Below are 115,825 nucleotides of genomic sequence, written 5' to 3'. Positions count from 1 at the left end.
AAAATGCTTTCTGGTCTCCTCTCTCTGATGCTTGTGAGGACAAACACTCAACAATAGTGTCACTGAAGCAATATTTGCATAGTGTGGGTCTTACTCATGGGACTAGTTGTTTTTTTGTTTGTTTTGTCTTTATCATCAGATAGACTCACTGAGATGACATTACAGGTCACAGATCTGTCTCTCTGATACCTGAAGCAAAAAGGAATCTGTTCATATACTTAAAATGATGCTCACAGAAGAAGGATGTGCTCTTTGTTGTAACATTACAATTCATGGCATAATTTTCTACTCCCTTTTCTTTTGCTGACTGGTCTTTGTAATTTTTTCTCTCTCTCTCTGTTGCAAAAACGATCAACAGTAAAGTTAAATGATATTAAATGGAACTGCTAATATACTATGGAAGTTATGATAGTTAAGGGAATCCCAGATTAGTTTTGACCCCACTTACACAATGTACATTCTCAAATTTTGAACAGATTGTTTTATTTTATTTAACGTACTTAATGTATATAATTCACTCACTTACCGCACACAATGGCCTCTTTGTATATATTTACCTACTTACTGTATATAATGTTTTTTCCCTCTATTTTTGCAAAGTCGAGGAGTATATCAGGACACATTTCACTGAGTGTTATACTTGTGTACTAGTATCCACGTGACAAATAAAAGATCTTGAATGATCAGTTGGTCAGGAAAAATGTGTTCAGTCACCAATGTCAAACTTTAATATGAATTGTCATTGAGCTCATCTCAGATGTTTATCCTTTGGGCTGAAATTGCCAATTTGGCAACACGGTGGGGAGGCAACAGCCTGGATGCTGCTGTCAAAACAGTGGAGATGATTTTGGACTTCAGGAGGAACCCAGCCCCATCATCTTGCCTGCCCAGTGGACATTGACGAGTCTTTCTCCCACGACTTAAAGTGGAAGCTAGATGTCTGTCCAAAAAACAACAACAAAAACCCCCACACATCAGAGGATCCATGTCCTGGAGAAATTCAACCTGCATACGTCAGAAGTGGTGTACTTTTACTCCTCTATAACTGAATCCATCCTCACTCATTTACCCCATAGAAATTTCCACATCTCTACAGCACTCCATATACGTTTTATGTTTTATATAATATATTCTTATTTTTCTGAAACAAACTGGTTCTGACTGTAGCAACAATAACCCTGAAGCCACAGAAACATTAAAAAAGTATTAAAAGTCAAATTTTTTTTTGGGTTATAACCGAAGCTTAGCTTAGAAATGATTAGAAACTAATACAAAAATAATATTGTCAATCTATTGTCAATTGAGGAAATCTCATAATGACAAATATCTTGACCTTCAGAGTTTCTTCTTCGCTGGATGTTTATTTTAGAGTAAATTCCAAACGTTTGCTGTTGACTGCTGGGGTACAAATGTCACACGCCCACGTGACTGTGTTTAACCCCTCATTTTATCTTTAACCTTTTAGCCTCTTGCTTTGTTTACACTCATTCTTGTTTTCTACACCGTCACACAAATACACCACCACACCTCATTTTTATCTTTCATATACAGGAGTATATTAGTTTATATAAAAAGTATATTTGATTCAAGCCTATAAAAACTGCTGAAGGTCAAGGTAGAGCAGAAACCTTATCCAAACAAAGTAAGGATGAACAGTCAGTGTTTGATTTGCAAAATAAAAAGATATTTCTTTTTTCTTTTGGTTGCTACAGTTGCAGAAATATGTAAGGACGAGCTTTCTCAGACAAACAGTTACAAAACCATACAAATGTCAGTACTGTTTGTACAGACAATCAGCACTGATAAGGCCAGATAAAAGAAATGACCACTATAAAAACTGCAATAGGAACCACAGATAAAACAAATATTTTACCTACGCTTGATAGCAGCAGCATCAAATCTCTACTGTGCTTGCCTGAGTTCAACTGTGGTATTCAGCCTGAAATGCAGACATGGGCTCGATCGGCTCGTCGTGGGAGCAACATCGTTTTTTAATGTATCAGTGTCTTTCACTTCCATTTGCTTTCTTATTTTATTTTCTTGCAAAATGGGGGCATCTATCCTTGACATACAGGTATGTACAGTATAATTATGGCCTATGAGTCAACTGATTGATTGCATCATACAATGATCTGTACTACATATACAAACACTGTAACATCTGGATTGTAAATACTATCAAATGGATCACATATTTGAGTAAACATATCATTTGGTGTTTTTTTGTAACTATATGAATCAGTGTGTGTGTGTGTATATATATCTATATATATATATAGATATATACACTCATACACACAAATCTTACTCTTTAGCTATTTTATTTGTTTTGTTTTTGGTTTAAGGTGAGAAAATGTTACAAAAGGACATCAAATTTTTTGACATCATCAGCTGAAAGAAATTTAGCTTATAGTGATACATTGTATGTAAAAAAACAAAACAAAACTGTATCATCAAACTAGAGAGGCTGCCACCTGAAATAAATTATTTGGTATTTACTAAACAAAAACAAAAACAAAAACACTGATTAACTGGACAATCATTGTAGTTTTAGTATTCAGCATGGTCTAAGGAACTTGGAAAGAAAAGTGTCTGAACTTCTTTAAGTTGCTTGAGGATGTTTCATCTGAGAAGCTTCTTCAGTTCTCGGTTCAAATGGTGGAGAGTACCATATTTAAGCCCTGTGGGAGTGTCCCCCCCAAGAGGGACAATGGACCCCTTATGATCCTTTACACAATCAGCCAATGTTTCAGGTGAGCTCATTGTGAAACGTAGCCCCACCCTTTCCTGAGGTCAAAAACCTTGGCTGATTGTGACCCACACCCGTTTTCACACCTTGGCTTCATGTGATTAGGCAGATTAGGGCTTAAATCTGGGAAGCTCCACCATTTGACTCTAAAAATTAAGAAGTTTCTCAGATGAGAGGTGAAACGTATTCAAGCAACTTAAAGCTCCTTAGACTACAAAGACCTGGATGACTGAGAACCTTCAGCATGATTTCCTATCTATAGGTACCTGTTTGTTTCTGCTGGAGGTAGTGTCCTGGCAGTCATCACGATGGGCATCTACAGCACTCTCCTGTACACCTCCACACTTGCCTTTGCTCTACTCGTGTGCTGTGTGGATCACAGTTGTATCCACACCTGGGCATTTGTTATGCAGATGTTGTGGCAAACCTTCTGGCACCTTCTTATACAGTACAGGGAATACTACCTGCACGAACCAGTCAGCATCAGGTATTAATCTTGATTTCACTCTGCTGTTACAAATTACATAAACATATGGGACAGTTTTCATGCTATATCCTCCTAATCTTTTGTAAGTGAATATTCTCTAGGGTGTACAGATGTATGAATCAAGCCTGTTCAGAGTTAGGATGTTGTATAAATTATAAATAAAGCAGCATGCAGTGATTTGTATGGTATCTCTATGGTATTTATTTAAAAAATTATTTAAAACCTCTCTCTCTTCTATAACAAGTTACAGAAAGTTGGCACCTTTAAAAAGAATGAGGACCTGTGACCAGAGCAGTACATTTTTGGATACTTTAAGAAGGTGTAGTTCACGCTTAGCACATATTTCAAAATCAAGTATCCGTGATGTTATCCAGGCATTGATTACCTTCAAAGGTATCACTAATGCTTAATAATATCTACTAGGTTTAGAACAACAGAGACAATGGCTTTTTCAAGAAAGATCATATTTACATAAGAAAGAACACATTTGCATCATGAAATTAGAAATATAACAACGTAGAACATAAAATTGTCGTTTGAATTTAGTACCAAATCACAAAAGTGAGGTCTTTAAGTTGTAAGGCAATGACCCTACAGTATTAGAGAGAAAACCACAACAATCAGATGATACCCTATGGCAGTGGTTCCCAAACTTTTTTTGCTGGGCCCCCCTTGTTTTACAAGAAAAATGTTCGCGCCCCCCCCCCCTCGCGCGCGCGCACGCACGCAAGAACACGTCCTCCAAAGGCAGAGGCGTCACGGTGTAATTATTTTACATGTAGTTGTTTTTTTTTTTCCTGTGTAATAATATTTAACATTGCTATCAATACATTTTTCAAAAACTCCCTCTGCAAAATGGGTTCAAAAACATAAACTGTTGGATGCTGTTTGTCCGTGATTTGAACCGGGGGAACAAATTGTGGCAGGATCAGCCTGATATTATTTGTATCCCACTGTAACTTTACTGTATAAAGAGCTAGCGTCTCCAAAATGTCAGGAGTAGTTAGTCATTACAACAAGTGTTTGTGAACTACAAATCAAGAATGTGGGATACTGTTTGTCCGTGATTTAAACAGCCCAGCGCTGCTCCCGACGAAGGGAAAACCAATCCTGCAGGGAGACCTACCTTGGCACTTGTGCAGGTAAAACCAAAGGGAAGATGTGCTTCACCATATTTTCTAGTCTTTGGCTTAGAATGAAGTTGGTTTGGAAACATATTCAGCTATGCTTCATCTCCTGCTTTGCGTTTGTGTGGGCGCCCCGTGCTAGCAGTGTCCAAGCGTTGTTGTTTTTTTGTTTTTTTTCCCTTTTCATGCCGCGCCCCCCCTGCAATGGCTCTGCGTCCCCCCTAGGGGGCGGGCCCCACACTTTGGGAACGTCTGCCCTATGGGCAAAGCACTTGGTGATGGTGGGAAGGAAAGCCTCCCTTTTAACAGGAAGAAGCCTCCAGGGAGGGACGGACATCTGTCACAACGGTTGGGAGATGAGGTGAAACTCCTGAGCAATTTATCTTGCTCTTTCAATTATATAAGCTATGTTCTGATCTTTGATAGGATTAGAACACAGCACAGTCCCTTCAGTTTTCAAACGCGTACAGGGTTGTAAACACAGTGGCAAAAATGTTCCTAATGACACTTTTGTGAAATATGTCAAACTCAAAACAGCCATGTGTTTTTCAATAAAACAATCTCTGTTGCTTGAGGCATTCAACCACATCACGTGGTTTTAGCAGCCTGTTGACTTTGTTTCGTTTCTAAGAATTGTTATGTTAACAGCTAATGTACTAAACAGACTCTAATATGAATGTCAGAGGCCATTTCTTCACCATTATAGATGAACTCTTAGCCTAAGTTAGACATAATGTTTTTACATCTAAAGTAAAAACATTATATGTATACAGATATTCGATTTAATCACAGCAATATCTCTTTCACTTTCAGACTGTTCTTGGCAGTGTCCACTTTGATGCTGCTCACCCAGAGAATCACCTCTGTGTCTTTGGACCTTCAGGAGAAACGAGTCGTACTGACACCATCCAAAAGGCAGACTTGTGTCACGCTTCTCCCTCTTATCAGCTACATCCTCAATTTTACCACACTGCTTGGTGGCCCTTTGGGTTCCTATGGACAATTCATTACTCTAATGGAGGGGATCAACCTCACCTCGCCACCCAGTCCACTAGGTGTAGTTTTCCTAAAGCTGATGCAAGTGTTAATGCTAGAGTGGGTTAGATTTTATCTTGTCTTTTTTCTGAAACATCTTATCCATGATTTCAACCCTGGCATCCTCTATGGCATCCTGTCGACCTGGTGTCTTGGACTGGTTTTAAGAATACAGTATTACTCTCACTGGAAGATCAGCGAATGCCTCAATAACGCAGCAGGGTTTGGCTTTTGGGAAGATTCATCTGGGGACTATTTCTCCAAATGGAGCGGACTATCCGATGGGGACTTCTGGACCACTGAGGCATCAATATGCATGTCACAGTTTGCTCGTCGCTGGAACGCCACAACAGCTTCATGGCTGCGTAGACTAGTTTATGCAAGGCTCAAACACTTCCCACTGCTCATGTGCTTTGGTTTTTCACTGTGGTGGCACGGTTTACACTTAGGACACTTTGTGGGGTTTTTCACCTGGGCAGCAACAGTGAAAGCAGACCATCATATTCACAGGAACCTTTTCCCAAATATTACACCGACACAGAGAAAAATCTACACTTTTGTAAACTGGATAAACACTCAAATGATTGTTACCTGCATTGTTATAGCGGTAGAATTTAGAAATTCGTCTGGTTTGAGACTTTTATCCAAAACATACATAGGTCTTTTTCCACTTGTTAATATAATCCTGCACTTTATCGTTTTAAACCTCAATTCACTAGAACAGTAGTCAAACAAAGCTATATTATTAAAGCAAAAAGAACGTTGACTTTGGCTTCAGGAACATAACATATAACTGGGCTTAGATTATAACACTTTCTACGTTTCAGATGCAATTATAAAACACTAATTACACCCCTACCTCTTCTATATGAATTAAGAGGGTAAGTAGCAGCCACATGCTGTTAATCCAAAAGCAAAAGTGATCACCTCTATGAAAGCAGTTGTTTCAGCGGTTTCTGGGTCGGAGCATTCAGATGTAATATGGGCTACATCTCAGACTCTCATGGCAGTACAATTTGACTGAACAGTTGTGGCTTGTTTGCCAGAAGAAAAAATCTCTTCTTTCTAAAAAGAAAGTTTAGGTTTGCCAAGTTTCAACTGAATGACAACCAAGAAAAAAACAAAAAAAACAAACCCAACATGGCCATAATGCACAGAACTACGTTTGGCAAAAACCAAAACACAGGATGCCGAGGACCTGGACACCTTACAGTCACTGAGTCGACCTTCAACTCTTCTGTATGCTGAAGTACTTTAGAGTCAAATGTGAGGCCATCTGTGTGACAGCTAAAGTTTTGCCAAAAGTGGGTTGTACAACAGGACAATGATCCCAAGCACACCTGCAAATCTACAACAGAATGGCTAAAAAAAGAAACACATCAAAGTGTTGCAATTGACCGGTTAAAGTCCAGGCCTCAACCTGATTGAATTGCTGTGGTGGGACCTTAAGAAACTTTTGCATAAACAAATGCCTGCAAATATCGAGCTGAAGCAACACTGTAAAGAAGAGTGGGCTGAAATTCCTCTACAACAATGTAAGGAACTGATAAACTCATAGAGAAAATGATAAAGTTATTGCAACTAAACATACCTTCTATATTGGAAGATGTACTTAGTTTTTCACTGGACTGGATGTAAATGAATTCTCTTTCAAATTTGTTTAAAAGTTTTAGAGTACTGAAGCGTAGAGTACTGAAACATAAAGTAAAGTCTGCAGATCTACATGCTGACTCTCACCAAAGTCCTATAATTAATAACTGGAAGTGGTTTCTGACACATAAGCACAGGTAAAGTGGGTAAATGCTGCCTGCCCAGCATAAAAACAAAGAGCACCAATGTCAACCAGTGACTTATGAAGGATGTCGTGCAAAGACCCAGATATTTTTGTGTTTTAATGATAAATGGCCTGTATTTGTATAGCGCTTTTACTAGTCCCGCCTAGGGACCCCAAAGCGCTTTACACACCCAGTCATCCACCCATTCACACACACATTCACACACTGGTGGAGGCAAGCTACAGTTGTAGCCACAGCTGCCCTGGGGCAGACTGACAGAAGCGAGGCTGCCATATTGCGCCATCGGCCCTTATGGACCAAAACAAAGTAATGAGGCCACTGGCGTACAGTACATTCATCAGGTAGGAAATTAATCATACTGCTCCCTGGTGGTCAATCAAACTTATTGCAGCAATTTCAATTTATATTTACTGGCATTTTTGAAAATACATAAGTTGTTAAAATAGTGCTCCTCATAAAAAAACAAAACACAAATGTAATAAAACATTGTCTCTAATTATATGAAGGCTTGTTCATTTCTTCAGAGTCTGTCTTTATTCTTTCCACAAATTCCCGGCAACAATACCTAAAAACAACAACAGTCCAAGGTTTCTGTTTGAAACAAACTTTTTCCAGCAGTCTTCTGGTTTGTTGATGTCTAATGTGTAAATCTACGAGAGAAGAAAATAAATATACTTCAATGGAAAACCTAATCTTAAAACACATGTTCGATTAGAATTTAATCTGTGCATGTTTCTCATTTGAATGTTGTATTAAAGTCGACCATGATCCTCACCTGGTTTGTCAGGTGCATTGCTACACCGGTGAGTACAGCATAGTAAGGGAGAGTCTGTTCAGCATTGACCCCAGCTAATACCAGTCCAGACATCATGGCCACAACGAAGCCACTCAGCCAGGGTTTGGTTTGCTCCTGGAACCTCAGTGCAGTAGATTTGACTCCTACTTTGATGTCATCCTCCTTATCCTATTTATGAAAAACAAAACAACACGAGGTCACAGTCAATCAAGGTCCCTACTTTAACATGGGACACATTAATCTAATGTTCACCTCAAAGAAAAACATCAGTAAACACAGTAAACTGCAATCCTTAAACTGCATTTCTTAAATATAACGGAACAGCTACCTTGTACTCACAGTTTAAACTGTTTTTAAATTAGTTTCAGTTTCTCGGTTCCTTTCTTCTTAAATTTACAGGTTCTCAACAGTCACTTTATTACGTATACCAGTTCACCCAGGCAAAAATCCCTTGTTGATGCCTGAGGTTAGAGGAGAATGGACAGAATGGAAGCTGATAGGAAGGCAAGGTTAACTCAAATAACCACTCAGAAGAACATCTGCTAAAAAGCATCTCTCAACGCACAACACGATGGGCTACAGCAGCAGAAAAGCACATTGGGGGCTCCTGTCAGGAAATTGAAGCTATCATTTGCAAGCTAAACTGGACAACAGATGACTGGAAAAACTGCTTTCCTGGTCTGGTGCTGATGACCTTGGTCATGATTTCTGCTGCAACATTTAAATGGCAGTGTCAAAATTTGGCATTAAAAAAAAGCATGTTGCCAGGTATCATTGGTTCAGGGTAGTGTTGGTGTATGAGAGCGTTCTGTTAAATTTACTGCACTCAGCCTTTGGTTTAAGGAAAGAATAGTGTTTAATAGGAACGAAGTGGCCACTACTTTACCTGATGTGCGTATATTGTGTCATATACCAGCGTCCACATCACTCCTGAGAAGTATAGCGGGAGACACACGGACCAATCACAAGAGCCTTTAATAGCGGACCAGCCGAGCAGAGCGCCCCAGTTGAAAGTGAGTCCTAAAGTGAGAGAAGAGAACAAGAGAACAGCTATAGCTCTGGTAATCTGTAAAATATTAACTCTAGACAAAGAACACTACAAGATAATTTTACACAGCACATACCCAACACAAACTGTGGCCAGTAAGTGAACCTCTTCATCAGCGGGTAGGTGATAACAAGAGATAAAGAAGCAGCACCCAGAGCTATACTGTGAGAGCATTTTGAACAATGTGAGGGAAAGACTGCAAAATAACTGGATAAATAATCACTTTTAGTTACACTATGAAAATTAACACACTGTAGTAATATTGTGATCCAGTTCAACTGCTGCACTGATTTTTTTTCTCATGACTCGGAGGATTTAATCTAACCTATACACCTGTTCCTATTCTTCTATTTATATTTTCCTAATAAAATGTAATTAATGTTCATACATAAAATTGATTCTGAGTACCTGTAATAGTTGAGACACAAAAGAACCCCAAGTGCAAGCGAGAGCTGCCCTCCCAGGAAGACCAGCGCCTGCATTCGTGAAATCTCTCCTGATGCGATTGGTCGAGAGGCTGTGCGGGACACCTGCGCAAAAACACAAACACTTTCAATTTATCAGAGCTGAAAAATAAAGAAACACTTTGAGCAGGGGAGTGACAGTGACATAGGTAAGTCTAACGTCTGCTTGGCAATGGAAGTTTTATTTACTTTATTGCAAAAACATGTCCTGTTCTTTGTTTGGAGTCAGCTGTAAGAAAATCTCATTTACTTTTTTGTCGAAGTCTTTGTCCCACATGTCATTGATGGTGCAGCCAGCCCCTCTCATGAGAAGAGCACCTGTACCAAACAGTGTGAGCATGCCCAGATCTGGGAAGCATCCAGGGTTAGCAGCCAGAGCAATGCTCCATGTGCAGGGAAGGTACAGCAGCCATGTCCCTACGATTAAAAGGCAATGAATTTCAAGTGAATTAAACAAGGAAGTAAGATAAAAACAGAAACAAAGCCCACAAAGTGGGCAAAGTGCGCAGCCAATAGCTACATTAATCTGGTGGCATTTTAAATGTGGTTTGGTTTTAGATGCATCTGTGCAGTGACACTGAAAAAATGCAGGGGCAAGATATTTTAGACTCATTGTCTTGCACAGTAATTACATAAGAGTTTTACAGTTTGGTAGGATTACTTCAAAGAACAATTTTAACCATTATTATCTAAGTCAGCGGACCCCAACCTTTTTTGTGCCACGGACCAGTTTATGCCCGACAATATTTTCATGGACCGGCCTTTAAGGTGTCGCGGATAAATACAACAAAATAAAACTAGTACCCGTACTGAAAAAAAGAAAATTTATTCATAACACACGTGAAAAGACCAAGGAAAACCGAGTAAACGATAAAAACGATAACAAAATAACGCTGAAAACCGGTAAAAACCCTGAAAACTATACATTTCACACCTGAGCCTCAACTCTCGCGGCCCAGTACCAAACAACTCACGGACCGGTACCGGTCCGAGGCCCGGGGGTTGGGGACCGCTGATCTACATCATGAGTTAGGGCTACATGCTTACAAAGATGCTTCCCTGTTAGTGCCAGTTAATAGTTCTACAAGGTCAAAGATGACGTCCTTATTTTAGCCATTTGTTTTCTGAAGACTGTATTAATGTTCTATAGCTTCTTGTTTTGTTCTGTTTTGTTAACATGGTGAAAATGCTGCTAAAAATCATTCTGGGCTTAAAGAGTGCATGTTTGGAATAAAGTCAAAATTCTGAAATATTCTAAATATATTTTTTTAAAACTGATACAGATAAAAGTCATTGCATAGCAGAAAATGAATGTGTTTAAGCATGTAGACATGGTCATAATGACCTGCTGAAGTTAAACCTGAGTACATGAGATTGCTTTGTCACAGTAGGAAGGAAAAACTCCCTTTTAACAGGGAGGGACGGCTATCTGTCGCAACTGGTTGGGGTGAGCGAATGAAGACACGACAACCCAACAATGTAATGTTCATATAAGTACAAACCTATAGGTTTGTCCAGCCTCATCAGCCGGAGGTACGGTTGGACGTGTACTGGTGCTGAATTTACTATAGTAGCAGCTGATAAACTGAACGGTCTTCTCCCGTTTTGCTGTGTTTCAAGGAGTCTTATTGATGACCAGATTGCAGATTGGTTCTTAGGCTTTCTCTTCCACACAAGGGGGTCTGAGGGGGGCCCATCTCCAGCCTGTATCCCTTCCTTCTGGATGAAGCAGGTAGAAAGACATCGATAACAAGCTCCATGGTGGATCCTTTTCAGAGTGCTCAAAGCTAGCTTGGCTGGGAACATGGTGTCTCTCTGCACTCATAAAGATCACCCCTGCACGCACGCACGCACGCACGCACACACACACACACACACACACACACACACACACAGCAGCAGCAGAAAGACACACGCAAACGAGGGTTTAACAAATGCATTTGCTACAACAGAAACAGAGATGTGTGAAACAACCTGACTGTTTTAGCTGTTTAGGTAAGACACTGCACACACCTACATGAGACAAGCTGGTGTTACAGTAACAAGGCTAAGCTATCACTGAAACTATAATGACTGCTACCAACACGCTTGCTAACTCTAGTGTGATATAATGCCAAAGCAAGCTTACACTGAAGGTTACAGTTGAGAACATACCGATTTTAAAAAGACCAAACACTGGACAGATGACAACCAGATCAATACTTCCCTGCTGGGTCGTCATTGGTCGTCTCTTCTTTGAGGCTGACAGACAAGTTGGAGGACCAGCGCCTCCAACTGGTGTGGAGTGTGCATCACAATTTCCTTACTTGTTAAATAAAAACCAGGTCGTATCTCACACTAACTAGTTTTTATTTTTTATTATGGCAGCTCCATATTCAACATTCTTTATCCAGTATATCCACTTTGCCTCCTCTGCACATGTACAAACAATCAGTAAGTTGGTTTTATTAGTTTTTGTGGTTTCTTTTGCAATCCTCAATGGGAAATAGCTACAGAGGTCACTTTCTGTCAACCATATGTATGCAATAATATAAATAATATTCAGCTTAATGGAAGATTTTATATGCCAATAGTTTTTTTAATAGCAGTGTTTTGTTAGTTTATCTAACACTGCTTCACCTAAGGCATTCTTAACAATTGGCTGTTTCTCTCTTTTTTTTCACTTTTTAAGGAAAAAGCACCCATGCTTTTTTGCTTAAAACCATATGTTGGAAAACCTCTTTGAACAAGCCATGTAAGTCTACTTCACTTATTTTGTTCTTGTTAACATACAAAACAACCATGGAGTAGTAGTCAGTGTAAACTGATCGGATCCTAGAAATTTATTTCTGTTCATCTGGACCCAGCGTTTAGTAGAAACATTTTATCACTTATCTATGTGACTTCTTCAGTTTCAGCCGACTGCAGGCTTCACCAACTTTACAAACAATATGGCTGCATGACGACTAAAATAACACCAATAAGCCACAAGCTTAGTTTCAATTAAAAAAAATTCAAAGTGAGAAATAAAATAAATAAGTCCTAAACAGATTCTTAAATTTACTTGTCAAGACAGGGTAGGGCTGTGGAATATGCAACATTATTGCATATGCAAAAAACATGTGACAAGTGTAAGCAGCATTACAACTGAAACCTCACTGCTCTTGCTGAACAGTGCTGCACAGGGCCCTGTTTCAAAGGGCTTCGGAGTTGACGTAAAGCGGCGATGTATGTCTGAGACAATACTGCCTAAAGTTAAATGGCCTGTATGTATTTGTATAGCACTTTACTAGTTCCTAAGGACCCCAAAGCGCTTTAGACATCCAGTCACCCACCCATTCACACACTGGTGATGGCAAGCTACATTATAGCCAGAGCCACCCTGGGGCGCACTGACAGAGGGGAGGCTGCCGGACACTGGCGCCATCGGGACCTCTGACTACCACCAGTAGGCACGTGGTGCCTACTGGTGGTACCAACGGGTCACGTGTCTTGCCCAAGGACACAACGACCGAGACTGTCGGAGCCGGGGCTCGAGCCGTCAACCTTCCGATTACAAGGCGAACTCCCAACTCTTGAGCCATGATTGCCCCAAAGACTACAATGAGAATAGAAACAGAGCAGTGTGGCTGGTTAAGTGGTACAGTTGATAATGAAAAACATGCTTTCATTTTGTACTTTTTAGTATGAGTACTATTCATTGTGAGATGAGGAATGGCTGCATTCACCGCATTATAAGATCGTGAAAGATAAACTCTTAAGCCCCTTCTCGTTTGAGAGATGGTCGATCCTTTTTTACACAAACGGCCTCCTGCTTAAAGCAGGGTACCTGCCTCGACAGGATTTGCGCATCATGAACATATAAAGAGTGAATTTGAAACATATTGAGCAAAAAATGCTGTGAAGACGTGATATATGACACAAATCTAGATCCTTTATTTTTCCCCTAGAATGTTTTAGCTTTTGTTGAGACAACGTTGGTCTCTGCAATTCTTTTGGTCCTGGTAGAGATCACGCTGAGATGTTTCCATGTTTTACACAATCCTTTTATTACCCATTATTCTTACAAATGCATCTGGAGATCAGCACACTGCATTCCTATGCAGTCCTATGCTAAAGGCTGATCTCAAGAACTCCACACAACAGTTACAGTTATAACCTCTGGTCTCCTCCCCCTACAGTAAACACCCCCACAATGGAAATACACTAGTACAGTGGCCAAGGGTGCTGACACCCTGACCCCCACCTCCTTTTAAGGTAGTGTCCGTTTGCCCTTTGTCTGCCCCTCACCCTCAGTAACTCTTGCTTCATGCCCTGGGGGTGGGGGTTGATTGTCCTTCTGCCCTGCACCTCAGTTCTTTGTTCCCATCCCAGGCCTATTTTCTATTTTGTATCCTTACACCCATTACCACAATATTATAATGTTGCAAGCAATCACAACTATATTCTCTTTAACGTTGATGTACATTAAGGAATCTATTCTCAACAATTTCATTTTGTTGTAAAAGCCAGACCCTCTGCAACAGTCTGTCTGCAACATCAGTATAAAATTTCTCTGGGATACCAAGGTGATATTGGTAAAACAAAGCTTTTCTTGCTTTCTTTGTGACCTGTGCAGCTCAGCAAGCATCGTCACTGCAAGCACGTGGCCAACTGCCTGCGATAGAAACCGAGCCTGAAAAAAGGGTTTCTGTTATAAATTTTTAATAACAATAGCGCCCATTTATTTAAATATGCGGTGCTATATAACACTTACACTTGGACATTATAATACCTATATCGCCGGCCATAGAAACAGAAAACAACACCATCATCACAAAAACAAAAGACTTTTAAAAGGGGGGCTTTGCGTTAAGGCATGAAATCTACGCACTTCCGGTTTCTGTTTTCCCAGATTTCACAATGAAACTAAGCGTGGAAGTAAAAAAACAACAACAAAAAACTCCATACTTTTTCGTGAATATTAACAAATAAAAAACAAACACACATTTTTTTATTAAATTGATACAATTTAAAAAAATAAAATTAAGAAATCTTAGTTCGTATTAAAACAAAATATCCTGTCGTTATATCGAATCTCGTGTAACTGCTGGTAAAAACATTATAACTGATATTTTAACTACTTACACAGCAGAGGTAGTTTTCAAGTAGTTTTATTTTGAAGGGTTGGTGAATTCTACGGAAGTGAAGATGTTTTGTTGCGGTGGCGGAAGCACAGGCCAGGGAGAGTCACACTCGCGGGAAAAATGGTGGAAACGTGTTCCGTGTTCATGCGACCTCCAGCAGCGGTTCAAAACGGTGCCTCATAAGCCTTGTCCTGTTTTTGTGTGCATGCGTGAGTAAAAACCTTGCGTGCATCGCGCACTTTAGCGAGTTGCACATCTCGGCATTTTGTTAAAATAGGTAGGATCTGTTTATTCGGTTGACTCGTTTTACGTCTCCTTCCTGTTGAATATGCTACACTGAAAGTTAAATAGAGGTGTTGAGTTCTTTGTGCTGCCATATTTAAAGATAATATTAGCAAAGCGTACAATCTCGCTCTCTTTTTTAAGTATTCACTTGTGCGTTTAACTTAATAACGGGTAACGAAGTAGCGTCGAATTATGTTGTGCTGCTTCTGTGCCTTGAGAAAAATAATAATCTGTTTTTTCAGTTGTCTAGGTGTGTCACTTAATGTGTAAGGCTGTGGGTTAAAAGAGGCGCGCAAGATGGAAAACGGTATGTATCACAGAGGTATGCAATGTCTTTGTGAATTAGTGATGCGCGAATCATGAACGAATCGTTCAATACTCGAGAATCACTTTACTGACTCATGAATCATGATTCACAAGTCCAACTGACTCATCCCTGTTGCTGTTAGCAGCAACGTATCTAGCTTATAATTAAAATTGTGGAGAAAAACACAACATCCAGTATCTGAACAAAAAAATTCTGCTCTGAACTGGAAGAAAAAACCCTGAGTAGAAGCTCACATCAAGAAAATAGCTCCTCGGTTCACAGTAGCATCGCTCTGCTAACATGCTAACAACACATTTGAGCTACTCACCCCCTCCCTTCCTGTGCTAAATCGTAAGCATAAGCGAATCACTCAGGACTCGGTCGACCCCTCCCTCCTGTGCTGAATCATAATTCATGGGCTGCATCCTCCTGAGGCCGCATTTGTAGACCGATTACGTCACAGCGACGCGCCGAAGGCTGTCCAAATTCGTAGACTCCTCCGAATGCAGCCGACAAATGCATCCTCCTTTTCCCCGAATTTGAAGGATGGGTCGGGTGTGTCCTTCGTGGCCTATCATATCCCAGAATTCATAGCGCGGCCCAGCCAAACTCCAGTTTCCAACAATGGCGGCCGCTACTAAGTTTTAAAATTACTCATACTAATCTTTCTGGGTCACAAAATAAACTTTTAACATATTTTCAGGCAAGAAAGTAGCTGTGTAAACAAACATCAAATATCTACTCGGTTTATCGAGATATCGCAAATTTGCTAAAGTGCTTTGACGTTTTCGGAGATGTCTGCTACCCACCAGCTCGATAGCAAGCCGGGAGCTCGAGGGTTACTGATGCGACCGAGAACGGCACAACTCCCGGCACATCATTTTCAGATCACCGCGGACTTTCGCTGCTCGGGTTAAACGTAATATATAAGTCACTTAGACAACCTAAAAATGTTATTGTTGGGCTTTTTTCAGTGTTTTGTTTGTTCATCAGTAAATCGGTTTGGCTGAGATTAAAATTATTAGATTAGATTAGATAAAATAAAACTTTATTAATCCCCCGGGTGGGTTCCTCCTTGGTTTTTACACAGCTGACTAAACATTAAACAGAAGTATGAGACAGTCGAGAATTTACGCCAGTGTCCTGTTATATTTTAGATAGCAAGGAGCAGACGGCCGAGTTTATTAAACTCCACCGAGACAGTGGTGACGCTAATCAGAAGGCTAGACCGTCCAATTTCACAGCCGTTTACTTCCGGCCTACCCGACCTTCTGAGGACCCGGCCCACGTAGACCGCGAAGGCCGGGTCCTCAGGAGGATACAGCCCATGAATTTGGACACGACCATAGAGCGAACGAATCACTCACTCACTAACCCCCTCCCTCCTGTGCTGAATCATAGAGCGAACAAATCACTCACTCACCCCCTCCCTCCTGGCTCACAGCTCAGTTGACATTTAGATGAGAAAATATATATTTAACACATTTAAGGAAAATACTAATAAAATAAAATTAAACAAAATAAATGTTTATTAAGCAATTTTGATAGGAAATTGCTTAATTTTAGAAATGTTTTTGCTCTATAAAATTGTTTTTTTTTTTTTTTTTTTAGAATCATTCATCTTAGCAGTAGGATTTACATGAAAAGAGAAACAAATTAACTTTGAGTGAAAATGTACATTTTTTGCACACTCTGGTCAACTGACTCAGGGAATCAAATGACTCAAAAATCCGATTCACTTTGGTGAGTGACTCATTAAAACTCAATTCAGTAAAAAGAATCAAATTTACCATCACTATTGTGAATAGATACTGACCTATGCTGATCTATAGTGGTCTGTTGCCTGCCCCCTCAGATACAGTGGAGTGCTCCACCTCTGGCCACATCAAGCAAGTCATCAACCAAGCAGTCACTGAAGAATCCCAAGTCAAGGCTTTCCATTGTAGTCACTGTGTGCTGATCTTCGAATCCAAGGTGTACCTTTTTGAACACCTTAACAAGGTGCATGGCCTCAATACAGGAACTTCTCTCAGAGAGGCTGATTTATGCCCTGGGACTGACAAAGCCAACACAGAGAACAGTAGCAGCAGTTCAGGAGATAATTTTAAATGCCAGAGCTGTAATTTTAAAGCTTGTAGTTGGGATGGTTTAAGTGAACATGAGGAACTGTGTCACAAAACTTCAGAAAATCCTAACGTGTCAGGAGGTGTCATCATTTCAGAAAACCTCGACAGAACTTTAAATGTCATTTCAGCAAACCAGAACAATGAAGCTGCAGGAACATCGGAAGATCCATCAGTTCTTTCAGATATTACTACCTCAGAAGCAAAATGCACGTTAAAGGACCTGAAAATTTTGCAGGAATCTCCTTCAAGCTCCTGTCCAGACAGTAGTGGTGTGTTTAAAGTCACAGCAAAGTCTGTGATAGATATCACCGGAAGTAAGTCGTACCCTTTTTTGCACACTGACTTGACTACTGATTTGACACCATCTAAAACTCTGGAACAATTCAGAAAAGAAACTGTTCCTGACAGTGCTGTGAAGAGATCCAGTGGTAAAAGTTCAAAAGGTCATCCTGTCAAAAAAGCCAAGTTGGATAACGAAGAGATGCTCACGGAAAATGAAAATGAAAATAGACAACAGTCATCCAGCAGCAACGAGTTTTCATGGGAGGTCAGCGAAGATGAAGACGAGGCAGACGCGCCAAAAGTGTATTCTTGTAAACATTGTGACTACAGTGACGTGGGCATCAGGCGAATTTCTGCCCATTATCAAAGTGACCACCCTTATATCAGATACAATTCTGTCTACATTCAGGACCCAAGTGATCACAGTGCCACCTTTCGTTGCTTGGAGTGTCCAGTTGAGTTTTTAAGCACAGCTGACCTCAAGAGGCACTACTTGGAAAATCATCCAGATGCCTCAGATGTATTTGCCATGAAATCATGTGGCCTCAGTTTGGTTTTCAAATGCTTTCTTTGTAAATTTACTACCAATCTATTGAAGTCCTTGAAAGAACATTACAAGGCAAAGCATGCAACAAATGAAGTGGAGAATTCCTTATTGTTCTGCAGATATTCAATGTCTGAATGCCAAGAGGAATCGTCTCAGCTGAGTCTAGATGTTCACTACCAAAAAAGCCACCCAGATGAAGTAATCACATTAGATAAAATAAAACAGTCAGCTTGTCCCACATCACATGCAGCATCAGAAATGACATCTGAGAAGTGTTCAGATTCTGTGATTGTAGTAGATCATTCAGAGACCACACCAGAAGCCTGTAAGAATCGTTCAGAATCTTCCCAAACCACGAAAGGGGAATCTTCGAAGTTTCCAACAAAATCCAGTAATGAAATTACTAATGAAATTACTACTGGATTGGACACTTCCTCATCCAGTTTACCAAATGAAACATTTTACTGCCAGTTCTGCAGTTACACAAGTACCAAGGTTAAGAGTATCCTTGGTCATCACAATGCAAAACATTCTATGGATGCACCAATAGGTACTGATGATGTCCAATGGTACAGTGCTGAGATGCAGAAACGTCAGAGTGAATCTAAGATGTCAAAAAGTCCTTCATCTTCCCAATTTAATACTAGTAAACAAGTGAAGATGTGTAGGGAAAAAGAAGATCTGTATAAGGAGGATTGCACAGCAGATGCCTCAGAAACAGGAGAGAGACAGGACAAGTCCTACGCATGTCCAGAAAACTTGTTTTACTGCCACAAATGCAACTTCGGAAATCCATCTATAAAAGGAGTAATTACCCATCAGGCTAAGGTTCATCGAAAGTGTAATTCCAGCACTAAGTGTGTTCTTGAATATACAGCTTTAATCCATGATGAAATCAGGAAAGCAAATGCAAAGGATTCCTCTTCTTCCCATCTACCTCTTCCTATAATAAATGAAGGCGAAGAAAAAGCATTTTTTTGCCACTTTTGTAACTACAGGCATAGTACTTTGGATCAGGTAATGCACCATTACAGCAGAACACATCATGGATTTAAGGCGAAGCCTTCAGAAGTTCTTCTGCATACATCTAAGATCCACGATCAGGCACAGAAATCTCCTCTAACATCCACTCAAAATGAAGAAGCTGCTCAGGAAATCCTCAAGATGAAAATGAATAAGAAAAAGAAAACAAAGACGCATTCAAGATCTTTGAGGGCAACACCCTCAGTGACAACCCCACACAGAAAGAGGTCCCTGAACTGTTACATATGCGCATACAAAACTGACGCGATATATGCTCTGAAGACACATTTAAGGAAAATTCACAAAATAAAGCGTACATTCACAGATATTTTAAGATATTATTTTAGACAAGGACCATTAGAGCCCGGCTATTATTGTGAATTCTGTGTTTTCAGACATGAAAAAGCTGCAGCAGTTTATGAGCACTACCAGGAACGCCACCTAGGACGTGTCCCCTGCGTTGAGTATGTAAGTTCTCGGTTATATGCCGGTCCTGGAATGGTCCTTCGTAAAAAGAAGAAGCCTGATCTAGAGCAGAGTGGAGGCAATGGCACTGAAAACAGATTGCTATCCCAAAGATCTGGACAAAATAAAGCTGGTTTATCTTGCAAAAGATGCTCTTTTAAAACTAACTCTTTGTCAGATCTGGCACACCATTACCGAATGGTTCATCCTTTGAGTGCAAAACTTTCCAAGGAAACAAGCGCAAGCTGGCGGGTGGAAGACCAAAGTGACAGACCTGGCTCATTTGACTCCTACCAGTTTGGTAAATCACAGGATAAAGCAGAGGCGTCCTCCACAGTGTTCAAGTGCCGTTACTGCTCTGCAAATTTTAATAGGAAACACAGTCTCCACATTCACTGTGGATTGAAACACCCGGAAGCTGTAATCGAAAGATTTGAACAAGAACAAAAACCAAAAAAGCAGCTCCAGAAACGTCTGCATGAGACATTTAAGTCTAGCATAACAGCAGAAAAAAGCCTCTTGATCTACAAGTGTCCAAAGTGTCCATATGTGAATGCTAGCTACCAGGGGACCCTCACTCACTGTCAAAAGAAGCATCCAGCAATTGTAGTCCGGGCAGATGAACTTGAGACAGGTGAAGTCTTTGCATCAAACATGGTCAATTGTACTTTAGGAAAAAGTTCTAATGAAAGAGGGTACTTGTGTAAAAAATGTTCACAAATCCATGGATCACTGAAAAAACTCAATGCTCACTGTAAGATGGTTCATCATGACACAGAAGTGTATGAGCACAATGACACTGTAGTAAGCATTGCGAAAAGTAGACAGGCTCCACAAACGGAAACTCCTGAGGCATCCCCGTCAACTTTGCTGTCCGGCCTCCGCAGCAACAAACAGTTGTACAAGTGCCAGATGTGCACCTATAAAGGACTGTATCAATACCTCCAGTGCCACTACAAAAAAACTCACAAATTGGATGCAGTCAGTATTTCCAAACTTCTTGAGAAATATAATAAGTGTAAATGGAACTCTCCCAGCAATGTACTTAAATCAGGCAACAGGACAAAGGTTAAATGTTTGAAATGTCCAGAATTAACATTCAAGTCGTCGCAGCTGCTCATTGGCCACTATAGTACTTTTCACCGCTCAGAGTGGAAATTGGACTTTACTGTGGTGTCACTAGGATTGACGAAAAAGAAAACCACAGGGGTTTACAAATGTGACCACTGCAACACACAATTAAATGGGATTAGAAAGGTGTGTTATCACATGGATCGCCACAGAGCAAGGATGCTAAAAAAGGCCAAGGCTGCACAGAGAAAGGAGTCGCTTATTAGCACAACACTAGAGCAAGAATCCAGCGAGGTAAGTTGACGCTGTAATTCCTGTCTACACTCTTTGTCTTCTGATCTACTCGTGTTATTTGACCATTATGGTGATTATTTCCAGCCCTGCAGGCAAGACGAAACGACCACATTGGAAACTGTGAACGAGGTTAATTGTTGGAACGGGACACCAGTACAGAGCGCCGCTACATCAGAACTCTCTGATGTACAGCAGCCAGAACTAGAATCGAATGGAGACATACACACGTGTAAACAGTGCGGCCAGATGTTTATGTCATTGAAAGGCTTGCATTCACATGAGCACAGCCACGCAGCCATCAAGAAACTGGACAATAGCTCCACATCTGGATTAAAACACAAGTAAGAACTTTGGACTTTTTTTATTGTTAAAAACTAAACTTAAAAAAAAGTATTAATAATGGCTAAATTTAGGCTCGTATATTAAAGCAGTCACACCATTTTGCCACGCTTTTTTTTTTCTTTTGTGGGCTCACTTAAAAAGTAACATAGCCAAATGGAAATTTTAGCAGTTGGTCTTGTTTAGTCTGAAAAAGTACAGTGCCTATCTGGGTATTGGAAAACCTTTGCAGAAAAGCTTCTATTGAATCGAACCAGTGGCTTTCTGACAAGAGAACCAAAGTAGAGAAATTATACCTCCTTTACAGATTATAGGAGTTACTTCATCTACTCTCTGTTTGACTAATGTATCTTTCGCAGGCTTGTTAAAATTGAATTTTGATTACTTTATTCGTTAAAGCAAGTCCCAAACACCCCAAGCTGTATTTTTTGTGAGAGTTGAATGATTGTAAACCTTTTTTTTTCTTTTTACCTCACCAGCATTAGAAAATATCTCATCCACAAATCTGGAACTCTGAGACCTTTTCTGTGTAGTTGCTGTACCTATCGGACAACAGTCTTTGACCTCTGGAGGAGTCATTTTATGAAAAAGCATAATGGTAAGAACTCATTTGTAACATCACCAGTGGTATCTTATGAGCATTAAGTGTCAAATGCATTGACTTTGATCTGCGAACATTGATTTCAAAATCACCAGAATTTTTAAAATTAGTCTTTTGTTGTAGATTATTAGGATACGTTTTCTGTATGCTGGATTTGGTCAAGTTAATATGAGTTGTCACAGGTGCATTTTATATTAGAAGCTGACTTTAACTGTTCAGACTGGGATGGTTTTGGCTTAGTTTTAAAGACAGCCACAAATTTCACAAGAAGGGGTTTGAGAGATTTCGTGTGGCTTTATGTCTGCGTTTATGTCTTTCATTTTTCATTTGGTTATTCTTTTGCTGAATGCTTAGATCTCATCATGGCTGCAGCTGATACTGAAGACAAGGATGAGAGCGAAGAGAGGTTTGATAATGAGTCCTCTAATTCATCAGAGAAAATGAACAGCTTGCCTGAAATTGATGAGGGACCTGAACTGATTAAAGGCAAGTCATCTCTCATGTTTTTTGTGTGTGTGTTTTTTTTAAACGTGGTCTTGGTTTTCATAAAACAAACAGTTTTTGGTTTTGTAGCAGTACTAACAGACTGTGGGTCCTTGAAACTTTGACAGGATCTCTGTACTTGGAGCCCCCAGATGTGCGGCGCCAGTTAAACCACTACACCATGATGGCACACAGCAGCATCAAATCTAAAGTGAACGTGCAACTTTCAAAATTACCTGAGAATAGCGTGCTTCACTGTGAGTTCTGCAATTTCAGCACTGGACACCTGTCTAGTATCCGGCGGCACTACCTAAATCGGCATGGAAAGAAAATCCTCAGATGTAAAGACTGCAACTTTTTCACAGGTTTAAGGTAAGATGCTGCAAGAGTTTGTAGTTTTGTGTGTACAAAAGATTTTTGGCTTTTTTTTCTTTAATAAAATTTAGTGTGTTACTAAAAATCTGCAAATTGTCCTACTTAGCTTCAACTATTTAGCTTTTGTTTTCGAAAATGGAAAATGTACACAAATGAATATTTTTATGTAAATATTTGTTTTCACATTTGTTTTAAATGTTGCATTTATTCTCGCATTTGCATATAGGATGAGTAATAATTGATACTTTTAATTCTGCATTATCACAGATGTGCAGGATCTGACTAGTTTCTATAGTCAGGTGACATAATGCATTCCTGGTTTGCCTCAAGGAGGAGACACAAATCCCTTTGCGGTGGCATCGGGAAGAGAACCTGGCATAAAAGTGTGCTAAATCAAATATGCCACGCTATCTGCTGTTTGAACCCTTTTTGAAGAAGAAGCGTCTTTTATTCAGATTTAGACATTGTCAATTATTTTAGATGTATGGAAATAACTTGGATGAGTTTTATGAGGTATTTGACTTGACAGACATCTTGAATTTGTCATTTTTACTCATTACTCAACAGGAGTTGTCACCAAACACCGACAGATTTGCAATGTTATCACTGATTTTTCCTGTTGTCATTAGGAAAACTCTGGAAATGCACATGGAGACGGGTCACTCTACCTGCCAGTCAAAGCCTACTCATCAGAAGGACCTCTGCTGCCCTTTCTGTCTGTACCAAACTAAGAACAAGAACAACATGATTGATCACATAGTCTTGCATCGTGGTATGTTGGAGCATTTGCAGGATTTGTAGGAACGTGTTCTGCTTTCCGATACCTGACGCTGTCACATAAGCATTCCCTTTTTTCCTTTTTTTTTTTCTTTACAGAGGAACGTGTAGTGCCAATAGAGGTTCATCGCCCCAAACTGTCACGTTGCCATCAAGGCATCATCTTTGGGTCAAAAAAGGTATTCTGTTTAACTGGCGGACGGTGCTTTTGTTCTACACACTGCTGTCATAACCATGAAGACTTAGAAAATCAAGAGAAAATGAAGTTGAATGAAGAATGAAGTTATTTAAGCCTATAAAAAATGTAAGCAGCAATTAGATGTCAGACGTCAACATGTCTGATATTTGAAGGGAGTAGCCAACGAAAGAGAGTGGGAGCATACATCCTAAAAATATGAATAGATATAAAAATGAACATAAAGAATTCATCAGAATGACATTTTTAAATGTCAACCATGCCTCTTGTTTAGTACCACTGCATCACTTTCACAAGCTACATATAGACAGTGGACTTACTTTTGCAAAAGAATGGTTTTATTCACATATCACATTCGCTACAGAGACATTGGCACTGGGCCATTTGATTCCTTTAGTCTGAATGTTTTTGTAGTCCAAAAACTTTGCCACAAATCTGTTTAATATTGATTAAGGTTGCACCTAATGGAGTGATGCAGTGCATATCCTACCCAAATTCCCTGGCTATTAAAAAGTGCTACATTTACAGGGATTAAACCATAGGTAATGTCAAAGATGGACATGGACAACTACTGTGACATCATCCGTTGGTTTCTGAAATTGTGTTTTGATGCCCCAAGATTAGCATTTTCACCACAACCATATTAGTTTCAAAGTAGGGCTGGGCAATATGGCCTAAAATCCATATCACGGTATAATTTGAAGCATGTGTGGTAACGATATATATCACGATATATTCTTTTCTTCTGTATAACGTATTTTACACACTATAAGGCACACTTAAAATCCTTTAATTTTCTCAAAAATCGACAGTGTGCCTTATGTATGAATTCTGGTTGTGCTTACTGACCTCAAACCGATTTTGTGTTACACGGTGCGTAGAAATCAAAAAATGTTTTAGTACGACTTTGGAGAGCTATGAAAGCGTACCGCTTGATGGATTGCCGGAGCATTACGGCTGCTGTAGTCAGGAGCCTTGCGGAGTAATCCAAAACTCCGTCCACTTCAGGTTCCAAAGTCAAACAAACACTGCAGCATCACTGAGAGTTACAAACTGTCTCAATTCTTTCATCTTTAATAAAATGATCAGCGTTTCTGCTCTACCAGGTGTAACAATTAAGTTTAACATCCAGGCATCCATGAAAACAGAATCTATTAAATTGAATGGAGTTAGAAGTTAGCAGGAAATTTGCTCGCTAGCTTCCACCTAAACATGATATAGCATGTTCTGACTGAGAGATTTCTGAAAAAATTAAAATGTACAGCTCTGCTATCACTTCCAACATAAATGAAGACAGAAAACTAAACAGCAGTGACATTTGTAGGGTTACTGAAGTTGGGCTAGCTGGTATATAATGATGTGCTACGTGATTGCTAGCGACACAGCTACGTTAGCATAACATTAGCACAGTGAAGCTGAAGGATGAACGCCAACTTTTTCCCACTCGATAAAAGTTAACGTGAGGGTTTCTAGTGGTTAGGGACAAATGCAATTGCATGGCAGGATGCTGTAAACGGACCAAACTTCAGTCAGGAGAACAACTGAGATAATCCATCCACAATACGAGGTTAGTCATTAATATACTGCAACAACATGGGAATATAGCAGCTGCGAGAGAATTCAGCATTAATGAATCAATGGGACGGAAGTGGAGGAGTGGAGTTTTTGGCTATCCCCATATTCCAAAAATGCTTTGTCTCTTTGCTATTACTGTCGCTCAGCATAATTTGCAGATGATGTTGTTTTTAGCCGCTGCAATGCTTTCAACCAAAACAGGCGCAGCTTGATGACACCATCAACATACGCTATCGCGGTAGAGCGGTATAGTCAAAATCTCTACCGTTGGCCAAATTTATATCGTTTCTATCGTATACCGTTTATACTGCCCACTTCTATTTCAAAGAATAAGATGTGGTGAGAAGGAGAGGGGCTGACTGTGAAACTGCTATCTCTATGCAGTAAGCAGACAAAAGATAATCCAACATTTTTAAGCAATTTAAACATGATTTGCAAAATAGTTGTAGTAATGTTTTATTCAGTATGCTTCCAAAATCAGTGACTACGCCCATAAACTCACAAGGAAAGTGTTTACTATGTCATGTCTGTCTTCCCATTAACTTCTATAGGACTGGGAGTCTTATCTCAACCCCATTACTCCAAGTGTATTATATTGGATAAATGAGTTTTTGAGGCTTCTACATCATCAGTGCCCCACCCCCACCCCAATATAATGTGTTGGAAAAGTGTATCATAATTTGCACCTTGATTCTGTCTATGCAGGTCATGAGGAATCATGAACTCGTGGGTCAGGTGAGCCTTGATCAGCTGGAGGCAAGCGTTGATAATGTGCCAGTAACAGAAGAGGAACATTTGTCTAACATGGACCAGCTCGATGAGGACAGAGAAGATGTAGAAATGGAGGACTGTGATGAGGTTCCACAAGCTGAGAACCTGGAAGAAAACTATACCACAGAGAAAAGTGCACTCCAGATCAGGGAATGCCAGGAAACCAACGGAGAAAGTCCTGGCGAGACTTCCAAATCAGACATTCAACATGAAAATGCAAAACCAAACTCTACTGTCCAACAAGAGCTGCAAAAACAAGCAGAGATTGTGCTGCTAGAGACTGCAAGAGAACAGGAGACAGGAAATGTGGAACAAAGTGTAACAGAAGTGAAAATTACAGATACCCCATGTGACGATTACGGCAATCCAGAGGAAGAGAGGCAGACAAATGAAAACCAAGCCCAACCTAAATTCACAGAATCTGGAGACAAACAACAAACGGAGACAGGAAATGATTTCAAAGTGGATGAAGAAACACCAGCTCAAAAGCAAGACGTTAAAGCACTTGAGCTTAAAACACTGAACATCGAGGCAAAGGTAGAAGATGACATACTGCATCATATCTTACAGTTGGCCAATAATGACAGCAAGATGCATAACAAGGCAGATGAAGGTAAAACGGTTAACATGGAGAAGGGCACTGAGGCAAGTGATGCAAGTGATATCCCATTAGCTGAAGAGAGCAACTTCCCTTTGTTTCAGAATCCAAAGAGTCAAGTTGGTATAGAGGCAAATTCAGCCTTGAATGTGCACACTCAGCAAAGCAGTGAACAGGAACCTAAACCTTGCACAGAAATACCAGTACTTGAGGAAGAATGTCTGAAGAAGGAAGTGCACTCTCCTGAATGCTTCAAGGAGGAAGAAGAGAAAGGTCCTTTCGAGCAGAAGCAGAACCAAGAATCTGAGATGCTCACAGAAGATGAGGAACAACACCAAGATCAGGCGCCTGGTGACCACGACGGGATGAAGGAGGCAGATGAGGGTAAAACGGTTAAGATGGAGAAGGGCACTGAGGCAAGTGATGCAAGTGATATCCCATTAGCTGAAGAGAGCAACTTCCCTTTGTTCCAGAATCCAAAGAGTCAAGTTGGTATAGAGGCAAATTCAGCCTTGAATGTGCACACTCAGCAAAGCAGTGAACAGGAACCTAAACCTTGCACAGAAATACCAGTACTTGAGGAAGAATGTCTGAAGAAGGAAGTGCACTCTCCTGAATGCTTCAAGGAGGAAGAAGAGAAAGGTCCTTTCGAGCAGAAGCAGAACCAAGAATCTGAGATGCTCACAGAAGACGAGGAACAACACCAAGATCAGGCGCCTGGTGACCACGACGGGATGAAGGAGGCAGATGAGGGTAAAACGGTTAAGATGGAGAAGGGCACTGAGGCAAGTGATGCAAGTGATATCCCATTAGCTGAAGAGAGCAACTTCCCTTTGTTCCAGAATGCAAAGAGTCAAGTTGGTATAGAGGCAAATTCAGCCTTGAATGTGCACACTCAGCAAAGCAGTGAACAGGAACCTAAACCTTGCTCAGAAATACCAGTACTTGAGGAAGAATGTCTGAAGAAGGAAGTGCACTCTCCTGAATGCTTCAAGGAGGAAGAAGAGAAAGGTCCTTTCGAGCAGAAGCAGAACCAAGAATCTGAGATGCTCACAGAAGACGAGGAACAACACAAAGATCAGGCGCCTGGTGACCACGACGGGATGAAGGAGGCAGATGAGGGTAAAATGGTTAAGATGGAGAAGGGCACTGAGGCAAGTGATGCAAGTGATATCCCATTAGCTGAAGAGAGCAACTTCCCTTTGTTCCAGAATGCAAAGAGTCAAGTTGGTATAGAGGCAAATTCAGCCTTGAATGTGCACACTCAGCAAAGCAGTGAACAGGAACCTAAACCTTGCACAGAAATACCAGTACTTGAGGAAGAATGTCTGAAGAAGGAAGTGCACTCTCCTGAATGCTTCAAGGAGGAAGAAGAGAAAGGTCCTTTCGAGCAGAAGCAGAACCAAGAATCTGAGATGCTCACAGAAGACGAGGAACGACACCAAGATCAGGCGCCTGGTGACCACGACGGGATGAAGGAGGCAGATGAGGGTAAAACGGTTAAGATGGAGAAGGGCACTGAGGCAAGTGATGCAAGTGATATCCCATTAGCTGAAGAGAGCAACTTCCCTTTGTTCCAGAATCCAAAGAGTCAAGTTGGTATAGAGGCAAATTCAGCCTTGAATGTGCACACTCAGCAAAGCAGTGAACAGGAACCTAAACCTTGCACAGAAATACCAGTACTTGAGGAAGAATGTCTGAAGAAGGAAGTGCACTCTCCTGAATGCTTCAAGGAGGAAGAAGAGAAAGGTCCTTTCGAGCAGAAGCAGAACCAAGAATCTGAGATGCTCACAGAAGACGAGGAACGACACCAAGATCAGGCGCCTGGTGACCACGACGGGATGAAGGAGGATGATTGTCTGCAAGAGCAAGAAGGTAAAAATAAATTATGAGTGAATTAAAATATTAGTTTTTGTGCATTTTTGTAAGCAAAATGCTGAAGCAGTGTGGAAAAACTAAATCTTTGCATCTATAGGATGTAAGAAGGTAAGTAACAGCCAAATGCTACAATCATCAGCAAGTATGGTGACCTCTATAAAAACAAATTGTCTGGCAGTTTATTGATCTGATTCACATGTGTAATAAAACAATGCACAAAGCGAAGATGCTCAGACAAACCAAAGAAATATATGTAGAAGAGCTACATCTGAGACTCTAAAGGCTTCAATAGCGATGTCTAGCATCACGTTTGGAGAAAACCAAACAGGATAACAGCACAAGCTGTTCACCTCCACACTTGCCTTTGTTCTACTCGTGTGCTGTGTGGATCACAGCTGTATCCACACCTGGGCATTTGTTATGCAGATGTTGTGGCAAACCTTCTGGCACCTACTTATACAGTACAGGGAATACTACCTGCACGAACCAGTCAACATCAGGTATTAATCTTGATTTCACTCTGCTGTTACAAATTACATAAACATATGGGACCGTTTTCATGCTATATCCTCCTAACCTTTCGTAAGTGAATATTTTCTAGGGTGTGAATCAAGCCTGTTCAGAGTTAGGATGTTGTATAAATTATAAATAAAGCAGCATGCAGTGATTTGTATGGTATCTCTATGGTATTTATTTTAAAAAATTATTTAAAACCTCTCTCTCTTCTATAACAAGTTACAGAAAGTTGGCACCTTTAAAAAGAATGAGGACCTGTGACCAGAGCAATACATTTTTGGATACTTTAAGAAGGTGTAGTTCACGCTTAGCACATATTTCAAAATCAAGTATCCGTGATGTTATCCAGGCATTGATTACCTTCAAAGGTATCACTAATGCTTAATAATATCTACTAGGTTTAGAACAACAGAGACAATGGCTTTTTCAAGAAAGATCATATTTACATAAGAAAGAACACATTTGCATCATGAAATTAGAAATATAACAATGTAGAACATAAAATCGTCATTTGAATTTAGTACCAAATCACAAAAGTGAGGTCTTTAAGTTGTAAGGCAATGACCCTACAGTATTAGAGAGAAAACCACAACAATCAGATGATACCCTATGGGCAAAGCACTTGGTGATGGTGGGAAGGAAAGCCTCCCTTTTAACAGGAAGAAGCCTCCAGGGAGGGACAGACATCTGCCGCAACGGTTGGAAGATGAGGTGAAACTCCTGAGCAATTTATCTTGCTCTTTCAATTATATAAGCTATGTTCTGATCTTTGATAGGATTAGAACACAGCACAGTCCCTTCAGTTTTCAAACGCGTACAGGGTTGTAAACACAGTGGCAAAAATGTTCCTAATCACACTTTTGTGAAATATGTCAAACTCAAAACGACCATGTGTTTTTCAATAAAACAATCTCTGTTGCTTGAGGCATTCAACCATATCACGTGGTTTTAGCAGCCTGTTGACTTTGTTTCGTTACCAAGAATTGTTATGTTGTTGCCTAACCTCTCAGATGCCGTTTCCAAGAATCAACTTTGTGTGATCACAGCTCTAGAACAGCTAATGTACTAAACAGACTCTGATATGAATGTCAGAGGCCATTTCTTCACCATTATAGATGAACTCTTAGCCTAAGTTAGACATAATGTTTTTACATCTAATGTAAAAACATTATATGTATACAGATATCCAATTTAATCACAGCAATATCTCTTTCACTTTCAGACTGTTCTTGGCAGTGTCCACTTTGATGCTGCTCACCCAGAGAATCACCTCTGTGTCTTTGGACCTTCAGGAGAAACGAGTCGTACTGACACCATCCAAAAGGCAGACTTGTGTCACGCTTCTCCCTCTTATCAGCTACATCCTCAATTTTACCACACTGCTTGGTGGCCCTTTGGGTTCCTATGGACAATTCATTACTCTAATGGAGGGGATCAACCTCACCTCGCCACTCAGTCCACTAGGTGTAGTTTTCCTAAAGCTGATGCAAGTGTTAATGCTAGAGTGGGTTAGATTTTATCTTGTCTTTTTTCTGAAACATCTTATCCATGATTTTAACCCTGGCATCCTCTATGGTAGTGGTTCCCAAACTTTTTTTGCTGGGTCCCCCTTTGTTTTATAGAAAAATGTTCTTCGCCCCCCCCTCCCCCCCACACACACACACACTAACACACACTAACACATCCTCCAACCACACACACCCATATTTTGCTCAATTGCGGTTTATTTCACACCTCAAACATTTAGTAGACAATTAAGCAAATACAGGTAATCTGCAGGTAGTAAGCAGGGTTTTAATAGTTTTGCAATTTTCATTAGTTTTTATTTTTATTTAGTTTTGACTTCAGATTTTCAATTTTATATCAGTTTTAATTAGTTTTTACCAATTGTTTGCCAGTTTAGTTTAGTTTTTATTTTTTTTTTGAAAATCCTTAGTTTCAGTTTAGTTTTGATTAGTTTCAGTTATAGTTTTAGTTGTGTTTGCAATAATTAAGTGTAACAAAATCCCAGTTTCATCATATCAGTCATTCTCTTCTGCTTATCCTTGGGTATGTTGCGATTCCAGCTAACATCGGGATGCATCACGCTGCCCTGCCTGGGGTTAGCTTCTGTTTTAGGTAAGCTAGGTTAGCCTTCTTGTGTGAGCTTTTCAAGTGCACTTTAAGGTTTGTGGGATTTTTTTTCACTTTAGAAATGTCCCTCATAATTTGTCTCTTTCCACTACAAGACACTTGCTTTATCCAAAACACAGTCATATTCAAAGTAATCCCAAATTGGACTCTGGCGCTTTCTCCGACCTTTTCTGACATGATTCTGCGCGTGGACGGAGCAGCAACACAGACAACTCGACTAACGTACTTGCCACCTGCTGGCATAATTAGACAGCAAGAAAAAAATCATGGAAACTAAACTTCATTTTCACCCTTGACTATTGTATGACACGCACACATCAATGAAAACTAAACACATTTTTGCTATAAATTCAGTTAATTTTATTTAGTTTTGTGAACACTCATTACAGTTTTAGTTTTCCTTTTTTTGTTTTTATTTTTTATTTCCGTTAACGAAAATGTTTTTTCACTTCTAGTTTTTTATTACGTTATTTTGTTAGTTTTCGTTAATGATAATAACCTTGGTAGTAAGAAAATAAACGACTAACTCTTTTACACTACGTCCACACCTACACGGGTATTTTTGAAAACGCAGCTGCTTTGTCCACACGTAAACGGCGTTTCGAATCACCGAAAACTGAGATTTTTTAAAACTCATTTTTTGCGTTTATGTGTGGACGAGGAATACAGAGTTCGTCATGCAATGTTAAAGGTATGTGCCTTTATTCACGTCAGGCTGTGGGCAACGTTATTGTTTACATGAGAGGAATTGCAGAATGGCAGATATTCAGATTAACAGTATTTTGTCTCTATCTTCAGGTTTTACATGCTTACATATAAACACGCAGTTACTGTCCCTCCATTTAGAAAGGCAGAGGCGTCACGGTGTAATTATTTTACATGTAGTTGTTTTTTCCTGTGTAATAATATTCAACATTGCTATCAATAAATTTTTCAAAAAAAATGCCTCTCTGTGCAAAATGGGTTTAAAAACATAAATAACTGTGGGATGCTGTTTGTCCGTGATTTAGACAGGGGGAACAAATCGTGGCAGTATCAGCCTGATATTATTTGTATTCCACTGTAACTTTACTGTATAAAGAGCAAACATCTCCAAAATGTCAGGAGTAGTCAGTCATTAGTCATCACAAGTGTTTGTGAACTAAAAATCAAGAATGTGGTATACTGTTTATCCGTGATTTGGAGAGCCCAGCGCATGCTCCCGACGAAGGGAAAACCAATTCTGCAGGGAGACCTACCTTGGCACTTGTGCAGGTGAAACCAAAGGGCAGATATGCTTCACCGTATTTTCTAGTCTTTGGCTTAGAATGAAGTTGGTTTGGAAACATATTCAGCTATGCTTCATCTCCTGCTTTGCGTTTGTGTGGGCGCCGTGCTAGCAGTGTCCAAGCTTTGTTTTTTTTGTTTTTTTCCCTTTTCATGCCACGCCCCCCCAGCAATGGCTCTGCGCCCCCCCTAGGGGCAGGCCCCACACTTTGGGAAGGTCTGCTCTATGGCATCCTGTCGACCTGGTGTCTTGGACTGGTTTTAAGAATACAGTATTACTCTCACTGGAAGATCAGCGAATGCCTCAATAACGCAGCAGGGTTTGGCTTTTGGGAAGATTCATCTGGGGACTATTTCTCCAAATGGAGTGGACTATCCGATGGGGACTTCTGGACCACTGAGGCATCGATATGCATGTCACAGTTTGCTCGTCGCTGGAACGCCACAACAGCTTCATGGCTCCGTAGACTAGTTTATGCAAGGCACAAACACTTCCCACTGCTCATGTGCTTTGGTTTTTTTCACTGTGGTGGCACGGTTTACGCTTAGGACACTTTGTGGGGTTTTTCACCTGGGCAGCAACAGTGAAAGCAGACCATCATATTCACAGGAACCTCTTCCCAAATATTACACCGACACTTTTGTAAACTGGATAAACACTCAAATGATTGTTACCTGCATTGTTCTAGCGGTAGAATTTAGAAATTCGTCTGGTTTGAGACTTTTATCCAAAACATACATAGGTCTTTTTCCACTTGTTAATATAATCCTGCAGTTTATCGTTTTAAACCTCAATTCACTAGAACAGTAGTCAAACAAAGCTATATTATTAAAGTAAAAATAATGTTGACTTTGGCTTCAGGAACATAACATATAACTGGGCTTAGATTATAACACTTTCTACGTTTCAGATGCAATTATAAAACACTAATTACACCCCTACCTCTTCTATATGAATTAAGAGGATAAGTAGCAGCCACATGCTGTTAATCAAAAAGCAAAAGCAAATGTGATCACCTCTATGAAAGCGGTTGTTTCAGCGGTTTCTGGGTCGGAGCATTCAGATGTAATATGGGCTACATCTCAGACTCTCATGGCAGTACAATTTGACTGAACAGTTGTGGCTTGTTTGGCAGGAGAAAAATCTCTTCTTTCTAATAAGAAAGCAGCAGTTTAGGTTTGCCAAGTTTCAACTGAATGACAACCAAGAAAAAAAACCAAACCCAACATGGACATAATGCACAGAACTACGTTTGGCAAAAACCAAAACACAGGATGCCGAGGACCTAGACACCTTACATTCACTGAGTTGACCTTCAACTCTTCTGTATACTGAAATACTTTAGAGTCAAATGTGAGGCCATCTGTGTGACAGCTAAAGTTTTGCCAAAAGTGGGTTATACAACAGGACAATGATCCCAAGCACACCTGCAAATCTACGACAGAATGGCTAAAAAAAGAAACACATCAAAGTGTTGCAATTGACCGGTTAAAGTCCAGTCCTCAACCTGATTGAATTGCTGTGGTGGGACCTTAAGAAACTTTTCAATAAACCAATGCCTGCAAATATCGAGCTGAAGCAACACTGTAAAGAAGAGTGGGCCAAAATTCCTCTACAACAATGTAAGGAACTGATAAACTCATAGGGAAAATGATAAAGTTATTGCAACTAAACATACCTTCTATATTGGAAGATGTACTTTGTTTTTCACTGGACTGGATGTAAATGAATTCTCTTTCAAATTTGTTTAAAAGTTTTAGAGTACTGAAGCGTAGAGTACTGAAACATCATGGGTGAGAGAAGTTTCATGTTGCAAAAGCACCAAAAAGAACCAGTAAAGTCTGCAGATCTACATGCCGACTCTCACCAAAGTCCTATAATTAATAACTGGAAGTGGTTTCTGACACATAAGCACAGGTAAAGTGGGTAAATGCTGCCTGCCCAGCATAAAAACAAAGAGCACCAATGTCAATCAGTGGCTTTTGAAGGATGTCGTGCAAAGACCCAGATATTTTTGTGTTTTATGGACCAAAACAAAGTAATGAGGCCACTGGCGTACAGTACATTCATCAGGTAGGAAATTAATCATACTGCTCCCTGGTGGTTAATCACACTTATTGCAGCAATTTCAATTTAGATTTACTGGAATTTTTGAAAATACATAAGTTGTTAAAATAGTGCTCCTCATAAAAAAACAAAACACAAATGTAATAAAACATTGTCTCTAATTATATGAAGGCTTGTTCATTTCTTCAGAGTCTGTCTTTATTCTTTCCACAAATTCCCGGCAACAATACCTAAAAACAACAACAGTCCAAGGTTTCTGTTTGAAACAAACTTTTTCCAGCAGTCTTCTGGTTTGTTGATGTCTAATGTGTAAATCTACGAGAGAAGAAAATAAATATACTTCAATGGAAAACCTAATCTTAAAACACATGTTCGATTAGAATTTAATCTGTGCATGTTTCTCATTTAAATGTTGTATTAAAGTCGACCATGATCCTCACCTGGTTTGTCAGGTGCATTGCTACACCGGTGAGTACAGCATAGTAAGGGAGAGTCTGTTCAGCATTGACCCCAGCTAATACCAGTCCAGACATCATGGCCACAACGAAGTCACTCAGCCAGGGTTTGGTTTGCTCCTGGAAACTCAGTGCAGTAGATTTGACTCCTACTTTGATGTCATCCTCCTTATCCTATTTATGAAAGACAAAACAACGCGAGGTCACAGTCAATCAAGGTCCCTACTTTAACATGGGACACATTAATCTCATGTTCACCTCAAAGAAAAACATCAGTAAACACAGTAAACTGCAATCCTTAAACTGCATTTCTTAAATATAAAGGAACAGCTACCAGGTACTCACAGTTTAAACTGTTTTTAAATTAGTTTCAGTTTCTCGGTTCCTTTCTTCTTAAATTTACAGGTTCTCAACAGTCACTTTATTACGTATACCAGTTCACCCAGGCAAAAATCCCTTATTGATGCCTGAGGTTAGAGGAGAATGGACAGAAAGGAAGCTGATAGGAAGGCAAGGTTAACTCAAATAACCACTCAGAAGAACATCTGCTAAAATGCATCTCTCAACGCACAACACGATGGGCTACAGCAGCAGAAAAGCACATTGGGGGCTCCTGTCAGGAAATTGAAGCTATCATTTGCAAGCTAAATTGGACAACAGATGACTGGAAAAACTGCTTTCCTGGTCTGGTGCTGATGACCTTGGTCATGATTTCTGCTGCAACATTTAAATGGCAGTGTCAGAATTTGGCATTTAAAAAAAGCATGTTGCCAGGTATCATTGGTTCAGGGTAGTGTTGGTGTATGAGAGCGTTCTTTTAAATTTACTGCACTCAGCCTTTGGTTTAAGGAAAGAATAGTGTTTAATAGGAACAAAGTGCCCACTACTTTACTTGATGTGCGTATATTGTGTCATATACCAGCGTCCACATCACTCCTGAGAAGTATAGCGGGAGACACACGGACCAATCACAAGAGCCTTTAATAGCGGACCAGCCGAGCAGAGCACCCCAGTTGAAAGTGAGTCCTAAAGTGAGAGAAGAGAACAAGAGAACAGCTATAGCTCTGGTAATCTGTAAAATATTAACTCTAGACAAAGAACACTACAAGATAATTTTACACAGCACATACCCAACACAAACTGTGGCCAGTAAGTGAACCTCTTCATCAGCGGGTAGGTGATAACAAGAGATAAAGAAGCAGCACCCAGAGCTATACTGTGAGAGCATTTTGAACAATGTGAGGGAAAGACTGCAAAATAACTGGATAAATAATCACTTTTAGTTACACTATGAAAATTAACACACTGTAGTAATATTGTGATCCAGTTCAACTGCTGCACTGATTTTTTTTCTCATGACTCGGAGGATTTAATCTAACCTATACACCTGTTCCTTTTCTTCTATTTATATTTTCCTAATAAAATGTAATTAATGTTCATACATAAAATTGATTCTGAGTACCTGTAATAGTTGAGACACAAAAGAACCCCAAGTGCAAGCGAGAGCTGCCCTCCCAGGAAGACCAGCGCCTGCATTCGAGAAATCTCTCCTGATGCGATTGGTCGAGAGGCTGTGCGGGACACCTGCGCAAAAACACGAACACTTTCAATTTATCAGAGCTGAAAAATAAAGAAACACTTTGAGCAGGGGAGTGACAGTGACACAGGTAAGTCTAACATCTGCTTGGCAATGGAAGTTTTATTTACTTTATTGCAAAAACATGTCCTGTTCTTTGTTTGGAGTCAGCTGTAAGAAAATCTCATTTACTTTTTTGTCGAAGTCTTTGTCCCACATGTCATTGATGGTGCAGTCAGCCCCTCTCATGAGAAGAGCACCTGTACCAAACAGTGTGAGCATGCCCAGATCTGGGAAGCATCCAGGGTTAGCAGCCAGAGCAATGCTCCATGTGCAGGGGAGGTACAGCAGCCATGTCCCTACGATTAAAAGGCAATGAATTTCAAGTGAATTAAACAAGGAAGTAAGATAAGAACAGAAACAAAGCCCACAAAGAGATGAATGCGCAGCCAATAGCTACATTAATCTGGTGGCATTTTAAATGTGGTTTGGTTTTAGATGCATCTGTGCAGTGACACTGAAAAAATGCAGGGGCAAGATATTTTAGACTCATTGTCTTGCACAGTAATTACATAAGAGTTTTACAGTTTGGTAGGATTACTTCAAAGAACAATTTTAACCATTATTATCTACATCAGCGGACCCCAACCTTTTTTGTGCCACGGACCAGTTTATGCCCGACAATATTTTCATGGACCGGCCTTTAAGGTGTCGCGGATAAATACAACAAAATAAAACTAGTACCGGTACTGAAAAAAAGAAAATTTATTCATAACACACGTGAAAAGACCAAGGAAAACCGAGTAAACGATAAAAACGATAACAAAATAACGCTGAAAATCGATAAAAACCCTGAAAACGATACATTTCACACCTGAGCCTCAACTCTCGCGGCCCAGTACCAAATGACTCACGGACCGGTACCGGTCCGAGGCCCGGGTGTTGGGGACCGCTGATCTACATCATGAGACAGGGCTACATGTTTACAAAGATGCTTCCCTGTTAGTGCCAGTTAATAGTTCTACAAGGTCAAAGATGACGTGCTTATTTTAGCCATTTGTTTTCTGAAGACTGTATTAATGTTCTATAGCTTCTTGTTTTGTTCTGTTTTGTTAACATGGTGAAAATGCTGCTAAAAATCATTCTGGGCTTAAAGAGTGCATGTTTGGAATAAAGTCAAAATTCTGAAATATTCTAGATATCAATATTTTTTTTAAAACTGATACAGATAAAAGTCATTGCATAGCAGAAAATGAATGTGTTTAAGCATGTAGACATGGTCATAATGACCTGCTGAAGGTAAACCTGAGTACATGAGATTGCTTTGTCACAGTAGGAAGGAAAAACTCCCTTTTAACAGGGAGGGACGGCTATCTGTCGCGACTGGTTGGGGTGAGCGAATGAAGACACGACAACCCAACAATGTGATGTTCATATAAGTACAAACCTATAGGTTTGTCCAGCCTCATCAGCCGGAGGTACGGTTGGACGTGTACTGGTGCTGAATTTACTATAGTAGCAGCTGATAAACTGAACGGTCTTCTCCCGTTTTACTGTGTTTCAAGGAGTCTTATTGATGACCAGATTGCAGATTGGTTCTTAGGCTTTCTCTTCCACACACGGGGGTCTGAGGGGGGCCCATCTCCAGCCTGTATCCCTTCCTTCTGGATGAAGCAGGTAGAAAGACATCGATAAAAAGCTCCATGGTGGATCCTTTTCAGAGTGCTCAAAGCTATCTTGGCTGGGAACATGGTGTCTCTCTGCACTCATAAAGATCACCCCTGCGCGCGCGCGCGCGCACACACACACACACACACACACACACACACACAACAGCAGCAGCAGCAGCAGCAGCAGCAGCAGAAGAAAGACACACGCAAACGAGGGTTAAACCAATACATTTGCTACAACAGAAACAGAGATATGTGAAACTTTTGGCTGAAACAACCTGACTGTTTTAGCTGTTTAGGTAAGACACTGCACACACCTACATGAGACAAGCTGGTGTTACAGTAACAAGGCTAAGCTATCACTGAAAATATAATGAATGCTACCAACACACTTGCTAACTCGCCACTGAAGCAAGCTTACACTGAAGGTTACAATAGAGAATATACCGATTTTAAAAAGACCAAACCAGGGGCGATTCTAGGATCAGAGCTTTGGGGGTGCTGAGCACCCAGAAAGCTGCCCAGCCAAGCAAGATAAACCTGTCTCTGTCAGTCCCTGCATCCTTAAATGTTGTCCCGAGTTCTCTCTGACTGTCACTTTGGTGCATTTAAACCCCTGTTCCTCCCTGTCCTCATCATCTGTTGTCTTCGTCTCCGTTATCAGTCATCATAATTTTACCATCTCTGTGCAAGTCTGCAAATTACTTTATTAAATCATAAGATTCTTAAATTCATCAAGTCTCTCTGTGCCTGGGTCCTCGTCACAAAACATGACATCACTGTTTTGTACATTTTAACACAATTTAATCCCACATTTGTGAAAGAAAAGCAAAACACTTTTTGAAAAGTCTGTAACAAAACTATCAAATCTGATTAAGGTTATTTAAATGCTGCCAAAGAAGAATGGATTGGAATAGAAAAAATCCTAACCTTAATTACTGGGCGAGAATAATGAATGATACTCATAGTGAGTAAAAAGTAAACTGAGTGCATTTTTTGGACAGAGATTCACTTTTAATGTGTATGTATAATATAATACAGATACATAAAAATACACTCCCAGAACAGAATAAATTATTACAAATAAATTATTACAAAATATTAATAAAAACTATAAAAATTGAGGCAACTTTGCCTGTGGTAGAATGTATAAAATGTATGAAAAAATCTTTATTGCAGATACTAATTTTACTAATTTAATAATACTAATTTTGTGTTGTAAGATTTATGAGTTTCATGCTTTCACAGTGGTACTTAGGAGAGCTTAACGTTTTTATCAGGTGGTACACACTGTAAAAGGTTTGAGAAACACTGATAAGTGTATGTGTGCTTTTGGCAAACATTTAAAGCTGCTGTACAGAATCTTTGAAACAAGCTTAAAACATTTTTAGAATATAAACAGAGCACTCTGCTTCTCTTTACAGCTCCTCACTCCACCAGGGCTGTTTGGCACTTTCTGATAGTGTGCAAATGTGATGTACGTACTGTGGCAGTCATACAGACAACTGGACGGTCCAAAGGTTGGCCTACCTATTACTGGCTGAGGTTTTAGTAGAGTTGTGGCTGAACCACATAAAAATATATCATTAATTTTAATCTCCCCAATCAATTATAATGTTATGTTGGAATGTTGTTAAAGAGGGTCAAAAATGTTTCAACCCAGTTTGCTTTGCAGATTCTGTATAACAGCTTTAATATAGGGAGGACGCAACTTCCAGATTGTGTGAGTAAAATAAGTTGTGTTTTTTTTTTTTTCTTTGCCAGTTTAACAGTTTCTGTTGTGCCTGTCACTGTTCCCTGTCTGTTTTCTTACCTGGTTCTTCCTGACCTTGTACTTTCTCCTCATGTTCCCCACTTTCCTCTCTCCCTCTTTGGACTGACAATCATACACAAATAGATTGTATTCAATTAGATAAAAAATTACATTAATATGAAAAAAATTCTATTAAGATCACTAACAAAAAGCCCTCTCTCAGTGTACTTTCAACCAAAAGGCAAATAACCAAACCACATGAACATCTAATAAAAGATATAAACAATGAAACACTGATCCAACATTATTCTTGATTGATGGATCATTTGATTTTACACTTTTACCTGAATGTGGCTCCTTTTTTTGAAAAAACTTCCTTATATCCATTACGAACCTGGCTGTCTCTATGTACACACACATTCACACAACAGGAGTTATAAGGTTAATGGGCATTCAGTCAGTTAGCTAGTTAGTATCCGTTTCAAACAGGACGGTGGTAACAGCAGTAGGCTGCCGAAAATTTAAAGTTTTCGATTTTAAATAGGCTATATACATTTTAATGGGAGCAACAGGACGGTCAAATGTCGCTGAATTTACTACAGAGCACAACGGATTGTAGGGTAGCAAACATTGTCGCAAAACACGCTTTCAACACTGCAGGTTACCTGGTGTAATGTTTTTCAGGTAAAAAGAAACATGGTCTGACTCCTACCTAACTATATTAAGAGTAACTGAAGGTTAAGTGCAGCTAACATGTCCTGTTTTAAGCCAGGCACTCACACCTCCGCTCTGCTGCGTCTCAGCCACCATCGCTCTGGCAGCAACGGCGCTAGAGCCAGAGTAGGGGAGAGGCGAGCTGGAACAAACCATTTTGGGAGGGGGGGTTATCTATACTTTTGTTGTTAAAATGTTACATCTCAAACAAGTACAGTACTGTATGCTTTTTATATTTTTAGTAGTGTGTCACACAAACAGCAAATATTGTCAAAAAAAAAGTAAGAAATCTTTGGGGGTGCTTTGATTCATTTTCGGGGTGCTAAAGCACCCCCAAAAATGGGCTAAAATCGCCCCTGGACCAAACACTGGACAGATGACAACCAGATCAATACTTCCCTGCTGGGTCGTCATTGGTCGTCTCTTCTTTGAGGCTGACAGACAAGTTGGAGGACCAGCGCCTCCAACTGGTGTGGAGTGTGCATCACAATTTCCTTACTGGTTAAATAAAAACCAGGTCGTATCTCACACTATCTAGTTTTTATTTTTTATTATGGCAGCTCCATATTCAGCATTCTTTATCCAGTATATCCACTTTGCCTCCACTGCACATGTACAAACAATCAGTAAGTTGGTTTTATTAGTTTTTGTGGTTTCTTTTGCAATCCTCAATGGGAAATAGCTACAGAGGTGACTTTCTGTCAACCATATGTATGCAATAATATAAATAATATTCAGCTTAATGGAAGCTTTTATATGCCAATAGTTTTTTTTTTTAATAGCAGTGTTTTGTTAGTTTATCTAACACTACTTCACCTAAGGCGTTCTTAACAATTGCCTGGTTTTTTTTTCTTTTTTTTTCACTTTTTAAGGAAAAAGCACCCATGCTTTTTTGCTTAAAACCATATGTTGGAAAACCTCTTTGAACAAGCCCTGTAAGTCTACTTCACTTATTTTGTTCTTGTTAACATACAAAACAACCATGGAGTAGTAGTCAGTGTAAACTGATCGGATCCTAGAAATTTATTTCTGTTCATCTGGACCTAGCGTTTAGTAGAAACATTTTATCACTTATCTATGTGACTTCTTCAGTTTCAGCCGACTGCAGGCTTCACCAACTTTACAAACAATACGGCTGCATAACGACTAAAATAACACCAATAAGCCAGAAGCTTCGTTTCAATAAAAAAAAATTCAAAGTGAGAAATAAAATAAATAAGTCCTAAACAGATTCTTAAATTTACTTGTCAAGACAGGGTAGGGCTGTGGAATATGCAACATTATTGCATATGCAAAAAACATGTGACAAGTGTAAGCAGCATTACAACTGAAACCTCACTGCTCTTGCTGAACAGTGCTGCACAGGGCCCTGTTCCAAAGGGCTTCGGAGTTGACGTAAAGTGGCGGTGTATGTCGGCAACCTTCCGATTACAAGGCGAGCTCCCAACTCTTGAGTCACGATCGCCCCAAAGACTACAATGAGAATAGAAACAGAGCAGTGTGGCTGGTTAAGTGGTGCAGTTGATAATGAAAAACATGCTTTCATTTTGTACTTTTTGGTATGAGTACTATTCATTGTGAGATGAGGAATGGCTGCATTCACCGCATTATAAGATCGTGAAAGATAAACTCTTAAGCCCCTTCTCGTTTGAGAGATGGTCGATCCTTTTTTACACAAACGGCCTCCTGCTTAAAGCAGGGTACCTGCCTCGAAAGGATTTGCGCATCATGAACATATAAAGAGTGAATTTGAAACATATTGAGCAAAAAATTTTGTGAAGACGTGATATATAACACAAATCTAGATCCTTTATTTTCCCCCTAGAATGTTTTAGCATTCATCTTGTTGTAAAAGCCAGACCCTCTGCAAAAGTCTGCAACATCAGTATAAAATTTCTCTGGGAACCAAGGTGATATTGGTAAAACAAAGCTTTTCTTGCTTTCTTTGTGACCTGTGCAGCTCAGCAAGCATCGTCACTGCAAGCACGTGGCCAACTGCCTGCGATAGAAACCGAGCCTAAAAAAAGGGTTTCTGTTATAAATTTTTAATAACAATAGCGCCCATTTATTTAAATATGCGGTGCTATATAACACTTACAGTATGGAGGATTTGTTAATACCTTTCATTGGACATTATAATACCTATATCGCCGGCCAAAGAAGCAGAAAACAACACCATCACAAAAACAAAAAAAGACTTTTAAAAGGGGGCTTGGCGTTAAGGCATGAAATCTACGCACTTCCGGTTACTGTTTCCCCAGATTTCACAATGAAACTAAGCGTGGAAGTAAAAAAAACAACAACAACAAACTCCATACTTTTTCGTGAATATTAACAAATAAAAAACAAACACACATTTTTTTAATCAAATTGATACAATTAAAAAAAAATAAAATTAAGAAATCCTAGTTCGTATTAAACCAAAATATCCTGTCGTTATATTGAATCTCGTGTAACTCCTGGTAAAAAACATTATAACTGATATTTTAATTACTTACACAGCGGAGGTAGGTTCAAGTAGTTTTATTTTGAAGGGTTGGTGACTTCTACGGAAGTGAAGATGTTTTGTTGCGGTGGCGGAAGCACAGGCCAGGGAGAGTCACACTCGCGGGAAAAATGGCGGAAACGTGTTCCGTGTTCATGCGACCTCCAGCAGCGGTTCAAAACGGTGCCTCCTAAGCCTTGTCCTGCTTTTGTGTGCATGCGTGAGTAAAAACCTTGCGTGCATCGCGCACTTTAGCGAGTTGCACATCTCGGCATTTTGTTAAAATAGGTAGGATCTGTTTATTCGGTTGACTCGTTTTACGTCTCCTTCCTGTTGAATATGCTACACTGAAAGTTAAATAGAGGTGTTGAGTTCTTTGTGCTGTCATATTTAAAGATAATATTAGCAAAGCATACAATCTCGCTCTCTTTTTTAAGTATTCACTTGTGCGTTTAACTTAATAACGGGTAACGAAGTAGCGTCGGATTATGTTGTGCTGCTTCTGTGTCTTGAGAAAAATAATCTGTTTTTTCAGTTGTCTAGGTGTGTCACTTAATGTGTAAGGCTGTGGGTTAAAAGAGGCATGCAAGATGGAAAACGGTATGTATCACAGAGGTATGCAATGTCTTTGTGAATAGATACTGACCTATGCTGATCTATAGTGGTCTGTTGCCTGCCCCCTCAGATACAGTGGAGTGCTCCACCTCTGGCCACATCAAGCAAGTCATCAACCAAGCAGTCACTGAAGAATCCCAAGTCAAGGCTTTCCATTGTAGTCACTGTGTGCTGATCTTCAAATCCAAGGTGTACCTTTTTGAACACCTCAACAAGGTGCATGGCCTCAATACAGAAACTTCTCTCAGAGAGGCTGGTTTATGCCCTGGGACTGACAAAGCCAACACAGAGAACAGCAGCAGCAGTTCAGGAGATCATTTTAAATGCCAGAGCTGTGATTTTAAAGCTTGTAGTTGGGATGATTTCAGTGAACACGAGGAACTGTGTCACAAAACTTCAGAAAATCCTAACGTGTCAGGAGGTGTCATCATTTCAGAAAACCTCGACAGCACTTTAAGTGTCATTTCAGCAAACCAGAACAATGAAGCTGCAGGAACATTGGAAGATCCATCAGTTCTTTCAGATATTTCTACCTCAGAAGGGAAATGCATGTTAAAGGACCTGAAAACCTACAAGAGGCCATTGCAAACCATTACGAAGTACTTCTCAGTGTCATCTGAATCAAATACAATGACTGCTGCAAAATTAGCTGATGGCACCAAAGGAACTATCATTTTGCAGGAATCTCCTTCAAGCTCCTGTCCAAACAGTAGTGGTGTGTTTAAAGTCACAGCAAAGTCTGTGATAGATATCACCGGAAGTAAGTCGTACCATTTTTTGCACACTGACTTGACTACTGATTTGACACCATCTAAAACTCTGGAACAATTCAGAAAAGAAACTGTTCCTGACAGTGCTGTGAAGAGATCCAGTGGTAAAAGTTCAAAAGGTCATCCTGTCAAAAAAGCCAAGTTGGATAACGAAGAGATGCTCACAGAAAAAGAAAATGAAAGTAGACAGCAGTCATCCAGCAGCAACGAGTTTTCATTTGAAGTCAGCGAAGATGAAGACGAGGCAGACGCGCCAAAAGTGTATTCCTGTAAACATTGTGACTACAGTGATGTGGGCATCAGGCGAATTTCTGCCCATTATCAAAGTGACCACCCTTATATCAGATACAATTCTGTCTACATTCAGGACGCAAGTGATCACAGTGCCACCTTTCGTTGCTTGGAGTGTCCAGTTGAGTTTTTAAGCACAGCTGACCTCAAGAGGCACTACTTGGAAAAGCATCCAGATGCCCCAGATGTATTTGCCATGAAATCATGTGGCCTCAGTTTGGTTTTCAAATGCTTTCTTTGTAAATTTACTACCAATCTATTGAAGTCCTTGAAAGAACATTACAAGGCAAAACATGCAACATATGAAGTGGAGAATTCCTTATTGTTCTGCAGATATTCAATGTCTGAATGCCAAGAGGAATCGTCTCAGCTGAGTCTAGAAAAATCAGGTGGAATTTCTCCTGAGCGTGCCCACACATCCCAAAATTCTTCCTCTAAAAGAGCAGACATGGCCGTGTATAAATGCCAGAAATGCATGTTTAGTCACAGGTCAGTTGTTGCTATGCATGTTCACTACCAAAAAAGCCACCCAGATGAAGTAATCACATTAGATAAAATAAAACAGTCAGCTTGTCCCACATCACATGCAGCATCAGAGATGACATCTGAGAAGTGTTCAGATTCTGTGATTGTAGTAGATCATTCAGAGACCACACCAGAAGCCTGTAAGAATCGTTCAGAATCTTCCCAAACCACGAAAGGGGAATCTTCGAAGTTTCCAACAAAATCCAGTAATGAAATTACTAATGAAATTACTACTGGACTGGACAATTTCTCATCCAGTTTACCAAATGAAACATTTTACTGCCAGTTCTGCAGTTACACAAGTACCAAGGTTAAGAGTATCCTTGGTCATCACAATGCAAAACATTCTATGGATGCACCAATAGGTACTGATGATGTCCAATGGTACAGTGCTGAGATGCAGAAACGTCAGAGTGAATCTAAGATGTCAAAAAGTCCTTCATCTTCCCAATTTAATACTAGTAAACAAGTGAAGATGTGCAGGGAAAAAGAAGATCTGTATAAGAAGGATTGCACAGCAGATGCCTCAGAAACAGGAGAGAGACGGGACAAGTCCTACGCATGTCCAGAAAACTTGTTTTACTGCCACAAATGCAACTTCGGAAATCCATCTATAAAAGGAGTAATTAACCATCAGGCTAAGGTTCATCGAAAGTGTAATTCCAGCACTAAGTGTGTTCTTGAATATACAGCTTTAATCCATGATGAAATCAGGAAAGCAAATGCAAAGGATTCCTCTTCTTCCCATCTACCTCTTCCTATAATAAATGAAGGTGAAGAAAAAGCATTTTTTTGCCACTTTTGTAACTACAGGCATAGTACTTTGGATCAGGTAATGCGCCATTACAGCAAAACACATCATGGATTTAAGGCGAAGCCTTCAGAAGTCCTTCTGCATACATCTAAGATCCATGATCAGGCACAGAAATCTCCTCTAACATCCACTCAAAATGAAGAAGCTGCTCAGGAAATCCTCAAGATGAAAATGAATAAGAAAAAGAAAACAAAGAAGCATTCAAAATCGTTGGTCATTTCAGCAACACCCTCAGTGACAACCCCACACACAAAGAGGTCCCTGAACTGTTACAGATGTGCATACAATACTGACGTGATATATGCTCTGAAGACGCATTTAAGGAAAATTCACAAAGTAAAGCGTACAGTCACAGATATTTTAAGATATTATTTTAGACAAGGATCATTAGAGCCCGGCTATTATTGTGAATTCTGTGTTTTCAGACATGAAAAAGCTGCAGCAGTTTATGAGCACTACCAGGAATGCCACCTAGGACGTGTCCCCTGCGTTGAGTATGTAAGTACGCGGTTATATGCCGGTCCTGAAATGGTCCTTCCTAAAAAGAAGAAGCCTGATCTAGAGCAGAGTGGAGGCAGTGGCACTGAAAACAGATTGCTATCCCAAAGATCTGGACAAAATAAAGCTGGTTTATCTTGCAAAAGATGCTCTTTTAAAACTAACTCTTTGTCAGATCTGGCACACCATTACCGAACGGTTCATCCTTTGAGTGCAAAACTTTCCAAGAAAACAAGCGCAAGCTGGCGGGTGGAAGACCAAAGTGACAGACCTGGCTCATTTGACTCCTACCAGTTTGGTAAATCACAGGATGAAGCAGAGGCGTCCTCCACAGTGTTCAAGTGCCTTTACTGCTCTACAAATTTTAATAGCAAACACGGTCTCCACATTCACTGTGGAATGAAACACCCGGAAGCTGTAATCGAAAAATTTGAACAAGAACAAAAACCAAAAAAGAAGCTCCAAAAACGTCTGCATGTCTTTAAGTGTCCGTATTGTACCTACGTCAATACCGTTTATCAGGGTGTTCTCACTCACTGCCAGATGAAGCATCCCAACCTCCCATCCAGGGCCGACAGTCTCCATGTGGATATGGTGTATGTTGAAAATTTGGACGAAACCCAGAAAAGCAGTCCTCCTGGTGAGTCTTTGAAACTTTGTGGACACATGTGTAAAACCTGTCCGCAAATCTGCGCAACGCTGGATAAACTGAACAAACACTGCGAGCGAGACCACAAGAAGACTGGTGCAAGCACAGCACAAAGCACGGCCAAATCTGCTACTAAGACATTAGTTAAAAGTAAAATACTTCTATCTAAAGCCTACAGTACACATGGATCTGTATCAAAGACTTCATTTTTAAGCAAGAAAATCTATGCCGTGATCAACTGCCAGCACTGTTCTTACACATGCACCACCAAACTTGCTCTTGGTCGCCATTTGTTTGCTAACCACAAGCATACTATTTCAAAGGACTGCGTATACAAATGTGTGCTGTGTTCTAAAGTTTACTTCAGGAAAAAGCATCTTGGAGGCCACTATGCAGTGACGCATGGAAAGGAGGCTTATTTAAAATACTACGTTCCCATATACAAACAGCCTCTCAAGAAGACAGCGCCATTGCCGTCTGAAGACCCATCAACTCAGCAACAAGAAAAAGCCTCTGAGACATTTAAGTCTTGCATAACAGCAGAAGAAAGCCTCTTGATCTACAAGTGTCCAAAGTGTCCATATGTGAATGCTAGCTACCACGGGACCCTCACTCACTGTCAAATGAAGCATCCAGCAATTGTAGTCCGGGCAGATGAACTTGAGACAGGTGAAGTCTTTGTATCAAACATGGTCAATTGTACTTTAGGAAAAGGTTCTAATGAAAGAGGGTACTTGTGTAAAAAATGTTCACAAATCCATGGATCACTGACAAAACTCAATGCTCACTGTAAGAGGGTTCATCATGACACAGAAGTGTATGAGCACACTGACACTGAAAGCCAGCCGGTTCACACATCTCAGGGCTCAGCACGGGAGGATGCCTCTGTGAAAAACAAAACTTCGAGAGAAGTAAGCATTGCGGAAAGTAGACAAGCTCCACAAACAGAAACTCCTGAAGCATCCCCGTCAACTTTGCTGTCCGGCCTCCGCAGCAACAAACAGTTGTACAAGTGCCAGATGTGCACCTATAAAGGACTGTATCGAAAATACCTCCAGTGCCACTACAAAAATACTCACAAATTGGATGCAGTCAGTATTTACAAACTTCTTGAGAAATATAATAAGCGTAAATGGAACTTTCCCAGCAACGTACTTAAATCAGGCAACAGCACAAAGGTTAAATGTTTGAAATGTCCAGAATTAACATTTGAGTCGTCACAGCTGCTCATTGACCACTATAGTACTTTTCACCGCTCAGAGTGGAAATTGGACTTTACTGTGGTGTCACTAGGATCGACAAAAAAGAAAACCACAGGGGTTTACAAATGTGACCACTGCAACACACAATTAAATGGGATTAGAAAGGTGTGTTATCACATGGATCGCCACAGAGCAAGGATGCTAGAGAAGGCCAAGGCTGCGCAGAGAAAGGAGTCGCTTATTAGCACAACACTAGAGCAAGAATCCAGCGAGGTAAGTTGATGCTGTAATTCCTGTCTACACTCTTTGTCTTCTGATCTACTTGTGTTATTTGACCATTACTGTGATTTTTTTTTTTTTTCCAGCCCTGCAGGCAAGACGAAACGACCACAACTGTGAACGAGGTTAATCGTTGGAACGGGACACCAGTACAGAGCGCCGCTACATCAGAACTCTCTGATGTACAGCAGCCAGAACTAGAATCGAATGGAGACAAACACACGTGTAAACAGTGTGGCCGGATGTTTATGTCATTGAAAGGCTTGCATTCACATGAGCACAGCCACGCAGCCCTGGCAGCCATCAAGAAACTGGACAATAGCTCCACATCTGGATTAAAACACAAGTAAGAACTTTGGGCTTTTTTTATTGTTAAAAACTAAACTTTAAAAAAAGTATTAATAATACTATTAAAGCAGTCACACCATTTTGCCACGCTTCTTTTTTCTTTTGTGGGCTCACTTAAAAAGTAACATAGCCAAATGGAAATTTTTGCAGTTGGTCTTGTTTAGTCTGAAAAAGTACAGTGCCTATCTGGGTATTGGAAAACCTTTGCAGAAAAGCTTCTTTATCTCAAGATTTTCACTTCCTGGTTAAATAAAAAGTTAGACTCCCCTTTCCCGCTTTCCTCAATTCCACCTCTATCCACTCCTGTATAACTTTAAACTGCACAAGAAGACCGTTTCCTCATAAATCGAACCAATGGCTTTCTGACAAGAGAACCAAAGTAGAGAAATTATACCTCCTTTACAGATTTTAGGAGTTACTTCATCTACTCTCTGTTTGACTAATGTATCTTTCGCAGGCTTGTTAAAATTGAATTTTGATTACTTTATTCGTTAAAGCAAATCCCAAACACCCTAAGCTGTAGTTTTTGTGAAAGTTGAATGATTGTAAACCTTTTTTTTCTTTTTACCTCACCAGCATTAGCAAATATCTCATCCACAAATCTGGAACTCTGAGACCTTTTCTGTGTAGTTGCTGTACCTATCGGACAACAGTCTTTGGCCTCTGGAGGAGTCATTTTATGAAAAAGCATAATGGTAAGAACTCATTTGTAACATCACCAGTGGTATCTTATGAGCATTAAGTGTCAAATGCATTGACTTTGATCTGCGAACATTGATTTCAAAATCATCAGAATTTTTAAAATTAGTCTTTTGTTGTAGATTATTAGCATACGTTTTCTGTATGCTGGATTTGGTCAAGTTAATATGAGTTGTCACAGGTGCATTTTATATTAGAAGCTGACTTTAACTGTTCAGACTGGGATGGTTTTGGCTTAGTTTTAAAGACAGCCACATCTTTCACAAGAAGGGGTTTGAGAGATTTCGTGTGGCTTTATGTCTGCGTTTATGTCTTTCATTTTTCATTTGTTTATTCTTTTGCTGAATGCTTAGATCTCATCATGGCTGCAGCTGATACTGAAGACAAGGATGAGAGTGAAGAGAGGTTTGATAATGAGTCCTCTAATTCATCAGAGAAAATGAACAGCTTGCCTGAAATTGATGAGGGACCTGAACTGATTAAAGGCAAGTCATCTCATGTTTTTTGTGTATGTGTGTGTGTTGGTTTTTTTTTTGTAAACGTGGTCTTAGTTTTCATAAAACAAACAGTTTTTGGTTTTGTAGCAGTACTAACAGACTGTGGGTCCTTGAAACTTTGACAGGATCTCTGTACTTGGAGCCCCCAGATGTGCGGCGCCAGTTAAACCACTACACCATGATGGCACAGAGCAGCATCAAATCTAAAGTGAACGTGCAACTTTCAAAATTACCTGAGAACAGCGTGCTTCACTGTGAGTTCTGCAATTTCAGCACTGGACACCTGTCTAGTATCCGGCGGCACTACCTAAATCGGCATGGAAAGAAAATCCTCAGATGTAAAGACTGCAACTTTTTCACAGGTTTAAGGTAAGGTGCTCCAAGAGTTTGTAGTTTGCTGTGTACAAAAGATTTTTGGCTTTTTTTTCTTTAATAAAATTTAGTGTGTTACTAAAAATCTGCAAATTGTCCTACTTAGCTTCAACTATTTAGCTTTTGTTTTCGAAAATGGAAAATGTACACAAATGAATATTTTTATGTAAATATTCGTTTTCACATTTGTTTTAAATGTTGCATTTATTCTCGCATTTTCATTTAGTATGAGTAATAACAATAATTGATACTTTTAATTCTGCATCATCATAGATGTGCAGGATCTGACTAGTTTCTATAGTCAGGTGACATAATGCATTCCTGGTTTGCCTCAAGGAGGAGACACAAATCCCTTTGCGGTGGCATCGGGAAGAGAACCTGGCATAAAAGTGTGCTAAATCAAATATGCCGCGCTATCTGCTGTTTGAACCCTTTTTGAAGAAGAAGCTTCTTTTATTCAGATTTAGACATTGTTGTCGATTATTTTAGATGTATGGAAATAACTTGGATGAGTTTTATGAGGTATTTGACTTGACAGACATCTTGAATTTGTCATTTTTACTCATTACTCAGCACGAGTTGTCACCAAACACCGACAGATTTGCAATGTTATCACTGATTTTTCCTGTTGTCATTAGGAAAACTCTGGAAATGCACATGGAGACGGGTCACTCTACCTGCCAGTCAAAGCCTACTCATCAGAAGGACCTCTGCTGCCCTTTCTGTCTGTACCAAACTAAGAACAAGAACAACATGATTGATCACATTGTCTTGCATCGTGGTATGTTGGAGCATTTGCAGGATTTGTAGGAACGTGTTCTGCTTTCCGATACCTGACGCTGTCACATAAGCATTCCCTTTTTTCCTTTTTTTTTTTTCTTTACAGAGGAACGTGTAGTGCCAATAGAGGTTCGTCGCCCCAAACTGTCACGTTACCTTCAAGGCATCATCTTCCGCTGTCACAAATGTACTTTCACCAGTGGCAGCCCAGAAAATCTGCGTTTGCACATGATGAGGCACGATGACATCAAACCCTACAAGTGTCGGCTGTGCTATTTCGACTGCACCCGGCTGAGTGATTTGGAGGCACACCTGAGCGATAAGCATCAGGTCAGGATTTCTCTTCTGTGCATCCTTGAAATTCCTTTGGGTCAAAAAACATTTCTTTAACTGATGGGCGGACGGTGCTTCTGTTCTACACACTGCTGTCATAACCATGAAGATTTAGAAAATCAAGCGAAAAGGAAGTTGAATTAAGTTATTTAAGCCTATAAAAAATGTAAGCAGCAATTAGATGTCAGATGTCAACATGTCTGATTTTTGAAGGGAGTAGCCAATGAAAGAGAGTGGGAGCATACATCCTAAAAATGTGAATAGATATATAAAAATGAACATAAAGAATTCATCAGAATGACATTTTTAAATGTCAACCATGCATCTTGTTTAGTAGCACTGCATCACTTTCATAAGCTACATATAGACAGTGGACTTACTTTTGCAAAAGAATGGTTTTATTCTCATATCACATTCGCTACGGAGACATTGGCACTGGGCCATTTGATTCCTTTAGTCTGAATGTTTTTGTAGTCCAAAAACTTTGCCACAAATCGGTTTAATATTGATTAAGGTTGTGTCTGTGAAGGTTCTCAGTCATCCAGGTCATCGTAGTCTAAGGAGCTTGGAAAGAAAAGCGTCTGGACTTCTTTGAGTTGCTTGAAGAGCCAACCTTTACATGGAGGAAGTGGAAAGAAATGCTCTTGGCTCTTTTAAAGGGAGAGTACCCAGCCATTGGTACAGATATGTAGACGACACCTGGGTCAAAATCAAAAGACAAGAAGTGGAATCCTTATATCCTAGAAGTGGAATCCTATAAAGTCAGCAAAGATGCACAGAAAAGAAGATCAGACACCAGCGAGCGAGGATAAGAAAGACAGACGCAACAACATTGTCATCCCCTATGTAGCCGGTGTATCAGAGAAACTCAAGGTTCTCTCCAAGCACGACATCCCAGTGTACTTCAGACCCAGCAACCCACTCAGACAGAAACTGGTTCATCCGAAAGACAAAACTCCTAAACACAAACTTAACAACGTGGTGTATGCTGTACAGTGCAGCGAGGAATGCCCAGACCTCTACATCGGAGAGACCAAACAGCCACTTCACAAGCGCATAACACAACATAGAAGAGCCACCTCCACGGTACAAGACTCAGCAGTTCATCTGCATCTAAAGGACAAAGGACACTCTTTCGAGGATGCCAACGTTCACATTTTGGACAGAGAAGACAGATGGTTTGAAAGAGGAGTGAAAGAAGCCATTTACGTCCACTGTGAGCGAACATCTTTGAACAGAGGCGGTGGTTTATGACACCAACTGTCCTCCATCTATAATCCAGTTTTGAGATCCCTTCCCAGATGCCTTAACGCCCACTCGCATCCTGGGCCATCTGACCTCAGGAAATCACATGATAGGGTGGGGCCACGTTTTACAATGAGCTCACCCGAAACCCTGGCTGATTGTGACCCACACCCGCTTTTACACCTTGGCTCATGTGATTAGGTAGAGGATCATCAGGGGGTCCTTTGTCCCTCTTTGGGGGGAAACTCCCACTGGGTTTAAATCTGGGACTCTCCACCATTTGACCCTTAGAACTGAAGAAGCTTCTCGGATGAGAGGTGAAACGTCTTCAAGCAACTCAAAGAAGTCCAGACGCTTTTCTTTGCAAGCTCCTTAGATTGATTAAGGTTGTACCTAATGGAGTGATGCAGTGCATATCCTAGCCCAATTCCTTGGCTATTGAAAAGTGCTACATTTACAGGGATTAAACCATAGGTAATGTCAAAGATGGACAACTACTGTGACATTATCCGTTGGTTTCTGAAATTGTGTTTTGATGCCCCAAGATTAGCATTTTCACCACAACCATCTTGGTTTCAAAGAATAAGATGTGGTGAGAAGGAGAGGGACTGACTGTGAAACTGCTATCTCTATGCAGTAAGCAGACAAAAGATAATCCAACATTTTTAAGCAATTTAAACATGATTTGCAAAATAGTTGTAATAATGTTTTACCACCCTGGGGCGCCTCTGGCTACAATGTAGCTTGCCATCACCAGTGTGTGAATGTGTGTGTGAATGGGTGGATGACTGGGTGGATGAATTAGTTAGTTTTTCAGGCTTCTACATCATCAGTGCCCCACCCCAATATAATGTGTTGGAAAAGTGTATCATAATTTGGACCTTGATTCTGTCTATGCAGGTCGTGAGGAATCATGAACTCGTGGGTCAGGTGAGCCTTGATCAGCTGGAGGCAAGCGTTGGTAATGTGCCAGTAACAAAAGAGGAACATTTGTCTAACATGGACCAGCTCGATGAGGACAGAGAAGATTTAGAAATGGAGGACCTTTTTGCAGACTGTGATGAGGTTCCACAAGCTGAGAACCTGGAAGAAAACTATACCACAGAGAAAAGTGCTCCACTCCAGATCAGGGAATGCCAGGAAACCAATGGAGAAAGTCCTGGCGAGACTTCCAAATCAGACATTCAACATGAAAATGCAAAACCAAACTCTACTGTCCAACAAGAGCTGCAAAAACAAGCAGAGATTGTGTTGCTAGAGAATGCAAGAGAACAGGAGACAGGAAATGTGGAACAAAGTGTAACAGAAGTGAAAATTACAGATACCCCATGTGAGGATTACGGCAATCCAGAGGAAGAGAGGCAGACAAATAAAAACCAAGCCCAACCTAAATTCACAGAATCTGGAGACAAACAACAAACGGAGACAGGAAATGATTTCAAAGTGGATGAAGAAACACCAGCTCAAAAGCAAGACGTTAAAGCACTTGAGCGTAAAACACTGAACATCGAGGCAAAGGTAGAAGATGACATACTGCATCATATCTTACAGTTGGCCAATGATGACAGCAAGATGCATAACAAGGCAGATGAGGGTAAAACGGTTAAGATGGAGAAGGGCACTGAGGCAAGTGATGCAAGTGATATCCCATTAGCTGAAGAGAGCAACTTCCCTTTGTTCCAGAATCCAAAGAGTCAAGTTGGTATAGAGGCAAATTCAGCCTTAACAAAGCTAAATATTGCACATGTAAATAACACGAGGACAAAGGAGAGTTTAAAAATTGAAAGACATATGTTAACCCTCCCGCCCACTTGTGCACGACTTAAGATGATCACCGGCGATATTTTAGGTGTCTCGTTTACAAAATTAAAGCGGGAAGAAGTGCACACTCAGCAAAGCAGTGAACAGGAACCTAAACCTTGCACAGAAATACCAGTACTTGAGAAAGAATGTCTGAAGAAGGAAGTGCACTCTCCTGAATGCTTCAAGGAGGAAGAAGAGAAAGGTCCTTTTGAGCAGAAGCAGAAACAAGAATCTGAGATGCTCACAGAAGACAAGGAACGACACCAAGATCAGGCGCCTGGTGACCACGACGGGATAAAGGAGGATGATTGTCTGCAAGAGCATGAAGGTAAAAAGAAATTATGAGAGTGAATTAAAAGATTCGTTCTTGTGCATTTTTGTAAGCAAAACACATATTTTAAGTACACTTAAAAGTACACTCTTAAGTACACTTTAACACTTGTTTAAAGTACAGAAAAAGAGACGGTAAATGCAGATATTGGGCAATATCAATGATAGAGTTATGAAAATAAAAGTGCTCCCTCTTTGAATTGTAAGGTTTTATGTGTCAGGACTTTAGATAAGTACAATTAAAGATGAACTATTATGTCATTAATAATTTAACAAAAAATGAGCCAAAATGCAGAAGCAGTGTGGAAAAACTAAAAAGGCCATCTTTGCTGCATCTATAGGATGTAAGAAGGTAAGTAACAGCCAGATGCTACAATCATCAGCAAGTATGGTGACCTCTATGAAAACAAATTGTCTGACAGTTCATTGGTCTGATTCACGTGTGTGATAAAACAATGCACAAGGCGAAGATGCTCAGACAAACCAAAAAAATATATGTAGAAGAGCTACATCTGGGACTCTAAAGGCTTCAATAGCGATGTTTAGCGATACTGCAAAGCATCACGTTTGGAGAAAACCAAACAGGATAACAGCACAAGCACCTTGCAGCACCTGTGAAGCAGGGTGGTGGAGGGGCGATGATTTAGGCTCGTTTCCAATCCACAGGACTGTGGCTGTGCTTAAATGAATGCCTGAAAACCTCAAACTGAACTGAAGCAATGTTGTAAAGACTGATAAAGTCATACAGACGATGAATGCTGTTAAGAATGGTTCTAGAAGATACTGAATATAAGGTGTACTTACTTTTTCACACACTGCTTCTGCATTTTGGTTGAGTTTCTGTTAAATAAATGTAATATATGTAATACATATAGTGTATTACATACATACAGTGTTGTTATATTTTCTTATTATGTGCTGATATGTAAATCCTTAGAATTGAAAGGGGGTGTACTTTCTTTTTTACATGACTGTATATTAGTGCATTCCTAATATTAATTTGAAAAATTAAATAAAAAAAACAGGACTGTGTGTGATTACAGACAAATCTGATGATAAAAAGTGATTCAAAGGAGGTGATCTATCTGTGTGATCATTGTTTATTTAGTCATTCAAGCAAAAAATATGAGAACTTCTCGGGTTTCAGTTTTTCTTATCTTTCCTTTTTAGTATTTTAGAAGTTCTAATGGTAATTTTTTACTCTTTTTCTGAGCTTTTATCGACTTTTTTGTGATAACTAACTGTAGGTAAGTATTGGGTTGTGAACATAAATAGATTTTGAGGAATCTTCGGTATGGGATAATTACGTTGTTGATTTGTTTTCTTTTGTCCCCTCCCTCAGATACAACAACACAAGAACCTGCTGAAGTCCTGTGCTCCTCGCTTACAAAGCAGAAACGATTTACTTGTGAGTTCTGTGGAAGAAACTTGGTGAACAGCTCTGAACTGAAGCGTCACGTCATGCGGCATGGAATCTAACAGTCTTTTCCACATTTTTTTTATTTGGGTTTCCATTTTATGGAAAGTTCCTTCCAGTGTTGTGTTGAGTTACGCATTTTAGATTTTGTTATTCTGATATCTTATCTAACTGTACATTTACATATTTACGTTTCCTTTTTTTTTGTGCATTTTTAAACCTTTTCCTATAAAATGCTTTTATGGTAAAGCTGTTAAACATAGGTGTGATTCAGTAAATAAAACTTTGAACCAATATGGTGAATGTATTATGTGTGACACACTGTATTTAAAATCTTTAGAATTTCTTTTTGTATTTTTTTTTAAACACTAATGGATAATGGCCGTGATCAACTGTCATCCAGACTTCATTTTTATTCCTGTAGTTTGTGCAGGGAGGTATTAATTATGAGAAGTTATTACTGTAAAATCTGCAGAAACCTCTACACTGTGAACTAATTTTACATGAAAACGTTTACATAGAGTTAAATACCACGAACTGAACCAACTTCCATAACAGAAAGTTTATTAAATGCTGCCTTCGGGTGTTGTTTGGTATTTCAACACACTTTTATTGTGTATTTTGTACTGAAAAGGAAAATAGTTGACAGTAAAATATCAGTATTTAGTTTGGTATTCCATGTTAATGAAATTTTGTTTTGCTTTTTTTATACTTCAATTTGTTTTGAATTTAAAGTGTGTTTGCAGCACCTGATATTTATTTTCCTCCTAGCTTAGAGTGGCGCCTTCTATGAAAGTGGTGAATTTAAACATTTTTAGTTAATTTTGCTATTACAGTAGATGTCACTGGTGTCAGAAAAGGCAGTACATCTGAAGACACAGACTCGTGCACAATAGGTCATAAATGATTAATAAATGGTCCATTTTTTTTTTTCATTTTCTTGAACAACAGCAAAAAACGGACGCAGGCTGGACCAAGAACTAATCGGGGACATTTACAGAAGACTGAAACAGAGTTAAAGTTTAAAAAGTTAATGTATTATGAGACCACGTGGGTTCATATCCTTGTATTATAAAACATGGATGCTTTGTATTAAAAGTGTTGCCCTGTAGCAAAAATCAAATAGTGCATTAAGAAAATATAATCTGGTTACAACAATAAATGTTTGATTTCAAATGTCTTGATTTAAAGAGCAATGTGCACATTAGCTAAATAATACTGTGCAAATGGTTTACCCACCCCTCTTTTTTTTTTTTAAATTTTGATGTGGATATAGGAAATGGGTGTAGCAAATTATAAAAATGTGAAAATAGCAATACAGTATACCGAGAAAAAAGTCTTGGACATTTCTGATGAGCCTGAAATTCAATACTTGGTATGGCCACCTTTTTCCATCAACACAAACGGAACTCTCTTAACCTAGGCCTTGTTCCCTTGAGTGCTTCTCTTGTAATTCTTTGGATGTTTGTTGACTTTGGTTTTGTTCTCTGTCAATATAACCCCACACTGCTTCAGTAATATTAAGCTCTGGGAAGGAAAATCCATGACTGACTGGGTTCAGTTGTGTGTGTGTGTGTTTTTTTTTTTCTATCCCAATATTCTTTCACTGCATGGGAGGTGTGTTTGGGGATCAGTCTCGTGAAAAATTTTCTTATTGCCAATCAGATGCTTTCCTACATGGTTTTCCATGTTTGATCAAAACCTTTTTAATAAGATCCCCAACACCACTGGCTGAAATGAAACCCCAAACCATGACAGCACCTCCACCATAACCTCTTCTATACATATTGACAATTTGAACTAAACATTTCACATCTGGATTCATCCCTCTATAAGGACTTCTGTCACTGATTTTCAGCCCAGTTCTTGTGTAATTTGGCATACTGAGCATTTTCTCCCTGTTTTCTACCAATGGCTTCTTGATAGCCACTGAAACCATTTCTGATGAGGCATCAGCGAACAGAAGATGGATCGACTAAAAGGCTGTCTTTTCACTTTTCCAGTTTCCTCCAATTTTTTATGGCACACTGCCACCAGTGATGGTGTTAATAGGACAATACAACGTTTGGCCATGCCACTGTTTGATTATATTCCAGTCATCAAAGTGAACTACATGGCATTACAGCCTTACTGTTTCAATAAATTCTCTAAGCACTGCTTTGACGCACTGAATCAAAAGATTTGTTGGACCACCACAGAAAAACCTTAACGAGGGAGAAAGGCGAAAATACGAGCTTACGAGGGTCACGTGAAGGCAGCATTTTCTTGTGTTTGCGTTGGTTACGACACACTCTTGTCATCCAAATGTAAGAGGACGCCGCTTCCTGGTGTGTACTCAGTAATGGACTGACTGATGAGCCAGGTAGAGGTGAACTTGTCCTCACTTTGATCTGCTTCTCTGAGTCCACCGCTCTGCACACACTGGGTAAGTTGAACGTGTTAAAGTGACATTAGAAGAAATACATAGGGAGAAAAATCGAGGGAAAAATGCGATGCTGATAAATATTGGTCAGTACCACTGGATCCAAACCATTTACGTGTAGAGAAACGTGTTTTGTGCTTTTAGATGAAGATATTTGAAAGCACAACCTAACACATTTGTGTGTTGATGCTTTTTAAGTTTATACAAATTGAGGTGGATTTGCTCGGGGGAGGAAGGCTGCAGGAATTGTTTCCTCCTTCCTTGACTAACACGTTTCTCTCCCTCTGTTTCCTGATTACTTACTGTAAGTAGATGTGGTTAATCAAGGGTGTCGGTAATTACACGTTTACCGGAATAAACTGGTGTAAACGTTTTGTATTTTAAACCTGTCCATGAAACGCTTCTTTTTACATACTAATAGTGTCCACATCTTTATAACCTTAACACGAAAATACAGCTACTCAAATATTGTACCGTCTTCAGGTGCTTCTTTGAGTATTTAAGTGTTTTAGTATACTTCTCTAGGACACTGTAGTGATACTTACTGTAATTACCTTTGGGTTAAAAGCGACCTTCTCAGTTTTATTTCGTTTTTTAAGTTGTTGAAACCAAAATATGCAACTTAAACGCTGTTTTGCACTTGATAACAGTATTATCCTGCGCCGTCTTTCACATTGGGTAACCACAGCAGATGGATCCCATATTTGATATGGCTCTGCTTTTTATGCTGGATGCCCTCCCAGACCCAGCCCTGGATGCTCCTGCTTATCTGAATGAATGATTATTTCTGTTTTCCGCAGTTGGAGTAAAATGTCAGCACACTGAGTAACTGAATAAACATTATTTTACTAAATTTAACTAAATAAAATAGATTTAAAAATACACATGGTACAGGTACTGTACCTACACATTTAAGTGATAAGAGAAATAGAGACCTATTTCAGTTGCAGTAATTCAGTTTATTTAAAAGGAAAAAGTACTTAAATTATGATTTTGTATGATTTGTACAAAGCAAGAAACTCAAGGAAAAGTAAAGAAACTGCTTCAGTTTGATCGGGATAGCCTACAGTAGTAACTCTTTAAGGGTGGATTTCTTTTAAGGATGGCTCTGCTTGTTTGTGTTATTTGAGGAAAGTCATGAGGGGCATTTTTACACACTATATTAAAAGTGCTGCTCTTTGTACAGCAGGAAAAGAAACACTATCAGGTGGAAGAATGTCAGCCGTAAACAAATCCAAGGAAGATGAAGGCAACTTCTCCACAAAGGTCATCAAGATTGTGTTTATCATCCTGCTGCTGGACCTGCTGGGATTCACTCTGATTCTACCTCTGCTGCCTTCTATTTTGGATCACTATGCAGAAAGCGGGGTTGGTCTTTCATTTATTTATTTATGTATTTATTTATTTATTTATTTATAGCAGTATAATCATGTAAACGCACTTTTAAAATCACAGCAGATATTAAGCTGAAAAGCCTGCTATACACGACAAGGAAACAGGTTAAAAGCATTACAACTTTGAAGGTGATTCCAGCAGCCTTATTTCTTGCCAGTGATGATCAAAGGGTAACAGTGTTTACTGAAGACATTTTTTTTTTTGCAGTGTGAAAATTGTTAGATAGGATTTTTTTAAATGGAATTCCCTCAACAGACCGTTTCTACATTGTGAACACATCCTCGAACAAAGATGGTTTTGTTTGAAGAATCTCCTCCATAAAAACTGTAACAAACTCATGAGTAATTTGATTAGATTAGTCCGTGGCTGAATCCGCCTGCTGAGTCATGGTGAAGCGACCACTTTGCTAGTATTTATACTATAGCTCTGTGATGCTTTGTTTGTGTGTGGGCAGGATGGTGTGTATCAGTCTCTTCAAACTGTTGTGGACTGGTTCCGGGAAGCTGTTGGGATTCCTTTGGAAAAGAAATACAACAGTGTCCTGTTTGGAGGTATATTGAATTAATTTTAAACATCAGATTTATTCAACATTAAGGTCAAATTTATATTGTCAGTGTTGCAGGCTCATTGGTTTAATAATGCTCCTTTTTTCCCCTACAGGTCTGATTGGCTCACTGTTTTCTCTGCTACAGTTCCTGGCATCACCTGTAACCGGGGCTCTGTCAGACTCCTATGGCCGGCGACCCCTGCTTATGCTCACCACAGTGAGGAAAACATCACTTTTTAAAGTTTTGCTTATCACTATTCGTGCTGTAAGAAAACACAAAGCCCTTTCTCCAGAGCTGACTCATTCACATCTAATTGGGTGCCTTGTGTTTCAGTTAGGGCTGATGTCCTCCTATGCAGTCTGGGCTGTTTCCCGGAGCTTCAGCATGTTCCTTTTGTTTCGGGTAATTGGGGGCATTTGTAAGGGCAACGTCAGCCTCTGCACTGCCATCATAGCCGACCTGCCGTGCCCGAAAGCACGGAACCGAGGAATGGTAGGCAGAAATATTTGTGGTCATTACAGGAAATGTTTTGTTGAAGTGAAATTAATTAAAATTACTTTGTGTTATATTTATACATGCTTTTTTTTGTTGTTATCAGTACACTTAGCTTAGCATGACCCTCACATGTATTGAGAATAGATGAATAAAGTGTCTTTCTGTTTTCTGTTTCCCTCTGTTGTAATCAGGCCATGATCGGCGTTGCCTTCTCCTTGGGCTTCACTGTGGGGCCTCTGATGGGCGCCTACTTTGCTATCACCTCCAAAGCAACAGGAAATGTCTTCTACCTCACTCCAGCTCTGCTCGCCCTGGCTTTCAGCGCTGCCGATCTGCTCTTTATTTGGCTGATGCTGCCAGAAACATTAACAAAGGACGTCAAGGTTAGTTAGAAACACTCCTGCTAATACAAACGGAACTAAATGCAGTTTTAAACAGTAGACATACATTTTCCAGCCATCAGTTGTGCTGTATGGATTCCCAAAACACCCTGTGGTAGAACAAGTATGAAACTTTTTCACTTAAAGTTGACCTATTATGCTACAATTGTGTAGATTTCCATGACTCACAGTTCAAAACAGTGCTCATTTATCTTACACTGAGCTTTGTCTCAAACAAGAAGTCTTTAGCTCAGTTCTCCTTCCCTATTACCCAACAGCAGATGGGTTAGACCGCTTTAGTAATTGCCAGAGCTGTTTGTCTGAAATGGCCATGTAAGGACATCCACTGTATTTGACAACATACTGATCTAACAGTAGAAAAAAACAATGTAACCATATATTTGTATTGTGTTTACAATATGTTTCTCTAAAAATGATTGCTATGATTGAAAAATATATTTAGTTTAGTAAAAAAGTACTTTTTTTTCCCCATGAAGAGGAAGTATCACACACCTTAAATACAAAGTACTTCAATAAGGGCCTTATCAGTGACTATCTGTTTCCCAATGTTTTCAATTTTTCATGCTGAGCTAAGTGTCGGATTATGATATTATTTTATGCCATGTTAGACCCTAACTAAAGATTGTGAATTATTATGTAGTTTTAGTTTGCATTATGCTCCTGAATTAGAAGAAGGTGATAACTATTACATTTGGTAAACTGATTTGCATTACATTAGACTGCTGATTTATTGTGAATGAATGATATTGTTTTACGATGCATTATACTGCTGAGTTATAAGAAATACTGTTCACAGAAAGTCATCGTCTCATTTGTCTGGTTAGAAGAGAACAGAGCATACTGCCCCATCTCATCAGGAGCAGATAAACAGGGAGCCAAGGTCGTAGCTTAGGCGCTGTGTGAGAAAGAATGTGAATGTTTAGGCTTTTATGATTAGGTGGGGGCCACTAGAGGCTATAAGAGTTTGATCAAGGCTCCACCATTTTGAGATCTGATGCTGTCTGCTGTATGGTGTCCATCTCCCACGCGTGTGTTCATTAAATCATCGTTTGACTTGACCCGGCCGGACCAGTGTTGTTATTTTGGGTTTTCCTCTTGTATCCATCCCCAATATTTGAATCCGTAACATAAGGTAACAGGCTGCTGGGTGCTGGACCATCCTTTGCCCTCCTTTTGAACTACTTTAAGTCTTCAAGACATAAATTCAACAAGGTGCTGGAAAAACTTCTCAGTGATTTTGGTCCATACTGACAGGAGAACACCACACCGTTTCAGGTGGAGATTTTGTCAGCTGCACATACATGGTGGGAATCTCACTACCGCCATTTCACAAAGGTGCTCTGTTAGATTGAGATCAGCTGACTTTGGAGTCCATTTGAGTGCAGTGAACTACTTTAATCAGTCATCAGAGCATGTGCACACTGTAGTAAGACTGGGATGGTCAGCAACAATACTCACTGTGTACAAAAAATTATCCCCCACACATTATACCACCACTACCAGCCTGAATCATGATATATTGCAGGATGAATCCATTCCATTATGTTGTGCATTCTTCTACGTACCTTGGTTTTAAGTGGTCATTTCAGCTACTGTTGTGCTCCTAAAAGCTCGTAGAAGTCTGGCCATTCTTCTCTGGCTTTTGGATTTTCATCCACAGAACTGCCACTCACTGAATAATTTGTTGTTGTTTTTTGAACCATAATCTGAAACCCCTAAAGATAGTTGTGTGTGAAAATCAAAGCAGATCATCCATTTCTGAAATAGTCAGACCACCGGCAACAAACACCCATCCACCCATTTTTTTTTCCGCTTATCCTTATTAGGGTTGTGGGGTGGCTGGAGCATATTTCAGCTACCATAGGGAGAGAAGGAGGCGGGGTACACCCTGGACAGGTTGCCAATCTGACCAAGGCATACTCATAGAGACAGACAACCACATTCACCCACCTTTGGGCAGTTCAGAACCCCACTAACTGCACGTCCTTAGACTGTGGGAGGAACCTAGATAGAACCCACTCAAACACACGGAGAACATCCAAACTCCACACAGAAAGGCCTCGTCCAGGTGCTAGTGTCGAACTCGGGACCTTGTACTTTAAGCAATTTTTGTCATTCCACTTAACGCATGTCTGGACAGGTCTATGGCTGCTGATCCACTGTGTACACCACCTTATTAGTAAGGCAATGATTTATATGCATGTCTCTCCAGATTGAGCAACATCCCTGAAACCACCAGGCGAGGAATGTTTCAAAGAGACAGTGATCACTGTTCGGATTGAACATGTCTGATTTTTCTCAGTTTTCACCTACCCACCGCAGAAAAATTAAATAAATAAAATAAAAATGCTGAAGAAACAGCATTGTTTTTTTCAAATCATTATTCACTGAGAGAGAGATGCAGATCATTTTTCTTGTTCCATTTTAGGCTTTGTCTTCAGGCTGTGGGGACTGCAGGGACCTGCTGCATCCATTATCCTTGTTCTATTTTGCAGCTGTTAGTAAGAAAAAAGATCAACTTTCAAGAAACGGTGAGTAGTGTATACACTGCATTCATCTGTGATTGTCCCTTTTATAAAGAGTGAATAAACCTTAACACAGTGCTGCACTATTGGGCTGTGTTTCACAGGAATGCAAAGCCTTCGAGTGCTGGGGCTGGTTTATTTCTGCTACCTCTTCCTGTTCTCTGGTCTGGAGTTCACCTTAAGTTTTCTTACTCACCAGCGTTTCCAGTTTACAAGGTATGAACTCAAAGAGAAGGCTGTGTACTCTGAGTTTCCCTTTTAAGTCTGACAAACAGCAACCTTATGTTTTTCTCTCTAACAGCATGGAGCAGGGAAAGATGTTTTTCTTTATTGGTGTCATCATGGCTTTAATCCAGGGTGGTTATGCTCGCAGAATAAAACCTGGGCAGCACATCAGGGCTGTTCGTATGGTAAAGTCACCAACTGCTTGCATGACAAATACGGATCTAATGCCGTTGTTAGTGTTAATGGAACAGGATAAATCACTGCACAAATGTCTACCTTACTGAACCATTTTTCTTGTTTTTAGGCAATCATAGCATTGATCCCAGCCTTTGTAATCATTGGGTTATCGTGGAATGTAACAATGCTGTACATTGGGTTGTCACTGTATTCCTTTGGTGAGTCAAAACTACTGTATTCAAAATATGCAGTAACTCAGTTCCATCTGTCTTGTCTTGACAGCACCCAAGAATGTGTAAATAAATCTAAAAACTATGTGATAAACTACTGCCAAAATACATAACAGGACAGTACACTGTTAAAATAGAAGAACACTGCCAAGAACACTTTCAAGGATGCAGTAATTAAACTATTGCTTAAGAAGACTTTGCCTGATCCAGCTGTCTTAGTAATTATAGACCAATCCCTTCTCTTTTTTCAAAAATTCTTAAATGAACAACTATAATATAGTCAAGCAGTCATTAGCAGAGGAGTGGTTTGTCTGAAGAGTTTCAGTCAAATTTCAGAATGAATTATACTCATGTGGACTTCCACAAGGTTCTGTACTGGGACCATTTCTATTTACGTTTTACATTCTTCCCTTAGACAATATCATTAGAAAATCCTACATACATTTTCATTGATATACAGATTATATGCCGCTATATTTATAGCAAATTATGTAGCTAAACCACAGATATGTCTTACAGAACAAAGGCCTGGATGTCTGGAATTTTTTTCATTCATTTTCAAAATTGAGATAAAACTAATGTTATTATATTTGGCCCCCGAAATTTTAGAAACATGGTGTCTAACCTGATACTTAATCTGATGCAAAGTCCAGAAATCTAGGCGTTGTTTTGATCAGAATATGTGTGCATATTAAAGTAGGGATACTTTTTTTTTTTTTAGTCTGCTCCCTAACAGGAGTCGATGATATCACTTTAGTTTAAATACTTCGTGTTATTCTTATCAAGTCGTCCTCTAACTTTTCTAAGAAGCAAAATATCAGATTGTTACTGTATTGTATGATATTGTGCTATATAGCATTTTACTTAAATGTCCCTAAATTATAAAATTGTTCCAACGTACTATGTATCCTATTCTTACAGCGGCTGCCATAGTTGTCCCCTGCTTGTCAACTCTAGTTTCTGACCATGGTGAGCCTTTTATCAAATCAAAGTATCAAAAATATTTTGATCCTGCTATAATGTTGATACTGTTGCTGAAACCCACTGTTGCTGATTCCTCTAGGCTCAGCCAGTCAGAAGGGCACTGTGATGGGGATTCTGCGTAGTTTGGGCGCCCTGGCCAGAGCGTTGGGCCCAGTTGTGTCCTCCTCAGGTGAGGAAACTGAAACTAAAGGATTATTCCATAGTGCTGCTTTTCTCTTGAAATGGTGCTATTTGAATTATTTGTTATATATTCATATTTGTTTTGTTTTAACTGATTTGTTTGCAGTGTATTGGATTGCTGGAGCACAGACCTGCTTTCTTATCACATCGGCCTCCTTCGTCTTGCCCTTAGCTCTTCTGGGCATAGCCAGGAGACTAAAAGAGGAATGAGCAACTTAAATACTTAAAAAAAAAACCTTGTGTTTTATAAACTACATTAATGCAATGATGTTTACATCTTCTGGGAAAGCAAGCACTAAATTCACAGTAATAGGATGTTTACTTTTCCATGCTGTTGGCCAAAGATTAAAAAATGAAACAAAATGATATGAGAAGATGGTACAAATGCCAAAACGAATGAATGAACATAATGTTGTTTGTGTTCATATAGACCGGTGTGTATTGTAGACTGGGTGGGTTAGAAGGAATTCCATGTGATATTAGTGCTCCTGGTACACAGATATTTTTGTAATGTTGTATTTTATTAATCACTAAGATTTTCTATTTTGCAAAGGATACTTTAGCATTAACACACATAAAACTTTTTGATGTTCTATTCTTTACTACAGAGAATAAAACATCAGTCCATGGCAATGAACAGTTATCTTACTTTGAACCTTTTGTATATTTTTTCTAATTCATTCTATGTGAACTACACATTAAATACTGTACTCAAGTACAGCTTTGATCAACATCTTTATACTTTAGTATTTGGGTCTACTTAATGCTTTTGCTGCATACATTTTACTTCACAACATGTATCTAAAATACATTTTTAAAGGTAAGATATTTTTTTAGTATATAAAAATAAAGATTACAATCTTTATTCCTGGTAAATGCAAAAAAGGGAAATTCTTCATGAGTTTTGTTTTTCAATCTGAGTTTAACTTGATTTATTCTGAGCATAGTATACGCAGTTCGATGCTTTCATATCAAGAAAACTAAAATAAATGTAAAGTCCAGTTAAAACAAAGGAAAGTGTAAGCACCATCCATGAAAATCCTTACACTCCATGTACGATATGAAAGAAACTTAAATTTGATATATTATGTGTGACTTTTTAGTCAACAACTTTGTGATACAATTGGTTTAACAGTTCAGGTTCTTAACCGGTTCTCATCACGGGGCAAAATAACATGTAAGCACAAGACCCAAACAGGTGTGGTTAGTTTTATGGCTGATTTACAAAAGTATGGCTTTTGTAGTGTAACAGAAATTAAATCAGGGGTTCCTCAGGGGTCTGTTACTGGTCTATTACTCTTTAACCTTTACATGCTCCTCCTTGGCACTATCATAAAGAATCGCAATATATCCTATCATACTTACACAGATAGTACACAGCTGTACTTATCATTTTCTGATGATCTAACCTCTGTTCACAAACTGATGCACTGATGACATTAACAGTTTGCTGTCTAGAAACGTTTTAAACATGGAAATCCTTGTCCCTGGTCCAAAAAGTCAGAGAGAGAACATTTTTTCATATTTATCATCACATACAGTCTCACTCTGTTGTCTGGAACTTCTGCAGCATTTTGGACAGTGATCTCAGTTTTAATAATCACATCAATAAGGTCACCAGAACTGCTTTTTACCATAGATATATATATACAGAATTCAAAAAAGTTAGAAAAACCACAATCACAAACTAACTGAGAAATTGGTCCAAGTGTTCAGCAAGTTGGACTACTGCTCTGTTTGCAGGATTATCCAAATTACTAGTAGGACAACTTCAGCTTGTCTAGAGTGCAGCGGCGAGTCCTGACACGAAAATTGGACCATATTACCCCAGTGCTAAAGTCACTTCACTGGATCCCAGCTGAATACAGAATTACATTTAAAATCCTTCTATTAGCTCATAAAGCTCTCAGTGGTTTGTATAGTACACATCTGACTTCCTCCAGTAAACTTTTGACTAGCTCAGTGTCTATTACTCAGTCGTTCCTCTCAGATTTTCAGTTGCAGATCTTTTAACTGTCTCCAGAGATAAATCTAAGTGTGCTGAGGGTGCTTTCACGTATGGTTGTGTTCTGGATTAAGCTGTCTACAGACCTAAATTTAATCTAATCTGTGTTCAAAAACTTTTTGTTCTCACAGGCTTACAGTTAATAACTGTGTGCATGGATGTGCACTTTACTTCGTTTTGTTTTCATCATAAACTTGCATAGGTGTTTTTATCTTCTGTGTAAAACTTATTGAGTTAAAGCAGGCCCATGATGAAATGTGCTATATAATTAATACAGACATTGACTTTTGGTACTCAGAGTAAAGCTTTTTAGTTTTGTTAATTTAAGAAAGTAGAAAAATTTAAAGACGCAATTCTCTTTCATGAAATACTAAATAAATACACAACAAATTATTTTGGATTCTTCAAAGAAGTCAAAGCAAACTACAACAAAATATAACTAATAATGTGTTATCGTTCCAAGCAGATGTGCAAACCACTACACTACGGAGCCAGCGTCAGTAATAATGTGTATGTAGTGCAATTTTAAGCAACTTAAATTAAGTAGGGCCAAGCAACAAAGTTAATCTGGGGTCCTCCTGTATGTTTAGATAATGTTAAGTGTTTTATATGTACACATATATGCACAGAGTATAGAGTTATAGATATGTTTATACGTCTTGCTAGCCTTCGGGGTCTCAATAAAAGATGGATTCATAGAGTTTATTATACTTTTTTAATTAACAGGTATACTCGTTAAACGGTTTACATTGTTTAATCAGAAGGTGTCGCTGTGGATCTCCTGACTGCACATGTAAACACCAGCTGTTTCACGCAGCTAGCTGCTCCGGCTACATGCTGTCAAACAGGTTGCTTAGCCTGGTTAGCCATGCACACACTTTTGGGGTAGATTATTGTCTGTACACTCGTAGATGGAGCTTGGCGACTTGTATGAACTTATATGAAGATGCGAAGATGTGACTTCAACTAGAGTGATGGACAAGGTATTTTATGAAAATAAATGCCACATTTGTTCTTTTCTTTTGCTAGCTAGTTAGCTAGAAAGCTAACGAATGTTAGTTTTTGCAGCTGAGCGTGAGCTAACTCTTAGCAAACTTTAACTGTTAGTTACACGAGTGAGATACTGCTAAGACAATGTGTAGTTTGAACACAATAATGAGCTAATAGTTCAGTTATACTGTAAGACATTTTCAACCCGGCGGTTACTATTGTGCAACATAAGCTGGATGTTCTGTAATCAAGTGGAGATGGATGCGTTTCGTTTTTAGTGCATTGTGAGTCCAAAACATCGATATAGCGGTTAGTCTTAAGCTAAATTTCTTTATGCAAATTCTACTCGAATTTGGAATTAATGGCGTGATTATCAAAGGTCAAACACCAACACGCTGTTTGGAGGCAGAAGAAAAAACTGTCATGTGCTTTGCTTTCCAGAACTTTGACCACAGACACCAGAGGGGGTCCAGGAAACCGCCTGCAGAGCCCCACACATCAGCATCAGCGCAACCTCTGATTCTACCAAACCCTTATACCTCCGATCAGATTTCAAGAGGGTAGGAAGTTATAATTTTCAGGGGTATTTAATCATTTGGCTTTTCATCAGGTGCTCATGTTGTTACAATTTGTTAAGAAGCCAGTCAGGTCTGAGCCCAAAACCAGCAGGCAGAGGAGGAGATGCACCGAGGAGTCATGGCTACAGCAGCAGCCGCCCTGTTAGAGAGGCCAGTGATAACTTCCTACAGAGCAATAGGACCAAACAGGATCCCCAAGCTAAGGTTGGTTTTATTTTTATTTACAGAAACCTACATATAAACAAACTTTATTCATGAAGTAAAGTGTTATTTTCTAATTAATCTTCACAGATGCCTCAAAACAAAAAGGACTCTCAAGGAAAATTCATGGGCAAAACCTCAGTGGACATGCAGAAAAAAGGTAAGTGGCGTACATGGTATTAACTTATTTTGGGAATAATTTCTTGGTTCAGATGCTAGTTTTTGTATTGAATGTACAAACAAAATATTTTTAACATTGGAAATAATTTTGTGGTCAAGTGATTCCCAAATATCCCATGGGATTTGGTATCTGCACGTATTACTGCCATATACAGGAGGGCAAAGAGACACGAATGATCGGCTAACTTGTGAGTTGCCCACACATTAAAGGCTTGGTTATTGCTTTAGTGCCTTGGGCATGTTTGTGCACCAACCTTGTTGCTTTCTCATGTTACTCAAACTCCAAGTAACAACCTATGCCGATGACCCAGCAGATATTATTGTGAAAGCTGCCTGTCTTACAGCTTCACGTGGATTTGGAATGTCTGTGGCCTTTAGCCTAAGTGCATAAACCTCTGGGAGCAGTTTGGCAATGTTAATATGGTGCCAAGAAAGCTAAAGGGGCACAGAGAGATTCTGAAAGAAGCTTGGCCTACTTTAAAGGAGCTCTACAGCTGAAGCTGCAAGACCATTTAATGGTTTGTGTGTAACGATATCTTGCAAGATCTAGATGCTGCAGATAAACTGTAACTGTCTGAAATGCAATTAAAGAATGAACTGACAACCTTCATTTGAGATGATGTAGAGCAAAGGTGTCAATACAGTGAGAATTGCAGTCATTCTTGATGAGATTTTTTAGTATATTGTTGTCTTATAGATTTTGTTTTTTTTGTTCAGTTTTGGCCAGTGATGAACAGAATTGTAGTATGTTGGGCACAAAATGTTTAAAACCCGCTGCTTTATGTAAATATTTCTCCTTTAATATTTCATAATTCATTCCCAGGTTTTAAAGGTACAAGATCTGCCCCAACCTCTGCAGGGAAGCCAAAACCAGCACAGACAAATTCTGTCCCATTTGAAGTGAAGATGGCTGATTTTCCAGAGTTGGGTGGTGTTTCAGTGGCCAAAGCAGCTCCTCCTGTTCAGAAAGAGTGCTGGGGTCCTCCATTCACAAGCTCCCAAACTCCAAAATTGGCATCTTCTTGGATGGTCAGCTCATGGGAATATCAAATGTTAAGCTATGTGACAGCTCTTGCACATTACAGAAAGCTATACTCATGATGTTGGTGCTGCTGTAATTTTTTGTTGCATAGTCTGGCAGCAGAGGATCTCCAACCCTACCTGGTCCCCAGGTGTGTGCCACTAATGCCAAGCCAGAAAGCCAAGTTATCCAAGCAGGTAGGCTCAGATTTACTCTAGTCTGTCTTTCAGCGATTTTAAGGCAGTTTTAAAAATATTTCACATGTTGATTATCTTTATTTTGTGTGTGTGCACAGTCCAACCGGTGGTGACGTCCTGGGCTAACATTGCCTCTCAGCCTCCGAAGAAACTTGATCCCAATGACAAGACAATCAGCTGTAACAGTATGCAGGTATGATGCATGTTTTAGATTCTCAACAGTTATACCAGATTCCTAGGCAATTGGCAAATCGTAACAATCCGTAAGTGAATTAATTATTTTCATGAGGTAAGCCTACCATTTATTTTCTGGCTCTTATCTGGGCCCATGTTTTGATTTCAGCTGGAGACACAAGTCCCTTCGGGGATAGCGTTCGGAAGGGCATCATGTTTTGCCAAAGCGACACGGGATGCTCCTACGTCCCTTGTGACAAGAGAGCAGCTGAAATTAACTTCTATAAATAAATTTTGAGTAAATATTAAAAAAAAGATTTAATTGGACACTTAAAAGTTAATTTGTGAGTATTATAGGTGTGAACACATTTTTTTTTCATTATTCTACAAGAGAGGCGAAACAGCATTCTCACTACCCCTTTTCTGCGTTACACTTTATATACTTACCACATTATACACTCATACCTACATAAGAGTGTGTGATGGAAAGAAATCTGTAAGGCTGTAACTAAATATTACTAGATATATCTGAATATTTGTGAGTTGTGTATGTATTCGTTTTGTTGTATTGTACATCCAAGCCTTGTAATTGGAAGGTTGCCAGTTCGAGCCCCGGCTTGGACAGTCTCGGTCGTTGTGTCCTTGGGCAAGACACTTCACCCATTGCCTACTGGTGGTGGTCAGAGGGCCCGGTGGCACCAGTGTCCGGCGGCACCAGTGTCCGGCAGCCTTGCCTCTGTCAGTGCGCCCCAAGGTGGCTGTGGCTACAATGTAGCTTGCCATCACCTGTGTGTGAATGGGTGGATGACTGAATGTGTAAAGCGCTTTGGGGTCCTTAGGGACTAGTAAAGCGCTATACAAATACAGCCCATTTACCATTTGTTGTCGTGTTTTGTTTTGTTTTTAAATAGCTCACTCTTGGCTCTTGATGTCTCTCGCACAGCAGTAACCATCACACTTAATTTCACTTATGCACCATCCATTTAGTAGCTTTTAGCGTTTTTTGTAATTAACCTTTTTATTAGGTTTTCTTAAATGTAGGTAGATTTTACACACTAATTAAAATATGTGGATAGTATTACTCTGCAACAGAGCTCCCACTGCTCTCCCGTTACACTCTGTATCCACACAGAGGCTGAGCACCATCACAGAAAATGCAAGAAGCGACAAATGTTTTCTCGAAGCTGTTATTTTATTTATAAATGTAAATGAAATTACATGAATGAAATTACAGCATGCCAAATTGCAATAGTTATAAAATCTGACACAGCACACCTGCTGAAGTCCAAGGTAATTACAGTTTTTTAATGCCATATCAGCTTGTCCACCTGACATGCGTCACAGTCAAAGTAGTGATAATTATGCCTCGTTTCACTTTCCACATTTAGCAGCTCCATTTGCAGGTTTGCAACTTGTACCTCTTTTGCAATCAGCACAGAGGGACTTGTGTTCTAGCTATGAATGCGGCACACCTCCCTCCATTATGTTCAGGAAGCAGCAGCACCCTGACATAGTTTGTGCACTGTGTGAGACACATATAGCTTATAACCGTCTAAGTCATTCTAGCACAGGCAGATATAGTTGCATATAGTATGATTATGTTGTCTAACCGCCCTCCAAAAATCTTTTTCAACTTTGTTTGAACTTTCATTGTGGATTATCATAAATCTATTGATCTAACAACAACAAACAATGCCATTCACAACAGCCATGGAAATCTCTAACATTATCAGCACAGTCTTTAGAGTGCAGTACTTAAAATTGTGTTCAAACTATGGCAACACTGGAGAGTTTCTGTGAAGAGCTGTTCTTTATTTACAAAGACATTGTAAACCAAACCAAAATAAGCAAGGCAACAGAGTAATGAGGCCAAAGTGACATTATTTATGAACATCAAGCAAACATGTAATTATAGACACACAGACTATATATCATGGTGTTTACATCCTTGATATAACAGAATTTATCAAATGGGTTGCTCAACATAACAAAAAGCTAAACTTTCACAGTAAGCCTTTATATTTTCATGGGGTGTATGAGCTTTGTCATTTTTATATCTTATCAGATTGAGAGCATGGCTGCACAGGAGGAAGAGATAGCTCCAGGGAGGAAAAAGCGAAAGAAAAAGAAGAAGGCAAAAAGTAGCAGTGAGGGTGCAGGAGGTGACTCGTCAGAGCTGGTGATTTCTCAAGAGCCTCCAAAATTTGAGGTGAAGAAAATCTGAGTTGTGAATTTTTGTTCAACTCGTTCTGTTGCTAGGAGAAGGATTACTTCTGTTGTATGGTTTTCTTTGAAGGATGAAGAGGAGTTCCCAGACTTGACTCTTGCTTTGTCGAAGACTGAAAGGTTAATAACCAGCAGCAATACAAAACTATGCAATGAGGTACTCATCATTTCATCATATATATATTTAATATTAGTCTAAAATTAAATTTATAGTGTTTTTATGATAGTGATACATTCTTTTTAAGGAAAACCAAAGAGAAGGAAGTCAGCATCAATCTGCTGACCAGAACCAGGGAAAATCACCCGCAGCAAAGACACAACCCACTGAAACAGGAAAAAAAGGACAGGTTTGTGTCTTGTGTACATTAAAGTTAACCTTTAGAATTGGAAACAGGTTCGACTTTAATGTGCAGTTCTGTTCTTGTTTACTTGATTTCTAGAAAAGTGAGAAAGCCTCTGGGAAAAAGAGCAAGGTTCCTATGCAACTGGACATCGGAAACATGCTGGCCACCCTGGAAAAGAAGCAGCAGTCTCAGAAAGCCAAGCAGGACGCTAAGCCAGTTATTCTCACAGGTTGGTCAGGTTGGCTTGATAGATATCACTTTGTACTTTGTTTTGAAGAATAATGCTAATTTAAGTAGTTTCCTAACCCCGATCTTGGAGTGCATGCTATCATAACCTGATGAAAAATAAGTATTCCTGTATGTGTAGTTGGTGGAGGACTACCTGTTGTTCAGAAGCAAACATCTGCCCAGAAGAAGCCTCTCTGGCAGCAGGATAAAATTGCACACAATCCCCTCGATTCAACCAGTCCTTTGGTAAAGAAAGGCAAGCAAAGAGAGGTGCCCAAAGCAAAGAAACCAACTCCTCTGAAGAAGGCAAAGTTCATTTATTTACTATGCAATAAAGACAAATAGAATCAATTCTATGAGAATTCATTTCAGCTGTGTAGCTCTGTTTATAGACTTGAACTCATGTTTTGGTTCCTCAGGTCATTTTGAAGGAGAGAGAGGAGAGGAAGCAGAGGCGTTTACTGGAGGAGAGAGGACTGCTGCCTGAGAGCGAGTATAAACTTGCGAGTAACTGTACAGAAAAAGAGCAGTGTGATGCAAACGCCACAGGTCAGAGCATGCAGTGAAATAATTGCTGCCAGTATGCTTTGTTCTGAGCTGTTGGAAACGAATTATTGCAGCTAATATTTTAATTTTGTGCTTTTCAAATCATAGATGAGGCTGACTCTCCTGCAGAGGGACTTGATGAATTAAACGACACATGTCAGATCGTGGGAGAAGCTGAAGAGACGGACAAAAATGAGACCATACAGCAACAAATCCCCTCACCTCAGTCATACCCAGCACCTAAAATCCACAGCAGAAAATTCAGAGAGTAAGACTGCCAAAGCTGCATGCTTCACTGCATGACCAGTCACAAGTTGATGTTGGTTGCTTGCACCCTGAGTATATCGTGTTTCCATTTTCATTTGCATTTCAGTTATTGCAGCCAGATGCTGAGCAAAGATGTGGATGAGTGCGTGATGTTGCTGCTAAAGGAGCTGGTTCGGTTCCAGGACCGCCTGTACCAGAAGGACCCCATGAAGGCCCGCATGAAGAGGCGGATCGTGATGGGCCTTAGGGAGGTCCACAAGCACCTCAAACTCAGGAAGATCAAGTGTGTCATTATCTCACCTAACTGTGAACGCATCCAGTCCAAAGGTACTATAAGACCTGATAGCTGGCTTTCAGTTTGAAAACTAGGAATTCTGAATGTTTTCTTTAAATTTGGGCCAGTCCAACTTTCATGTTCTTTGCGTTGTTACTTTAAAATTCAAGTCTAGGCTATGATCATCAGGAGTTATATGTATACATCCCAATTCTTTATGGTCACTTAATATTTTTAAACATGTCCATTACAGTTTCAGAACTTCATTATCTCCTTTTTTTCTAGTTTTATGCTGTTGCTTTTAAAAAGCACACTATTCCCTGTTGGCATTTCAGAAAGGTTTTTTGGTCTTAAAAATCACAAATTAGAGAGAAGACAAAATGGAGATTTATCAAGCAACATGGAAAAGCGAGAATTGTCATATAGTCTTTCATAAATGTGATCCTGGGAGAGCTGTGACGTACAAGGAATGCTTACAATTGCATGAAAAGGGCAAAAATATCACCTTTCACAGGCGGCCTGGATGAGGCTCTCCACACAATCATCGATACATGTCGTGAGCAGGGTGTGCCGTTCATATTTGCACTCTCTAGAAAAGCTTTGGGACGCTGTGTCAACAAGGCCGTGCCTGTCACCCTGGTCGGCATCTTCAACTATGATGGTGCACAGGTCAGGGTTATTGTTATGCAAATGTACACACAATTATTGTTTTAAGATGACATTAATAGGTCATTTCAAATGAGCTGAAAACATTCGTACCTACAGGATTATTATCACAAGATGATCGAGCTGTCTTCTGAGGCCAGGGCAGCCTATGAAGGGATGGTGTCAAGCCTGGAGCAGAGAGACCAGGCAGAGGCAGAGCTTGAAACAAACACTGAGGAACCTGTGCCTGACCCGGATGTAACAGAGCCAGAGGAACCACAATACAGTAAGTAACTGTAACATTGGATAGCGATGATATTGCTCTGTCTAGTAAAAAAACAAAGTGTCTCTAACAGTAATCGTGAAACAGTAAAAAATAATTACATATTGTCTCCCTTTCTCAGTAAAAATCTGGAAGAAAATGTTGGAGGAGGAGTATAACCACACATTAATGGACTTTGAGGTGGAGCTGCGGTCCATGCACCTGGACAATGAATGTACTGAAAACACTGATGATGAAGAGAGCTAACAGTTGTGAAGCCTTTTGTGCCTGAAAAATGGATCCCCTTATTTCTCATCGTACTGGCAGAAAAAGAGCCTTCCAAGGCTACAGTGCTGCAGGTGTTTCTCAAACTGCGGCTCGCAGCTTTCCAGGACTTTGTCAGTATCGTGTTAGTGCTTATTCCAATTATTTATGATTTCTTGTGAGGTAAATCACCAACTTAGTAGGGCTGAACTTGAAGAGATCCCACAATCTGAATGATCAGCAGCTTCACGACCGTGTGTGGAGGATGTTAAGGGGATGTATGATGATTTAACACTGCATTTTTTTCCTTTATAATAAACTTCAGTTCAAACGATTTTGACATTTTAGTGTCATTTTACATAAAGAAATGACATTTTCACATAGTGACATTCCTTGACTCCAGTAAAATTTGAAGGTTTTGAATAAAGAGTTGTGTATCATCCTTTGTAAACATGGAGTAAGTTCAAGATTGCATATTAAAAGAATTAATGGTTTAAATTTACCTTCTTTTATTTTGCCATGACACTGAAGTTACACATTAATTTAAGAACAATGATAAACCAATGTTTATTTTATGTTCTTCTCCAATGTTCTCATTCATGTTATATAGCATATGCTGCATAGCAGTCTATAGCATACTGTCTGTACACAAGAAATCAACATAAAGCAGTGTATATTAGAATATATATACAATAAACATACCTGTGATTTGCTTAGAGTGAATATGACACAGTCATTAATTTCTTTTTAATACAGACTTTTGTGACTTTCACACTGCTTAGAATTGGTATTTAGCATTTAGCATATGTAGCACAACCCTCAGTAGGGTTTAAATAAATTTGATTTTATTACTGAAGAATCCACTTGGATGAAAGGTGAAACAAACTGCTTAGACTTTCACTCATGTTTGTTTTTTACATTTTCAAAATTTTACCCACAAATACAAATCTTTTCTACACATTTGGTTCAGTTTTTGGCAGGTTCACACAGGGTAATAAACTTAAACCATGCAATATTTCACAGGGGCAAAGAACTAAAATCCATTAAACTGCGCTTTATTTTTTAAAAGTAGAAACCAAGCTTGGATTTTAATATCCAAATGACTGATATTACATGGTTTTACATTTTAGTCATTACATTTAACAGCAACTACTACAAAATATTAGCAGGTAGCTCTTGACTTTTTATTGCAATGAAAAGGAAAATGAGAATCTGATGTGCTAGGTGACAATCGCAGCAAAATTGCAATGGAGGGAGTGCAGATGAATGTGACCTAATTCTGATATGTTTTTCATTTATGGAAAGTAGGCATGAAGTTTTACAAATGTTTTGTGTAGACAAAGCTTCAAAGTGGTCCATCTTATACAAGATTGGTATCAAGTTCATGCAAAGTAGTTCTGAGATCATGATCACTTTTGTGATTTATGCCAGGAAGAAATGCCAAAATAGATTTCATAACAGACATTTTCAAATGTAACAAAATGCATTATGTTGCTCTGGGGCTCATACATTTAAAATTGTTTTGCAAGGAAACTGTGTCATGTGTGTGTTGTGTCAAATTGTCTGTGCATAGTCTTAAGTTTAAGATGAATGTTTAGTCTCATTCATTTAATTTGTGTATTGTTTGTGTAGATTTGTTTAAACCTGAAAAAGTTGTCGTAAACTGACAAATGTGATTTCTCACATTTGTTATAATCGAATTATACAGATAATAAATATTTAGTAAGTTATTTTGTGATCAGTTGGATCAAGTCCATTAATTTTCTTTAAATTTCAATTTTAAGTTCCATTTGTGTAATCACAACTTAATAAGTGAATCTTTAATGCACAAGAGCAGAGGCTTGAGTACATTTGGCTGAGATACCCCCAATATTATAGAGAACAGCAAGTCTGCAACCTTCAGTTGTCTTCTCAAATAAACATAAAAATATTTGTTCAATCAGCATTTATCAATAAATGCTAAACGGAAGTAAGAATCGCTGCCGCTCCTACAGTATTGATCAGGTTGTAATGAAACATGCACACGGTGATCACCTAATGGGTTTTTATCCAAATTGTTCTCAAGGTCACATTTGTCATTTTATAGGCAATAACCTGTGACTGGTGATGGATTGTGAGCTGGATGAGCCGATACATCTTTGACATTCTGGTTTTGGTATATAAAAATTTATTTAAAAAAAATAAAAAATAAAAATCACCTTTTTTGAGGTGAATATAAGCTAGTTCATACATGAACCAGTTATGAAAAAATGAAATGTATGGTAGCCAAATGCTCCTTTAGACCATAGAGAGTATTTAAGATTCAGGCAGAGAAGAAAAATGAACAAACAATGATTTTTCCATATTTTATTATGTCATCTCTGTTAACCGATTTGAACTCTGCTCCCTCTGATCTCGCTCTCTCTCCCCATCTCTCTAATTGAGTGTTTAAAACAAACAAACAAACAAACACACACAACAAAAGTTTCTTTTAAATTCCACATGTAATTAGCTTTTTTACATGCGTAATGCATAAGTATTACCTATCTGGAAGTCCTTGTATTATGTTACAAGATGCATTTTAAAAATCTAATTATAAATTTACATCAGTAAAACACAAAAATCTATTCTTTAAGTCTGAAGCTTTTTTAATGATACCATATCTTGTAAAATAATCACTTAATTAGACTAGGCACAGGTTCATATGCAGATTTGCTTGTCAGTTACAGCACAGTATGCCACCACTTTAAAAAAATAAATACAAATGTGCCAGTAATATTGCGTTGCAATGACTTTAGAAACCTGGATATGCTCTTTTTTGTGTACATTCTTGATCATGAAACAGACCACAATTTACCTGCCAGAGGCAAACAAAAAAAACAAAAACAAAAAAGGAAAACAGTAACTGTAAAGCCATCAAGCAACCGTCTCTTTGCCAACAAGCCTTAAATGATTAAACGTGGGTTACTTTACTTAGCTATACCACAAATTAAGCATTCTACTAATAATGTTTTGAAAGCTTGACATGGCTAATGTAATATAAGAGTTGACTTAAAAGCAATTCAGTCATGCTGTACTCAGACACTAAAAGCAGGGATTTGATGTTTAGCTGGTATAGTCTCGATCTAGTTCAGCATAACTTTGGCAATACTAATTACTACTAAACACAAATTACACCCGAGGCATTTGCAGGTATTAATTGGTAAACCACAGTATTAGCCAAATCTGGTTGAAAACTCGGGCATCACCAAAGCATTGGTGTATTTTTAATATCTGCAGAAAATTTCACAAGAATCCATTCACTGGATGTTACTCAAAACAAAAAAAGTCAGCCCCCAAATAACTCGAGATGAAACAGCACTATCATTCTCATGGATGTCTGGACAAAATGTGCAAATCCAATGAGCACATGTCAAACTGTTCTGCTGAAAAAGGACAAACTTTTACCTGCAGTTGGAGCAAGTATAATTTATACTCTGTAGCCCAAGGCCTTGAGTGTCTGTGGCACATTTAACAGCAATCCATCCCATAGCTATCAAATAAATTCTACTCTGGACCAGAGATGGTACATTTTATGGTTTTTACGAATGTCTGTACCAACCGTACATCCAACGAGAACAGCAAAAATATAGACTATTCACAGCTTTGATTCAACAGTAAGTAATGATGAATGTCTGCTGTCACCTTATAATAGCATTTTTATATGATAAAAAGTTTTAGATTACAGCTGGTGGAGGGACAGTATCTACATATTCACAACCAACTAGTTGTGGGCACACTCCCATTTCACTGTGCCCAGTCATATGAAGATTTTTTGGCTTCTGATTGACCCAGTCTATGTAGCCTTTAGCCTTAAAAGAAGCGTTAACTGACTCACTGTGTTTCTCCAGGAAAACCATGTTGTCACTATTCACTTCTTTCACCATGCTGTAGTTATCAGGCACACTGCCTTCTTGTCCCTGTGTGTCCAGAGTATGGGGAACATTTTCTTTCTTCATGATTAAAATATTGTCACCATTTACCTCGTTCACTCTGCTGTAGTCTGCTTCCTGCATGTGCTCATGTCTCGGAATATCCACATAACCACCGATTCCAAAGGGTTGGAAGATCTTCTCAGTGACACCTTTTAGCTGATTTGCCTTCTCATCATTTAAAACGTTTGCACTTGAGCATTTAGTAAGAAGCTGCGACGACTCTGTCTTATCTGAACTCTCCTCTGAGGAAGACTCGCTGTCTTTTGGAAAGTGATCCACTTCACTTGTCTCCTTAGATGGGACTTCTGAGTCTAATGTCATGGCAAGTGGCAGAATGAATATTTTCTTTTTCTCCAACGGCAAATACGAGGTTTCTTTATCAGACACGATCAGGTAATCCTCTTTCTGGTCCTTCCAGGGTATCATAACAGGAAATCTCTGGTTGAGAAGCATGGCATTAATGACATCTTCAGATTGGCCGCTCTGCAAAGGTTAATAGAGTACGTTATTATCAGCACCAAAACAATGGGGCTTTTTTTGTGTGTGCATATTCTAGAAGCAGAATGGAGAGGCAATCACCTTGAGAAGTTGAACATCAACTCCTCTTATCTTTGGACTAGGGACAGGGGGCAGAATATACTTCTTCACACTGAGAAAGAAAACAGTCATGAGTCAAGTCTTCACATCTTGTCTTCATGTAAAATAGAGAGATTTAGACTTTATATCAGATACATACGTTTTTCTCTTCAGGATCAAGATAATCATTGCCACAAGCAATGGGATTAGACAGAGGCTGAAAACCATTATCCAAAAGGAATTGTCCTTGCGAGAAACTGAATTAAAAAAAAAAAAAAAAAAGAGGCACTTTTTTTTATTAATCTTTAACTGTTAGCACTTGCCAATATGTTGTAAAGAAGGAGTAAAGGGCTTTCGGGACTTACAGTTAGGGACTTTGACAAAGGTAGTGTTGCTCCACTCACTCCAGCTATTGTCTATTGCACAGCGCACTTCAACCATGTACACCACCCCAAGATCAATGCTGTAAATGGTGAAATGTGTTTGTGTTTCTGACGCGTAATTCTAGAAAGAAAGAATAAAAGAAATCACAAAACATTTGACTTCTACTACTGTTAAGATCACCTTTGGACTAAACGAGAGTTAAAAATACATTTGTTTACTTTGAAATAAAACAATTTAACCATAAAAATTTATGATTAAACTGCAGTATACTGATTTACTGATTAATTGTGTGTGACAAGTTACACCACAACTTTATTCTTCACATGACAGTAAAAAGGTTGTTTAATGATTTCCTATTTGGGCTGGTGTAGTTCATTCCAGAGCCTGATTTCATGCTTGACTTGCCAACATGGATTCATCATCTGACAGTGGCGATACTAGCCAAGACTGCTAAAAGTTAGACTTTAAAAATGTAAAAAAAAAAAAAAAAAAAAAAAAAAGTGATTTTATGATTGCATTAATTTTCAAAATGTAACATTTTGAGGTTTCAACTCATAATGGGTAACATGTTAAGCTTTCACTGTGTGGCTTTCTGTTTTTTTGGATGGAAAATCTAAATGGTAATAATAATACTTAATTTACTTTATAAGTTGGAGTTTAATTTGATTTCACATTTAATTCTAAAATGTTATGTCGGTTTGATTTGTATATTTGTTAAAAGGTTTGCATAAAATTAATGTTGGTCAAACTTAGAAGTGACTTCTAAGAAGAAGTAACTTTTAGACTTGATTGGCATTCAGATCCACAGATTTTTGAAAGTTATTTACAATTTTCACGTACAATCAATACAAACAAGAAGCGTGTGCTGTGTCAGTTTGAAGGTTTTATATACAGAGACATTTTTTAAAAATCTAGTCATTTCCAGGTTTTAAAACTGGGTAAACACAACCTCAGATACAGCAGCAGGTGACATATTACACCATGTCACTATTTATTTAACAAAAACTAAGCCAAAAGGCAGAGGCAGTGTGTGAAAAACCTAAGTACACAAGGTCATGCATAACTTGAAGCAATCATTTTCCGTATGACTTTACCAGGCTCTCACCTCATTGTGGAGGAACTTTGGCCCACTCCTCTTTATTGCATTGCTTAAGTTCATTGAGTTTTGCAGTCATTCATTTATGCACGGCTCTCTTTTAAGGTACCGCCACGGCATTTCAGTCAGGTTGAGGTCTGAACGTTGACTGGGCCATTGCAATACCTTAATCTTTTTCTTTTGAAGTTATTCTGTAGTAGATTTGCCACTGTGCTTGGGATAACTAGACCTCATCAATTGAGTAAATGAAGTTTCACAGAAAAATACATGATTTATCAATATTTTTATATCTTAAAAAAAAAGAAAAAAAAGTAACATTTAGAAGCCCCCCTGAAAATGCATACAAACAAATCACAGCTTGGCTGCGTTAGGGAAACAAATATAAATCTTTTAAATTAATACTACTACTACAACAACAACAACAACAACAACCACCACCACCACCTCTACTGATAATACCAATAATAACTATTATTGTCTTTCAGTCATTTGGTCATTTCGGAAACTTGTTTCCTTATATATGGTGGGGGAGGGTTAGCATGTAGATAGTATCCAAATAGCACGGAGAGTCGACAAAACTGTTTGTTCCAAACAATTCTAATTTACTAACATACACACGGTGGTGAGAACAAAATAGGTTGGCACACGTTTCATCCAATGGTAATTTTCCATGGGAACTCATTTTTGGCAAAGGGTAAGAACGTTTCCATGCAATATTAGAGAAGCTCTGTCAGCCACTCACCTTCCATATTTTGCTCTTGTCTGGTTTGACTCTCAGTTGATTCTTCAGAGTGACCCATCCTGACTTTGTGTCTATGTTAGACGGTGTATGCCATTGGATGGTGAGGTGTGGACTGTCCTCTATGTTGACCACCACTGTAACATTTTCAGGTGCAAAGGGCTTCACTGTTCATCAATAGAGAGAAACAGACTGTGACGCTTATCAGGTACAAACTTAGTTCAGTATATTTGCATGCCAAAATTTGGTATTTGGCACTAAAAGCAAAATGAAATTGAGGGAAATGCCTTCTTCTTTTACAGAGTGATGCTGAAAAAAAATAGTTAATGCATTTATTGCTTTTTAAGCTGTACTATTATAATTTATTGTTACAATGAACTCTCTGAAAAGCCTTCAACATGGCCAGAATGCAGCAGCCCAGGTTTTAGTCTGACCTGTGACCCGTTGCTGCACCCCCACCCACTCACCCTTTCCTGTCTCTCTTCACTACTCCACTATCCAATAATAGAATGGGAGCCAGAGCCTTCAGCTTCCAGGCCCCTCTTCTGGAACCAGCTCCCAGTGTGAATCTCTACTTTTAACATTAGGATTAAAACTTTCCTTTTTGATAAAGTATATAGTTAGGGCTGGATCAGGTGACACAGAAGGCTCCCAATAGGTCTATTCAGCTAGAAGGTTTCCCATGATGCACTGAGTGTTTCTTCTTCACTCACTTCTTTTATACAAAACCCTGCATTTAATCGTTAGTTATTATTAATCTCTTGTTCTCTTTCACAGCATGTCTTTTGTCCATTCTCCCTCCCAACCAGTCGCAGCAGATTGCTGCCCCTCACTGTCCCTGTCTCTGCTGGAGGTTTCTTCCTGTTGAAAGTGAGTTTTTATTCCCACTATCACCACCTGCTTGCTCATAAGAGGTTGTCTGATTGTTGGGGGCTATCTCTGTATTATTATCGGGTCTTTACCTTACAATGTAAAGTGCCTTGAGTTAATTGTTGTTGTGATTTTGAGCCATGTAAATAAAACTGAATTGAACTGAATGAACTGATTAAAAAACAAACAAACTAGTGCATAAAATGTAATCACAATTTAGCAAATGAAGAGTCCAATACTCTAAATTTTCTCGTGATACTCAACAGAAAGCCTACACCCATGATTTGTTTGCAGGCAAACATGTGAAACAACCAACCAGCACACTAGCATTGCCTTCCCTATGGCCACACCTCTACTTTGGTTTGCAGCTGCCCTGTTCAGAAACCAGCATGTTGATCTGTGCTTAGTCTCATGCATGGGTGCTTGTAAAGTGTGTTTTCTGAGGCCAAAAACCCTCCACAACTAATGCAGTGAAATTACTGTTTGCTTACAAGACAGGACGCAGATACCACTCTGCCTGTATAACCCCAACAAAAGGTGTGAAATCTGATGCTGGAGTATACAGAAGTTTTGCTGTGCACAAACCAGTTCCACCTCATTCTGTTCAGGTTTTTATTTGCGGCTCATGTATGTCACTCAGTACTTTTCCATTCCTCACCAGCCTCAAGAAGGCAGTCTGGGCAATAAAACTGTGCCAATCATTAGCTTAGTCCGTACAGATTTTTGTGTTACTCCTGTTCTGACACAAATATATTTTGATCTGAGCAGATTATTATTATTAACATTTCAAAAGTTTTTCATTCTGAATGAGAAAGTTTGAAGTGACCCTTAATCATTACCAGAAAATCCTAATCCTAACAAGCTTCAGTGTTGTAAAATAATAACCTGTGTAGCTAAAGAAAGGTCAGCGTGATTTATAGTTTAGTGCACAGTACAGTGATAGGCCAAAAGCCAAAAGAAATCATATTTTAAATGATCATTACAACCCAGAAAATAAAATAAAAAAACAACTTTGAGGATATTTTTAGTACAAGAATGCTTTACAGAAATTATATATGCTCATATTTCTATTTTTATTGGTTTCTGTTCATCACAAAACAATCAAAAATCATGTTTGATTTATATATTTCATGTAAATTATTTAAAACTAGAAAAACTTACCAATGTTCATCAAGTCAAAAGTAAGGGGGTCTGAAGAAGTATTCCCCAGGGCATTGGAGGCCTCCACAATCACAGTGTACTCGACCCAGATAGAGGTCTTGCTAAAGAAACAGGAGTTACTTCCAGCTTTATGGTAGTCCGGACACTGACGCATATTCTCCTGACTGCACATGAACAAAATACATGTCATCACCGATCACTGCAATGTGACTTCAGTTGCATCTCCTAAGAAATGAATAATTGGATTTTCCAATGAATCTGTAAGCATGTACAGTCATTTCTATTGCACCTTACTATCATATTCTATGGGCTTAAGCGTTAAGTGTATCTCACATACTCAAGTTCGCCCAGTTTGGAATCAATCAATTAACCCAATATGCGTGTTAAGTAATTGATGATTCAAAACTAGCAAAGAAAAAGAAAAAAAAACCCTTAAAATATCATATAATATTCTTATTATTTATAGTAAAGACAACTACTGGAAACCTAAATGATAATATGAGCTGGTTAGCATGTAATTACATTATATTCTTCGCTGGGATGACTAATGATTTGGAATGTCAGCAAGTCAGGGCTTCACAAACACACGAACATCTTCGGGATCCATCCTCTCAGGACCATGACTCAGTTTTGTGGCATTTCATCTGTGAAGATTCTTGAAATGCTAGTGCTAGGATTTAGCTACAGAAATGTGGGTCATTTGGGTGAGCCACGTCCACGTTGGTGTACTTGCACATCCACAAAGATTTGTGCTCAGCTCACAAGGGTGTGAAAAGAGACCCAGTAGTTTTCCACATTTGCTTATCTAAGACCACGTACAACTAAACAACACCTTTACTATTTCTCAACGTGGGTGATAAAGAATTTGAAACTTCATGGAGTATCTGGTAGCGTGGGGTGAAGACAAATACAATATGCCGTACTTAAAACTCCAGTTTGATTCCAGCTGAGGACCCACAATCTCTATTGTGTAAAATAACAAGAAAACAGACTTGGTAGGTTAAACTAACCCTTCTGTCTTATAGTAGAGGTGATGCACAGTGGGCAGCCCTCCATCAGAGCCTGGGGTCCACCAGCAGAAAAAAGTCTCCTTGTCGGGGGACCTGCAGCCAAGTTTGTCTGGTTTTTCTGGTGGAGACATGCCTGGCAACACACGTGACAAAGAGACATCAGCTTCCAATAAACAATATGATAAAAAACTTGGCACGGTCATTTAAAGGACAGCATTCACTTATCTTAAGTGAACGTCGTCTCTTATCTTTGATAACTTATCTTAGTTTCACTCATCCACCCAGAGTTTATTCATTTAAGCTGTGCTCACAGTAACTCAACCTGTGACCATTTGAAATGGCATTTTCTATAATGTTTATTTAGACATAAAACTCCACAGTGATTGGTGGGAAAATTTGTCAAAAATAGTTTAATAGGTTTCTTGATACTTAAGTGACAAAGCTAGAGAGGCAAGGTGGGGACAGTCCGTATATAGGACAAAGGTATTGAATGTGAAGGTTCCAGAGAGGAGGAAAAGAAGAAGACCACAGAGAAGATTAATGGATATAGTCATTGACATGCATGTGGTTGGTGTGACAGAGGAGGATGTTAGGGAACGGGTGAAATGGAGGCAGACTGTATATGACTGGGTAATTCTCATGTTCAAGCACAGAGCATAGCGGTCTCGAATCTCAGTAAACTCTGTCATCATTAGACTGAAAAAGCACAAGATTGTTTCTATAAATGTAGGACAGATTGATAGATATGGGTTGAGACTGAGAAAATGAAAGAGAAGACAAATAAAATCAGAGCTGTTAGCCAACAGGAGCACAGTAGGTGGACATCCTGGGAGGCTGTTATGAGAACACGTATGGTGGATGCCCCAAGCAAGGCTGTGCATCATTATCAAGGCTATGTAGGAGGCCTAGAGGAGAGCTACCACCTTGCAGCACGTTTTCTAGAAGGAAGCAGTAACATAGGCCTGCTATGAGGGTCCTGTATAACCTAGCTGAAAGCAATAAGGCTGGAAGCAAACAGAGAGCATGATAACATCAGAGTGCCTGATCCTGTTTGTCAGGCAAAGAGGTGGGGCTCAGATTTGCAGTTGGAGGTGTTGGCAACTACTGTCGCTTGAAAGGAAATAGAGCATGAGCTCAATACAAAATCAAAATTCCCACAACAGAAAACCACAACCTCACTATGGTAACATATCTACCACTATCATGCCTGCTCTGTGGGAAGAGGGAAAAGGGAAAATTACTGAGGACTGTCAGATGTGGGCTCATGAACAGAGTGTGGGGTGTTGGAATTGCAATGACAGACTCCATGCTGATAAATGCTCTCAAATATCTGGTGGATGAGGCACAACAAGGGAGCTTCTGGCTCAGAAGAAAGGATAAAGTGAGGGTAAAACTCCTACTGCTCGAGAGCAGGAGCCCAGAAATGTCCAGCTGCTAGACGTAACATGGCTACGGAAAGTAGGCAGAATTGAAAACACTAATATCAAACATAACTTCATTTCATTTTATTCGTGGACTTTAATATTTGTAAAGATTCACAGTTAATCTTTAGACTGATTTAATGTAGAGACACAGTTATTAGTATGTACATTAAATTTTGCTCGGATTCAGTGTTTTTAAACTGAGATTTTAACCATTGCTGCTTTTTGTTAGATTCCAAATAACAGAATAACACACCAGAGAAAACTTATTTTAGTAAAAAAAAAAAAAAAGAAAAAAAAAAAAGGTGTTTCGTTTTAATTTTTAAATGTAATTATTCAGGATAATGAGCACTGAATATCCTTTTTAAAAAAAAATTCCAAAACTATCTGCATTTTATAGTCTGTAGGCCACTAGCACTAAAGGCCCAGTTTTGGACCATGATGTAGTTGTTTACTCTGTACACCAGCACAGTGGATTTTAGTCAAGCTGTGATTGAAGTGCAGACTTTCAGCTTTAATTCAAAGGGTTTAACAAAAGAATCACATCGAGGTTTGGGTGTTACAGCCACTTTTATGTATGTCACCATTTTCAGAGGTTCAAAAATAACTTGATGATTTGCCCAGTGATGGATGTTTCTTTACCAATCCTCTCAGCATGACGTCAAAAGAGATGTAGGAGCACTGTACTTCTGTTAAACCCCATGCATTAACACTAAAACGTCTATACTTCAGCTGAAATGTCATCTAACCGTAAGTAAATATTCTGAGCGAATCGAACCTCAGTGATTTAACTTACTGTTGCATTCTGCAGCTAATGCCAGCAGCAGGAGCAGCAATGGCAGCCTGAGATGCTTCACCATCCTGGCACAAGCCATCACACTCTGTGACAGGGAAGTGACATCACAAGCAAGTGGCAATGGTGTGATACGAGCTTGAGGCAGAATGTCTTGTTGTTACCTGAAACAAGCAGATATGGTGGGAAAACAGCAAACACAACCAATAATACCAGTTTTTCATTTACATATACGGGTCAGTAACAATTTTCATATGGTTATCAAACGTTAAAATGAACTGTTAATAATTGGCTGGCAATATCATCAGCTGTAATCAAGGAATTCAAACATTATATGAGTGTTTCAGTAAATAAATAAACTGAAAGTGTGACGTTAGATTCATTTTGCTCGTTTCAAAAGCAAAGTGGATTTGGCAGAAATTGCCAGACAAAACGTGAAAAAGAGTTTGAAACATGCCGTTTGGTGTTAAGCAAATTTTACATTGTCTAAGAAAATGCTGGAGATGAATACGTTAATATGTGTGTGTAGGGGATTTTAAAAAAGTCATCTAATTCACAAACACGCACTTTGGACTGTTTATGCACTTCCTTATTCCCGAGAGATACTTGGATAAAGATTACACACAGAAACAAAGTACACACAATTATGTTGGAAATGCTTGATGAATTTCTTAAGCAACTGCACGTCACTGCAAACTGCTGCACGACTTTTCTACATGGACTGGAAATTTACTGAAGCTCAGCTCAGTGGGAACTCAGACACCAAAGTAGTTTTCTGCCACCTTAACATGCTTGATGCAATCAGTCACCACAGGAAGTGTAGGAAACCGTCTTTTACTGGTTACCAACCTGTAATGTACAGAATATCGCAAAGGGGTCACACCTTTTCCCTTTTTGTAATTTGTTTTCTGTTTTGCTCAGCACAAACAGAGACAACAAGCTCCTTTTTTCCTGCTGTGACACCCATTCTGACAAGTTTTAACAGGATCGCTCAGTCGAGCAAGTCTTGGATCAGGCTTATGTCTCAATTCATTACATGCCAAAATAAAAACCCAAAGCTAAATACTCACCTTGGCAATCAGACTAAACATTTGGTCTGGGAGTAAACCTATCCTATCTTGAATCTAGTATAATGTATATATTTTAATATTCTTCTAATGAAGTACATATAATATTCTACATGTTTAAAGATAAGTGAAAAAAATTGCATTATTATGCTGTATTTAAAGTGCAAAAATATAAGAATTTTTGGCAAGACGCATGCTGAAAAACTGTTACTAGGGTAACACACAACAGCATAGATGTTCAGTCAACACGTATATGTATAAATATAGGCCTAATATTTTGTATGCTCTATAAAAGGATATAAACTGTGCTATATGTATAATATTTATTATGTGTACTAATACTGATTAACTAATTGCTTCCGTTTATTACTATCAGATTTTTTGTGTTAAAGTGGAAGAAATCTTTTTAAAAACCCACATTAAATTAAAAAATATATATATCATGTGGATTCACGCGCTTTATACTCTCAGCTACTCAGTGATAGGAAGCCTGATTGCATTACATAGCACATTTAGGTTTTCATTTTCTGTAGACCAACCTGCGAGTACACAACACGCACAGAATCCATTACCAAAGAATTACATGAAGCCCTATCAGGTGTGATATTTACCAGGAAGCCGCGGGGGGGGGGGGGGGGGGAAAACACTCAAATAAGTACAACTAAAGGTTAGTAGAGAGTTAATAGACGCGCTCTGGCGTTCACTCACCACTTTATGATCTTGGCAGCTATGTTTATCATCGATATTTATCGGACGTTGACGAGTACAGAACAAAAAAGGTAGCCTTCTTCAGTCATGACACAAAGCCAAACGAGCTCCAGACGAGCTCCGCACACCTGGCAACCACTGCGCTTAACGCCCCAGGTATGACCACAAATAAGGAAGAGAGGTGTCTCGTTAGTAGTCGGGGGGAGGGGCTTATTGTCGTCACGACATACCCACCTGAGTACGAGCGAGGGAGTAAACACAGCGAGATGTCTCACTTCACTTAATTCCCTGAAAGTGCCAGCAGCAGCAATGGTAACTGGCTGGTTAGTAACAGGTTTAAAGGGCAGTCTTCATACCTTCATGTTGTTTTATTGGTATTTTAGCAAATTTTGCTATTTTTTAAAAAAAAAAATGTTCCTATAATGGTTAATCCAACAGTATGCACACGCTTATCAAAGCTACGCCAAAATATTTTAATGCTTTGATTATTTTGTTATCCACGAGTTCATATTTACAGCTAAAAAAAAAAGGCAGAAAAATTTGTAAAACACATTATTATTGCATTTTGGTGTAAAAACGTGAATTCAGTTTGTTATTTGCCTAATAAAAACAAAACCATTCTAAAATTTTAAACAGGTCTTTGGCAGATTTCTAAAAATATTTGTGTTTTCTTGTTTTATTTTATTGTTGTATATATACACTGTGTACACTGTACTTTTTTGCCTGAATATTTGCCTGCAGTGACTCATCAAGATGCATAAACTCAGTCAGAGCGAGAGCAGCACACCTGCCTCACATTTTCTCTTAAAATATATTGCTGTCATGTTTTACAGGTCACATGAAGAAAAGGTTGTAAACTCAAGAAAGTTACGGTAGAGTTTCTTGAGCGACCTCCTCTTGTACCTAACACTTTCTCTTCCGTTTACCATTTCTATGATAGATTAATATTTCTGCACCTATTTCATTATTTTAAATAGCCGACAAACATAAAATGAAGAAATGAACGAGGGGTGTAGAAAACAGAATTAAACAGATGCTGGTTACAAGCTTATAAAAGCTTGTTTCAAAACCCTAAATTGTTCGAGTGAGTATATGTGGGTCATGACTAGGTTTGTTATCAGATAAACACTAATCATCACACATTCGCATGGGTTTGTTGAATGATGTTAGGGAATTTTGATTTCACTAACATCATTATGTAAATTATAAGGCCTTCAGTGTGAGAGCAACATTTTTTTAAATGTTGAAATTTGTAATAAAATTCAATAATCACACTGTTGTTGTAAAATAAAAATATATTAACATACACCCCACACTAGCTCTTTTGTTACCATGAACACAGAATTTGTGTTTTTTAATTCAGTCCCATATACATCTCCTTGTTGGTGTTAATTCTCTGATGTAGATTTAGCCGTAGCTACTTTTGGTCTTACTTTAGGATTTGGCAACAAAAAGTAAAATATAGAATCTCACCAGCCTTATCTTTGAATTTTACTTTAAGCCTCCATCTGTGCGGTATTGTTGATTTCTAGATGGCTTGTACACTGTTTGCTGCAAACAGGTGCAGCTGTCTTTCAGTGACGACAACCTCTATTTTGAAATATGAAAGGGTTAAGTACAACAGGTGAAATGATGTTATGGGGATGCTCTCGTCTGATATGGAGGTGTGGACGTTCCTCTTTGTCCACCATCATCAGTGTTGTTATTTTTTAGGGGCACTGGTCAAGGACAGACTGCAGATTGCCATGTCCTCAAAGATTTCTGGAGTTCACTTAAGCAGCTCCTTGCTAACAAACAAATGACGTGAAACCTGATCAGAGTGTGCACAAGTTTCACGTTGTTTCATTCAGGTTTTTATTTGTACTCTGTCTCAGTCATTTTTGACCAAGCTCAAGAAGGCAGTCCATGCATGTATGCTAGTCATTAGTTTAGACCTTATTTTTCTGACATGTGGACATTTACTTTAATAAACTGGCCTAAAAAAAATCCCAATCAAATCCCAATTCAAAAAAAGCTATGTAAAATGTAAAAAGAAAAAGACTGTAAAAATGTGCAAATCTCATAGACACAAATATCAAATATTTAAAGTGAAAAATTAAAATGTCATTTTTCATGAAAAATACAAGCTCCCTTAAGCCTGCTGCCATTAATAGCATCATGATAGCACTAACACGTTTTTAAAAAATTGTTCAGATGGGGGGAAATGGTAGAAAAGCAATTGGAACATCTGCAACTAATCAGGTTAATTGGCAATTGGTGAGTAACATGCATGGGCATCAAAAAAGCACCTTAAATAGGCAGAGCTTCCCAAAGTAAAAATGGGCAGAGGTCACCATTTTACAAAAAAAAAAACTGTCCACAAATTGTGGAATAATTTTAGAATAATGTTCCTCAGTGTAAAATTGAAAAGACTTATCCCATCATCTACAGAACATAATCATCAAGGGATTCTGAAAATCTGGAGAAATCCCTGTGCGCAAGAGACAAGACAGAATATCAATACTGGTTGTCTGTGAGCTTTGGTCATCACGTCATGGGTTCAGGATCACTTCTACAAATCACTGTCTGTAAACACAGTTCATTGTGCATCCACAAATGCTGGTTGAAACTCTGTCATGTAAGAAAGGAGCTTTAGGTGAACATGATCTAGATGATCACTTATGGTATGAGGGTGCATTAGTGCCTATGGAATTGGAAACATTTAGAAATGCACCATCAACGCTTAAAGGTTTAGAGCATCGAATACTCCCATCCAGACTATGTATTTTTCAGGGAAGAGTGTGGGTATTTCAGCCTGTCAAACTGCATCTATGTCTGGGTGCTGAACTGACCTGCTAGCAGTCCAAGCCTTTCACCAATGAAAACATTCAGTGCATCATGAAAGAGCAGCTAGAATCCTCTAACAGACGAGAAAGGGACAGCATTCTTCTTCCACAGTCCAGCAGCTGGTCTTAGACATTTATGGGCTGTTGTAAAAAGATGAGGTGATGCTACGCAGTGGTAAACATGGCTCTGCACCAACTTTTTTGGAGAGATGTTGCTGCCATCAAATTCAAAATTAGTTAGTATATTTTTATTATTATTATTATTATTAGTTAGTAAGTTAATTAGTTAGTATATTGCTTTAAATAATGCATTTTCTCAGCTCAAACATTTGATATGTTTTCTGTTGTAGTATTTGTCATGTCATACAGTTTTTAGGCCTTTTGATTCTAGATGAGTCACAGTTAATAGCTGACCAAAAAAAGCCTAAATATATCCACTATGATTCAGTGTTCAGGATTTTCTCTACTGTTACATTTGGACTCTCTCAGTCAACTCTTTGGCCGTGTTTATCTGAAACTGGAACGTGTGGCTGGAAATTACTCATACTGATTTTAAGATAGGATAAAGCTTCTCACATGATCGCTCAATAGGAATAAAATGCTTTATTAAAAAGGGCTGATTGTTTATAACAAATGTGGTAAAATTACAGGTTTCAGTGAAAAGCTTTAACTGTAACTACTTGTAATTTGCCCCAAGGCTGGGCAAAGCATTGCATGTTTGCGGGATAACTTCCACAGCAACAAAAATTTGCGTTCAGCAGAGAAGCTCCCCAGTAGTTTTCCACACGCCTGTCTATCCGGGCAGTGCTTAGCCCATCTGGCGTGTCAGTTAAGAGTGACACACCTTTAGTTTCTGTTGAATTCATGTTCACATTTTATATTAAACACATTACTTACTTATATAGCCATAAACAATAAAAAGAACCTGTTTGTTTGGTGATGTTAAATAAAGGTGAGTTTATGTTGTTATTACCATCATTGTTCCAGTTGGCATTTTCAATCCTAAGAATGCAGTTTGTCGTGTTATTGCAAGAGTATTGCATGTTTTGCAGTCTGTGTTGAATAGACTCTACATAAACAAATGTTAAATCTGTGCTGCACCCACTAATAGATTCATATCTCTAATCTTCATAGACTGTCATGGTGATTAACTCGAAGAATAAACTTGTGGCTTCTCTGCATGTCTTTTTTTTTTATGTAAAATGCCATCCTCTTAAACCAGCTGCTGATAAAATAGGATTCTTTATGAGTTTTATAAATCTAAGAAGAATTAACAAGGAAGTTATAAATGGCTGGACCCCATTAATCTTTAGGGTAAAATATATTTTATTAAATAATAACACTAAACACTGAAGGTTACTTTACAAAGAATTAAAAATGAATAAGAATGAATGGAAATACCTATCAAATTACAATATGTAAAATCATTAAGAACAGAGAATCACAGTGAGTAAGACAATTTAACCTCCTAGGACCTGGCGTCCACATATGTGGACATCACATTTTGGGTTATTTAGACCAAAATTCTCAATTTAGCTCTACAAGGGCCTGATATCCACTTACAAGGACATTATACTGCTACTGTTCTATCAAAGGTTTAAACAAATATCCTCATATGTGGCTCTCGTTTTTCTTAGAAACAACAATCAGGTAAAAAAGAAAATCTGGTAATTCTTTGTTTTTACATTCATCGGGCCCCAATCAGCCCAAATATCAAAGAGAAATTAAAAATGCATGCCGTGGAAGAGTTTGGGTCTTAGGAGGTTAATGAGGTGCAGGACAAAAGATTGCATAGTGGAGAAAAAGTCAGTGTTATATACAGTGGGATGATAAAGTTTGGGCAACCTTGTTAATAGTCATTATTTTCCTGTATAAATCGTTGGTTGTTACGATAAAAAACGTTAGTTAAATATATCATATAGGAGAAACACAGTGATATTTGAGAAGTAAATTGAAGTTTATTGGTTTTACAGAAAGTGTGCAATAATTGTTTAAACAAAATCAGGCAGGTGCATAAATTTGGGCACCACAAAAAAAGAAATGAACTAAATATTTAGTAGATCCGCCTTTTGCAGAAATTACAGCCTCTAAACGCTTCCTGTAGGTTCCAATGAGAGTCTGGATTGTGGTTGAAGGTATTTTGGATCATTCCTCTTTACAAAACATCTCTAATTCATTCAGGTTTGATGGCTTCCGAGCATGGACAGCTCTCTTTAACTCACACCACAGATTTTCAATAATATTCAGGTCTGGGGACTGAGATAGCCATTCCAGAACGTTGTAGTTGTTCCTCTGCATGAATGCCTTAGTGGATTTTGAGCAGTTTTTCGGGTCGTTGTCTTGTTGAAAGATCCAGCCCCGGCGCAGCTTCAGCTTTGTCACTGATTCATGGACATTGGTCTCCAAAATCTGCTGATACTGAGTGGAATCCATGTGTCCCTCAACTTTGACAAGATTCCCAGTCCCTGCACTGGCCACACAGCCCCACAGCATGATGGAACCACCACCATATTTTACTGTAGGTAGCAGGTGTTTTTCTTGGAATGCTGTGTTTTTTTCCTCCATGCATAACGCCTCTTGTTATGCCCAAATAACTCAATTTTAGTTTCATCAGTCCACAGCACCTTATTCCGCAATGAAGCTGGCTTGTCCAATGTGCTTTAGCAAACCTCAAGTGGCTCTGTTTGTGCTGTGGGCGGAGAAAAGGCTTCCTCTGCATCACTCTCGCATACAGCATCGCCTTGTGTAAAGTGCGCCGAATGGTTGAACGATGCACAGCAACTCCATCTGCTGCAAGATGATGTTGTAGGTCTTTGGTGCTGGTCTGTGGGTTGACTCTAACTGTTCTCACCATTCGTTGCTTCTGTGCATCCGAGATTTTTCTTGGTCTGCCACTTTGAGCCTTAACTTGAACTGAGCCTGTGGTCTTCCATTTTCTCAATATGTTCCTTACTGTGGAAACAGACAGCTTAAATCTCTGAGACAGCTTTCTGTATCCTTCCCCTAAATCATGATGGTGAACAATCTTTGTCTCCAGGTCATTTGAGAGTTGTTTTGAGACCCTCATGTTGCTACTCTTCAGAGAAAATTAAAAGAGGAGGGAAACTTACAATTGACCCCCTTAAATACTTTTTCTCATTATTGGATTCACCTGTGTATGTAGCTCAGGGGTCACTGAGCTTACCAAGCCAATTTGAGTTCCAATAATTAGTTCTAAAGGTTTTGGAATCAATAAAATGACGACAGTGCCCAAATTTATGCACCTGCCTGATAATTAGGGATGGGTATCGTTTAGGTTTTATCTGATACCGGTGCCAAACCGGTACTTTTGAAACGGTGCCGGTGCTTAAACGGTGCTCGAACCGGTGCTTAAAGAATGGAGAACACAAAATTGGTCCAAAAACCTCTCATGTTCAGCTGTTTTTTTTAGTAAAAAGATAACAATGTTAGCCTTTTCTGCAGCTATAGGGCATATATGGTATCACTCTTGGCTGGAAGCAGTGCTTTAACAATGGAAAAAACAAAAACTTTATCCAAAAACCTCTCATGTTTAACTGTTTCCCACTTTTTATTTGGTCATTTTTGCCTTTTTGGCCACGGTGAAGGGAGTATCTGCCATCAAACAAGAAGACAGCCGCATGTAGCTATGATGGTGTTTGCTAGTTCACCTTACATACATTAATGTAATAACGTGGTTAGCCTACTCAACGTAAATTATACACGAACAACATTAAGCTACTCACGCAGAGAAGAACGGCTGCTGCTGCCATCATCATCCTCATCATTTCTGCTACACTGGCAGGGCTAGGGGCCAGGACTCTACTCTTCAGCTTTTTGGGGGATGTTGCTAACTCTTCGTCCGATAACAGGCACCACACCTGCAGTAGATGCGCTCGGTGTGAGGTCTCGCAGCAAGCTATCAAATACGGCGCATTTTTCGGCTTTTAAAAAAAAAACGCTATGCGTCGCCAGGTGTTTCATCGGATTTCAGGTGTTACCTCCTTTCCACAGTATCACCTTAAAGCACTTGTTGCAGGCTGCTGAGTTTGCATCTTTTGCTGTGAAGTACAGCAAGACTTTTGACCGCTTCACCTTGGGCATTTTTAATCTGTAGCTCTGCTCTAAAAGAACGTACGTACCTGGACCCGCCTACTATCCCCGGAAACGTAAAATGATTGGCTAGAATTCAAAGTGTATCACATCTCAGGAAAAAAAAGCACCGAAATAAAGCACCGAAATGTGCGCTGCTTTTCGGTCTGGTTACTACCGTTTATGTCAGAACCGGTGCCATCATGGCACCGGATACCGGTACCCATCCCTACTGATAATAAACAATTATTGCACACTTTCTGTAAATCCAATACACTTAATTTCACTTCTCAAATATCACTGTGTGTGTCTCCTATATGATATATTTAACTGACATTTTTTACTGTAACAACCAACGATTTATACAGGAAAATAATGACTATTAACAAGGTTGCCGAACCTTTTGCATCCCACTGTATGTCACAAACAGTTTTGTCAAGGTTTGCTGTGTAGCAGGCAGGATGTAGGACCCAAATGCAGGACACCTAAATGAAAGAGTGAACAAATGGAGGCAAGCTTTACTTTGCTGTAAGTAACTTACTACAAATACAAAAGCAAAACTTGAAACTAGAAACACAAAAACTCAAACTAAAACACTAGAAAATAAACCAGGAACTGAGAAATAGGAATTAACTTTGAACACAGAAGGCAGAGACACAGCATAGTGAGGGTACGACACAACAACTAAGAGCGAGAAACACAGGAGTTAAATACACAAGCTCGACAATAGCTGTGTCCCAAAACGTAGGCTGCATCTTCCCAAGGGCGCATTTGTAGACCGATTACGTCACAGCAACGCGACAAAGGCTGTCTCAATTCATAGACTCCTCTGAATCCGGCCGACAAATGTGTCCTCATTTTCCCCAGATTTGAAGGATGGGTTGGCTGTATCCTTCGTGGCCCACCATATCCCAGAATTCATTGCGCAGCCCAGCCAATTCCAGTTTCCAACAATGGTGGCCGCTACTAAGTTTTAATATTACTCTTTTTAATTTTTCTGGCCCACAAAATAAACTTTTATCATATTTTCAGGCGATAAAGTAGCTGTATAAACTTAAAATATCTTCTTGGTTTATCAAGATATCGCATATGTGGAAAAGTGCTCCGACGTTTTCGGAGACGTCTGTTACCCCCCACTCAATAGCTAGCCGGTGGGTTCAATGGTCACTCGAACCAGGGAGAACAGCGGGCTCCTGGCTTCATTGTTTTCAGACCCCCGCAGTCTTTCGCTACTCAGGTTAAACATGATATATAAGTCACTCGGATAACTTAAAAATGTTATTGTTTTGCGTTTATCAGTGTTTTATTTCTTGGGGAGTAAATTGGTTTGGTTGAGATCAAAGTTATTAGATTAGATTAAATAAAACTTTATTAATCCCTCAGGTGGGTTCCTCCGGCGTTTTCACAAAGCTGAATAAACATTAAACAGAAAACTGATTAAACAGAAGTGTGAGATGGTCAAGAATTTACAGCAGTGTCCTGTTATATTTTAGATAGCAAGGAGCAGACAGCTGAGTTTATTAAACTCCACCGAGACAGCGGTGACACAAATCTGAAGGCAAGACTGTCCCATTTCACAGCCTTGTACTTCCGGCCTTCTCGGTCTTCGAAGGACCCGGCCCACATAGACCGCAAAGGCTGGGTCCTCCGAAGGATGCGGCCTAGGTTTTGGGACACAGCTAATGAGAGGATGGGGAACAGGTGGTAACACAGCTGGGACAAATCAGACCTAATGAGACAAGGGGAAGCAAAACCAGACACACTGCACACTGGACAGGGACTATCAAAAATAAGACAGAAAACACACGACAGGCATGGACTTGACACAGTAACAAACTGCGACATGAGACACGACTGACTGGGGAATGAGAAAAACGTGAAGTCAGAACTAAACCTACACGAAATGTGAGATGCACAGGAACAAAAACCAAGAACAAGAAATCAGAAAGCGAAGAACTAGAGAGCTACAAATACAGAAACATAAACCAAAAGACTAGTAATGATAAACTGTGATGAAATCAAAGAATTATAATAACACAAAACACTGGGTCACTTACCCAGGACTCTAACAAGTTTAAAGACATCAAAAAATAACTACAAATATTAAAAGTATGTGAGGAAATAAGTCCAGGCTTGGGACTGGCACTAGGAGTACACTAACAGCATCATGCAGTCTCTATAATTTTATTAGTTTGTGTTTCTGTACATTAACTTTTATTCTTTTGTGTGTTCCTCAACATGAATTTCCCAGCATTAAATTTGAACTTTTCATCCCTCTATTCTCCTATATACTGAATCTATTGTATCCATCCATCCATCCATCCATTCGCTTCCGCTTATCCTTTTCAGGGTCGCGGGGGGCGCTGGAGCCTATCCCAGCTGTCATAGGGCGAGAGGCGGGGTACACCCTGGACAGGTCGCCAGTCTGTCGCAGGGCCAACACACAGGGACAGACAACCATTCGCACTCACATTCACTCGCACATTCACACCTAGTGGCAATTTGGATTATCCAATTAACCTATCCCCACAAATCTATTGTATATCTCAAATATTTTCATGCATCATCACTTTTAAAAATATTATTAATGAACAACATGCTGCTTAGTTAAGTTTAGACAGGTTAGTTTTGTTAGGTTTTGTTTTATTATGGTACTGGACTGATTGAACAGCAGCACACGCCTGAAAAGATATGCTTCCAGTGGTAAAACAGTGCCACCTTGTGGTGAATTCTTTTGTTACATCTTGCAGGGGGCAATTACAAAAAGTACCTTTAAACAAAACAGGATTTACAGAGAGCCAGTCTCCATATGAATATGTAGATGAAAAGCTCTGAGATTCTGTAAGAGGAGACAAGGGGTGTCAAGCCTCTCCTTTGGTCAACTTACAAAACCAGTGCTGACTGCAGGTTAGTCAGTAAGTCAGTGGTAAGTCAGTGGTGCTAGTTTATAAGGTGGGGGAAACCTGCAGTCAGCCGAGACTTAAATGGTACCTTGGATGAGTGACGAGTGAATGTTTTCCCCACTGAAAACACTACGTCCAGATTAACAGAATTTTTTTTTGTGATATAACCTTTTTGTGTACATTATATTCAGTGTTGGGAAGGTTACTTTTAAAATGTATTCCATTACAGAATACAGAATACATGCCCCGAAATGTATTCTGTAACGTATTCCGTTACGTTACTCAATGAGAGTAACGTATTCTGAATACTTTGGATTACTTAATATATTATCATGCTGTTTACAACTACATGAATGTACTATTGCTGTGATTTATTACTGTTACTGAAGGTCCGCTGCTCTGAACCGTAGTAAAGGGACCTCTGGCTAATGTCTGTGTCAGGCTCATAGCCGAAAATTAGCTTTACTTTGTTGTCTGGGTCAACTTTGCTAGCGAGAGACAGAGAGAGGCGTTGAAAGGCTGCTCCAACGGAACTTCTTGTTTTGGAGGAAAACACGAACACGGTTTACTGTCGAGTCTTAATAGCTTACTTACAACTGGGCGTCAGGCACTCTTCTTGGCTGCAGTGGTTATTATTATATTTACATGCTTCCAGCTCCCGTTTTTGCTCGATGACAGCTCGTACTTTTCCTTTTTCTCCCTCCCTCGCTCACAGACACATAATGTGTATGGCAGTCCATTCTCCCTGCAGCACGGACTACACTGCCTATGATGCTACATTCTTTAGAGTTATACCGGTAGCATTCTGCCTATTAGCTTAGCACAACAACAACAAGAAGGCCTCTCTCACCCAGTAAAAACACGCAGAGAGAGAGCGTCACCCTGTAACCATGGCAACCGTAAAGCTGCCACCTGGAACAACTATGTAGCTGTCAAACAAAACCCAAACAGTCCTGACCCGCCACAATATGAAACAGGGAAGTACCGCCGTGTAATCCATTTATTTCAACAAAGTAACTGTATTCTAAATACCACCTTTTTAAACGGTAACTGTAACGGAATACAGTTACTCATATTTTGTATTTTAAATACGTAACGGCGGTACATGTATTCCGTTACTCCCCAACACTGATTATATTGCAACCAGTTTTGACTTGATAATGTCAGTACTGGGTAAAAACTGTTTGAGTCCTCAATGTATCTTTCCAGGAAGTGATGCCTACATAAATGAAAACACGATTGATCCTTAAAAAAACCTGTTCATTTTCTGTGCCAACCAATAATCTATAGAAAATTTCTAGCTCCTCCACTTTGAGGAGGTCACCGGCTCCCACCTGAGCGGCTGACTACAGCCAAAGAGTGCAAACTGAGCGAGATGACTTACTTCTCCTCAAGTTCCTGTGTCTGTGCCACTTGGTTTGTGATTTTAAGCCTGGGCACTCGGTTAATATACGAGGATGTTGCATGTTAAAAGAAAAGAATATATAGATTAACCTTGATAAATAAGGGTTATTTGGTATATGCTAGCTAGTATTAGCAGCGTTTACATTAAATAAACCAGTGACGTATTTAAATACACTGAACAAATACCAAATAATCGTGTTGATTTCGGGCTCAGTTAATCGTTCATTCATTGTCAAATGGCGAGTAGAGGGCAGCTACACTCTCTTTGGCAGTTACACAGAGCTAGCTAGTAGGCTATCCTCTTTCGATTAACGCCAAACAAAATTACGAAATTACGAAATAGAAAATGAGATATCACACAGGTTACTTTTTGAGTAAGTTACTTGGTTTATCTTAATTGCATTGAATTAATGAAAGGAGGTAAACTCTGAAAACAGGCCAGAGTTCGGGTTTTTTCTTTTCGCCTCTCGCTTCACAAGCGTACATGCAGAGACTCATCTTTATGCATATGTGGTCTTTGTTAGAAGGAAACCACAACTGAGCTGCACCACGGGGAAAAACCAAGACGACGCTGTAGGCGTGTCTGTCAATTTTATCATTTATTTCAGGAAGTAGACATATTTTATTTCGCGTGCCATAACTTTTCTGTTGCGTGCGATAGAAACACGTTGATGGTGAGCTTTGGTTGAGGAACTGTCATGTCGGACTCTTTGGAACGGTCCACGAAGATCAACTCGTTGAAGGAGCCGGTTGTGAAGAGGCTGTGTGAAGTGCTGGACAAATCCAGCACTAAAGGATGGCGAAAACTTGGAGAGATTGTTGGCAATGATAGACGGTTTAAAGTCAGGTAGGTTAAACATTACTATTAGTACTTGTACTTAGCAAATGACCAGAAATCATTGCATGCATACACTTAACCACCGGTTTATGTATTAAAGCTAATGGAGACTAATGCGATTAACTTTTATTATAGTTACACTGTTCAGTTTGTTGGTTATTGTCAATTTTATGTTGTGTCTTTATATTAAAAAATAAAGGTATAGAGTATGTAATACAGCAATGCACAATTAACCTGTATATTTTCTGGGATAAATAAATATGTAACTCCAAGTTAATAAAATTAAGAAACCCCCATTGAGAGATTAAATTGGACAAATATTTGTTTTTCATTACAGCGTCTTCCAGGTTAATGGCAGTTATTCAGTCATTATTTATATGCAGTTTTATTAACAAATAATGATGATGACTAATGTTTGCCTCTGGTTTTTTCATCCTAGCTGTTACTGTACAGCTGTAACGTGTTTGAGTACATATATTCCCGGTACAGTGCAGTCTGCTTATAAGATGAAATATGCATTATTATACCAAAACAGCAGCCAAAACTTAAAAAACAACATAGCTCAATCAAATAAGTACAAACTAAATAAGCTCAGACAAGTGTAAAATAGCACAAAAGAAGGAGTTCAGGTAAATAGAGAATCAGAAAAACTGAACAGCAAGACATATAAGCTCTTAAATATAACCCACTAAGGAGCTTTGTAATAAGCTTCAACAAATACAAGTGTTACGGTATGACACTAACATCTATCTGTTAGATAAAGTGTTTCACTGATTGTGCACTAAGAAGTGCAGATGGTGTAAAGATTATCATTAATTTGCCTTTCTTTTAAATTTGTGTAAACTTATTCCCTCATCTTTGTCTAACAGTTTCTCATTATCTGAGTTTTTGTGTGTGAAAATGGTAAAGACAAGTTTTACTGTAATACGATTTGAAATATGAAATGCTGACAATCACCTACATCCTTTCCAGCTCGGACGACATGGAGATGTGCTCTCTGAAGGTGCTGGAGCTGGAGGGAAGCCCGAGTCTCATGCTGCTGAGGCTGATGGGAGAGCGAGGCTGCACCACAGGCCATCTGATGGACTACCTCCAAACTTTAGGCAACTCAGAGGCTCTGCAGTGCCTGAAACCTCCAGGTAGAGTAAAAACACATTGATGCTGCTATGTTGTCAATCATGCAGGTTAATCTTCACTTTCCGCATTCTATTTATTTCTCATCTGAAGCTCACAGTTCATTGTGCTGTTTGGATGAAACTTATAGGTCATTGTCAGTGCAGTTTTATGTCAGTGCAGCAGTAAGCAGGGTTCATATAATTTAGGTTTAAAGAAGGAATGTTTTATTATGCTATTACCACTCATCTGTACTAGTGCTAGCTTGGTAAGTAAAGTTAAACTTTAAAAAGAAGCACCACAAAGTTCTGCTGTATACAGTCCATCTAAATCAGTGTAAATTCACAGTAATTATCCTGTACATGTGCAGCCCTCCAGATCCTCATTCAGCCCCAGTCTGTATCCATTATATGTGGCCACAATCTGCGGCTTAGCTGCCATGCTGTGGGCAAGTCTCCAGTACAGTACCAGTGGTTCAAATCTAAGGAAGAGGTGAGTTCCTCTGACGCACACACAAACACACACACACACACACACACACACACACACACACACACACACACACACACACAGACACACACACATACACACTGAATTTTTTCTGACTTTATATTTAAGTACTTGCGTTAAAACCTCTTTAGCGTTTTTCACACATTTACTGCAGCCATAACTTTACTAACTTTACTAGAAATGACACAACTGAAATGCATGTGAGATCAAAAATGTCCAACATGGTCTGATCAAACATTAAATGGTATTTAAACTGACAACTTCCTAGTACAAAGTCCACCTGCATGATCCGGTAAATTCACCACTAGTGAGTCCTGCTGTTGCATTTGTTTCTCAGTCAGGACTTTCCCATAAAACAGAGTATTTCCAATAGTGAGAATACATGATTACCCTATCATCGGTGCAGTAAATAGCACTGTTGTTTCATCATAGTTAATGGGTGATCCTAAATAAGTGGTTAAGAAACGTACCTGAATCTCTTCCTATAGCACAGTGATGTTTTTTAGTGAGCTGAGCAATTCATAAAGGTGCACAGTTGCAATCGTCTGCATGTGTCAGCGTCAGCATGCATTCAGTCTTGTGACGCCATGCTGAAAGTGTTACTCATTCTGACTTGCTAGATGTAACTTTGTGTGTGACGTGGGTGCTCAATCATAGAAAAAGACACATTCAGATGCTGTCGTATTATTAGGAGGAAGGAGCTCATGTCTGAGTTTCTACCCAAAGCTTTGATCTTTTCTAATGAGTTTGTGTTTGTGTTTTGGTTTTAGTTTATTTTCACTTAGTTTACAGAGTGGTTTTACTCATTGTGTTGTGTAGTTAATGTTTAAATTTCATTAGTGTCAGTGTTGTTTGTGTGTTTTTAATGATTATAAGGAGGCTGTTTGTCAGCCTCTTCTGCCTGATTTCCCTAAATTAACTAACAGACTAAAACTAAGGACATTAGTTTTATAAATACACAATTTCTTTTTCAATTTTTTTTCAAGACACTAAATGTAATTTTAGGTAACTGCAAGGCTATTTTAAAAAAGATTTTCCCCCAAACTGTTAACTTTGCCTCACGGTCTCTGAAATGCATTTCCTTAAGCAGTACTTCATGGCAAAAGTCTTTAAAGAAGTCAGGATTTTAAGCAGTGAGTCACAAACTTGAGCTGAAGTACAAAATTAACAAGTTTGGGCTTGAAGTGATCTCCAGTGCTCCTTATGTCCTGCTTGCTCCTGGTCTTGTGATGTAAAAGACTTTATCATCCCTTTTTGGATTTCAGCGACTCATAAAGATCATTGACAGTAGAAGATCAAAGAAAGACAAAGCTCACAGGCCCAAGTTGAGAAAAATGTACATACCTTCCAGTCTATTATGTCCATAATGATGACATAATGTTTCCATCATGCAGAGTTTTCAGGCATTAGATAAAATTACTGTGGTGTTAAAATTGTCTCACTTCTGAGCTGGGAACAACCTTGTAAACTAATAAATGTGGTTTTCAAACTTCAGGTTCCAAACAGCTTCTCCCCAGACTTGGTAATAAGTCCAGTCCAGATGAAGGACGCTGGTTTTTACATCTGCAGAGTCAACTGTGGAGATGCCTTTGAGTTCAGCCACTGGGCTCAGGTGGATGTCCTGAATGTCACCTTGTGTTACGGTAAGATTGCGCAGGTTTATATTCAGTAGATCTGTCCAAAAATCATATTCAGTTAAGGTGATGTTTGATGTTACAGCTCTGATTGTTAATATTTAACATCTCTGGGTTTTAGGAGTTGAATTACATCACTGTCTATATGCTGTCCGCTGTGTGCATAGAAGAAATTAAGTTATCAGGTCAAGATTCACCTCATGAGCCATGACAAAAACTGAAAGAGACACAGTTTAAATTAAAAGTATTAACTGAAAAGAGGTTATGAGGTCAGTGTTGTCAGCATCTCAGCAGGGGGAGTTAAAATGGTGAGTGTAAGAGCGGGGATTGGGAACTCAAGGGCCGGTGTCCTGCAGGTTTTAGATATCATCCTGGGTCACCACATCTGAATCAAACAATTAGTTCATTACCAGGCCTCTGGAGAACTTCGAGACACGTTGAGGAGGTAATGTAGCCATTTAAATCAGCTGTGTTGGATCAAGGACATCTAAAACCTGTAGGACACTGGTGCTTGAGGCCTGGAGTTCCCTCACGCCTGGTGTAAGGTGTTGTACTATGCAAAACTATATTAAAAGGTTGAAGCAGGCAAAACAAGTAACACGATGCTGGGTAGATAAGAGAGAGAGACATAGAGAGAGAGAGGGATACAGCTCAAATTCTGGAAACTGACCAAGTGCTCCCATTTGCATTGATTGACTCCGCCTACCAAAAAACCTCCAAAAACACATCAACTCTGGCCGAGACAGGAGGGCTGTCATGAGTTCTTACTGTTAGAGAAAGGGCCTTTTTTTGTAGAGCCGTTGGTAATCTTATCTCCAGTTAAAGCTAAAAAACATTGAAGTTTCTTTAGCAGCGTTTGTGAATGGCTTTAGCGTGATGCAGAAGTGATTTTGTAATTTCTGTGGTTAATTTCTGTGGTTATTAGCACAATAACGCTAAATATTAATTCTGCGCTGCAGTTGCTCAGCCAAGAATCTCAAGAATCTAGCGTACGTGCAAATTTGCGCGGTGTTAAATACTGCACTCTTGTTACATCACAATTGTTACAGATTAGTTATAAGACCAAAAGCTCTGTCTATTCAATGCAAAGCAGCAGTGATTGACAGTTTGTTGTTATATTGTTTGGATAGCAGGCGAAGTATTTCATAATCCAGAGCCACGCCTGCTGGTACACATCTTGAATGTATGGTACTAGTGAAGAAGTTTAAGTGTGGAATTTAAATCCTCAAAAAAGGACCAGTGACTGTGATCTTCCTGACCTGATGCCTTGCAGTGTGCGCTAGCTATATACTGTGCACGTAGCTAGCACACTTGCAATATTTAATACATATGCTCTTCAGATGTTTGTCTTTTATGAGTTTTTGTTTTACTTCCTTCCAGCTACCCTGTGCTCCTGTGCTTGGAATATGAAAATAACATGGATGCTGTGAAGAAGATGTGGCCTTATTGCTCAAAGCTAATAAATGGCACACTACAAGCTTTTGTCACTGTAAAATAGCTTTGCCTGATTTGGTTGACTGTTAATAAAAATAACTTTCCCAGCTAACCGATATCCCTCTATGAGGACAACAACCAACAGTTGCAACCTAATAATGTACTAGTAATTAAATAACATAAAAAACGGTATGCAAAATCTTGCAGTTTACACAATTAATCAGAAGTTTCTTTCTTGGTGTTGTGTACAAAGGTTTTCTCCAGTATTACGTTACAGTATGACTTTATGTAGATTTTCTCCATTGAAAACAAATCATTCACCACTGAGATATTGTTAGTGTTTGAAGCTCACTGACCTCAGTTTCCTGCTCTTTGTCTAAACAGGACTTGTTTATTTTTGCGGGACCTGAAACTCTGTCACTTTTTCCAGCGATGAGAACAGCTGAAATGGGAATCCTTTAACGGATGAAGAATACATTATGCAGTGCTGTGTGTAATTGTCTTCTTTCCTCACATGACCAGGGCAGAGTTATCACTCTTTAGATGGTCGACTAAAGGTGGTGATCCAGCCTCAGTCCCAGCGGCTACATGTTGGGGAAGATTTGCAGCTGGAATGCGGAGCCGTGGGACGGCCGATTCCTCGATACCAGTGGCACAGAAATGGAGTCCCAATTCCGAATTCTACAAAGAGGAAACTCTTGGTGAGAGGATATGGGAAGAAATGTTTTTCTTTTATTGCGTGTGTGTGTGTGTGTGTGTTTTGAGACATTAAAACTGTTGTGGCATAACTGTGTGTATATTTCAGATTCCTCACGTGATGCAGGAACAACAAGGCAGGTATCGCTGTGAGATCAGCAGCAGCTCTGAGAGAATGTGGACCAATGAAGTTGATGTTGTGATAGGTATGTCACACTTGAGGACATTTTGTTTAAAATTACTATTGAACCAGTTTCATTGTCATTATATTTGAGCGATTATTTGCCTCTGTTCTTAACTGAAAGCACCAAGGATATCAGTCCAGATTTCAGGGGCAATGGAGTGCTCTGAAGGTAGAGTTGAAGGCACTGGTGCATGGTGTTTTAAATTGGGTAACAGTTAGCAGGTGTTAGCTGCATGCGAATGGAAATCACAACTTCATTCAGATTGCATGTGGATCGTGGTCTTGGATTATTCTCACTAATCAGCACAAAACTCACATGCATGCTTTCTGATTGTACTAAAATCAATCCTTCCTGTCATCTTTAATGCATTTCATATTTATCTGTGGTACTTACTGAAGTGATCCAATTCAACCACTCATCGTGTTTCTCTGTCTGTGTGACAGAGCTCGATTGCTGTATGGGAAAAAATTTCTGCAGCACTAAGTTGTGGTTACGTGTCCATTACGTGTGATGATGACTGTTGCAGTCCCACACTCAGCATCCTTTGACTGCTACAAATACTCACAAAGAAACATTTAGACCACCAAATAGTTTCTGTGTGTCATTCTGTTGTTTTTTCAATTATTGTGGTTTTTGTGGCTCTGTGGGTCATGCTAATTTTGTACTCTCTACTTCAGTTGTAGAGATTGAGGGGAACTAGGAGTGACACGACACAGTGTTTGCTACTGCGGAAAAAAAAAACCTACGCGCTTCCAGCATCATTTAAAAAGTGTTTACTCATTTAAACAAGTTGTTTTTCTGGCCAGCTTGGAAGTAAAAAAAAAGAAATCTGTGTAAAAATGACTTTCTGAAACACATTTCACTGTGGACCACTATGAGAACAGTTGCAAGCCATTTTAAGTTGAATGCTCAGTCACATTTATTTGAGCTGAATCAGATGCAACAGGGGAAAATATTACTTAAATACTGAAACAATAAATGCTTTTTGCTCACTGTTTCATGCATCTGTTTGCTTCCCCTGAATCTCTGTAGAGTCTGTAAATGAAATGTAGACAAAGAGCAGACTGATCATGTGTCCTTGTGCACAAAGAGACGTTAGCAGATTACCTCAGTGTTGGTTTTGGTCTTTTCTTTCTTATTAATTCTGAATATTATTATTCTTACTTTTAAAGTTTCACCCTTTCCTTTAACTAATCAGTTTTGTACGCTAAACTTGAGTGATAATGATATATTTTTTTTCCCTAGATGACATTTACGCCATTGGAGAAGGTAAGAGGAACCACACGCAGCAAGCATATACATCAAATATTTCTCTTAAACAGCACTTCCTATGTTATGCTTGGCTTTGTGTTTACTTTCTTGTTGTTTTTTAGGTTCCAATGAATTCTTCCTAAACAGTATTCCTGAACAACTTTATGGTGAGTGTCTTTATGCAGGACTGATGGCTGGTGCACAGTTCCTCTACTTTGCATGTGCGATACTACTGAGATCAGTTTCAGTCTCAGTACTTACGCCAACACAAAGATGTGAAACCTTCTTGTAGCACAGTGCTGGCAGCCATGCACAAGGACAAAATAACACTTTGCAGCATCATGCACTAAACACCAGAGAATAACACCCACTAAAAAAAGCTACTCACCAAAAAAGGAAAAGCTTCACAAAAGGCTGGCGTGTTTTATGACATCAGCGTGATAATAATGTCACTGTTGTATGAAACACTTCCTTCCTTCCTCCCTCCATTTCTTGGTTATTATGATTCTTATCATCTCTACCTCAGTTTCTAGTTTGTGCAAACAATGAACCGCAAATGCTGTGAATGTATGTAAATTTTGCGTTTCTTCTGATGGATGTTTTTCTTGCTCTAACATGTACTGTGCAGCCATGCAAAAAAATAGGAACTGGCATTGGAAATCATTGTTAGTAGTCGTAGTCTAACTGAACAAACGATCCTGTGCAAAACAGTACCAGCAGATTTACTTAAATAAAGGACAGGAAAAAAAACATGGACTTTGTTGTCATTTACATGATATTAATAGTAGGCAAAGCAGATGTGTCGTATGTGGAGAAAAAAGGAAAGCCCCTGCGTTATCACACCTTTAAACCGATACTACTTAACGTCATGTTCCAGTGAACTTTGCCTTTGTTCTGATGTTCGCTACACACCTGTAAGGTTTCATAACTGGATTTTGCACCGTTGTCACACATGTCATTTTATTTTGCAGCGCTTCCGCCTTCAGTTATTTTCTGTTTCCACTTCACTTTCCAGTTCTGAAACCATGTATGTCATTGATTTTTGGATGGTATTCCTTTTATTACATTCATCATTTTCTCCCTTTCATGTGTTTGATCCCAGCAACTGACAAAGTGGCCCTGCTCATCGGCAACCTGTCTTACCAGAACCACCCGCAGCTTAAAGCTCCAATGGTGGATGTTTATGATCTCACTAACCTCCTGCGGCAGCTAAACTTCAAGGTGGTTTCGCTACTAGACCTCACAGAGTCAGAGATGAGAAATGCTGTAGATGAGTTTCTACTGCTGCTTCACAAAGGAGTCTATGGTACGTTTACATTTGACTTACCTCTGAGTGGTTTTGGTCATTGTTTCAGCCCAGAAGGTGACAGAAATATAAGGATCCCAAAACACAGCATGAAAGAGAAACACTACCATTTTAATCCTTCTAATCTAAGCATAAACAATATTTAGATAAAATAAGAAAATATAAATGAATGCATAGCATTTTCAAGATTATTTATAACTTAACAAATTTTATTCTAATTAAATAAACATTAAATAACAACAGTAAAAAAAAGCTGTATTCAACCAGATCTTGTATCTCTCAGCTGCCTGACTGAAATGCCGACTTTCCTCTTTAGGTCTGCTGTACTATGCTGGTCACGGATATGAAAACTATGGAAACAGTTTCATGGTGCCAGTAGATGCTCCAAATCCGTACCGCTCAGCCAACTGTTTGTGTGTGCAGAGCATCCTTAAACTGATGCAGGAAAAGGAGACGGACCTCAATGTTTTTCTGCTGGACATGTGCAGGAAGAGGTGAGTGCTAGAGTCATTCAGAAAAAATCAAGAGAACACAGATCATCACTGTATAACACACAGTCAGTTAAACCTCCGGGGTATCCGTCTGTCCTGCTACAAAGCAGGAAACATTGTGAACCCATTTCAGCAGCGTTGGTTCAAATAAAAGTGATACCAGTGGCACTGAGCAGGTAACAAGAAGACATCGCCCCCAAAAGGAAAGGTTGCACAAGTGGCCATTACTGACCACTGCTATAAGTACATTGAGGCAACAGTTTTGGTGCTATATAAATAAAACTGAATTGAATTGCTCTCTCCTCGTCCCTCCTGACTGATTTTCTCTAGATTTGGTGTTTGTTAGTGGCATTGTCACTGCTCATACCATGAGATGGTATCCACAGCCCATTCAGGGTGCACAGGTAGTCCACCTTCTCCAGGATGCCACATCTGTATGTGTCATCACAAGAAGGTTTGCTGTGTCTCCCGACACAGTCTCAAGATTGTGGAGGGTGTAGCAGAAGATTCACACCGAGCACATGTGACAAAGTATCTGGAGACACCTTGGTGAACAATATGCCTGTAACATCATCCAACATGACTTGTTTGTATTGGGTCAGTGTTGGTCTGGGGAGGCATATCCTTTGAAGATCACACGGACCTAAACGTGCTAGCCGGCACTACACTGATTGCTGTTCGGTATGGGGATAAAAGACCATGTGTCAAATTAAGCTCTCGATGTCCTGATCCAGGTCTGCAAGAAGATCAAACAGGGTGTAATCCGGCATCTCATCATGAGCATGTTTAGATTTTGAGTTCAGCGCTCAAATATGTTTTCCATTGACTTACATGATTTTATTTGAAAGATTTTCGACTTCAGTACGTCGACCTTCAAGACCCAATGTCTGCTTTGAGAGTTCCTCTAATTTTCTTTGAGCACTGCATATATTCTGTTTTCTTTAAGAAAAGGACAATTAGGAAACTATTGTCTCTCTAGCTTAAAGTTTAGAAAGTATCAAAATTTTACATATTTATTTTCAGGAATATTCACGATGACAGCACTCCAAACGTCGTCCTGAGGGTTACCGCCAACATTGTCTTTGGATATGCTACGTAAGTCCATAAATTAACTTCATACATGGTTTTGCTTTCCCAGATATGAAGTGTTGAATTCTTTGTTTGGCTCTTCAGGTGCCAAGATGCAGAGGCCTTTGAGCTGAGCTCCACCGGCTTCACCAACGGTGTGTTTGTCAAGTTTCTGAAGAAGCGCCTGCTGGATGACGAGAAGATCACTGTGGTGCTGGACAGAGTCGCCGAGGGTAAGAAACAACACAAAAATACAACATATGCTAACATCAGAGACAATGTAGGAAGCACTTAGTTAAAATATGATCAGCAGAGCATTTTGAATCCTTTGGCAAAATTACAATTAAATTGCATTTCAGTTACTGTGTTTCCTGCAGGATGTGTTTCAGCAGTCAGTTTAATGAAAAGAATAAAACAATTTAATTAAACATATTCTGCTTTCCATTATTCTTCCATGCTTGTTGGCTAATGGAGTTTCCTTCAAGGACCCACATGTTTATGATCCATTAGCTTTTGTTAAATTAAAAATTCAATGCTTCTCAACTCCCAATGCAATGTTTTTAATCTGAGTGTGTTTCAGGTCATGTAAGGATGTTTTGGCTTTTTGTGTTATAATAACTGCATACTGTCTGATTTATGTTTTGTGCACAGATATGGGCCAGTTTGACGCTACAAAGGGGAAGCAGGCTCTGGAGATCCGCAGCAGTCTGTCGGAGAGGAGAGCGCTGACGGATCCTATTTTGCCCGGAGACAGCGCTGATCTCACTCATGCCCACAGCCGACAGTGGGCAAAAGCTCACGGTGAGTTTAGTACTAGAAATTTAAAGCATTTTTTATATGTTATCTCTGCTTGGAAAAACCCTGTTTGCCTATGGCAGCTCCGAACTGGAGGCTCAGTCAGATTTTGGTGAAAAAGTGCTCAGCTTATACTGGTAGAAACTTGGTGAAGGGGCAACAATCAGTAGAGTGAGAGATGCACCCTGTAACAGCCACGGTGCCTCTTCTAGTATTTGCCCCTACAATGGAGAAGCTATTCGCTCTTACTGTTGTAAATCTTGCTTTCACAGTGTCTGAGGGGGACCCAGTTCCTCTAAATATTGTCCCAACCTGTTAGGTTTCTCACTTTAAATGCTGCTTTTTCTTTCGTGTCTGTTTTATTTGTGGCATTTGAGAGAGAAGCAGTGAAAGCATTTAGTATTTTACAAACTAAGACATTTTTGGTGAATGAGTGATATATATTTGAAATATTGTTGTGTTAGTTATTATTTAGTTGTACTAAAAGGAGTGTAATGCATGTTTAGCATTTTTCTTTCAATTCTTTTAGTCACAAGGGCAATGTAAAAACAAAAAACTATTCACACACACGTGATTTATAATAATAAAGCTGTTATTATTAATCTTTGGGACATGAGAGTCAACGTTTTTCAGTTTTCATTTTAAGTAAATGGTTACAGGTGGAATTTCGGTCAAATGTATGCAAACTTAAATGTATGTGAGTCTAAATTCGTTTCTGTATTTTACTGCAGAACTTCCTGAGAGTATGTGTCTCAACTTTGACTGTGGCGCTCAGATTAAGTTGGGCTTCGCTGCGGAGTTCTCCAATGTGCTCGTGATTTACACTCACATCGTTAAGAAACCTACAGACATGTCCTTCTGTCAAGCACACGTCACTGACTTCTCACAGGTATGCTGTCATGAATCTGAAAGCTGTGAAAGCAGAACATACATTTGTATCTGTCTATCACTAAGCAGTGAAGGAAAAGTTACACCATAAGTGTCTGTAAATATGCAACTTTTTCTGTTTGTGAAAACTCCCTTAGGACCTTGATGTGGATCCTAAATTGATGAATAGAGAAACTCCAGAGGAGACAGGGATCTACCTCCTGTCCAGCAGTCTGCCGCAGCACTGTCTCTACACCAGACTCAGCTCACTGCAGAAGCTTAGGGTAAGAATTATAAATATTTACAGTATATTGTTTAGTGTGCTAGATTTCGGAGCTGGACCTAACTGGAGGAAATATAGAGTGCTGGATCCAGCTAACATTATGGTTAATGTGAGGTCTGAGACTGGTGAGCTGATCAGAGCGTAGTGGGATGTGTTTCATGGAGTTTTAACTACACTCGCACTTCCCAGGCTCCCTAATAGATATAGTGATGTTTGCGTGTGTAAAGGAAAAGTCATTAAACTTTTCCTCTTGTATAGATAAACTATTGAATAGTTGACACATAGAAAACTTATAGGATCACTGGAAGTAGGAGGATTTACCTGGTCACCATAAAGTTTATTCACAGTTGTTAAGATGATTGATAATTCAGAAATTATTTGATGTGGTTTCATTTTGTGCTACAACAGCTTTGAGTGTTGATTAATACAACTTTTTGTGTGCTAACACCTCATGCAACAGGAGGAGCTGGTCTTCACCGTGTGCCTGCAGGGAACCTTCACTGCTATGGACGACGATCATCCGATCCACTGGACGAAAAGCGTCAACATTGGAAAGCCGCTGATAGCCCGACTGGATCTCCACCGGGCCATGCGGCGAAACAGCTGCCTGCAGACCTGCCTGATGCCCCACAGTCCATCCCACAGCCCCTGTCACAGCCCTGGACCCGAACACCGCCACCACCTCTATCACGGGTCACACCAGGCCCAGGACTACAACCGCCTCTCCCCGCAGCATCGCTATTTGGACATCGGTGAGCATCTGCAGGGCGCAGTTGGAGGCTGCGGGGATATCTACTATGAAAATCTCAGCCAGTGTCGCTATGACCCACCGTACACCTCCGGTGGGCTTTCAAGCTCACCAGGCAGGCTCAGCATTCCCATAGAGACCACAGACGACATCAACGAGCTGCAGACTGTGTTCATCAACAGTCTGCAGCTACAGCCACAGTGAGACAGAAGAGAAGCTTTAAATGTCTGTAGTTCTGAATCTATATTACTGCTGCTCTTGTTGTTACATATTTCAAATGTATATTTTATACATCGGTTGTTTCAGAAAAAGTTATGCTGACCTTTGTAAATCTGTTTTGAGAACTGAAAACATGTATTTGAGTAAACTGACTAATAGGTCCTCATGTAACAGTATTTCAGAGACTTAAAAATAGAGCTGAAACTATTTTTCTTAGCCAGATGCATTTAAACTACAAACTAGGTGGGCATTAAAATAAAAACGGTACATGGTATGCATTTTATCAAATAAACCTGAGAAAAAGAGGTGGTTTACATCCATGTTTGTATTCCTGTATTTATAATTATTACTTATACATTTGTGACTTGGCAGCTTTTTTATTATTATATATGATATTATATCTGGGTGAGGGACCAGACAAAGAGCGATTCAAAAGACCCTTATGAAAAAAACACCGAGGGAACAGTTTACCCTGCCCGGGATAGGGTTACCGGGGCCCCGCCCTGGAGCCAGGCCCGGGGAGGGTGCCCGAGGGCGAGCGTCTGGTGGCCGGGCCTTAGTCCATGGGGCCCGGCCGGGCACAGCCCGAAGAGGAGACATGGGCCCATCCTCCCGCAGGCCCACCACCCGCAGGAGGCGCCATAGGGGTCGGGTGCATTGTGTGCCGGGTGGCGGCCAGGAGCGGAGGCCCTGGCGGACTG

General features: G+C 39.3%; 9 protein-coding genes and 1 pseudogene across 23 annotated transcripts; 7 read left to right on the top strand and 3 right to left on the bottom strand.

The window, feature by feature from the left end:
* The first annotated feature begins 1,866 nt into the window (after positions 1 to 1,866).
* LOC146506420 (membrane-bound ghrelin O-acyltransferase mboat4-like) lies at positions 1,867 to 7,462 on the top strand. The gene is made up of 3 exons (XM_085178970.1): positions 1,867 to 2,074; positions 3,012 to 3,236; positions 5,177 to 7,462. The coding sequence occupies exons 1-3, from the start codon at positions 1,953 to 1,955 to the stop codon at positions 6,123 to 6,125; spliced, it is 1,296 nt and encodes a 431-aa protein (XP_085035096.1). The 5' UTR covers positions 1,867 to 1,952; the 3' UTR covers positions 6,126 to 7,462.
* A 240-nt stretch (positions 7,463 to 7,702) lies between these two features.
* Positions 7,703 to 11,848, bottom strand: coq2 (coenzyme Q2 4-hydroxybenzoate polyprenyltransferase). 2 transcript variants are annotated; one of them, XM_085178971.1, is made up of 8 exons: positions 11,657 to 11,848; positions 11,005 to 11,338; positions 9,753 to 9,919; positions 9,447 to 9,568; positions 9,115 to 9,200; positions 8,877 to 9,010; positions 7,970 to 8,158; positions 7,703 to 7,844 (listed from the first exon to the last, which is right to left on the bottom strand). In XM_085178971.1, exons 2-8 carry the CDS (start codon positions 11,306 to 11,308, stop codon positions 7,728 to 7,730), a joined length of 1,119 nt encoding a protein of 372 aa, XP_085035097.1. In that variant the 5' UTR covers positions 11,309 to 11,338; positions 11,657 to 11,848; the 3' UTR covers positions 7,703 to 7,727. The 2 variants fall into 2 exon arrangements, with proteins under 2 accessions (XP_085035097.1, XP_085035098.1); XM_085178972.1 differs by having other exon boundaries at positions 11,005 to 11,221; positions 11,657 to 11,845.
* Positions 11,849 to 14,664: 2,816 nt separating this feature from the next.
* On the top strand, positions 14,665 to 30,509 carry LOC146506418 (zinc finger protein 462-like). Of its 5 annotated transcripts, none has more exons than XM_085178950.1 (11): positions 14,665 to 14,816; positions 15,135 to 15,199; positions 17,055 to 21,007; positions 21,092 to 21,348; positions 21,826 to 21,944; positions 22,302 to 22,433; positions 22,559 to 22,802; positions 23,435 to 23,577; positions 23,682 to 23,761; positions 26,059 to 28,597; positions 30,339 to 30,509. In XM_085178950.1, exons 2-11 carry the CDS (start codon positions 15,190 to 15,192, stop codon positions 30,362 to 30,364), a joined length of 7,503 nt encoding a protein of 2,500 aa, XP_085035076.1. In that variant the 5' UTR covers positions 14,665 to 14,816; positions 15,135 to 15,189; the 3' UTR covers positions 30,365 to 30,509. The 5 variants fall into 5 exon arrangements, 4 of the variants coding, with proteins under 4 accessions (XP_085035076.1, XP_085035075.1, XP_085035077.1 ...); XM_085178951.1 differs by having other exon boundaries at positions 14,675 to 14,779; XM_085178949.1 differs by having other exon boundaries at positions 14,665 to 15,199.
* Positions 30,510 to 31,311: 802 nt separating this feature from the next.
* LOC146506416 (4-hydroxybenzoate polyprenyltransferase, mitochondrial-like) lies at positions 31,312 to 43,021 on the bottom strand. Its single transcript, XM_085178973.1, has 8 exons — positions 40,098 to 43,021; positions 38,062 to 38,395; positions 36,807 to 36,973; positions 36,501 to 36,622; positions 36,169 to 36,254; positions 35,931 to 36,064; positions 35,024 to 35,212; positions 31,312 to 34,898 (listed from the first exon to the last, which is right to left on the bottom strand). The coding sequence occupies exons 2-8, from the start codon at positions 38,081 to 38,083 to the stop codon at positions 34,782 to 34,784; spliced, it is 837 nt and encodes a 278-aa protein (XP_085035099.1). The 5' UTR covers positions 38,084 to 38,395; positions 40,098 to 43,021; the 3' UTR covers positions 31,312 to 34,781.
* On the top strand, positions 32,669 to 33,326 carry LOC146506417 (membrane-bound ghrelin O-acyltransferase mboat4 pseudogene; annotated as a pseudogene).
* Positions 43,022 to 43,298: 277 nt separating the features above from the next.
* On the top strand, positions 43,299 to 57,305 carry LOC146506415 (zinc finger protein 462-like). Of its 7 annotated transcripts, none has more exons than XM_085178953.1 (11): positions 43,299 to 43,456; positions 43,772 to 43,836; positions 43,899 to 48,873; positions 48,966 to 49,225; positions 49,804 to 49,922; positions 50,280 to 50,411; positions 50,549 to 50,792; positions 51,434 to 51,576; positions 51,682 to 51,905; positions 54,054 to 55,284; positions 56,629 to 57,305. In XM_085178953.1, the coding sequence occupies exons 2-11, from the start codon at positions 43,820 to 43,822 to the stop codon at positions 56,763 to 56,765; spliced, it is 7,482 nt and encodes a 2,493-aa protein (XP_085035079.1). In that variant the 5' UTR covers positions 43,299 to 43,456; positions 43,772 to 43,819; the 3' UTR covers positions 56,766 to 57,305. The 7 variants fall into 7 exon arrangements, with proteins under 7 accessions (XP_085035079.1, XP_085035084.1, XP_085035082.1 ...); XM_085178958.1 differs by having other exon boundaries at positions 43,305 to 43,456; positions 43,922 to 48,873; XM_085178956.1 differs by having other exon boundaries at positions 43,305 to 43,524; positions 43,922 to 48,873.
* Positions 57,306 to 57,439: 134 nt separating this feature from the next.
* On the top strand, positions 57,440 to 66,739 carry LOC146506414 (solute carrier family 75 member 1-like). 2 transcript variants are annotated; one of them, XM_085178967.1, is made up of 13 exons: positions 57,440 to 59,128; positions 60,315 to 60,493; positions 60,975 to 61,071; positions 61,181 to 61,284; positions 61,402 to 61,560; positions 61,755 to 61,946; positions 64,393 to 64,495; positions 64,594 to 64,705; positions 64,791 to 64,899; positions 65,019 to 65,109; positions 66,043 to 66,090; positions 66,185 to 66,274; positions 66,392 to 66,739. In XM_085178967.1, exons 2-13 carry the CDS (start codon positions 60,341 to 60,343, stop codon positions 66,493 to 66,495), a joined length of 1,362 nt encoding a protein of 453 aa, XP_085035093.1. In that variant the 5' UTR covers positions 57,440 to 59,128; positions 60,315 to 60,340; the 3' UTR covers positions 66,496 to 66,739. The 2 variants fall into 2 exon arrangements, with proteins under 2 accessions (XP_085035093.1, XP_085035092.1); XM_085178966.1 differs by having other exon boundaries at positions 60,312 to 60,493.
* A 2,312-nt stretch (positions 66,740 to 69,051) lies between these two features.
* Positions 69,052 to 79,565, top strand: LOC146506413 (selenocysteine insertion sequence-binding protein 2-like). Of its 2 annotated transcripts, none has more exons than XM_085178963.1 (18): positions 69,052 to 69,273; positions 69,722 to 69,840; positions 69,921 to 70,062; positions 70,150 to 70,219; positions 71,063 to 71,268; positions 71,373 to 71,457; positions 71,556 to 71,650; positions 73,697 to 73,840; positions 73,928 to 74,014; positions 74,103 to 74,204; positions 74,298 to 74,430; positions 74,569 to 74,735; positions 74,849 to 74,978; positions 75,084 to 75,243; positions 75,349 to 75,569; positions 76,031 to 76,185; positions 76,282 to 76,447; positions 76,566 to 79,565. In XM_085178963.1, exons 1-18 carry the CDS (start codon positions 69,265 to 69,267, stop codon positions 76,688 to 76,690), a joined length of 2,316 nt encoding a protein of 771 aa, XP_085035089.1. In that variant the 5' UTR covers positions 69,052 to 69,264; the 3' UTR covers positions 76,691 to 79,565. The 2 variants fall into 2 exon arrangements, with proteins under 2 accessions (XP_085035089.1, XP_085035088.1); XM_085178962.1 differs by having other exon boundaries at positions 69,054 to 69,273; positions 69,918 to 70,062.
* On the bottom strand, positions 73,860 to 90,638 carry prlrb (prolactin receptor b). The gene is made up of 9 exons (XM_085178964.1): positions 90,466 to 90,638; positions 88,694 to 88,854; positions 86,477 to 86,609; positions 85,467 to 85,630; positions 83,439 to 83,602; positions 81,582 to 81,720; positions 81,377 to 81,473; positions 81,220 to 81,289; positions 73,860 to 81,123 (listed from the first exon to the last, which is right to left on the bottom strand). Exons 2-9 carry the CDS (start codon positions 88,770 to 88,772, stop codon positions 80,383 to 80,385), a joined length of 1,587 nt encoding a protein of 528 aa, XP_085035090.1. The 5' UTR covers positions 88,773 to 88,854; positions 90,466 to 90,638; the 3' UTR covers positions 73,860 to 80,382.
* A 10,822-nt stretch (positions 90,639 to 101,460) lies between these two features.
* malt1 (MALT paracaspase 1) lies at positions 101,461 to 115,437 on the top strand. 2 transcript variants are annotated; one of them, XM_085180071.1, is made up of 17 exons: positions 101,461 to 102,533; positions 103,497 to 103,663; positions 104,008 to 104,129; positions 105,643 to 105,790; positions 107,738 to 107,916; positions 108,021 to 108,117; positions 108,217 to 108,264; positions 109,342 to 109,365; positions 109,470 to 109,514; positions 110,450 to 110,653; positions 110,970 to 111,147; positions 112,168 to 112,239; positions 112,318 to 112,445; positions 112,864 to 113,013; positions 113,739 to 113,896; positions 114,033 to 114,158; positions 114,618 to 115,437. In XM_085180071.1, the coding sequence occupies exons 1-17, from the start codon at positions 102,385 to 102,387 to the stop codon at positions 115,107 to 115,109; spliced, it is 2,487 nt and encodes an 828-aa protein (XP_085036197.1). In that variant the 5' UTR covers positions 101,461 to 102,384; the 3' UTR covers positions 115,110 to 115,437. The 2 variants fall into 2 exon arrangements, with proteins under 2 accessions (XP_085036197.1, XP_085036198.1); XM_085180072.1 differs by lacking the exon at positions 108,217 to 108,264 and having other exon boundaries at positions 101,462 to 102,533.
* The last annotated feature ends 388 nt before the right edge of the window (positions 115,438 to 115,825 follow it).

The sequence above is a fragment of the Neolamprologus multifasciatus genome, chromosome 12 (assembly GCF_963576455.1).
Source record: "Neolamprologus multifasciatus chromosome 12, fNeoMul1.2, whole genome shotgun sequence".
Taxonomy (NCBI): domain Eukaryota; kingdom Metazoa; phylum Chordata; class Actinopteri; order Cichliformes; family Cichlidae; genus Neolamprologus; species Neolamprologus multifasciatus.
This window is presented reverse-complemented; position numbering and strand designations above follow the sequence as displayed.

Excerpts from the sequence above, each read along its gene's own strand:
- LOC146506414 (XM_085178967.1), top strand. The coding sequence starts at position 60,341 with ATGTCAGCCGTAAACAAATCCAAGGAAGATGAAGGCAACTTCTCCACA. Across the intron at positions 64,496-64,593 it reads AGATCAACTTTCAAGAAACG|GAATGCAAAGCCTTCGAGTG; the intron begins GTGAGTAGTGTA and ends TGTGTTTCACAG. Across the intron at positions 65,110-66,042 it reads GTTGTCACTGTATTCCTTTG|CGGCTGCCATAGTTGTCCCC; the intron begins GTGAGTCAAAAC and ends CTATTCTTACAG.
- prlrb (XM_085178964.1), bottom strand. The coding sequence starts at position 88,772 with ATGGCTTGTGCCAGGATGGTGAAGCATCTCAGGCTGCCATTGCTGCTC. Across the intron at positions 86,610-88,693 it reads ATTAGCTGCAGAATGCAACA|GCATGTCTCCACCAGAAAAA; the intron begins GTAAGTTAAATC and ends GTGTGTTGCCAG. Across the intron at positions 81,124-81,219 it reads TTGATGTTCAACTTCTCAAG|AGCGGCCAATCTGAAGATGT; the intron begins GTGATTGCCTCT and ends TAACCTTTGCAG.
- LOC146506415 (XM_085178953.1), top strand. Across the intron at positions 48,874-48,965 it reads TAGAGCAAGAATCCAGCGAG|CCCTGCAGGCAAGACGAAAC; the intron begins GTAAGTTGATGC and ends TTTTTTTTCCAG. Across the intron at positions 49,226-49,803 it reads ACATCTGGATTAAAACACAA|CATTAGCAAATATCTCATCC; the intron begins GTAAGAACTTTG and ends TTACCTCACCAG.
- LOC146506413 (XM_085178962.1), top strand. Across the intron at positions 73,841-73,927 it reads AAGAGCCTCCAAAATTTGAG|GATGAAGAGGAGTTCCCAGA; the intron begins GTGAAGAAAATC and ends TTTTCTTTGAAG. Across the intron at positions 76,186-76,281 it reads TCAACTATGATGGTGCACAG|GATTATTATCACAAGATGAT; the intron begins GTCAGGGTTATT and ends TCGTACCTACAG.
- LOC146506418 (XM_085178948.1), top strand. The coding sequence starts at position 17,018 with ATGCTGATCTATAGTGGTCTGTTGCCTGCCCCCTCAGATACAGTGGAG. Across the intron at positions 21,349-21,825 it reads ACATCTGGATTAAAACACAA|CATTAGAAAATATCTCATCC; the intron begins GTAAGAACTTTG and ends TTACCTCACCAG. Across the intron at positions 21,945-22,301 it reads TTTTATGAAAAAGCATAATG|ATCTCATCATGGCTGCAGCT; the intron begins GTAAGAACTCAT and ends CTGAATGCTTAG.
- coq2 (XM_085178971.1), bottom strand. The coding sequence starts at position 11,308 with ATGTTCCCAGCCAAGCTAGCTTTGAGCACTCTGAAAAGGATCCACCAT. Across the intron at positions 9,920-11,004 it reads GAGGCTGGACAAACCTATAG|GGACATGGCTGCTGTACCTT; the intron begins GTTTGTACTTAT and ends TTTTAATCGTAG. Across the intron at positions 9,569-9,752 it reads ACAAAGACTTCGACAAAAAA|GTGTCCCGCACAGCCTCTCG; the intron begins GTAAATGAGATT and ends GTTTTTGCGCAG.
- LOC146506420 (XM_085178970.1), top strand. The coding sequence starts at position 1,953 with ATGGGCTCGATCGGCTCGTCGTGGGAGCAACATCGTTTTTTAATGTAT. Across the intron at positions 2,075-3,011 it reads CATCTATCCTTGACATACAG|GTACCTGTTTGTTTCTGCTG; the intron begins GTATGTACAGTA and ends TCCTATCTATAG. Across the intron at positions 3,237-5,176 it reads CACGAACCAGTCAGCATCAG|ACTGTTCTTGGCAGTGTCCA; the intron begins GTATTAATCTTG and ends TTTCACTTTCAG.
- malt1 (XM_085180071.1), top strand. The coding sequence starts at position 102,385 with ATGTCGGACTCTTTGGAACGGTCCACGAAGATCAACTCGTTGAAGGAG. Across the intron at positions 109,366-109,469 it reads CATTTACGCCATTGGAGAAG|GTTCCAATGAATTCTTCCTA; the intron begins GTAAGAGGAACC and ends GTTGTTTTTTAG. Across the intron at positions 109,515-110,449 it reads TATTCCTGAACAACTTTATG|CAACTGACAAAGTGGCCCTG; the intron begins GTGAGTGTCTTT and ends GTTTGATCCCAG.
- LOC146506416 (XM_085178973.1), bottom strand. The coding sequence starts at position 38,083 with ATGAGGCTGGACAAACCTATAG. Across the intron at positions 36,974-38,061 it reads GAGGCTGGACAAACCTATAG|GGACATGGCTGCTGTACCTC; the intron begins GTTTGTACTTAT and ends TTTTAATCGTAG. Across the intron at positions 36,065-36,168 it reads CTGGCCACAGTTTGTGTTGG|GACTCACTTTCAACTGGGGT; the intron begins GTATGTGCTGTG and ends CTCTCACTTTAG.